The sequence below is a fragment of the Carcharodon carcharias genome, chromosome 26 (genome assembly GCF_017639515.1).
Source record: "Carcharodon carcharias isolate sCarCar2 chromosome 26, sCarCar2.pri, whole genome shotgun sequence".
Lineage (NCBI taxonomy): Eukaryota > Metazoa > Chordata > Chondrichthyes > Lamniformes > Lamnidae > Carcharodon > Carcharodon carcharias.
The window spans coordinates 32,836,895-32,981,073 of NC_054492.1; the positions used below are offsets into that span (position 1 = coordinate 32,836,895).

The 144,179-nt window shown below is 42.4% G+C and overlaps 2 protein-coding genes across 9 annotated transcripts; one reads left to right on the plus strand and one right to left on the minus strand.

Moving 5' to 3' along the window:
* Positions 1–11,095: 11,095 nt before the first annotated feature.
* pex11a (peroxisomal biogenesis factor 11 alpha) lies at positions 11,096–66,557 on the minus strand. 8 transcript variants are annotated; one of them, XM_041175054.1, is made up of 10 exons: positions 66,451–66,557; positions 65,688–65,871; positions 43,460–43,507; positions 43,029–43,227; positions 42,308–42,390; positions 41,329–41,590; positions 32,118–32,311; positions 28,225–28,353; positions 25,863–26,129; positions 11,096–12,852 (listed from the first exon to the last, which is right to left on the minus strand). In XM_041175054.1, the coding sequence occupies exons 3-10, from the start codon at positions 43,496–43,498 to the stop codon at positions 12,448–12,450; spliced, it is 1,578 nt and encodes a 525-aa protein (XP_041030988.1). In that variant the 5' UTR covers positions 43,499–43,507; positions 65,688–65,871; positions 66,451–66,557; the 3' UTR covers positions 11,096–12,447. The 8 variants fall into 8 exon arrangements, with proteins under 8 accessions (XP_041030988.1, XP_041030989.1, XP_041030987.1 ...); XM_041175055.1 differs by having other exon boundaries at positions 66,402–66,463; XM_041175053.1 differs by lacking the exon at positions 66,451–66,557 and adding an exon at positions 66,267–66,343.
* Positions 66,558–66,733: 176 nt separating this feature from the next.
* On the plus strand, positions 66,734–119,294 carry wdr93 (WD repeat domain 93). The gene is made up of 18 exons (XM_041174745.1): positions 66,734–66,830; positions 69,898–70,015; positions 72,168–72,457; positions 73,196–73,397; positions 74,459–74,523; positions 76,122–76,200; positions 86,784–86,887; positions 93,687–93,746; positions 95,909–95,990; positions 101,190–101,370; positions 103,286–103,356; positions 105,712–105,801; positions 106,496–106,627; positions 106,778–106,979; positions 107,811–107,868; positions 114,185–114,341; positions 116,644–116,818; positions 118,568–119,294. Exons 3-18 carry the CDS (start codon positions 72,206–72,208, stop codon positions 118,689–118,691), a joined length of 2,034 nt encoding a protein of 677 aa, XP_041030679.1. The 5' UTR covers positions 66,734–66,830; positions 69,898–70,015; positions 72,168–72,205; the 3' UTR covers positions 118,692–119,294.
* Positions 119,295–144,179: the final 24,885 nt, after the last annotated feature.

The following is a 144,179-nucleotide window of genomic DNA, read 5'->3' on the forward strand; positions in this document are numbered from 1 at the left end:
TCTTTTGCCAATTACTCTAAATCTGTGCCATCTCATTCTCGATCCTTTCACAAGTGGGAACAGTTTCTCCCTATCTACTCTGTCCAGGCCCTTATGATTTTAATACCTCTGTCAAATCTCCTTTAAGCCTTCTCTACTCCAAAGAAAACAGTTTTAAATTCTCCAATCTATCTTCAATACCTGAAGTACTTCACCCCCGGAACCATTCTCGTGAATCTTTTCTGCACTCTCTCTAATGCATTCACATCCTTTCTAAAGCGCGGCGCCTAGAACTGGATGCAATACTCCAGCTGAGGCCAAACTAATGTCCTGTACAAGTCCTTCTATTTCTTTTTCTCTCGTGTATTTATCTAGCTTCCCTTTAAAGGCAACTATGCTAGTTGCTTCAACTATCCCATATACAAGTGAGCTCCATATTCCAACCAATCTCTAGTTAAAGAGGTTTCTGCTGAGTTCCTTACCGGATTTATTAGTGATTATTTTATATTTATGACCCTTAAATACCTTGGGATAAATTAACTGATTCCACCCTGCTAGTGTTGGCTGTACCCAAAGGGATGATAATTCAGAAATAATTCAGAGATTAGCACTCTAGTACTGATTTTCCCACTGACAAACCAGACATGTCTGAAACTTCTGCCACCACCATAAATCAGAAATTCATGGGAAACATGACTGAAATGAAGGCTTGGGAAAATTCTTTGGAATAAGTTCACCAGCCCTTTTATGTCAGAGAACTGCTTTTAATTTGCTTGCTGGATAGATGTTTAATAGCAGTCTTGCAAATGGCCCCATATATAAATGGTGTTGTGCTAACCCCACAGATTAGGAGGCCACCGGTTTAATTCCTTGATCTGTGCTGAATTAATTGCCCTCAGTTGTCTTCATGAGTATGAAATTGTGACTTGCTTGGTTTGTTCCCAGTTCTCCAGTTTCTATTCCTGAAATCAGTGACTCGAGGTGAGTCAGCACTCCAGACGGCCTGACAGTCCTCTCATGGTTAAGCCAAATGGCCAATCTATGAGATTGTAGATGAATAGTCATATGGTAGTACAGAACTTGAGTATTGCTGAAAAAAGACAAGTCTAAGCTTTTTGTCTTGCACTCTTCAGGACACTTGCAAGAAAATCAATATAAGGGGAAAACAACAATTTATACTGTATGTGAAGAGAGTGCTGATTGTTTGGTAAGTGGCATTGCCATGTCGAATGCACCACTGATGGTGACTGACAGTTAATTACCAAGTGATTCCGCATTTGCTAAAAATCCTCAATGTGTTAAGAATGATGCTGACAATCAATTTAAGATTGTCAGTCAGGCTCACAATGTGGTGCATTTATGTGTATTGGAAGCTACATATATTAATACACAGGGCCCTGTTCTTTGCAGACAGAAAGAACACGTACAGACATTGCACCTGTTTCAGCTAAACAAAATAAATGACAACCATTCGCCAACTCATTCCCCAGGGCAACGCTTTGACCAAAGTCAAGCTGCCTGGTTTAAATTTCAAACAATGCTTGGCAGATAACTGTCAGTCACCCTCAGTGGTGCATTCTCCATGATAACGCCACTTGCCAACCAATGAGCACTCTCTTCACATACAGCATAAATTGTTGTTTTCCCCTTATATTGGTTTTCTTGCAAGCGTCCTGATGAGTGCAAGACAAAAAGCTCAGACATATCTCTTTTTTCAGCAATACTCAAGATTGTAGATAGTTAACGTCAATCATGGAAGGCATCGAGTCTGCCCTCGATTCTATCCTTGCTGAACCTCCACAAGCATGCCCTTTCAGGAACAAGACACTAGATCAGGATTGGGAAATCTGGCTGACTTTCCAAGGGGTCTTGCAACCAACAATAGTGGCCCAGTGACCAGCTGTAGCCACAGGACAGCAGGGTGAGGGAACCTTAGCACATGTTGGGGATGGAGCTTAGCTTCATCCTAATAGTTTCTCCCCAATTTTAATCACTCCACTAGTGTGGCTATGCCTTCAGTAGCTAGGGGGCCCAAGCTCCGGCATTCCCTCCTTAAACTTCTTCACCTCTACATCACTTTCCTCCTTTAAGACTCTTCTTAAAAGTTACCTCTCTGAGCAAGCTTTTGATCGATCACCTGATGTAATATCTCCTTCTGTGGCTCAGGGTCATACTTTGTGTTAGCGCCTTGGGATCTTCCATGATGTTAAAGGTGTTTTATAAATACAAGTTGTTACCCTGTTCTGTATGGCTCCAAACCAGATTTAGCACAGCATTTACCCACAAAGTCACCAATGAAACCATTGTGGGGTTTATAATTTTTTAAACCAGGCAGTATTGAGTAAAGAGGATAACACACAGTGGGATAGTGGTATGATCCAGCAACCCCTTTGTATCAAATAAAATCTCAATCCCAACAAATTGAAATAATACTGATCACATGATTTTTATTACACTGAAACAGCTAAACCGAAGAGCATAATAAAGGGGACTTCGTTATAGTGAGCAGCACAGAAAGCCATTCCCTCCTTCTCCCCTCCAGTTTTATCCACTGACAAGAAAATTATACTGAGGTCGTTTTCTCTTGAGCAGAGGAGGCTGAGGAGAGATTTAATTGAGGTGTACAAAATTATGCAAGCCCTAGATAGAGTGGATAGGAAGTGCCTATTTCCCTTAGCAGAGAGGTCAATAAGCAAAGGGCACATATTTAAATTAATTAACAGAGGGATTAGAAGAGAGTTCTAGACTGCATTTTTCACCAAGAGTTCAGTGAGGGTCTGGAACTCCTTGCCTGAAAGGATAGAGGAAATATTAAAAGGTACTTGGAGATGCACTTGAAATGGTCTTTGGGCTTGCAGGTTACACCAAGAGCTGCAAAGTGGGAACAACCAGGGATGTTGGGCTGAGCGGCCTCTTTCTGTGCTGTAAATTTCTATGATTCTATTACCTAATATGCAAAAAATAGTGCAGGACACTCACAAGGCTGAAAACAGCAGCAGAAAGGATGTGCTAAATCATCAACTTGATTCTTTGTAAAATCTTTAAGGTACAAAAACATCCCGAGACCCTTATCAGAGAAATAAGCAGATAAATACAGTTGCCAAGATAAAGGTATTGGGAGAGGTGTCCAAAATCTTGATCAAAGAGATGGGTTTTAAGGAGGGTCAAAGGAAGAGAGGGAGGTGGAGAGCTGGCGAGACCTAGAAAGGGAAATGCAGAGCATCCTAGCAGCCACTGATGGGGTGAACAGAGTCAGACTGCACAAGAAGACAGTTTTCAGTGGGTTGTAGGGTGTGTCATGAAGAGATATTAATGTATATAATGTTATTGGAAATTATTTTTTTTAAATAGAGGTTTAGTCTGTGTCTGAGTGTGTATGTATGTTAATTGGGTTAAAGCCAGCCAGTCTGCTTTGATGTATAACAGTTTTGAGATGTAAACAGTAAGGTAAAGAGTACATTTGCATCTTGTTGAATAAACCATTCAAAAACTGGGGGTGAAATCTTGCACCTAGCTAGGAGACACCAAGCAATATTTAGATTACTAATAAAATTGGTACCATGAAAGGGGTTCAAAGGGCCTGATGATACAATGCAAATTTACATTGAAAGGGAAAGTCTGGGTATAACAGAAAGGAGTTGTGTGTGTGCAGGCCAGGGGCAATGGAAGGTCTAAGCCTGTAAGCCTTCGACTGTGACTGCAAAGCAACCAAATTGAAAGGAACCTCATTTTGAATTCGTAAGGTGAGAAATGCTTTGCCTGGTGTCTGTTTAAGTCTATTGGTTATTGTTGCCCTAGTGGAGATTCATTTGGGAATTTGTTATAAGTTATGATAGAAGTAATTTGTAGCCATGTGTATGTGTTTAATTTGTTGTAAATTAATAAATGTTTCATTTAGTTTGATATAAAAACCTCTCGAGAACTGGTGGTCTTATTCCTGAATTTAGAGCTGTACCTCTAAACATACTAATTGAAAATATAGGTTCTGACAGTTGTTTAAAATTTCCCTCTGGGGATTTAAACAACTCTGCCTTTATCAACTGCTGTCTCATAACATGGGAAACAGGTTGAAGAGGTCAGCACCAGTTAAATTATGAAATAAATACAAGGATGAGAATTCTTTTCATATATTCTTTCATGGGACATGGGTGTCACTGGCTAGGCCAGCATTTTTGTTGTCCATCCCTGTTTGCCCTTGTGAAGGTCAATGAGGAATGGGCAATAAAAATGGCGACACAGCCAGTGACACCCATGTACCATGAAAACATTTTAAAAATCTTAAATTTGAGGCATTGTGGCACAGGGAACAAGTGTAGGTCAGTGAGCGCAGGGAGAATGGGTGAGTGAGACTTAGTGCAGGTTAGGATAAAGGCAATAGAGTTTTGGATGAGTGGAAGTTTACGCAAGGTGGAGAATGGGACACAATATCTGATGGCACAGAGGAGTGGATTCGCTGTGAAGTGATGGAGAGGTAAAACTGGGTAGAGGTTAGATCATACCCAGCTTAGGTTTCAAATGCTTCCAGACTGTATGAGGAGGGGAAGGCTGCATGAATCCCACAAATTTGAGGTAAGAAGCTTTGATCAAGGTTTATATGGCTCCAGGACAGTGAGAAACTTCACATTTGTCTCTTAGTCCTCCAATGAAGTTTTAAATCTTCACCCAGCGACAAGTTCATAAGTCAACTATGAAAGAAAGACTGGCATTTATATAGCACCCTATCACATTTCTCAACAAAGCGTTGCACATAAAATGAATTACTTTGAAGCACACTGCTTACCTCAGCAAATGCTGCACCAAACACTATTTCACAAACATTAAAATGAAGTGAATGGCCAATTAATTTTTTTTAAGTAGCATTAGTTAAAGGATGCTCATTGTTCATACTGTAGAAGCAGGCAAATGGAGCATTTTTATATCATCTTATCCGGAAGATGGCACCTCTGACAATGCAGCACTCCCTCAGTTTTTCATTGTGTATTAATTTAGAGTGTGAGGTCAATCTCCTAGTCTTCTGCCTCTGTGGTGACACAAGCTACCATGGTAACCAAGCTGACGTACATCTCTCTTTGTTATAGTGATAATGGTCTTTATGTCTAAAAGAAAATCCATGGATTTCCACAGGGATCATCCACTGAACTTTTGGCAGAGCAATAGAAACACAGAGGGTGGAGTTTTCTGTGTCTGCTGGCAGCAGGTGTGACAAGTGGTGTGCACGGATGACATGGTGCCGAAGGCGGGCTGCTTCTCCCGCCAACACTCATCGGGGGGCTCATTTAAATTCATCAGCATTTAATTAAAAAGCCATCCCGGCAGGATCTTGCAGCCCCACCAGATCGTCCGTCCCCATCAGCGGGAAAGCACGTTGACGTGTTTCGCAACAGCACAGAGGCGATGGGAATTTGGCTGCCTTCACTTCGGGGGAACTGAGGTGAGTGAACAGCAACGTTCTGCAGAGCTCGCCATGGTTGCCTGTTGCTTGGCGGGTTTCAGGGCACCGGGGGCAAGTGCTGCCCTGCCATGGAGACGACTGCTGTTGATGGGGGTAAGGGGTGCTGTCCAGGGGCAACTGTTGCTCTGTCATTGGATACCGCATACAAGAAATCGAGATGGGGTGGGAGGGCAGGGTAGGCGAGGGAAGTGGCCATGCATTAGGGATACCTGTATAAACTGACCATGCCTCTGCGATGGATACAGTTCAGGCACAGCCACATGGTGATATGATTGGAGTCAGGCTCCTAGATTGCTCGCCCACGCAAGCAACACAGAGGCACCAAAGTGCCACCAAGTAATCCAGACCTTACCCACTTTACTGGGCTGCACAGTAGTTGGACTGCACATGTACAAATCTCCTCGCCAGTACTGGTCATGTAACAGTTACTGCTGGAGGTGCTCCCACTCCCTTGCACTCTCAGCAACCCTGTTAGGAGCAGTCTCCCCCATGTCGCAGGTTGACAGGGCAACCATGCAGCGCACTCAAATGTGCCCATCTGAGGGTTGGCCAGCACTCTCCAGGAAGCGTTAAGGGACAGTCACACAGGGCCAGGAAAGGTGCTAAGTATACCCATGCTAACCACATCTCTTTCATGCGGCAGTAGGACCACATCAGGAGCATGGAGCCCGGTGACCTAGCTGTGTGCCTGATGACCTACAGAGACTGTAGAAGACGGAGGAGAGTGTGACTGGGGCTCCTGGCTGTGCAAAGACAGGTGCAGCAACCTCTGTAAGAAGGGGTGGCAGGGACTCCCATAAACGCACCCCAGGAGCGACAGGGAGCCTTGGCTGGTCGGCGCCTAGCAACACCCAGAGTCTTTGGAAGCTGCCTGCCATTCCTGTAGATGACTGAGAGCCAGCGTCGCTGACGAATGCTCATGTCTACGAACCTGGTTGTTCAAATCTGCCACTTACTGCAGGACCAGGCACCAAGGGGACATGGAGGGCATCCACTGCCCAGTGACTGTGAAAGTGACTGCGGTGCTCGACTTCTATGCCAGTGGCTCCTTTCAGGGCTCCACATGCAACCTCTGTGGGATTTCACAATCTGCCACCCACAAATATATCCCCGAGGTCCCAGATGCCATCTTCTCGAGGGCACACAGCTTTGTGCATTTCGCCTGGGACCAGCACAGCCAGGATGCCAGGGCCATTGGATTCGCCCTCATTTCGGGATTCCCATAGGCGCAGAGTGCAATTGACTGCACTCATATGGCGCTCAGGCCTCCATCGCTACACATGGTGGACTTCATCAACTGCAAGAGCTTTCACTCACTGAACATGCAGCTGGTATGCAACCACCAGAAACACATCCTGCAGGTGTGCGCAGGGTTTCTAGGGAGTGTGCACGACGCCTACATCCTCAGATGGTCACAGATCCCTGGAGTCTTCCAGGATCCACAGAAGCTGCAGGGATGGTTCCTTGGGGACAAGGGCTACCCACAGAGGCCGTGATGACACCCGTGCGCCAGCCTCAGGCTGCAGCAGAGTGACGCTATAATGACACTCATGCTGCAGCTCGCAACTTGGTGGAGTAGACCATTGGGATGCTGAAGATGAGGTTCTGGTGGAGCCTTGCAATACAATCCACAGAGGGTGTCACGCATCATTGTCGTCTGCTGCACCCTTTACAACCTGGTACTGCAACAAGGAGATGAGCTAGCTAAGGAGGAGATGGAGGAGCTGCACATCTCCTCCAGTGAGGCTGAGGAGCTCCTCAGAGGCAACAATGACAGAGATGAGGCCCTCGCACTGGCCAGATGAAGCAGCCATGCTTGGGAGGCCCTCATAGCTGCCAGATTTGTGGAGGATGATGACGACGTTCAGTGATGAGACCCCGTAGATCCTCACTTTGCATCTGTGAACGTTTGACTCCAGTCTAGCTTATGGCTGTGCGAATACCCTCTGTGAGAATGCTCCTGTCATGGAGATGCAGTGGAGGCCCCTAATAGTCACTCGATTGCAGGAGGATAATGATGAAATGCATTGAGGACACTCCACAGATCTGCACATAGCTTCTGAGAATGTCTGACTCCTGTCTGGCCAAGGACAGCTCACTTATGCTCCATGATCAGGGTCATATCGTAGAGAGGCAGCCTTGAAACTTTAGAAGTTCTGATGTTTTGTCTGCCTCCAGCACCTGAGCCCTTCAGGAGCTGAAGCACAGCATCAGTGGTCACAGATGCTGAAGAGATGGGGGCCAACCCACCCCTTAAAGCTGCTGAGAGCACATCGAGAAAATGAGAGAACTCTGTGGCACCTGCCCACTACATTCTGGCAGCAATGACCAGCACCACCGGGATGCAGGCATCAGTAATGTTTCCAGGGAGTGTGAGGCCAGACCATCACTGGGGCCTGAAGGCTGCACAGAGCACAGGGAAGAGGCCCCGGACTGAGACCTGCCTTTATCTTGTGCAGAAAGGTTTCACATCCGAGTGACAAGAACACTGCTCTTAAGGAGGAGGAGCCAGAGGCAGGAAGACATTCTTGGGAGTTTATTGGAAATAGTGAACAGTATAGTATGTACAAGTGATTAATATCCATGCTCAGGTTGTGCAACTAATTCTTCTTAAACCCTCTTCCACTGCTACATTCGCAACCAGGTGTCCCTGGAGAGGGAACACGCAGTGTCTGCCAGCATCGTCGAGACCTTCCATGCCCGGTGGGCACCAGGGGGGCTGGGGTGCTTTTTGACCCCCTTAATCACATTTGGATTTGATGTTTGTAAGTTTGCTTTAAATGTTGTCTTTGGAAATGTGTTTCTTTTGTCCCTCATTTTGTTAATTAAGTTTAATTGGTTGACTCCAAAAGAGTTAATTCTCCTTAACTTTCCTAATTCTATCGCTACGTCTTGTTGCTCCCCAGGCATCCACAATGGAGGTAGAGGCAGCCTGCTGACTGCGACGCCCTGTCTGTGATTGCTTTGGCAGGTGTCAGTACTCTTGGAGTCACCTGGATGGATGTGCCCGGAGTGTGCACCTGCTGATCCTCCTCCCTATGGGTGCACGGCAGCCCCAGGCTGACTCCTTGAGGAGCGGAGGTAGCTGGAGTGAGATCGAGCTGCCCGGCACCCCTCTCGCATGCATACTGTTGGAGGCCAACTATGGCATCAGTGATGGAGTTAAGCCAGCACAGCTGTGCAGGAGCAAAGTCCTGGAGCAAGACATCCATGGCGGCTGCCACCCTACCAGTGTTGACCTCGGTGCATTGGCATGCTGGCGCTATCACCCCAGACGGATTCCTCCATCATGCCTTTCAACCTAAGGACATCCCTTCCTGTTGTTCCTGAGCTTGCCTTTGCAGTTCTAGCAACTGTGACATGTCAGAGTCCAGAGGCTCGTCATCTGACTCGGACTCAGCAATGTTCTGGCCCTCCAGCAGTCCTCCGAGTGCCAGGGACCTGGGAAGTCCCTACCTTCACTTGCTGTGGATCAGACAGTGCGATGTGCTCACCAGGTTGTGTTCCCAGGGCTACTCTAAAGCTAGGTCCCACCGAGGCATGTGTCTCTGCACTGGTGGAGGGTGTGGGTGAGCGCTGTGACGGGACTTCAGGGAGGGTGCCTCCAGATTCCTCTCCAGAGATTTCTTCGGGGCTTGATTGGAGGTCCTGGGTCATGGACTCTGCCAGCTGTTTGGCAGATGTGCCTGCGAAAGCAAGGGGAGATAATTAGTGCATGGCAGTGACCTGTGAAAGAGGACACATCCCTCACAGCATGGTTATCTGATGGATGTTGTACTGCTGGATCTTGGTAGAACAGCACCGACCTCACCGTCAGCACGGGACTGGTCCAGATTGTGGCCGGCCAGCTGGATGGCTCTGTTTTCAAAGTCTGTGATGACCTCGATTTCAGGCATTCTGCCACTGGTCTTTGATCTCTCTCTTGTGTGCCAGATTGTTCTGCATGGATAGAGATAGAGAAAGAGTAAGCAAGATGCCTGCCAGGCCAGATGATAAGTATGCCTGGCCTGTGTGGGTGGTGAGTGGTTCCATGGATGGAATGAGGACAATGACGGTGAATGTGAGAGAGTGAATGGTGATATCCCTTCAACTGGCAGTAAGTGGGGTCCCTGTGGATGTATGATGCGTTTGAGAGTGTGAGAGTTGAGAGTGATGAGCAGGCGACTTACCCTGGCAGAACAGAGATCATTCGTCCTCTTGTGGCACTGCCTGGCTGTCCTCTTCTGAAGGGCGTTGGGCCTGGCCACTGCTGCCACCTCCTTCCAAGCTGGAATGGTCACGTTGCTGCCCATCCTGTGGCCAGAGCAGGAGTACAGGACATCCCGATGGACCTCCGCAGCATCCAACAGTCGCTCGAGGACCCGTCGTTGAAACGGGGGCTGCGATCTTTTTTCCCTTTGCTGGCCACGTCCTCCGTGCAGCTGTTGTGAGCTGGGAGCAATGAGCACTGTGCTTGCGGCTGGACTTTAAACATGGCACCTGGCGTGATACAGCGAATAAGAGCCCGCGCGGCCACCACGGAAACGATGTGTTTTCCCCGGAGGGGGGGCTGCATAAATAATGAGGCAGGTTTGGGACAACATGGCGTGAAAACCCGCCATCACAGCTGGCAGGGCAAAACGTCATTTTACCCACTTGCTATCACACTTGGTGCAAATCCGGGAAAATTCCATCCAGCAAAGCAGCACAAGTTTTGGTCAATACCATTTCTCTAGGGTTTCCGTCAATGATGGGGGAAACCAGGGAACTTGCAGAAATTCTTCCCTATAGTCTACTGCATCTGGTTTACTCATGACAATTTTCCAAACTGCTCACTCTAATACTGAACAGTTATAGCAATGCATGGTTTCCAGACTGTGCTCCAATTTTGTTGTCTGACAGTACAAATGAATCCTCTTCAGTGTATAATAGGACCACTTCCTAACATTACGACCCAGAAAAACCTCCAACGATCAATTCATGTTGTTCAAAGGCAGAAGTGGTAATAGCCTGCTGGCTGTGTTTCTCCTGCTTTCCTTGTGTATTCTGCTAACATTTATGTGGTTAGTGCCAGCTGAGACGAGACATGACCTACTACTATAGTAGTCATGATAAGGAAAAACTTGTTAACGGGAATAATCTAAAAAGATAAGATTTCAAGTGATGGGGTTATGGCTATTTCATTGGGCAGCTTGTTTCACTGTGGGATTGTCTTTGGGAAGAAAGTTTATTGCTACGATGTCTTGAAAACAAATGGTCTTTGCATAGAATGTGGGTTCCTGGGGAATCAGCAGGAAAATGATGAAGGTATAGACGGGTTATTGAGAGGAGCTTTCCTTTAGATTCATATCACTATCACACTATACTTGCTGCTTGAAAGCAAGTATGAAAATTTACACTGCATAATATTAGATTACACTGATTAAAGGTCATGGGATGCACACAGCAGATATTAGTTGAAAGGCTTCCCAGTTTTTTTTTTCACTGGCTAGGCCAGCATTTATTATCCATCACCCTTGTTCATAGCACATTTAAGAGTCAACCGCATTGCCCTTAATTTACCTGGTTTACATTTTCTGCGTTTATTTTGCTTTCAGATTTCCAGGCAGACCAGGTAAGGACAGCAGATTACCTTCCCTTTAGTAAACCAGATGGGTTTTTAAACAACAATCAACAATCATTAGACATTTAATTCTAGATTTTTATTAAATTCAAATTCCACCATCTGCCGTAGCAGAATTCAAACCTAGGTCCAACCCTGGATCTCTGGATTACTAGTCCAGCGATGATACCACTACGCCATTGTCTCCCCTAGGCCATTATAACTGGTATTGTAAAAGAGAGGAGGACAGCAAGGATGAGCCAAAGATCTTAGCTTTTTTAGATGGACAGATATCCCAAGGTGCTTCACAGCCAATGAATTACATAACAGCGGCTGCGCTTCAGAAATAAGCGAATACAATAGTTAAACGGGGCATAACAAGTTCCCGCAAACAATAAATGAGATAGATTGCCAGCTAGCCTGTTTTGGAGATACTGGTGGGGGGAAAATGTTGGCTACGACAACTGGAAATTCCCCCTGAATTTTCTTCAAAATTTTGCCATTGAGTATTTTAGCAGGTAGATGTGAGGACTCGGGTTAATGCCTCACCTACAATATTCCCTCAGTATTATAGAGATGTGTTAGCCTAGATTACATTCTCAAATTCTGCACAGGTGTTTGAATCCATGGCCTTCCAACTCAAAAGAAGTCAACCTGACACTTGAACCGATAGATCTGTTTTAGCCAGGTATACAAGGCTTCATCCCCACTTAGGTCTTCCTCATGTCTGTCATAATGGTCAGTGTCAGCAAGCAACTCATTAAACCAATGAAAAGGGTTTTTTTTTGCTGGGGAAGTTTCTCTGGAGTTAGAGGAAGCCAGTAGAAGATAACTGGCTTTTTCTTTTTTGAAAAATGTGACATAAATTCACCACAGTAACACCTAAATCGCAGCCCAATTCTTTCCTAGACTGTGTCCATCATGAATCTGACCCATCACATTTCATGTTTTGAGGCGAGGTTCTGCACAGTTGTTCTGTCCCACAAAAGATTAAATAAGACAAATCTCCACCCTATTTAACCCTGTCACCACCTTTGACATGATGCTTCCGTGACACCATTCTGCTTTGCACCACCTCTCACCCACCACTTAGTCTTTATTTCTACATTCTATACCTGCTGATATGACATATTCTAAAGTCCAGCGAAATATCTTCAATTTTAAGCAAGACTGCAGAATGGTCCTATATTTAGGCACTAGCATTTAAGATGATTGGTTAGTAATAGTTTTGAGGGGTTAGTTATCATTTTGAGATGGAAGCTGTAAGTTCTGACTAACTTTCCAGGCATGTTTTCATTTGAATTTGTGAGCAAGCATTTTTCACTAACAAAGGTCATTTTTAAAGCATGAATGTGCACTATGTAGCGACAAGTTGCAACAGTGCTGTGCATAATTCACTGTTCTTCTTCTCTGGCTGTTCCAAAACCTTCTCAAATTAGAATGGATTGGGACATCTCAGTTCAGACTCCCTAAAATCCTCCCCAATGGCTTGCTGCTCTTGGAACATTGGCATTTGAGCTGAATGTTGCTCGAGGTTTTTCTGTGACTGTTCACCTGCGATCTCAGACTCCGGGCATTTGCCTTCCTTTTCACTCTGTCCAGAGCTTGAAAATACAGACATTCCACCTTCTGCTTCTGTTACAGTCGTAAAAATCATATTTTCACTGGATATAGACTCATTCTGTCTTCCTTGGGTGATTTGTGGTTCAGGGTTTCCTTCAGATATTTGCACTATTCCTCCCTCCTTGGCCAGTCTTGGCACAAGAGATCGCCAGCCTTGACTTTTATTCTCTTCTGTCTCAAATTTTACTTCATTATCCTCTACAGATGTTCCAGGGAGCTACAAGCAGGAACAAACAGAATCAGTTAACATGTCCCTCCCTGCAGTATAAGTCATTACCTTCAGGACAGGATAGTAAACAAGCAAAAGAAAAGGTTTAACATTTATACAAATATTAATTCTCCAAACTTCACCAAGAATCACCTTGACATTTAACCACAGAAGAGCATGGCTAAGACCCTAGGTGATGCACCCATCCACTTTCCAGCAGGATTCCCCAGACTAGGTGCCTCTTCTCTGATCCAAGACAGTGAGGCTGATTATAACAGTCCAGCTTGGAGTAGCTAACTCAGGCACTTTGTCTACTCACCCCTGATGGGAGTATTAGTAAATCCAGGAGATATTGGGACCTCAGTAGAAATCTTCGGTAGGGTTTCTGCTTCGGCACGCAAAAAAAAAAATTCCTAGTGCTTCAATAGCTGACTATTGGGTTTGAGAGGCAGGACTAGTGGTAGACAGCAAACCCACTCCCAGGAGGCAGGGTAGCATCTTACATCTATTAAATGGAGGCTGGAAGTTTCAGATTCAACCTGTTTTCAGGTTCATGGGGCCGGCTGGGATTTTCTCCAGGAGAAAGCAAGTGCCTTCACATTGTCTGGGCATGGAGGACCAGGGATGCTTCCTCTTGACCCCCAAGCTCCCCCACTATCATCCGCCCACCCTGCCTACAAACCTCCTCTTACTGAGGTTGGGAATCGGTGCTTCCTGCTCCTGTGGCCTCTTCCAGAGTGCTCCTTGCCTGACTGATGCCTGTTCGATCAGGCTGACTTCCAGGTGGGAATCTGGACAGGACCAAATGTCACACGCTGTGAAATTAGAAATTTTGCAGTGTTTAAATGGTTATAGGCCACTGGGATTACTCTCAATGCCATTTTAACATGGAAGAATATAATTTCGTGTTTATGAAAAAAAAATTGGCAAGCCTCCCAAACTTTAAAAACGAGTACACCAATGAGATATGTTTCAATCAACAAAATCCAGACATAAACAGGAGGCATACATGCACAATGGAAATGTAAGGAAAGCATTGAATTGCATTAACTTTGTACTTAAGGGTTTGTCTTTTCTTCCTTGGAATGACTACAGCACATTTACCAGTTTTTGATGTTGTATTGCAATATCTAGGAGCACTGAACCAGTTAAGATACAAATAAAATGAACGTACACAATGAAATGAGGTCTCGCACAATGTGTTGCCCTGTGAAAACCCACTACAGATATGAAAGATTCTGTGATCAGTTGTTACTGACTCTTGTCCGCTGATGAGTGATTCCAAGCCCCATTCTAAAGTTAGGGATAAACAGCCTGGACAAAATCAGGTATTCAGGAACTAGAATGTTAAAAATGCTATGACTGTGGTACAGTCTGTGCACTTAATCTGAAAATCTAAACTCGAGGTAATTTATCCAAGCCAGACAGAATGAGTCACCAAGTTAAAAAAAGATACTTTTCAAATTAATCAAGTTTAATAACTTAAGTGACTATTCATTCCTCTTTTCTAATTGTCCCTTTGAGTCACTCATTACTATCCAATTCTAAATATTCTCTTCCTTTTCAATTAGATTTGGTGAATAGAAAAAGGGGCAGGGATTAAACTGAAGTTTAAGGGAACAAGCTTGCCATTAGGACACCATTTACTCTCTTTAGGTGCAGAGAACTGCATTGAATTCAAGGATCAAGCTGTTATAGACAGTATTTATAATGTTGGAGAAATCAGAAGGTCTGAGATCAGTGTGATTTCAAAAGACAGAAAACCACTGGAGAAATTGTAAATATCGTGTATAGCCAAACACACATGAAAGTTGTTAACTCCTGTGTTGGATCCTAGTCACCAGTTTGCACGCTTGTTGTGGGATGGCCGAGTTAGTACAATAGACAGAGTTGATCAGCAGACAGTTCTTAGGTGGAACACATTCTGTTTATTTACAAAAAGGTTACTCAGCAGCTACACTTGTGCACTTTCAACTCAAACCCCATCTCCATACGTTTGCCTACTAACTAGAATTAGCTCGCCCGGCTCCTCTATTGGTTAGATAAAATCATGTAATTTTCCTTTATAACATCCTTCTTAAAAAAGGTATGCTACACATTACATAAAACCATAACTACCACATCCCTCCTCCTTTACTCAGAAACACATTTTACATTTACAAGTATAATTTGCTATTTTGAGAAAATCGTTTACACAGGTAAGTAATTTACAAGTTCAGCATTTCCGGGGGTTTCCTTATGCATGTAGAACGTCTCAGCTCTACAACTTCAGTGGCTTGGTCAGGAACATCCTTTTCTTGGAGTTCTTCGGTGGGCACCTACAAATCTGTTTCCTCAAATCTTGCAGGTACAGATACATCTGTACTAGGTTGAATTCTCTCAACCGTTAACTTCCATCATGAACACTGGTGTAATCATTTCTTGTGGATCATCTAAGGAAGAGAGAAACAAATCACCATGTCTCTGTATGACTTGGCCTTCCACCTTCACATGGTAAGATAGAGGTCCAGTCACTGAGCTTATTTTACCCAGTAACCACTTTGGTCCTTCTCCAAAGTTCTTCACATACACCATCTCTCCCATCGTAAACCTCCTGTCACGACTATGCCAGTCTTGTCTAGCTCTGACTTCCCTGATCCTTTCCACCTTCCCCTCCCCCCCATTAAATTTGACGTTATTAAGCTCAATCTAGTCCCGAGACAGCGTTTCATCAATAATTCCGCAGGTGTGACACCTGTTGCGTGAGGGGTGGTCCTATAATGAGAAAGGAAGCATGCTAGCTTGGTTGCTAAGGAATCTCTAGTTAACTTTTTCATGCCTGACTTGAACATTTGAACCACTCTTTCAGCCTGTCCACGGTGAAGTTTTTATATGAGTGATACTGCGGAGGCTGATAAACTGTTGAAGCTCAGCACTCATAAATGTCATGCTGTTATCAGATACAACTATTTCCAGGAGTCCATTAATGGAAAAAACTTTTGACATAGCTTCTCAATTGTAGCAGAAGACGTTGGTGACTTCACATAATATGGCCATCCGTTTTGGAGCAGGCATCAACAATGAAACATTGTTCTCATGAAAAGATCCCACATAATCAATGTATACCCACACCCATGGCCTTTCTGGCCACTCCCAGGGTGTAAAAGAGCTGTTGAAGGTAACTTTTGCAATTGCTGACACAGCACACAATTCTTCACTAAGCTCTCTATTTCTCCATCCATCCCAGGTCACCATAGATAGCTGCGAGCTATGGTTTTCATTTGGGAAATTCCTGGATGTACACTATGTAGTTCAATCAGCAATGGCCTTCTTCCTCTTGGAAGAATAATCACTCATGCTCCCCAGAATAAGATACCATCCTGGCAGGTCATTTCACATCTTCTGTTAGAGTTTCATTTCATCAGATACAAGCTCTTGTGACCATCCATGAAGCATTTGTTCTCGTACTTTGGATAAGACTGGGTCTCAACTTATCCAGTCTCTGATGGGTCTGGCACATACCTGCGATGCATCTAAGAAATTTAACAATAAAACTAGTTCTTGTGGAACAGGGACATCCTCATCTTTTTCTTGTAAGGGCAAATGACTCAGTGCATCAGCGTTTGCAATTTGATTTCCAAGCCAATGGACAAAGGTACACTCGTATACTGCCAGGATCAATGCCCATAGTTGTATTCTTGCTGAGGCTGAGGCTATGGGTGGTGTAGCCTTGTCCTTGCTGAACGATCCTAGCAATGACTTGTGGCCTGAAACGATGGTTAAGACAGCTGTGTAAATACTGGTGAAATTCCTTGACAAAGGTAATTGACAGGCCTTCATTTTCTGAGAGTATCCCTTTTCTGCCATGGTGAGTGTTCTTGATACATATCCTATAGGCTGTTCCATGCCATCGTCCATTCAATGGGAGAGCACTGGTCTCACTTCGTAGGGAGGTGCATCACATGTCAACATCAATTCTTTCCTCTGGTCATAATGTACTCATAGGTTAGACGAGTGCAACAATTGTTTCACCTATATGAAAGCTTCTTTCTGTGGTGTCTGCCAAGACCAATGTTGGCTCTTCTTTAAGTAGATAATGCAGGGGAGTCAGTTTATAGACAAGCTAATAACTGCCCATAATAATTGATTGTTCCTAAGAATGATTTGAGCTTGGTGGTGCTCTTTGGCGCAGGTGCCTCTCTAATGGCTCTCACTTTTTCCTCAACTGGGTGGAGGCCCTGTGAATTTACCTGGTGACCCAAATAGACTACCTCCCTTGGTTGGGATGTGCACTTTTTAAAAAATACATAAATGTACTCCAGCCTGCAAGAAATATTTTAAAGTTCGCCAACTGCTCCTTTTCAGTGAGTCCTGTCACCAGAACATCTAAATAAACTACAACGTGGGGCAGTCCCTTCAGTAAACTCTCCATTGTTCTTTGAGATACGGCAGAAGCCAAGGAGATACCAAAGGCAAATGGGCATATTGTTACAACCCTTTTGTGTATTAATTGTGACAAAATTCCCAGGAGGTCTTCTCTAACTCTAATTGTTGATAAGCATGACTCATATCAAGCTTCATGTAGGCATTCCTGCCTGCCAGCTTAGCATACAGGTCTTTGATTTTTGGTATGGGGGTGTTTGTCCAACTTAGACACTTTATTAATTGTCAATTTGTAGTCTCCGCAAATTTGAGTGCTTTGGTCAGGTTTAAGGACAGGGACTGCCCAATCTGAGAACTGCACAGGTTGTATAACTCTTAGTTTCTCTAATCTGCCCAGTTTAGTGTCGACCTTTTCCCGCAGTGCCTGGTCTTGCTATCATGAATTAGGGGTTTGCCTCTGGATCTACATGAATTTTTGCTTCCAGCCCATGGATCTTCCCAAGTTCGTCCTTGAAGATGGAGGAGCATTTTTGTAGTAGCTCTGGTAACCCACTTGTTCTCAGCTGGAAAATTTCAGCCCATTCTAACTTAATCTCCTTTAGCCTGTTTCATCCAAGGAGGCTTGGCCCTCACCTGCTACCATCAAGGGTACTTTTACAGATTAGCTTCTGTAACGAACAGTTACTCTGCTTATGCCTTTGGACTTTTATGTCTTCACCCATGTGTAAGTTTTTAAATTTGGCATTAGTTTCTTGCAAATTAAATTTATGGGCAGGATTATTACGCGTCAGCGAGGCCCGCTCGCCGACACGTAAAATGACGCATGGTGACATCCGGAAGAACTCCCGAAGTCACCGCGCCCCATTTAAATTTTCAGGTAGGTGGGGGCGCAGCGAACTCAGCTGCACGCCCGCCAACCTGTCAATGGCCAATTGAGGCCATTGACAGAGCCAATGAAGTAATTAAAGGACCTGCCCGTCCAACCTTAAGGTTAGCGGGCAGACCAGGAGACCCAGCGGGAATTAGAAAAAGCATGAAACCTCATCCACTGGCGGGATGAGGTTTCACGTAGGTTTTAAAAAATTTTAATAAAAAGTTTTTGTAAAAATTATGGACATGTCCCAACTCATGTGACATGTCAGGGAAATTTTATTTTTCTATTTTTTAGCTTTTTTACATTTAGAGCTTCCGTGCAGACATCACGCTGGGCAGACCTTAATTGGTCTGCCCACGTAAAATGGTCCCGCGCCCCCAATTGGGAGCGTTGATCAGAAGCGTGCCTGTGTGCGCCTGCCCTTCAACGTCACCCTTGATGGAGGGAAAATCCTGCCCTATGTTCACCATAAATCAGATATTTGAAGCTGTTCACCAATTACTGTAGTGGAAGCTCCATTCTAATAGGTCTGCCATTTACCTTCACTGTTACATATTGCTTCTGTCTTTCCAACCTCCAAATTAAATGAATAAATATGAATTTGTTGCTTCAGGCTCTTCTACATTGTAGATCTCACAGCACTTTTTCTTTTCTTTGAAAGTCTGTCCGATTCTTTCCTTGCACTCTGTCCCATTATGTCTCCATTTCGATGACAATAAAAACATTCGATTTTTTTTAAACTGCCAATCGTTAAGGTTGCTTGTTTCCACCTCTGTGGCAATCATTCCTAGTTTTCACTGCCAAGTTATTTATTTTTATTTGTCTGCTAGCGGTGGCTGTTTCACGCTTCTAGGCAGATTCATTCATTTCGTGCTCTTTTTGGCTGGGACTTCCCGTCCAACACGGGGGATGGCGCCACTTTGTGCTCCCTCTATGGCTTTTGAATCCCTTACTGCACTTTTCATGGCCAGTGCTCTCTCTAGCGCCTTCTTAAAATCCAAATTTGTTTCAGACAGTAATCTCCTCTGAATCGTATCCTCATTCACACTGCACGCTAAAGGGTCTCTGAGCATGTCGTTTAAAAATGTACCAAACTTGCAATGTTCTGTTAACTGTTTCAAACTTGGCACATAACAAGCAATTGTCTTCCCCAGGGCTCGATTTCTTGAGTTGAATTTGAACGGTTGCATCGTTACCGAGGGTTTTGGCTGGTAATTACCTTTCATGAGGTCCACCTCATGGGGCACTGGGTGCCATCAAGCTTCAAATCAAGCCACAGGCTTTACTCCCAAACGTAGATAAGAGGATCGCTCGCATCTTCTCTTCCCCCATAATGTCATTCACTTGGAAAAACAACGCAAGGTGTTCAGTATAATGAGACCAATCGTCCACGGCTGGATCGAAGGGATCATTCTTCCAAGTTGCGGCATTCTGAGAGGATTGCTTCGACAATTATGATGGAAATTCTACCTAAAGTTACCGTGCGAGGTACAGCCCAATTTCATTTCTCTTGATTTCTTTCATTAACTTATTTTGTCTTATTCGCAAAGCCAGTTTGTTATCTTCACTTTATCCTCACTTCTTTGTTGTTGGGACTAATGGATCTAGGTTGCACGCTTGTTGTGGGATGGCCGGGTTGGTACAGTAGACAGGGTTGATCAGCAGACAATTCTTAGCTGGAACACATTCTGTTTATTTACAAAAGGTACTCAACAGTTACATTCGTGCGCTTTCAACTCAAACCCCATCTCCATACCACTGACTACTAACTACAGAGGTAGCCCATGCCACTCCTCTATTGGTTACATAAGATCGTGAGATCTTCCTTTATCCTTTATAACATCCTTAAAAAGGTATACTACACATTACATAAAACCATAATTACCACATCCAGATACATTCATTCTCTCTGTAAATATTATCCTAAAATGGAAAGTAAAGGGAAATTCAGTTTTTATTATAATGTAGAACTAGTTTCCTACATTACAACAGTGACTGCACTTCAAAAATACTTCTTTGCCTGTAAAGCACAGAGAAATGTGCATTGGTCATTTAACTGCTCTATAAATCCAAATCTTTTTAGATAATGAAATGAACAAGTTAATCCACTTTTCAACTATCTGTACAAGGCTGCATGTTCTCATTTAAGATGTCTTCTACACACAAGAGCACCATTACCGACATGTTGAAAGCCCTTTAAAAAAGGTCCCTCTAAAGCTAGTGTGAAAACATGGAAACACTCAAGGTGAATTAGGTCCAGGATTGGACAGTTGATAACACTTGAAGAAGTGGAGATTGAAGTTTAAAAAAAAAGGCAGAAAAATTTGCAGTTCTTACAGGAAACTGAACCTAGTGCTCAGAGTCAAATGGAAATTGTGTTGCCTCATTCACAACTTCTTCCCCCTGCTCCCCCAACCCACCACCAGCCAAGACCAGAAAATCAGGGACATCAGATCAGGTTCCTTAAAATGCAAAAGAGCAAAGTTCCCATCAGAATTTTACATGGAATCTGCTAACTTTGGTTTCCAATCTATCGTGATTACCAGATGAGAACCTAAGGTTCAGATTTTTGCTCACGGGTAGGGTCCCCAGAGATGGGACATGTCTCTACTCCGCAAACACAACCCAAGAAAAGAAGGCCCAGAAGGTCAGGTTTTTGTTTTCTGGAGGTGGTAGTTTGGGGGTTGGTGTGGTGTGGGGGTGGAGGGGGGGGCGGGGTGAGGTGGTGGCGAAGAAGCGGCACGCTGCGTTAGAAGTCAGGCCCACTCACCACCCCTGGAACAAGTGTGGAGGCTGCCAGGTGCCAAGGCAGAGATAAACAATAAAAAAAAGGTGTTGCCTATATCTTAAACAACTTTAAAAAAAATATTACTTGGATCAAACACTTCTGGAGTAAAGACTAAAAGCCCCCATCCATTCTGTTCTTTTTTAAAGCAGTTCCAGCAACATGGAAATAAACAGAACTATAGAAACCATCAAATTTATGCACTTTCAGCCCATTGCGTTGGAGTAGGATAAACAATTGTTTTTTTAATGAATGGACAAGTTCACTGTGAAGGGCTAAAGACCACTGCACACTTATGGTCTACGCAATCAAAAACTGGCTTTTGAAACTTGCCAGCAGTGGTGCTTTAAAATCCAGTGAACACAGACTCAGTAATGACATTCATAAAGAAATGTAGTATCGGTAATCGTTAAGAGTACAAGAGATCATTCCGTGCACTTTTCTGATTTTCTACCCCACTTGCTGTTTCCCTTGGGGTTCCAAGGTCAAAAGCTGCTGATTTCACAGCTATTAATAGCAATGAGGGAGCTTGTATATGGTAGGAACAATCAGGCCCCCTCCCTATTAGATTGGAGTGATATCATCGCCAAGAACTGGGAAATTAAAAGTTCCCACTGAGAACCAGAGTTTGAACTTGTGACTCTCTGACCTACATTCCATTCCCATCAGGTCTACCACATCCAAACTGCAAGGGAATGAACCAATTAAAAACTTGAACCTCCTCTTCCATTTTACATTATTCTTTTGATTGTTCAGCATTCCCAAGCTGATTGACGAGCTATATGGCATTAAGTCACATGGGTAAGAATATACCAAATTCAATTCCCCACAGTTAGTTGATCAACTGAGTTGGGCATGGCTCATGACAATGTGCATATGGAAGGGACGGAAGTAGGGTGGGTTTGAGAGAAAGCCAGAACTTCTCGCTCATGACCACTACCCAGTAACTAACATTTGAGGGATTGTGTTTATCAGGCTGGGCTCTGATTGCCCTACAGGTATCTGATGACTCACAATCAGGACTCATCCCTGATGGATGAGCACCTGGGCAAGGTACAGAGGAGCTGAATGCACTGCAGCACCACTCAGTACACTAGGACCAGAGGGATGACAAAACACTTATATGGACAACTCAACCTTAGAACGGATTCTTCAACCAATTCCTGTTCCTTCCACTTTTACACAATGCATGCTTCATCACTATATTATTATAATATGTTATTAACAAGTCTAAGTGTAAAATCTCCAAACGCAGACAAGTAGCACATTCTTAACATTTGCTAATATACTGGAAAACCTCATGAGTCATGTTCTGTACACCACCCAAGGAAAGGCTGTTTATTTTCCCCTCCAATTTCTATCAAACAAAAGACTGTCATATAGATAGGTTAGTTTTTATCTTGTTTGGTCCATGACTATAGTAACATTCTTAAACATATCAGGTGCTCCATGTCATTATAAACATCAGGATTTTTAAAAAATTCACACTTTGATTTAATCGTAACCTTCAGCTACATTTTAATTTTCAATGATCTGACTATAAACAGGTGTCTCTACTCATTTGTCCTTCAAGGTCTAAGAAAATTTAAAAGATCAACTGAGGAATTGTTTTTTTTAAAAAAGGTCTATGTTGATAGTAGATTGTTTTAAAAAATCATTGACAGGTGTCATAAAAAATTTCAAAGTTAATGCAGATGGGTGATTTGCAAAGTGTCTGTAATTGTAGGTGCCCTTGCTACCCCTGCTCAGGGAAAATAAAACAATGAAAGGATGGAGGAGTGGGTAGGCAGGCGAAAGCGAGCGAGCATGCACAGGGGTGCGGGAGCGAGAGGGGGGGGAGCACGCGGGGGCGAGACTGGTGACTTGCTCCTAGAACTCGACTCATTCCTGCCTATTCTTGGACATCGCTTCAAAATTTACAGCTGTCAAAACATTGAAGTAGGTTTGTCTGAGTCAATACGATTAAGCGGGTTAAAATAAGCAAGACAATTACTTTTTCACCATACAAGGCAAGGAGGGTGGAGGATACATGGTCCATGTTCCACTGATACATGCCATTTCTTATTGAAAGGAAATGTACCACAGTGCTTTTAAGCCATTTCATTTTGAACTGGACCACTTGAAAATACTGAATTCAAATGTGTACAGTATAATCTTTACTTGAAATTGGCCTGAAGCTAGGGATAGCCCACCAAACAAGTATCAGTTGAGCTCTCTTGCAGGTGGAAAAGACTAAAAGACTGGTATTGTGGAATGTCACAGTCTCAGATTTGCTGTCCACTCCCCTGCACAACTACCCCCACCCCAACTCCACGCTAACCCACTTCTTTCACACAGCAAGAGTGACAATGTATGAGTCTTTAATAAAGCATCACAATTTCAATAAGACAGCTCCCCATTCTCCTGCAAAGACATTTCCTCATTAAATAGATGGCAGTTCAGGAGGCGATTAATCTATCCATTTGCCAATAAACCACATTTTCCAATGGGCCCCAACATCACCAAAATGATATGGGCTTTTACGGACAGCCTAGGGAAATCATTTAATTTCATATTGGTTTAATTATGATATCCACACAGGTCATACAGAAAATAATATTTTACTGCAGCATATCCTTCTATCAAGGTCTATGATAATCAGACTGTAGTTTGAGGGTAGTGGGGGTGGAAGGGGAAGGGGGAGGCAATGGATGGGGCCTTGAAAAAGGTCAGTGCCAGTGGGATTGAAAATAAGTTTATCTTCATATCCATGGAAAGCTTCATGTCTATGTATTCAGTAGCCCAGAGACCAACTCTAATTCTTCCCTGTGGAGTTCCTTTCCTCCAGTTTTTTTTTCTTTCTGCAATGCCCAGGCTTTGAAAATCCAATTTGCTCATCTTTTCAAAATTTGTTGCTGATCTGTATCGTAACCCTTCACTTGGGCTTCTCAATATGAAATTTTAAACTTCCCACATATCTTGGGGTCAGTATACAGGATTCTACATCAGGGAGTAACACCATTCTCTCTGGATTTGGAATGCAGATTGGCTGACAGGCTCTGCACTCAATTCAGTTTGGCCCCTAACTCCTGACCACCCCCCCTGCCCCCCTCTAATCACCCTTCCTTCTCCACCACCCCAGTCTTTTGTTTTCTATCGTGGCTGCTTATCTATGCTTTTCCAATCCTTATCTTCATATATGGAAAGTTTCATTTTTCTTCAATTATAGGAACAGGAGTTGGCCATTCGGTCCTTCAATTAGATCAGGTTGATTTATATCCTAACTACATCTACCCACCTTGGGTCTGTAGCTCTTGATACTTGCCCCTAACAAAATTTTTACCATTCCATTATCCTTACATTATGACTTTCCACCAGCAGCCAAACTATATAGGAAATGGAAACACGAATTCTAGAATTCTCTTCCCCTGAAGGCAGTGGAGACTGGGTCTATAAATTTATTCAAGGCTGAGTTGGATAGATTTTTGTTAGACAAGGGAATCAAGAGTTATGGGGGGGTGGGGGGCAAACAGGAAAGTGGAGCTGAGACCACAACCAGATCAACCATGAGTGCTAGAGCAGGCTCAAAGGGTTGAATGGCCTACTCCTGCTCCTATGTGGATGCAATTGCCACTAAGATTTCGAATTAAGGCACATTATTAGCGTAAAAGTAAAGCTGCTCTGCATCTGGTTGGTCTATACTTCACATAGGAGGGATTGCGTCCAGAAGTGTTCCTCTCCCAGACATCTTGTACTTTGAATGCAAGAGATCACCTCCAAATGCTGTCAAATTAAAGAACTTTGCATGACTCTTGCACCAACTTAGCTTTACAAAATTCTCTACTTCCCTGATCATACCCAGCCCTCCCACCCTGATTATCTAAACTTAACTGTCCTGTGTTAAAAATGTCAAGTGCCACTTTAAACTGACAGTATTACTGCAGTACTAACATGCAAATACTATGGCTAAGCTTGTTCAAAGTCCTGAGATTCAGACATTTCCCACAGCACTCAATATCGTTGGTTTACAATACTTCACAGAAAACATTCAGAATTACGAGGCAAGTCATAAGAGCGTGAACTTTTCAACAAAAGGAAATGACAGGAATGAACAAATCCATCCCTTTCTATAAAGGGAAATTCAGAGAGAATTAATTTGGAGACCTTCTAGAGGTACTCAGTAACACAAACTGGCACACCCACTCATACTGAGTCAGAACACACTTACAGGAAATTTGACAGTTTCCCAAAAGCTTTGCCTCATTGTGACAAACTGAATAGTCAACACAAGTTAATTGAAACACCATTAATTCCTTCCAGAATAAAATTGCTTTGCAGTTATCAGATACAGCAGGAACATAAGGCCACTTTACATTCAAATTTTTAAATAGGTACAAAAATAGTCCCAAGATCAACAGAGTCACAGCATTACAGAACATTCCCCATTGAATTCTAATGTATAATAGCATTGGAGATTGGTTCTTTTTTTCTTAACATCAGTAAATCTTCCATGTGTCTCTGCACAATAATTCCTCCAGTGTACTTTCCTTCCCCTTATGGTAAATCACAGTTCATGAACAATATTTGGGACCTTTCAGAAAACATTCTTTGAACATTCTTTTAGAGCATCAGGTATTGAAGTATTAAACCAGCACTAATTATACAGCCATTTTAACATGGAATTCACAGCTGATAAAAGGCAGCCATTCGGTCCAACTGGTCTGTGCTGGTGTTTATGCTCCACACATTTGTTGTGGTTTAAGTCACATACCTGACCCCACGGCAACCCTACTGTTAATTAAAGATCTCAAATGAATTGAGGCAGCATGCGAAAACATACGTGGTAAAACATTCTTGCCTGCCTGTTTGTTTGCTTTTAAGAAAAAAAAGAGCAATTTAAAACATTGGAAGAAGTTAGACCCATTTAATGATACCCTTCGCTGGCAAGCAATGCAAGCCTACTCTAGTAGTTTCTCCACTATTTACGGTGACAAGGTCCAGAGTTTGAGAGGTACTTACCAGTAAGGTACTGGCAAGATAACTTAGGACATCATCTATCCTCATATATCGGGCTTGCCATACATCCCACAACTTTCCTTTCAATTGGGATACGAAATGCCCCAGGGAGATGGCAAGATCACTGGACCAAAGCTGACTGGAGAGCTTCTGTATAGTCTTGAAAACTTGCTGCTTCTTCATCTGCACAGCATTTGATATTTCATTCAGGTTAGCAACAATATCACTGAAGACACTTTCAAAGCTTTCATGAAGGCCAGGAACTGCAGGCTGCAAAACAAAGTTATGTAGTGCCATTTTGTTTTGTAACAAGACAAATATTACTTCATCCGAAATCTCTACCCAATTTACTGCTGGTTTTATCAAAACAAGACTGTTTTCTCTTCCTCACTTATCTCAAGCAGGGATGGGCAACAAATTCTGGCCCTAACAGCGACGCACACATTCTGTGAAAGAACACATCTCCCAACTCTTGCTCAGATAGCTTCATGAGCATCTCTTGGTTACAAACTCAAGTGAGACGCCAGTCATGGTAGGATTTTGGTTTGGGACTATGACGTAGAGGTTAAATGAGGGTCATGATCCTGCACTGTGTGAAACAGTCACCTGGCAATGATTTTCCACAAATTGGCCAAGTAGTGACCAGAGGGCACAGTGGAAGCTGGAAAACCAATAGAAGCCACCCAGCTCCAAAGGCAAGAGGTCGAAGAACTGAGAGTGTGCCTCCATTTTTGAGGCATCCTCCCTGAAACTTCTAAAATGTTTAAATCCGAAGAATGGCATCAGCAGTTGGGCCACTATTGTGAAAGGGAAGGGCAGCCTGTGGCCTTAGATCTGGCAGGCAGGCAGGGAGGGCCTCACTGAGTGCCTGGAGTGCTGTCACAACAACCCACCCCCCGCCACCCTCCCCCCAGGTCAGCCACTGGGAGGCCATCTCCAGACAGATGGCCTAGTCCAAGGCCATGGGGTGACGTGGGTATTGTAGGCAGACTGAAACTTTCTCACTGGCCTCTGTAAATGGCCAATAAACTCACCTTAATTGCTGCCTGCTGCTTGTGGGCAGGTAGCACTTCAGACCCCAATACGGTTTCTGGGATTGTGCCAACAAATTGGCATGAGATTTCACATCTGGCCACCAGCCATCATAACTGCCCACATGCAAGGGCAAAATTCTGCATTAAGTGTTTGCAAGCAAGATAACTCCGACATCTCAGTTGAGCTCTCTTTGACAATCCATCCTACATGCAGAACTTAACAAGACTCTGGTTCATACCCAAGTCCAGTCTATTGAGGACAATTATGGTTTCCCTTCTCCCATTTGTCTCATCCAGAACCAGGAATGAAACCTGCTTTATATGGGCTTTGTACCACTCTAGGCTGCGCATTTTCCCCATTGGGCTATCAATGCAAACAGACAAACTTTGATTCAGCTTAAAAGGCAGATACTAGCATATCAATATTAGGTACGGTATTGTGTGTGCCATTGATCACAAACTGATCAACATTTTACCAGCACAAAACACTTAATACTTTGTAATCCCCCAGGAAACTGCTTTATTTGACTGCAGTTCCAAATTCCTTGAAACATCTTTCTTTGTTGCTATGACTTTGTGCAAATATGTATCAACTTCTGTGGGGCATGGAAGAAGCAAATTGGCTTCAGGTACAGGAATGGTGGGGCAAAGAGCATTAGGCACTTGGAGAACTCTTGGCCAAGAGACAGGGGAAAAAAAAAAAACTTCCATATAAAAAGGAGTCAAGAAAGAAAAAGGAAAACATTTTTGTGTGATGCAATCACTCAGATCCTTCTCATGAGTTGGCTTACAGCTCTTTCCCTTGTTGTAAAATCAAAGCGATTATCAAATAAAGACAAATGTTTGAATATAAAAAAAAAAAATCGCTGACAAAAAGAAATAAGCCAGCTGTTCTGTCAGTACTTGTACTTTGGGTCCACCGAACATGTTCCATCTTTGTTTTCTAACTTTGAAGTACTGGTGGAAACACTGTCAGTGAGACAGATTCTTCTTTGTACTGACGATAAGTTGCAACCAAGCAGTGTTTAAATACAAATAATCTTCTTGCAAGAGACACTTATTTGGTGGCCTGCAAGGTCTGTTTTGAAGTCACCTTTTGTGATTCAAGGGCCAATTTTGCTAAAACACACTTCTGTTAAGAAGTCCAAGTTGAACCTCAGAAAATCACAGGCACCTCTCCAGCCACCACCACCCCCTCAACCCCCAAATTCCAATGCGTTAGTTTTAATTCAAAGAGCTTTGGGGAGCAATCCCACAATTTTAGATGGACAAGGCCCCCTTGTTGGGATTTGTAAATTTAGCCCTCTACTTAGTTTTACAGTCAAAGTTACCTCTGCAACTCCACATTTCTTTTGCTGTCCTTCCATATTAGTATGCGAGCTTAATGCCCGTCTGTTGATTGGACCTTGTACCTTTGGATTGCTGCCAGCAATATCCAGGTTTTCCTTGGCAGAAGTTCCCTGGAGTGGGGCAGGGGTTGGGGTGGAAAAAAAAAACAGTTTCTGCTCAATTCACTTTCCAAGGGAGAGATTCTTTTCTTCCAATTAAACATTAGGAAGTCTGAAACTGTAGCCATCAGCCCCCATCCACAAACTCTGTTCCCTAACATGTGGAGCCCATAGCTAGGAAAGAGTTCGGAGCAAAGGGTAAAAACAATGGCTTCAACTTTCCAATATTTAATTGGAAGAAATTGTCAGTCATCCAGACAGCAACATTTCCTTCAAAACAAGTTTACACAGTGGTTGCTTTTGCAAGGGCTTACAATTTTATCCAATGAGCAATCCACACCATGTAAGATGCACATACTACATTCAAATGCATGATCCCTTACCACATCCATCACTGCCCTATCACAATCTTGATATCTCATTATCAGATTGCTGCTTTGCTCAGTACATATTGCTCGTCTTGGAGTCAGGGGTGGGGGGGAAAAGGAGACTGTAGAGATATAGGGTAGCAGGAGGAGGAGCAGCTCCATAACCCTAATAAATGAGGACGCACAACACTTGTGTTACCCATCTGAAAATCAATGCAACATTTTAACCTAAATTTCTCTTTGCCCTTTCTTCATTTTTCCCTGGGTTCCTTTCCCCAATTGTTTTGGGCACAGACAGGTCTTCTGTTGGAGTGGGTAACATCCCTTCCTCTGAGCCAGATGCTCTGGGTTCAAGTCCCACTCCAGGACTTAGTGGCCACGCAAGGTGCGATCATAATGCAGCTAAAACAGGTTGATTATTAATGTGTAAAATCCTTCCAAGAAGCCGATGGCAGGTGGTAAAAGCAGGAGAGTCTCCTGGTCAGCCATGCTTGATGCAGAACAGCACCCCACAAGCCACAGCCACTGGCAACAGGCCAACAACTTATTCCAAGAAAAGCTACCCGTGGGAACAGACACAAGCACGTGCTTTGTCTGCCTCATGTATCACTTGACACAGGAAAGGCTCCAAGTTGGGCACAGCTCAGGTCCTTCCCATTCAGGCAATTACAATACACCAAAAACATTTCAAATTATTGAACCCATGTTTTGACTCCAGAGTATCCTTATCACAGACTCCATCAGTCTCCCGTCTGAAGCCAGTGGAACCACCTGTTGTCTTGTGGGTGGGAACAGGATTTTGGGTGCCAGGAAGCCGCTGCCAGGAAGAAAAGTAGTGTTGTATGATGTGCCAGTATGCCCTTGTAATGTAAAGATGCTCAGAGTAAGGGTTAACATGGGACTGGAGAATAGCATTGCCCATTGTATGATGTACAGAGTCACATGGTAATAGACTGAGAGCAGAGTTGAGAGAATTTCCCTGAAGCAGCCTACCTGCATGGCAACAGTGTCATACATGACAGTAACCTGTGATCTGTAAATAATTAAAGATTAACAATATAGGATTCATGTTTAAATATACAAGTCTCAAGATCTCATCACTGAGACATCTAAAGAACCCGCATTATAACAGGAAGGGTTCCTGGGCTCAGACAAGTGCTTAGGAGGAGGTTGGGAGGGCATGGTCAAGGGGATGGGGAAGTGCAGGGTTTTCTTGTGGGACACAAGGGACCTCTGCTTCTCCTGACCCACAAGGTGACAAAAAATATGATATTTAATATTCCAGGCCTCCTCTGGTGCTGGCTGGCCTGGCTTGGAAGCTTCCACAGCTTCCCAAGTCCAAACCTTGGGTTAAAATTGCAATCAAGCCTTGGTGTCAGGGCAGCCTGATCAGCAAGTTTAAAACAAAAGTCCTTGCTGCCTTCCACCAGGCCCTTGCCTGCTGAAAATAGCAGATTAAAATTACACACCACAGGAAGGAGCAGGTCTGGAGGTGGAAGAGCTTGGGGGAGGGTAGGGGTAGGGAGAAGATGCTCTGGCCATTTTAAAATTGCCCACCTAACTGGTTTCTGCCAAATAGGCAGGATTAAAATTGGCCCTGTCCTTGGATAAATTCACTAGTACAGGTTAGGCAAGTTCAACGCTGAAGGCAGGAAAAGTTCAGAAAAATTCAACAGTTTACTCTAGAAAATAAGATAAAAGGAAATTGCCTCTGACTGAGCTATCAACATACCAGACAAGACTTTTTTTTAAAATCAGCGGCACAAGGATTTTATTGAAATACATCTAGAAGATCGTGCTTATAAAATATTTGTCTTAGACAGATGTACAGCCCAGTGCTCAGAGATCCAAACTCATGTACCAGATGTTGAAGAAAACAGATTTTGGGAATGCCATTTTGTTCCAATCAAGTATTCCAACCCACAACAGCACTGAAGCTTTAAGCTCCAAGCTCCAACCCCATGTTAATCCTTTTAGGTTAAAACACGACCCTTTAGGGAGACCAAAGTAGTTTTACCAAATATTGGAAAACTGTTCACTAGTGTGGTGAAGTCATCACCAGGGCCTCAAGTATTCTCATGTCCCATCACTGACCACAACCTGTGTCAAAAAGGGAGATGATCAAAACACCACTTAAGTGTACAGGTGCGATTAATATAATGGGATGTAGTTTACCCTGACAATCCACAAGGTAGTACTTAAAACTGAAGTAGAACAGGTATTTAGAACAATTCACACTTATTGCATGGCTTCCCATGGCAGGCAATGACGTTGAAGGTCAAATGGTGTTGTACAACTTCTAATCACTAGGTTATTAAAGGTTAAAAAAGGGGAGTCCAGGTTGTTTTATTGGGAAAAAGATGTGCAAAATGTTCACAACCGTGGGTAAGGGCATCTGTGTTGATTGTGTGTAGACTGTTTGTCTCCAAGTCTCACAAGGAGGTGTTAGGAATGTCAGGTTTTATTAACAATTATACTTTAAACTGTCTATTCAATTCCAAGACAGAATAGAGTGGGGTTTAGATGATAATTAATCAGCATTTGTACAAGGCCCATGTGATTCACATGGAGGAGATGGGCTTCAACAGAGCCCACTGCAGTATCAGCTTACTGGGTTTTCTTAAGATATCCTTGATCCATACAGACAGGTCACTCTACAAGAATGAGCACACCAAGTGAAAGTGCACGAGAGAAAGGAAAGATGGAGGCAGCCAGTCTCTATTGTTCACAACACAGAATGGGACTTTGCGCTTGGTTTGAAGAGACCAATTTCGAGAGGATTTAAACAGGGTCGGGAGATTCGCCTATCTCCGGCTAAAGCAAGGCATCTCCAGGGTAACCCTCATTGTGAAAAATCAGTTTGGGAATTAAAAGTTACCCGGGTGGTGGTAAAAGGCAGCAAGTCCTCAGGAGCCGAGAATGGCTTTAGACTGGTTCTTGGAAAGTGAAGTGTCCACTTAAGAGACAGACTAAATTATAACTATTGAGGGAAATTTTTGGTTGTTTAAAGAGTTAAATGGGGGATCTTAATCGGAACATGGAGTGAGCAACAGTGATGTTGCTTTTAGTTTGTTTAGTTCAGCTATAGTCTTAAAACTGGAAGCCTTGGCATGTGATCCTTTCAATCAACCACTGGAGATTCAAATATCTTTTTTAAAAAGTTCAGTGCCTACAGTGATTGTCACAATATGGCCTACTCCAGCCCCTGTATCCTATGTTTTCCTATCAAGAGTTCCATACCCTAGACTTGAAAAAAAAAAGGATCGATTCTTCTGTAAATTTGTGCACAGGTTTTAGGATTTTATCATGAATACACTATATGGAATTCAGTATTTGCTTTGAGCATCATTTATATTTATTATCAGTAGACAACACTTGCAAAAATAAAGCAATACAAGGTGCACTTACTGCAAAGCAAACAGCTGGTACCAAAGCAATTATTTCTTGCTTTTGCTTTTTTGCATTCTGAACGAACATCACAACCAGTTTGAAGGCATGGTTGTACAGTTTAGAGGCCAGAAGATACACCTGTGTGTAGTTTCTATGTGGCAGTTTGAAAGAGCTGATTGTTTCCTCGCTGGGTCGATCCTCCTCTGCAGTTTCTAAGAAAAAAAATAAGTCAATATTCTTGACAACATGAGCTACAGGTTTGGATTTAATATCGTGTTACTACAAATAGTGGCCAGAATGCAGTTTCTCCTCAATTTTGTAGCTCTCGAAACAAGACGTTTATGATGCAAATGGGAAAAGGCATTTCTAATCCAAATCTCCTCTTCCTCAACAGCTCTCAAGATGGAGGCCTTATCTTACACTTAAAGATTTAGCATGGAGATCACTCATGTCAGATACTCTGTACAGTCCTGTTTGAAATGTTCAGGAGTACAATGCACCTACAGGTCAGAGGCTAAGAATTGTGCAATAAGTAACTCACCTGATTCCCTAAAGCCTGTCCACCATCTACAAAGCACAAGTCAGGAATGTGATGGAATACTCCTACTTGCCTTGATGAGTGCAGCTCCTACAACACTCAAGAATTTGGACACCATCCAGGACAAAGCAGCCCACTTGATTGGCACCACATCCACAAACATTCACTCCCTCCATCACCAACGCACAGTGGCAGCAGTGTGTGTCTCATCTACAAAACGCACTGCAGGAATTCGCCAATGCTCCTTAGATAGCACCTCCCAAACCCACGACCACTACCACCTACAAAGGACAAGGGCAGCAGATAGAGGGGAACACCACCATCTGAAAGTTCCCCTCCAAATCACTCACCATCCTGACTTGGAAATATATTGCTGTTCCTTCACTGTCGCTGGGTCAAAATCCTGGAACTCCCTCCCTAACAGCACTGTGGGTGTACCGACACCACACGGACTGCAGTGGTTCAAGAAGACAGCTCACTACCACCTTCTCAAGGGCAACTAGGGATGGGCAATAAATGCTGGCCCAGCCAGTGAAGCCCACATCCCTTGAAGGATTTTTTTCTGTTATTCAATGTTTTTTATTTATTCTTTCATGGGATGTGAACGTCACTGGCAAGGTCAGCATTTACTGCCCATCCCCAATTACCCTTGCATTGAGTGGCCTGCTAGACCATTTCAGGGAGCACTTAAGAGTCAACCATATTGCTCTGGATCTGGGGTCACATGTAAGCCAGACTAGGTAAGGATGGCAGATTTCCTTCCCTAAAAAACTTTAATGAAGCAGATGGATTTTTACAACACTCGACAATTGTTTCATGGTCCCTATTATTGAGACTAACTTTCAGTTCCAGATTTTTAATTTAATTTAAACTCCACCAGCTGCTGTGGTGGGATTTGAACCCATGTGCCCAGAGCAATTGTTCATCCAGTATAAGACTGATTTTGAAACAATCTATTTAGTGTTCAGTTGGCACAGATTCAATGGCCCAAATGGCCTCATGTGCTATACTATTTCATAGAAAGCTGGTAGTTATGGCACTTATACAACAGTACCAATTACCAACCTTTACAAATCAAAAAAAGGGCTCCAGAGGTCAAAAAGGTGTCCTCGTTCAAATAGGTCCCTTCATTCAGTGTCTCCACCACTTCAGTAAATAGAAGGCAACAAATTATCACATCCTAGCAGAGCTTTATGGGAGTAAAGCCAAGAAAATACTCTTGGTCATTCCCAATGGTCTGCCATCCCTGGTGTTGGCTTCATTCATGAAGGGTTTTGGTGATGGTGGGCGGAGGAGGTGGATAAAGACAGAAGAAAAAAAAGGTTATTTTAAGCAAAGGTTTTATCGGTGAGATCTCAGCCAAGATGCATTAGTTTTAATACATGTTATAGACAATCTATTGGCAAAAGTTCAATGTTTGCGTTTTGCATCAGATAGCGAGACAGTTCCTCCTTTGTGATTAAAAGCACGTGATTAAACAATGGACTTAACTGGATGAGAAGATGATCAGCACTGATGAAGTAATTGAGGAATTTTAAGACATCAGCAATTTGCAATAAAGCAAAAAGAACATTTATCCAATTTCCTCAGGTATATTCTAACAATACCACAGGATTTTCCGTACAGTGAGAAAGCTGGAGGCAGATAACCAGTCCAAAAGATCTGTTTCGAGGGTTTTTACAAGCATGGTAAAAGGCCTTAAGTATGTATTCTGCACCCGAGGCACACTAGCTGGTGGAGGAAAATGGCGACATCACATGGGTCCGAATGCGTTACCATGACGATCAGTATCTACAGTGGTTTGGCAACAGGCACCAAAGAAAACAACCACCCACAATGACACTTGATAAACCACTTCATTTACAGCACTTGTGGCAGAACCTGCCTCTCAAGGATTGGTCTCTTCAGCCATCAACAAAAGTGCATCATATGAAGCTACCCCATTGTCAATGGATTTGATTTGCTGCATGTCCATCATGTTCTGCAGATGAAGGATGCAACGATGATTGGGGAGATATATTCTTATGGGCAGGATACTGAGGTCAGCAAGGGGGGTGTGGGGGGGGGGGGGCGGGGTGGGTTGGGGGGGGTGGGGGGGAAGAGAAGAGATCTGCTCGCCGACACGTAAAATGACGTGGGGATGACATTGGGCTGAACTCCTGACGTTGCCTCGCGTCATTTCAATTTTCAGGTTGGTGGGGGTACAGCTGAATCAGCTGTGCACCTGCCGACCTGTCAACGGCCAATTGAGGTCATTTAAAAACTAATTGAACTCGTTAGTGGACCTGCCGTCCAACCTTAAGGTTGGCAAGCAGGCCAGGAGCCCTGGCGGGCTTCAGAAAAAACATGAAACGTCATCCACGGACGGGATGGGGTTTTGTGAAGGTTTTTAAAAACTTAATAAACGTTTAAATATAAGTGATGGACATGTCCCAACTCATGTGACAGTGTCACATGAGGGGACATGTCAGGGAAATTTTATTTTTGTGCATTGACCATTTTTGAATTTGGCACTGATCTCCCTGAGGCAGCACTTAGCCTCAGGGAGATGAATGCGCTCCATCGTGCACACTCCCGGCTTAGGGAACTCCCCCCCACCCACACAGGGAGTGCTTAGTGCTTCCTGGCGGACGTCACGCTGGGCGGGCCTTAATTGGCCCACCCATGTAAAATGGTGTCACACTCCTGATGGGGGGGGTGCTAATTGGAGGCATGCCTGATCCTGAACTCCACACCCCACCCCCAAACAGGGGGAAAATTCTTCCCTATAAATTACACTATAGCTCCATCAGCCAGATATTCATCTGTAATTGGAGGTTATGTTGTACGTATCCATAAACAGTTGGAAATTTCAGTGCTGACATATTAAAAAGGTACAAGGAAAGATAGTCCTACTTATTTGCCAAACACCAAAAACTCACTCATCCAAAAAGATATTAAGTCAGTCTGAACGTCTACACAAACTGGGTAAAAATACATATTTATTTAAAGAACAAGACTGCATTTTTAAAAACATACTTTGGAACAGTATAGTCAATTTAGATTCCAATCAGATGGGAATAAAAAGCAGCTCAACCAGGACTTGTTTAGAGGAGAAATTTGATGCTTCTGAAATGGAGAGCCGCATTAGGCAAGTAACCAGACATGAATGGAAATACATTGACTTGAAGCGTTAGCTCCTTTTCATTCTCCACAGATACGGCCTGACCTAGCTGTTGAGTGTTTCTAGCATTTTCTGCTTTTATTTCACATTTCCAGCACCTGCAGAATTTTGTTTTTGACCAGAATACGTTGAAGGAAAGTGAAAAGCAAATACAACTGGGACATCCATTGAGAAGCTTCCAGACCAGACCAGCAAGAGGTGCAGGGCTGTTGGGAAGCAGTCACTGGAGATAGGAGATACAATGAAAGCTAATGTATTTTTAGTATTCAGGCTAGACTGTTAAACTGAGTCTACTGAAAAATGGATTGTAATTACGCAGAGACTAGGTTCTGCAACATAAAACACAGTAATGTATATTGTTCAAAGGATTTAGAACCCTCAAAAATATGAAAGAACTGGCAGTACATTAACACAGTCACAGGTGCAAAAGTTCACAGCCACACCTATATGGCTTTAAATTCTTGAAAAGGTGCAAAAAGTTTGTTAACCTCCTAGGTTAACACAACATTGAAGATCAGAATGTTTACAGTTAGAGCCGGAAGATGGTAGATGGGATTTAAACACTCAAAAGCAGCATGGAATAATACAGCATCACTCGCTCAAAGATTAACGGGAACCACACAATACAACTATCGCTCCTCAAATCGGATAAATTAGATATATTCCAATTTCAAAAAGAAAATTGCCCATAGTTATTAAGTTTAACATCAAACTAGAATGATTCCATTCTATGAGTGCTCTGCCTGAAAGCAGGTCCTTATCTTATTGTCAGCTCATTCTTCATCCAAAATGTTTTTCTTGGCCATTTTGTAGTTTGCCATTGCCTTTCATTCTCAGGGAGAGGCAAGGATGCAGGTCACAAGTCCAGTCGAGCTCCGCTAGAGTGGGAATTGAACCCATGTTATTGTGTATTATTCCAAACCACATGCTCGCCTTCAAACCAAACAAGCTAATCTGACCCCTACTAGGATGATACCCAACACAAGTGCTGTAGTAACTGGTCAATTTGCAGACCCCAACTTAAAGGTAGGTTTCACTTGAACTGTGCAGGGACCTGTATTCTGGTGAACCAAATGACTAGGGCTGTAGAGGGCTTTAAATCAAATAGGACGAGGACGATGACAGAGGGTTCTGGAAAGAGGATATGTAGGCTAACAATGCAAAAATGATATGGGCAGCCTTGCAGGGCAGCTATTTAGGTAATGATACCCAGATTGTGACAGGAAGGGACAGTGTACAAACAAAGAAACAGCAGCAAATAGGGTCAAAGGGAGGGGGGGAAATGGTAAAAAGGCAAAACTAATGGCTCTTTACTTAAATGCATGTAGATTTGGAACAAAATAAATGAATTAACAGCACAAATAGAGGTTAATGGCTATGATCTTATAGCCATTGCGGAGATGTGGTTACAAGGAGATCAAAACTGGGAACTAAGTATTCAGGGGGATGTGACTTTTCGAAAGTACTGGCAGGAAGGGAAGGGTAGTGGGGTAGCTTTGTTAGTACAAGATGAAATAAATATGATAGCAAGAAAGAATCTTGGATTGGAAGATGTAGAATCCATACGGGTGGAGGTAAGAAATAACAAGGGGAAGACGACAATGGTGGGAGTAGTCTATAGGCCCCTGAGCAGTAGCTATACTGTAGGACAGAATAAATCAGGAGATAATGAGGGAATATAAAGAAAAGGCAGTAGATTAATCATGGGTGACTTTAATCTTCATGTAGATTGGTAAAATAAAATTGGCAGAGGTAGCGACAAGCAAGAATTCATAGTATATTTGGGATAGCTTCCTAGAACAATATGTTGTGGATCCAACCAGGGATCAGGCGATTTTGGATCTGGTAATGTGTAATGAGGCAGGCGTAATGAATGATCTGAGTGAAAGATCTCCTAGGAAACAGTGACCATAATATGGTAGAATTTAGCATTCAGTTTGAGAGTGACAAACAACTCTGCTAAACTTAGATAAAGGTATTTACAAAAGAATGAGGGCAGAGTTGGCTGGAGTGGACTGGGATAGGATTTTAGCAGGAAAAAAAAAAACAGCTGATGAACAATGGCAGATGTTTAAGAAAATAATTCATGACTCACAACAAAGATATGTCCCAATGAGGAAGAAGGATTCAAGGAAGGGAATAAACCAACCATAGTTAACCAATGAAATTAAGGATAGTATCAAATTAAAAGAAAACACATACAATGTAGCAAAAATGGTGGTAAGCCAGAGGATTGGGAAAGTTTTAAAAACCAACAAAAGATGACCACAAAAAAAATAAAGAAGGAGAAAATAAATTTTGAGGGTAAACTAGCAAGTAATATAAAAACAAACAGTAAGAGCTCTTTTAAATATATAAAAAGGAAGAGGGAGACTAAAGTGAACATAGGCCTCTTACAGAATGAAGCTGGGAATCCAGGAAATGGCAGAGGAGTTAATAAATACTTTGCTTCAGTCTTCATGGTAGAAGAGATTAATAGCATTCCAATACTAAATAATCAAGGGGCAAAAGAGGGGGAGGAAATAAATACAATAATTATCATGAGAGAAAAAGTACTAGGAAAGTAATGCAGCTAAAGGCTGATAAGTCCCCTGGACCTGATGGTTGCATCCGAGAATATTAAAAGGAAGTAACTGCAGAGATAATGGATGCACTGGTTGTAATCGTCCAAGAATCCTTAGATTCTGGAAAAGTCCCAGAGGATTGGAAAACTGCCAATGTAACACCCTTATTCAAAAAGGGGGCAGATTAAAAAAAAACAAACAGGTAACTATAGGCCAGTTAGCTTAACATCTGTCATTGGGAAAATGTTGGAGTCTATTATGAAGGATGTAATAGCAGAGCATTCTAATCAAGCAGAGCCAACATGGCTTCATGAAGGGGAAAATCATGCCTGAAATTTATCTGAATTCTTTGAGGCAGTAACAAGCAAGATAGATAAAGGGGGACCAGTAGATGTAACATATTTGGATTTCCAAAAGGTGTTCAATAAAGTACTGCATGTAAGGCTTAATAAGATAAGAGCCCATGGTGTTGGGGGTACTATATTAGTATGGGTAGAGGATTGGCTAACTAAGACAGTTGAGATAAGGGGGGCATTTTCAGGATGGCAACCTGTAACTACTAGAGTGTCACAGGGATCAGCACTCGGGCCATAATTATTTAAATACTAAATCCCGTAATGACTTGGATGAAGGAAGTGAATGTACTATCACCAAGTTTGCAGATTGACACAAAAAGAGGTGGGAAGACAAGTGGTGAGGATGACAGAGTCTACAGAGGGATATAGGCTTGTTAAGTGAATGGGCAAAAACTTGGCAGATGAAATATAAATGTGGGAAAATGTGAGGTCATGTATTTTGGCAGAAAGAATAGAGAGCTGAATATTATCTACGTGAAGATTGCAGGAAGCTGGATATTATTTACATGGAGAAAGATTACATAATGCTACAGCACAGAGGGGTTTGGAAGTCCTAGTGCATGAATCCCAAAAAGCTAACATACAAGTTCAGCAGTTAATTGAGAAGGCAAATGTAATGTTGGCCTTCATTTCAAAGGGAATGGAGTATAAAAATAGGGAAGTCGTGCTAGAACTATACAATGCACTCATTAGGCCACACCTAGAATACTGTGAACAGTTTTGGTCCCCTTATCTAAGGGAAGATATACTGGCATTAGAGGCAGTCCAGAGAAGGTTCACTAGGTTGACCCTAGATATGGAGGGATTTTCTTATGAGAAGTTGAGTAGGGTGGGCCTCTACTCATTTAGAAGAATGAGAGGCGACCTTATTGAAACATAAGATTCTTGGGTGGCTTGACAGGGTAAGTGAGGGGTTGTTTCCCCTTGTGGGAGAGTCTAGGACCACAGGGCATAATCTCAGAGTAAGGGCCACCCATTTAAGACAGAGTTGAGGAGGAACTTCTTCTGAGAGGATAGTGAATTTGTGAATTCTTTACCTGAGGGCTGTAGAGGCTGGGTCGTTAAGTATATTCAAGGCGGAGATAGACAGGTTTTTTTAATGAGTAAGGGAATCAAGGGTTATGGGGAAAGGCAGGAAAGTAGAGCTGAGGATTCTCAGATCAGCCATGATCTCATGAATGGTGGAGCAAACTCAATGGGCCGAATGGCCTACTTCTGCTCCTACATCTTATGGATGGTCAAGGGATTTGATTTTTCCTGCAAGGTTTGATGATAAGGTTCAAGAGGCGTGGACTGATGTGAAATGTTACATGTACCAGATAAGAAAAAAGATCACACCAGCATCACGTTTGAAATTATTTCAAGGTTAACTCATTATCAGTTGGTTCTAGTGAATTATGGGTAGACCACATCAGCAGTTTTGTTTTCTTTTAAAACTGGGAACTCCATTTTTTCTTTCATTCAATAACCCAAAATTTAAAAGATTGTTTTTTTATCCTTCACCTAATCCTTTCGGCTGGCTCTCATCTGAAGGACAACATTCCATATGCAATCTCTGGGTGTTTTAGACAGACAGATCCATTTGCACATCAATATTTAAATTGTTTTATGAATGACACTCCATTTTGAACAACCTGCACAATAGCGTCACATCCACAGGAATAATTTTTACTATCCACATGGATAAATATATCAGCAAAAGAGTGTTTGAAGTGTGAAGATTACTAAAAGTAATATATATTTATAAGTTAAGGGTAATTGCAGACCCTGCTGTATGTCACCATTTCAACACAACGTTGCAGTATTGTGGGATTTTGCACAAAGCAAAGTGCTTCACTTATGTCGCTTACAATGTCTATTGAGCATAACGGAATGTTACACTGCAGAAACAGGTCATCAAGCCCATCAAGCACACACTCCCTCAAGCACCTGGTTTAACTCCACTCTCCAGGTCCTACCTCATACTCATTAATAGTCTCCTTTATTTAAGAAGCTAATTTGCTTTTAAAAAGAACTTCTGGGCCCTGTTTCAATGGTTGTTAAATTCTAACTACAACTTTATAAAATAAAAGAATATTTCTCCAAGCAACCATTTAATTCGGTACAAAAGCAGAATTACCTGGAAAAACTCAGCAGGTCTGGCAGCATCGGTGGAGAAGAAAAGAGTTGATGTTTCGAGTCCTCATGACCCTTCAACAAAACTTGGTGTCTGTTTCATCTTAAAATCTGCCTCTTATTGCCAGCTAGAGGAAATCTTCACTATTTCTCTCATTGTTATCCTTAAAATTCTCAAACAAGTTCTCCTTCAGCTCCTCTGCTCCATTGAAAACAATCCTTCAGTATCTCTAACTACACACACTCATCCCTGGTGAATCTATGCTGCACATTTCTTTTTTTTTCTGGCTTTTGGCATTAATACTATATCCCTGCTTTGTGCCCCAAAGCCCCGTAAATATTTTCTTCAATTATTTATCGAATCCTCTTTTAAATGTTATTACTGAATTTGCTTCTAGGGGTAAGTAATTCATGTAAACTTGAAATCGAACATAAAAGGAAATGGTGAGCAAATTAGTTTTTTGTGAAAAGTTTGAATAGAGAGATTTCTTACCATTTCCATCTTCATTCGGCAGACAAGAGTCAGCCAGCTGCTCAGACTTTGACAAAGAAGCATCAACGCCATGAGTTATTGATCTTCCAATTACATTACTTAAGACAGACGTCACACTTTCATTAACTAAGACTTTTGTTTTCTCAAGGCTGTAGGTGACCACATTTATTGCTTTGTCAGAGACAAGGAGGATAGGATTGGTGACGTTCTCTCTTAGGCTTTTCATTTTCCTAGCTGCCATTTCTTTCACATCAGACATAATCTGGAAAGATATCAATACAGATATTAACACATTGGATGAGTGATGAATTATTTCAGTCAAGGCAATGAACCTGGCACTGTCCCCACTCAAAATAAGAGCTTTTAAATACCTGCAAGGTATATCACAGCCCTTCTACTCTCTTCACCTCAAGCTTAATCTATAAACCTCATTACATAAAACAAGGGAAATTGGAACAAGAAAAGCTCAAATAAAACCCACTATGTTCTTAAAAGGAAGAAAGTGCAAATTTTGGAAATATAAGCAGAAAATTCACAAGAAATCCAGTGGCTATAGAGAAAAGGAGAAAAAAAAAGCTATTCCCAAAACATTAATCCATCTTTTCCCTTTACAGAAGCTGAAAAGCCTATTCTGTATTCCTAGTATCTGTTTAATATTCGATCATGGAACCTTTCTCTCTAGTCCTACTTGTGATTCCTTGCAGTAATGCTTGTCAACTCTCCATAAAGATCAATGCTGTTGATATCTGTATGCTTGCATCTTCCTTTAGCAACAGACTAAGTTTAAAAAGATGTAGCTTTCTTCTCAATGTCAACATAAGCACTGCCTTTCAAGTTTGTTGGGATCCTAATAAAGGAACAAGAAAAGCAGACACCTTAAGCTTTAATAAAACTATCGTGCATTGGAAACCTTTTTTTTTACTTCCCAGCAACAGTTTCATTTTTAAACCGGTGATGATAACGAAAGGCCGACACTCACTTTTGTCGAGTCCTTGTGAAGTACAGGAAATCTCTCCTCTAGATGGTCAAGTCCTTTGCAAGCATAATCATTGGCAACTGCAACTGTAAACCATAATATTCCCAGTCATCACATGAATGGAACAAAACACCAAACTTCCCAAGTATATGCCCAGTAATGTTTATTCTACAATTTACAGCAACCCATTTGGTCTTGCAAGTTTTCTTGGATAATTAAATCATGTACTTCTTATTTTCAGAAACACATTTTAAAAGGCAATTAGCATTTTGTTAAATTATAAAACAAAGTGACGATATTAGGAATTCTAGTTTGAAGAAATCAGACTAAGGGAGCAGAGTTGTAACAAATTAACACAAGGGGATAAACAGAGTTTGAAGATTCTGTCTACCTTGATTGAAAGAGTTGCTTCTAAAAATAAAAGGAAAATAAGACTCTAAATTTATCAATAGCATACAGGCCTTGTAATCTAAAAGTAGAATTCACTGAAACGTGAAAAAAGCTGAAAATCAAGAACTAATCAAGGGATGTGGGGAGTGGGCAGGAAAATCTGGTAGGCAGTTCAGTCTGAGTCAACTGAACAGAAAATGCACCAATATTTATGTCTAAATGAATCAGAGGTTGACAACGTTCCGAAGCTGAGTAGCAGTGTGAGAGAGTTACAAGACAATATAGTTCAGGCAGATTTGCATACTAAGCACAAGGTTAACTAGTAACTCCTTACTTTGAGGCTGAAGTTTCTGAAGAACTGGTTGCATGCTTTTCAGAGCTAGCGCTGTAGTTCTTTTTATTCCTCCCTCAGAAATCTCCCAAACCGATGCAACTACAGGGTATTTGTCCATGGTGTCGTGATAAATATTATAGAAGATGTCACAAGTAGAACTTACAGCCAGCAGGCTACTGAATCGCTTTATGAAGTTCTCCTATAAAAAGTTATATTTGAATATGCAAAACAATTGTTATTAGCACTTCATCTGTCAATGCCACACAGTCATTTTGAACTGATGCTTGCTAATCTAGTAACCAACGCCTGTTACAAGACTGCCATTGCACTGCATATACAGGATCCCTGGTGAAGAGCTAAAGCTAATCCACAAGTCTATTCTTCCCCTTTCATCCATTGACATTGCAGCTTGCTTTTGTGTTTTTCCTTACCTTACTCTCGGTGTAATTATTCTGTCTGTCTCCTGACATTATGGCAACCTGTAAATAGCAAGTGCACAGCCAGGTAAGTTGATGCCCTGTCACTAATATCAACAGCAAAAATAATTACTGGAAATATCAGTATTATTATATCCTCAAAATATAATACTGGAGCATTGGGATTATAGTGTAGGATTGTTATATAGGAGGAAGTGAAGTGTTTTCAGAGGCTGATGCTTAAATGAAGAAACAGGTAGAACAAACAAAGGCAGAGCACCCAAGGGTGAAATGGTACAGATGAACCAAGCAATCCATTGCAACTGGGGACTGTGGATGGATATGTGGGTAGCAAGTTGCTGTATGAATAACAGTAAGGGAATTATAAAAGCAAAAAACTGCGGATGCTGGAAATCCAAAACAAAAACAAAAATACCTGGAAAAACTCAGCAGGTCTGGCAGCATCTGCAAGAGAGGAACACAGTTAATGTTTCGAGTCCGTATGACTCTTCATCAGAACTAAGTAAAAATAGAAAAGGTGAAATATAAGCTGGTTTAAAAGGGGGGGGGGGACAAGTAGGAAGGGAATGATCTTTTTTATGCTATTAATAAGGGCTGAATCTGTTTTCAATCAGAGGGATTGGGGTTGGGGAGGAAGAGAATTAGAAAGAAAGGTCAGCCAGAAATGGATCTACTGATGGGAATATCACAAATAAGAAAAAAAAAGGTGAATAAGCTGAGAGCACGGTGCAGGAGGGCCTATCCTCTGCACTTCACCCACCAGCTAAAGAGAGGATGACCAAGCTACCTAATTTCAATGAATCATTACAAAAAACAAAATACACATTAAAGAGCTCTTCCTTGTGCGAGCTTCACAAGATAATCTACACCAGGTTAGTGCCAGCTTGGATCAATTGGTGGCACTCTCAATTTAGAAAGAAACCTTATTCTAGGTTATGAACACAATCTAGTCAAACCCTTACAGAACAGCACTAAGGGAGTGGTGAACTGTTGGAAGTGCCACCTTTTGGCAGGAACATTAAACTGAGGTCGTGCCTATCTTTTATGGTGGACATATATATATAAAAAAATCTCATGACACCATTTGAAGAGTTATTCCCTCACAGTTACCACCAGAATTAGGAGGTTAACTGGCTTATTCAAACCATTGTGGTTTATGGGACCTTGCCCTGTGCAAACTGGCTGCTACGTTTACCCATTTAGTACTAATCATCGGGTATGAAGCATTTTGAAGCCGCCAGGAGGGGACATGTCATAAAGCTCTATTCGAATATAAGGTCCTTCACTAGAGGGAGCACGGTTGCCACAAAGCAAAATTGGGGTTACTTTAAAATGAATTTGGAAGGGCTGGAGTTTCGATAAGCAGACGAGCGAATGGTCAAAGCTAGCAGAAGCATGAAACCAAGAGAACCCCAATAGGATTTTAGTACTAATTATGACGTTAGTACTAATCATCTATTGGAATGGAGATACACAGCAAGCGAAAGTACAAATATTGATATCATAGAACCAAGTTCTAGAGGAAGTCTCAAAAGCGAACTGTACACACTTAAAATTGAACAGCTTTAAGGAATTGCGCGCAGTGGGTAAGTGGAATTCAATAGAAACACTTCGACGTACTAAACCATGACAGTCCAGCAGGTTAAAAGTATTGTTTATACATTATATTATTTTTAAATGTAGAATTAACACCATAGAAACATGTCACTGGAGCCAACTGGTCTCCACTTCACAAGTGTCTGTTCTCGCTTCTTCATCTAACCACATCAGCATATCCTTCCACTCTTTTTATTCCCCTCTTTGAGAACTTCTGATTTCGATCTAACTACAAGGATTATGAAAGCAAAATAAAATATCTGCAAGCTTGCAAGACATTAGAGAAAGTTAAGCCAACTAAAAATTTGACCTACTGATCAACCCCCTTGGGCTTAACTCGGGTCCTTTAACACAGCTGCCCAGGTGAGCCCAGAACACGGCAGGTTTTGATGGGCCTGGGCTGGAGAGAACAGTCCCGCAAATTAAAATCAGACTTGGATGTAGTTAAGGCCAACTCGCTTTCCATTAGTAGAAATTTTGGTAATTTTATTAATTTGCACAGCCCTATGCAACTTTTAAATAAGAAATACTCAGCAGTGTTTTAAACGTTGCTCCTCTAAATACTGGGACTTAAGGACTGAACTCAGCAAGTTTATACATCTTGTAGCTTTGCTATATAAAAAAAAAGGTCACTGTCCCCAGATACTTACAGCGGATGGTTTCTCCCCCAAGTTAACAGTCAAGCTGTACACAGTAGCCAGAAATTCCCGAGTTCAGCTCCACCCTGAGGTTAAATAGCGTGCGGATCCCACCCCTCCACGCCCATTGGACAGCACTGCCAACTCTACCCTTGCTGCAAGAACTGTTCGTCAACACTGGAATCAATAATTATTGCGGTTCATCCTTCTGCTGGGTTGTATGTAGAAGGATAGAGCCCTGGTGTGCTCTATGAAGTGCACACACACACACACACACTGTGTGAAGGTATTGGAGGGCTACAGGAGCCGGTTCGATCTGTGCACCCGAGCAATTTCCAGATCAGTTCCCAATTATTAAAAAATGGAAAATGCTGGAAAAACACAGCAAGTCTGGCAGCATCTGTGCAGAGAGAAACAGAGTTTGGGTTTCCGTCTGTGACCTTAACGTCACAAACTTGAAACGTTAACTCTTGTTTCTCTCTCTCCACAGATACTACCAGATTTTTTTTAAAATATTCTTTCATGAGGTGTGGGCCCCACTGGTTAGGCCAGCATTTATTGCTCATCCCCAATTGCCTGTGAGAAGATAGTGGTGAGTCGCCTTCTTGAACCACTGCAGTTCTTGTGGCGTAGAAACTCACCAAGCCTCTTTCGACAGCACCTTTCAAACCCACGACCAGTACCATCTAGAAGGACAAGGGCAGCAGGCACATGGGAACACAACCACCTGGAGGTTTCCCTCCAAGCCACTCACTATCCTGACTTGGAAATATATCATTGTTCCTTCACTGTCGCTGGGTCAAAATCCTGGAACTCCCTGCCTCCCTAACAGCACTGTGGGTGTACCTACACCACATGGACTGCAGCGGCTCAAGCAGGCAGCTCACCACCACCTTCTCAAGGGCAATTAGGGATGGGCAATAAATGTTGGCCTAGCCAGTGATGCCCACATCCAATGAATGAATTAATAAAAAGGTACACTCACAGTGCTGTTAGGGAGTTCCAGGATTTTGACCTAGTGACAGTGAAGGAATGGCAGGCGATATAGCTCCAAATCAGGATGGTGTGTGGCTTAGAGGGGAACTTCCAGGTGGTGGTGTTCCCATGTATCTGCTGCCCTTGTCCTTCCAGGTGGTAGAGGCTATGGGGAGTATCTACTGAGTATTTCTGGCATTTTCTGTTTTTATTTCAGATCTCCAGCATCCACAGTATTTTGCTCTTGTATCAGTTACCAAGGCATTGGAAGGTGGAAGGCAAAACCATGGGGAAAAGAAAATCAGGGGGAACATCATCATCAATAAGACTCCTCTTGTGGACATTCTCAGAGCCCAGCTCAGAGCAACTGATACAAAAGCAAAAATGCTGCAGATGAAAGGCACAGATCAGAAACATTAACTCTGTTTCTCTCTCCACAGATGCTGCCAAACCTGCAGAATAGTTGCAGCAATTTCTGTTTTTATGCTTGTTCAGAAAAATTCTGTGCCCATGAGCAGCAAGACCTAGACAATATCCAGGCTTGGGTTGATAAGTGGCAGGTAACATTCACGCCACACAACTGACAGGCAATGACCAACTCCAACAAGAGATAATCCAACCATTGCCCCTTGACATTCAATGGTGTTACCATCACTGAATCCCCCACTATCAACATCCTGGGGCTTACCATTGACTGGAAACTGAACTGAACCAGTCATCGAAGTACTGTAGCTACAAGAACAGGTCAGAGGCTGGGAATTCGGCAGACAGTAACTCCCCTCCCTACTCCCCAAAGACTATCCACGTAAGGCACGAGTCAGGGGTGTGAGGGAATACTGTCCACTTGCCTGGATGAGTGCAGTTCCAACAATACTCAAGAAGCTCAACACTATCCAGGACAAAGCAGCCCACTTGATTGGCACCCCATCCACTACCTTAGACATTCACTCCCTCTACCATCGACACACAGTCACAGCAGTGTGTACCATCTACAAGATGCACTGCAGGATCTTGCCGAAGCAAATAAATAATAAGAAGAAACATTGACAGAGGGTTTGGAATATGGAATCCACCTAAAATTTCAATCATATGGGTATCCTGATACCTACTGCATGAGCAGCAGACTGGTCATTGTCTTGTTGAATTTTGTGTGAAGTTGTGTTTGCTTTAGCAAAACATTTTGAGTAATATGTTAAAATGGAAAGCAGTTTGGATCATTAATTAGCCCAAATAGTTTATGCTTAGCAAAAGTATTAAAACATATGTAATCATGAGAATTTACAGATACCTGGAAGTCCAATAATGGTTATTACACATGCAGAGACTTTGAGTGTTGATGGTTGTGTCAATTAGGCAGTTTTTAGTATGTCCTCACCCAACATTGTGAGGGAGCTATATTATCACATACAGTTCAAATGGCTCAGTCGCTGAGCATCCTGGATTAATGATTATATCTTTACTGACATTAGTTCAACTCTCTCACTGAGTAAATAATTCTTCAATGCCAGTTCCTCAATTACATCACCGTTTAAATATAAGTATTCAGAAAAAAATCAACAGACAGAAAGTAAACAGAACAAAAACATTCTTTGTAAACCAAGTCATAATTTCAAAAGGTTACTGAACTTGTTGATAATGATTTATAAAGAAAATAACACATAATGACAAAACCTTATGATGGAATTTTTCTCCTTTATTATCATCATATTATAACTGACATTAGAAAAGGAACAGAGACCAGGCTATCATGTGAAAACTTATGTGGCTTTGACTTGCATACACACCATTGTGCAAGATTAAGGTGCGGTCAGATCAGTGGGTGGTTGTCACAGGCAGATTTTCCTCTCTTGACTAGATTTGAATGCATGACCAGGAAAGTGAGGGGATGGGTAATGGTTGCTGATTAGTTGATTGTCCATGGATTCAACATAGAAGTTTTCTATGTAATGGAGGAGCCCAAGAAATGGATTGGTTGAGGCACCAGTAGTCACAGTCCCTGATGGAAGGTGAGTCACTGGACAGGAGGGCTTATCCCATGGATCGCTTGTCATCACATTGTCATAAAAGTCGATTACAGTCACAAATTACTTATGAACATATTGAACTTTTTAAGGAAGATGTGTGTGTTTTTAAAGCCATACAAGCAAGGACACTGAGCAAAAGATGGCTGATAATGTAAAGTGACCACTTCCTGAAAATTTCCTATCTGGATTATATTGACAGACCTGTCCTGGGAGAACCTGGAATGTTGCACCTGAAAAGGTATCATGGGCAAGCAGAGACACTTATATGGGAGATAGGAAGGATGCAAAAGACTGATTACCATATCTCAGCAGTCATCTAAGATCCATCTCCTGTTAATTCATATCTCAGAGTGTGTAAAATGGTTGGATATCAAAGAAACCATTGTTTTTTCCCCCTTTCAGGAATACACAGGGAAAAATGGGTTAAAAAGCTAGCTGCAGAGCAGTGCTAGTGTGCTGTGGGAGTGACAGCACAAGACCACCAACTAGTCACCCCTGCAGTTGCAGGCAAGGTCTCTCTCTCTCTCTGTTGCTGGAGGTAAGGCTCAACAAAGCCACAGTCAAAAAAGAAATAGGGCAGCCTCTTCAGCCAACCTGCAGAATCAAGTGTTTCCAAACCGACTACTAAACTGCCAAAGTCAGCACTACCAGAATCATCCAACTTAACAGCCGCAATGTATCACTATCTACACCTTACGGACAAGCCAAAGACTGATTCGTATATCAATTTTTAACTTCTATTTTTGGACTCTTAACTTCTCATTTCTGATCTGTGTGTAGCACTTATTATTTTTCCTCAGATTTTTAGTAACTAATAAACTTACTCTCTCTTTGACTCAAGAAAGCCTGGTTAAATTGGCACCTCCTAAAACATAAGTGCATTTGGACTCGGAAAAGGTATCCAGATGGGAAGAGATCCCTTTGAAATTAACCTTGTTGTGACCAATTGAGGGGGTTGAATAAAGAAGGGGAGCCAGCTCATTCCTCCTCATCTGGGAGCATAACAAAATCGGGGTCCCAGTCAGGAAGTTAACAAATTGGGGGACCTGGGGACTGGCTGTAACAACATGCATAAGCCAAATTGCACGAATATGAAGAGAAATTAGATTTGCACAGATCACTGTGTTTGTCATTGGTGGAGGCCTGTGGGAAGCTCAACAATCTGTTCCCTCAGGGCCTGGACAGCTGCGTGATTGCAAGACCAGAGAGGAAATAGAGAGATATTATACCCCTACAAAGATTGCAAAACAAAATGTTGAGGCATTGACTTCATAAAGGATTCTTTTGCAGACACATTTTGGGTTGGTTACTGTCATTAAAATATAATGTTATTGGCACATTGATCACTGAAAGAAGAGTTTGCACCTGATCATGTCTCTGAAACATGTACAATTAACATTTTGAAACAGAGTGAATGATATTAAATCAAAAGATATAGGCAAACATGCTGTACACAATAAGTTCATACACATACACATGTGGGTAGATGATAAAGAAGGCATATGGAATGCTTTCCTTTATTGGACAAGGTATAGAATACAAAAACAGCCTTGTAATGTTGGAGCTGTATACAATGCTGGTTGGGCCACTGCTGGAGTTTTGTGTACAGTTCTGGTCACCACATTACAGGAAGGATGTAATTGCTCTGCAGAGAGTACAGAACAGACTTACAAGAATGTTGCCAGGGCTTAAAAATTGCAGCTTTGAGGAAAGATTGGGTAATCTAGGATTGCTTTCCTTGGAACAGTGGAGGCTGAGGGGTGATTTGATTGAGGTGTATAAACTTATGAGGGGCCTAGAGTCAACAGGAAAGACTTGTTTCCCCTAGGAGAAAGGTCAATTACCAGGGGTACAGATTTAAGGTGATTGGTAGAAGGATTAGAGGGGATATTAGGAAATACTTCTTTACACAGAGGGTGATGGGTGTCTGGAATTCACTGCCAGGATTGGCGGTTGAGGCAGAAACCCTCAATTTATTTAAAAGGTACCTGGATCTGCACCTTAAGTGCTGTAACCTACAAGGCTATGGACCAGGTGCTGGAAGGTGGGATTATAATGGGCGGCTAGTTTTTTTCAGCTAGCATAGACACAATGGGCTGAGTGGCCTCTCTCTGTGCTGTAACTTTTCTATGGTTCCATGTTGGCCATCTTTGCAGCTGTAAAAACTTCCTCATTTCCCAGCTTTACATACAGAGTAAGCATCTAGCCTGTATTCTTGGTCTTTCCAAGTAGAACACTGAAATCCGGAGCACTGCACACTAAGGGAGATGAAATACATCCTCACTACCATTGGACAAACTATGTATTTTGAATATTTATTCTCTAAGGGCAAAGCAGATCATCTTTTGTCAACATATTCTTTCGACATATGTGGCTGTCCTTTACTAAATGCCAAAATTGTAGCATCAAAGTCCTTGTAATGAACCGAATTGACATCTTCATCTGCCAACGATGTCAAATGTTTGTCTTGATCAAGGGCTGATAGTCAAAGAGCTGTCTGCTGATTGTCAGCAGGATTAGAATTTAATAATTATAACCTGTAAAGCATTTATTGCATTACAAGAGATAGTCTGGATTCAGAATCTGACAGTATACAATATTCAGATCATAACACATTGAGGCAACTTGCAACAAAAATTGCTTTGGAGCGTATTTACCTTCCCATTGAATGATTACAGCTTTACAAAAACTGGTTTAATGGGGGAAATGTTATTGCTGCTCCCAATAGTTGAGCCATTAAAATAATCTTTATCTTTTAAAACCCTGCAAGGTTCATATTGTGTCAGAATTAGCAAATCATTTTAAGGCAGAAACTGGGTCTTACTGCCAATTAAGATGGGTTTCAGTGACAGGGGTGACTTATGTTTTTGTCTTTTTGTTTTTGAAGGGCAGTTTTGAGTTCTATGGCTGGGCAACCTGATTGTCAACAACTATCACATTTGCAAATGCTTCAGTTCACAGTCAAGCCAAAGAAACAAGGAGCAACTCCATATAACTTCACACAGAGGGATCCATGAAAATGTAGAACTTTTATAGGTTTGAAACACACACTACAAGTTAGATGATTTATCTGTTTTATAACTTTTATTCTATTTTTGATAAACTTTATTCAATTTTCAAGTGATGTTACTGTGCTACTTTCCACACCATTTCAAAGTGTTCAGGGGTGTAATTCTGTACTATTGTATTATTTTCTGTATTATTTTTACTATTTTTCCCAATATACATTCATGATCTAGATCTTGGTATGCAAAACACAATTTCAAAGTTTGCAGATGATATGAAACTTGGCAGCACTGTAAGCTGTGAGGAGGACAGTGTAGAACTTCAAAACAACATAGACAAGTTGGTGGAGTGGGCAGATGAAGCTCAATGCGGAGAAGTGTGAGGTGATGCATTTTGCTTGGAAGAACATGGAGAGGCAATATAAAGTAAGGGGTAAAATTCTTAAGGGTGTGAAGGAGCAGAGGGACCTGGATGTATATGTGCATTGGTCATTGAAAGTGGCAGGACAGGTGGAGAGAGTTTATAAAGCATACAGCATCCTGGGCTTTATTAATAGGGACATAGAGTACAAGAGCATGGAGGTCATGATAAGCTTATATAAGACACTAGTTAGACCTCAGCTGGAGTATTGTGTACAATTCTGTGAGACACATTATAGGAAGGATGTGAACGCATTGGAGAGAGTGCGGGGGTTTACAAGAATGGTTCCAGGGATGAGAAACTTCAGTTATGAAGATAGGTTGGAGAGGTTGAGACTGTTCTCCTTGGAGAGAGGGCTAAGAGGAGATTTGATAGAGATGTTCAAAATCATGAGGGGGCCGGATAGGGTAGATAGGGAGAAACTGTTCCTGCTCGTAAAAGAATCGAGAACGCAAGGGAACAGATTTAAAGTGATTTGATTTGCAAAATGAGCAAATGTGATGTGAGAAAAAACTTTTTCACACAGCAAGTAATTTGGGTCTGGAATGCACTGCCTGAAAGTCTGGTGGAGGCAGGTTCAATCATGGCATTCAAGAGGTCATTAGATAACTATTTAAATAGAAACAACATGCAGGCAAAAGGCAGGAGAATAGCACTAAGTCATAATGCTCATTTGGAGTGCCGGTGCAGACATGATGAGCTGAATGGTCTCCTTCTGCGTCATAATAATTGATTCTATTTTAGGTACATGTTTCAATGGTTAAAGGGTTCACTCTACACACAGATATGGACTACCTTAAATATATTTTGCACAAGGTCCTGTTTCAGTTCATAAAACGTGCTTGCATATTGAGGATGACTTTGTGATAAACATGAATATAAAGGAGAGAAGGATCACAAAACAGCGGTTAATACTAACTTTGTCACATACATGGTCTAGCCAAACTCCAAATAAAAATACACTATCTTTGAAGTCTTTCCTCCTTTGTGCATCCTATTGTGCTTAGATTTATCACACCATCTCCTATTCAACTTCATTTCTTTTCCCCAATGATCTTTAAAGCTGAAGACCTCTTTATATCCTAAGATAAAAGCAAAATATTGCAGATGCTGGAAACCTGAAACAAAAACAAAAATTGCTTGAAAAACTCAGGAGGTCTGACAGCATCTGTGAAGAGAAAGACAGAGTTAACGTTTTGAGTCCATATAACTCTTCATCAGAACTAAAGAGAAATAGAAATGTGGTGAAATATAAGCTGTTTAAGGGGGTTGGGACAGGTGGAGCTGGATAGAGGGCCAGTGATAGGTGGAGGCAAAGGAGAGATTGCCAAAGATGTCATAAACAAAAGGTCAAAGGGGCGTTGACGGTGTGATACAAGCTAAAAGATGTGCTAATGGTGACATTAAGGGTAGAAAGCAGGATGAGCAAGTGACAGATAGCCCTAGTGGGGTGGGAGGGAAGGGATTGAAATAGGCTAAAAGTTGAAGATAAAACAATAGATGGAAATAGAAATAGGTGGGAAAAGAATAAATATATATATAAAAATATATAATTATTAGAAAAAGGGTGAGGATGGAGAAGAGAGTTCACGATCTGAAGTTGTTGAACTCAATGTTGTCCGGAAGGCTGTAAGGTGCCTAATAGGAAGATGAGGTGCTGTTCCTCCAGTTTGCATTGAGCTTCAATGGAACATTGCAACAGGCCAAGAACGGGTATGTGGGCATGAGAACAGGGTGGAGTGTTGAAATGGCAAGTGACAGAGAGGTCTGGGTAATGCTTGCAGACAGACTGAAGGTGTTCTGCAAAGCGGTCACCCAGTCTGCATTTGGTCTCTCTAAAATAGAGAGAAGACCACATTGGCCTATTGCACTCGCTGCTCCCAAACTGAGAGAAGTGCAAGTGAAGTGCTGCTTCACTTGAAAAGGAGTGTTAGACCCTTAGACAGTGAGAAAGGGGGGTGGGGAGTAAAGGGGCAGGTGTTGCACCTTCTGTGGTTGCATGGGAAGGTGTCATGGGAGGGGGTTGAGATGTAGGGGGTGATGGAGGAGTGGACCAGGGGAGGGGAGGAGGGTGGAAGAAGAGAGAGAGAGAGAGAGAGAGAGAGAGAGAGAGAGAGTGTGTTTGGTGGTGGCATCATGCTGAGGTTGGCAGAAGATATAAAGGTTTTACCTCTTTATATCCCTTAGTCTCCTCTTTCTCATTAAACTTGCAGGCTTTTAAAATCTGTGACTGCAAGATGACTGAATGCATTTCAAATAGAAATGTAAAATAAAGCAGCAATTTTGTATTTAATATTACTTTATTAAAGAACAAAGAACAACAAAGTGGAATTATTCAGGTTCTTTGAGTACAGCAGCATTGGCTTGCAGCAGTCACTGAAAACTTGTAGTTTCCTAATTTAGGATACAGAAGTAGTTAATTTCACTAATACTGTTTTGTAAGGAAAATTTGAGGGGGAAAAATCTTGATGTTCAATCTTGCTGGATGAGGGCATGGGTTGCATAATTAGTCCTAGTGTAATATCTCTCTAGCCCATGCTCCTTTCAAGCAAGGTTCCATGCCAAGAGTTTCCCCATCATGAAATTTTCTTTTATTTCTTTGAACGTTTAAAATATTTGACATTTGTTTGCATAGTTTTGTTTTCATAAACTTTGTTCAGTAAACATGGTTTTTGAAGATTCTAAATTCAGATGCAAAACACTTCTCATTAAAAGAGCTCTTAAATAAAATGTTCAACTCAATATTTTTATTTTCATAAAGGTTTTACTATTCTTAATAGGAAGTTGCGAGGAAGGCTGAGAAAATATATACAATTCATTATCCAAGAGGTCAATTAAAATACTAAGTTAACTGAGAAACTGTATTTCTCCAAAAAAGTGTCTTGCATTGCAGACAGAATGCAGCACGATACTACCCTGCATCTGTGTAGCACTAAGACTCTGAAAACAAAACGGTGAGTCCTAGTCAACAAATCCTAACTTGAATGCAGAGTTGAGTGCTGCTCAATCGTAGGTGTTGCTTGATACCTGAGTAAGTGCACTGTACAGTACGTAGTCACACAAAACTCAAGATCAATTCTCAATCTCCACTGAACAAACAGATCTCAACCAGCACAGTTTCAAGGATACCCCAACTGGATTTGGTGTCCTCCTGTTTTAAGGATGAAAAAGGATAAAATCTAGTTAGCCAAGATTCATGCTCCTGATCACTATCATTTGACTGTTGCTGGAAAGCACTTATGTGGTGGTTATGAAAAGATAGGAGCTGTGATGCACCCCCTCAAATTTTTGTTTTTCTCATTGTGATGTTCCAAAAGTTAAAGAAGAACCAGAGAGCAATATTCTATACATCACCTCTAAGAAAGTTAAAAAGTGCAAATGTAATGATTACTGGAGAGGATATTGTACAGAGTAACATTTATTTGCAGCCATTTCTGATTCAGGCAAGTTCAAGATTCTGCACCCAGTGCTCACTTATCAGTGAGCTACAGCAGTCTGATAATGAGCTTGGGAAATCATCTAAAGGATTAGAAATATAATAAAATTCTGCAGGTCGGTTTTAAAACTATAAATTTTGGACTTAAATTTTAATGCAACAAGCCTGACAAACCCCTGATATAACTGCCTGAGTCCAAATACTTTTCTTCTGGTATCCAGACAACACATCTTAGACTGTAGTTGAGTGCAACTCATCCTGGTTCTCAACTGTTGTCTGCACCATTCACAGAGAAAAGAATAATCATGACCGTCACATGCTAAAAAGTAATTATCGTCAGGCTTCAGCCAGATATGAAATGTGGTGAAAATTTAATTACTCCAAATTATTCAGTTCGTCTGAAACGTTACATAAAAGTGGCTGTTCTTTACTCATGAGCCAAGTTGTTCTAGCTGATTATTTGAGTATGGAGGGACCACAAAAGAGCCGAAAGCTACCTTCACCTAAAGTCTGTGAAAGCACATTTTTTAGCTGAACTCAAGGTACCATCCACTCCTTTTACTTCAAAAGTAGCTTATACAAATTAACTCAGAAAAAGTAAATGCTTCAATTTTTTTCTGCGAAAATGGTAGAGTTAACAGGAATCAACTGGTTCAAACAGGAACTATGAGACTGAATATAGGATCTTTTGGTCTAAAAATATCTCAGGACCACATCAAATAGTGCATTTGGGCACTAAAACATTGGGAAAAGTTAAAAAATACTCTTCTCAGCAAAGATAAATAAAGTTACAGGCAGATTTCAGTTTGAAAGAGTTTGATACTAATTTCTCAGATGGTCTGAATCATGGAAATTACACCACAAACATAATCCACTTGTCCCATTATCTGTGCCAATGCTAGGACTGAACTGGAGCTCATTCTTTTCAATTTCAGATACCCATTCTATTCTTCTTTAAAATGGTGTCACAGTCTCAGCCTCAACAACTACTTGCACCAAAGCATTTCCTATTAGATTCTAATTTCTCTTCCCCCTTCAAATGATATTCCTGAACTTACAACCTCTTGTTACCCAATATCCAGCCAGTGGAAATAACCTTTCATTGTTTCTCCTTGAGATGGGTATTTAAAAAACTGGGGAATCATGTTCATCATGGATAAGGCTGTTGCTGACATAGCGCTCAGTTGAAAAGAGGCTGATATTTATTGTATAGTATTAGAATCATAGTGCCCTGGCCAGGACACAAATCCCAGTTGTGTGCTTTTGGTCTGTTTTAATGTCCAACTCACATGATGTCAACTTGACCCCAGCATAGCAATCATAACTGATCTGTTTGTAGGATGGCTAATTTCAGTAAAGGAAAGTTCGAAGTTCATAAGCAACAGCACACGTTAGAAATTGCCTTAAACTTTGGCACTCTTAAGTTGCAGCAAGGAAATAATTGAAAGAACAATTTTTGTAGTGAGAGCAAAATATTAAAAATACACCATTATATATCTTGCTTTCAGAAGCTGCAGTCTACATTTTGAAAGCAATTGATTTCCATTCCCAGATATACTGATAAAAATATTAGAGAGAAGTAATAATACTTTTGTTCAGAGAGCACAAGATTTGTTCATGGTCTCAATTTCAGTGCTGGGTGTGTCAAAGTTAGAATTGAGAGAATTGAGGAAACAAGACCACCGAGACCCACAACTCCAGGATTGGTTTTGCAAATGCCTAGTTTGTCTAAAGGAAGGGCAAGGTCACAGAGGTTTTTAACAATGTCAAGTAATACAGGAGGATTGCTTTTAAGACTTTGAAAAAGCAGCATGAAGAAAGCCTCAGTCCTGACCCTCAGTGTCCAGACAAAATCTCTCTGCACGTGCTTCTTTCCCAGGTGGCTTATGGATTTGCACTGCTGTTCCTTTTGGACCAGTGCTTCTTCTTTCAGGAGTTGGACAATCTCATAGACATCTCTGCTCAGGCTGATAATTAATGAGAAGAAGTAGTAGCGGTTGCACCGCTTGTTCCATTTCTCCTTGTTAATATCAGTAAGTCCCACTGATCCCATCCAGAGAATATTATCACAGATGAAGTACACAGCCCGACTGAGAGGAATGACTGTGAGGCAAAACCGAAGCATTGGGTCTGAAAGCTGAACATTTCTTCTGGCTGCCTGAACTGCATCCACCGTGTTACCTAGCCGGAACACTGAAATAAAGCAGAAAGGGTTTAGTACGGCACTGGCTCTTACTAGTTGTAACAGAATTAAGTTATTCTGGGTGAGGCATTGGCAATAAGTATAGGCAGGTTCATTCTCTCTAGTTGAGCTTTCAGAAGCTAAATCTCTTCCATCTTGGGGAGGAACCATACATTATTACTGCTCATATATAGAGGCTATTTATAGGTTAGCTAATATGTGCTAGTCATATTTGACCATTAAAAAAAAGTGTGGACCAGGTTGAAGCAGAATTTATACAACTCATATCAATACCAGAATTCATGGAACAAAATCTTGCTTTATGAATATTGTTCTATGCTGACAGAAAAACACAATCAATCTTTTGTTGTATAATCATAATTTCTATTACACTGCAAATCTGTAAAGCAATATCTTTATAATTAAAAGAATTGAATACAGAATTTTCTTACCAGTGAAAGTCATAGTTCCACTTCAGTATACAGATAAAATGGATCAGCTTGATAGCACTGTCATCTCAAACATAAAAGTTAAGGGTTCAAGTCTCTTTACAGACTTAAGCACACAATCTGGTTTGATATCCAAGTGCAGTAATGAGAAAGTTGCTGTCTTTTGGATGAGATTTAAACTGAAGCCCTTTCCACCTTTTCAGGTGGATAGAATGGCCATTTATTCAATTACTATCTGTGGGATCTTGCTATGTGCACACTTGCTGCCATACTTGCCCACATAAATCAGTGGCCATACTTTAAAAAGTAATCCATTGATTGTAATGTATGAAGGGCATGATCAGACGCTTTTAAATGCAAGTTCTCTCTCTTTTTTCAATCAATAGATAAAGCTTTTACATGCTGAGAGGACAAAAACAAACTAAACATAGGCATAGACAGATGTAGTTCCCTGGCACTTGTAAAGGCCAATGGCTACTGACTTATCAATAAGACTTCATCTTCCCTCTGTTTACACTGGATCCCACAGGTTGTGTTGGGAGTTCTGCCCCCTGACAATTTATTTCTCTCAGATGACCATATAAGTAATTAATTTTACTTTTCAGGAAGATAAGTAAAAATAGACACTGATGATTGTAATGCACAGTGATGCTGGATAAATGAACATGCAATAGCAATAACAATAAAAAAAATGTTGAAAACACTCAGCAAGCCATTCGCCATGTATGAAGAGAATAGATAGTATATTCTTCTCTTGGCCCCTCCTGCCTGTTCTATTACCAAGCCATTCTATCTTTCATTTCTTCCTCAGGGATATTCAGTCCCACAATCCCTACCCCTACCCAACATTACACCTCTGTCCACCAATTCCTGCTATTGGCCCAATTACACTCAATAAGCCCGTGGCAACCCTCCCTTGGAATTCTGCAGATAGCCTTGCATGGCATCTGATACTTGCCAAAGTACCCTCTAACTTTTTTTTTGGGGGGGGGGGGGAGGAGTCCACAGGTGATTTGTTTAAATATGCTGCCCTCTTAATTTTTTTTTTTAAAAAGAATGCAACTGCGCACGTGCTGTCACTTAAAGGGGTCGACTCGACTAGTGCATGGCCTGCACTGGAACTTTTCAGTTGCTATGTGGCTGCAGAGCTTAGAGGGAACTTTGGTTACTACCCAACAGCTGCCCTACACTGCTTTTAAAGTCAAATTTGGCTCATGGGTGCTTTCCATCATCTTGCCTGCCTGAATTGATGATATGGCTCTTATAACCATGCTACACCTTGGTGTCTCTCTCTATTCCTTTGAGCATCTCTCTATGCCACCAGTCTTGCTTCTCCTTTGAAGCATTCATTGCTCACTGTCTGCTACCCCAACTCTCTTCCACCTTGACTTCCTTCCCAGGGTATCTACCCTCCTTCAGCCTGCACAATGAGTGACTCTGCATATCAGCAGAGGTTCAATTGGTAGCACTCTAACCTCAGAGTCAAAGTTGTGGGTTCAAGTCCCATTCTAGAAAATGGAGCACAAAAATCTAGGCTGACACTCCCTGTACAGTACAGACAGAGATGCTGCCTCTCAGATGAGACATTAAATTTGTTAAACTCCTAACAGCCGGTTGATAAGGTAGAAGACCAAAAGCCAATCTTTAATCAGTGTTAAGATTTATTCACAACGAAACCATTCCAAGTGTATAACTCCTAACTCTACTCCCATCCAGTGGCAATATGTCTCTCCTTATGTGCTCAAGTAATCACCAATCATTGCCCCTCACCTATATATACACAAAATTTTAATTTATACAATTAAAAAGCCCTATCTGCTGTCTCAGGTGGACATAAAATAAATCCTATGGTATTTATAATCCCTGGTGTCCTAATCGATACACATCCTTTAAATCAACATCACTAAAACAGATTCTCTCATCATTATCACATTGCTGCTTCTGGGAGCTTGCTGTGTACAAATTAGCTGCCAAGTTCCATGTTACAACAACTATACTTAAAAAGTACATCTTAAGGGGGAAGATGGTGGCATAGCGATAATGTCACTGGATTAATAATCCAGAGACCCAGGCCAATGCTCTGGGGACACAAGTTCAAATCCCACCATGGCAGTTGGTGGAATTTAAATTCAATTAATAAATCTGGAATATAAATGGTGACCATGACAATTATCATTGATTGTCGTAATGTCTGTCATCCTTACCCAGTCTGGCCTAGATATGATCCACAGCAATGTGGTTGACTTTTAAATGCCCTCCTAAATGGCCTAGCAAGCCACTGAGTTCAAGGGCAATTAGGGATGGGTGACAAATGCTGGCCTTGTCAGTTAACACCCACATCCCAGTGAATGAATAAAGGGAAAAAAAGCTGTAAAGCACTTTGGGGCATCCCAAGGTTGTGAAAGGCATGTCTTTCTTTTCATCCTTAGTGACTTCAATCTCTACTTCAGCTTCCCATGCTTCCTCCAAGTTCACTTACCCTATTGTTCCTCTTCAACAGTTTCCTCCACATAAATTCTCCTATCTCAACTTCATAGCTGCTGTGTTTGACTTTGCTTGTGGCTTCACTCATCTAATAGTTTGTGTCACTGACAAGGCCAACTCTGACCAACCATTTGTTTTGCTCAACACCCTCTGCCCCATATGCCTTTTCAATCCCACTTCCTTCTAGATCCACCATCAGAATACACTGCAAATTGGTTACAAGTGGAATTTCAACTACTCAAATTTTCTAGCCTTAGAGTCAAGTCAAACAAAAAAGCTAAATATTGACCTGCAGCTTCAAATTTACACGTACCTTCTAATTAACCTCAGGATTTAGAAATTATGCACATCTTCATAGGTGCGCTGGCACTAGTAGACACTTCATCAAAAAGTATTTAATTTACAAAGAAACTGACTAGTTTACATCAATTGAACTATTAAAATGGTCCAGCATCATTTTAGGTCACTTTGTGATTTTATATCAGGGTACACTCAGATGGAGGACTGGACAACCTTATTAAAATTGCTTATTTTTCGTGAAAGACCCATTTTCAGCTGTACTAACAAAACTGCATCAGTTTACCACTCCAATACAGCAAGAAACATCATTTTGACAAAGCAAAAAGAAATAATTACTTTATATTCCTCTGCTCACTTGTGCTGATTCATGAAGATCGATCATTTGTAATGCTGTAAATCAATTTTAGAGGAAAACTTGGAGTTTAGCTTAACAGCAGTTGCCAGCACACTTTAGACTCAATTTCCTGATTGCGCAGAAAGCAGAAACTTTACTCCAATATCTAAGTTGACATTGCAGTATCAAACTATTGCATTGTCTTTCATTAAACTTCAGGTGAATGCAAAAAAATCCCACAGCACTATCTGAAGAACGTTGATTCCTCAACCAACAAACAATTCATCTGATCTGTTCACTGTTTTTCCTGTCACCATTTGACTATTTGTCTGTGTCACAGGAACTGTTCTTCAAAAGTAATCCATTGGGTACAAAGCACTTTGGAAGATCCTGAAGATGTGGAAAGTGTTATATTAAAGAAACAAACCAGATTAACAGGTAAATATCACAAATGTACTCCAGCCTTAATGCTGGTGCAACACTGAAAGAAATCTAATTTTGAAAGAAATAGGAAATCTATTGCTCTCAGCACTGTTCATAATAAATTAATCTCTTCATTTTGATGGAGTTAATTAATGCATTAATTGAGCACAAAAGAATTTTACACAAACTTGTTAATGCACTTTTACAAATCTCAGAGCAACCTCATTCCACTGAGCATTAAACAGGGATAAGGAAGTGCTACTTTACCACCCACCCACCCCCCCCCCAACCCCCCCCTTTCCAGAATTGGTTGTATACTTACACTTACGTCCTGCACTCATGTTAGACTCCAACTGTTTGAGCTTTGAAACCAGCTCCTTGTTGCTACCATTCTTGTGAATTAGATAATTAAGTAACATGCATGCATACTGAGTGGTTCTGAAAGAAAACAAAATAAGCACAGAGCTTATTTCCTGCTACATGTGGCAATTAGTGTTTAATGTTTTGGCAAATGCACTATCCTTAAATGTGTTGCATCAAAACTACAACATGATAGCTCTGCTAAACTAATAGAAGATGCATCAGATATTTATACTATTGATTCCATATAGGACCCCTACAAGAAGGGAAAAAAAGATTTGCACTCAGATTAGATTCAAATCCAGATTCTAGAGGTGAAAGGATAGCAAGCAACTGGGCTTCACAATGGAAAGATCTTTACATGAACTGTTTAGACAGATCAATTAAGGTTCTGCAGAAATCATAATCAAGATTTTTGTAATTTCTGTACTTTTACAAAACCATCAATTCAAAATGTAGTCTTTAAAGAGAGCCAGAAGAGAGATTCAAAGAAAAGTCTTTACATAAATTTGTCAGAGCAGACGTTTTGCCACAGGATAAACTGAAGCATATGGTACGTTGAATCTTGTAAGGGAGGGGAAAGGAGTGACTAGATATTGAAGCGGAGGAAGATACAGGCCTATTTAGAGAGCAGGCAGTGGAATTAGTTTTAGGATTACTCTAGCAAAAACAAAGCAAAGCACAGGTATGATAGGCCAAAATGATTCCTGTGCTCCCCTGGTTTTCGGATCACAGAACATCTGATTATCTATAATATTATTGTAGGTTTCAATAGAGCTGCACTTGAAATTACATGCAATGACAATCTGAAAAACAAACCAATGAACCAGAAGGTTTAATTTGCTCCTCTGGTAGATAAGTAGACTCGTATCGTATGAAAAAGCAAAGGGGGTCAGAGAATGTAACGATATGCAAACCAATCAACTCAGCATTTTATCATGTGCTAGAAGCGGAGGTAAAGCAGGTTATGAAGGGGAGCATCACAGGACAAAGGCCAGGTTAAAGGAATTGGTCATGTTGTGGCATGAGATTTACTTCCCAAATCTTTCCTCCTTCACCCACATCCAGATCATTGATTCTGTATGCTATATATGAAAATAGCACTCCCAGCTAGCCCTTACATAGAAAGGGTGTTTGTGTATTTAAATGTATGCACACACCTTGTTCCTCCATTATAAATGCCTATCCTCACATTTACAATACCACTATAAAGCAGAGGCACATTGCGCTACAATTTGTGTCACTGTAGTGCTGCAGTTTTACATCTCCCAGCTCCTCAGTGTAGAGCACATAAAAATTCATATGCTCCATATGAACATATGGATTAGGTGCAGGAGTAGGCCACTTAGTCCCTCAAGCCTGCTCTGCCATTTAATAAGATCACAGCTCATCTGATTGTAACCTCAACTCCACATTCCCACCTACCCCTAATAACCTTTCACTCCCTTGCTCATTAAGAATCTATCTAGATCTGCCTTAAAAATATTCAAAGACTCTCCTCAAGAAGCAGTGGGAGCAGAGTTCCAAAGACTCACAACCCTCAGAAAAATTTCTCCCCATCTGTTCTGAATGAGTAACCTCTTATTTTTAAACAGTGACCCCCTAGTTCTAGATTCTCCCACAAGAGGAAACATCTTTTCCACATCCACCCTTTCAGAACCCCTGAGGATCTTATATGTTTCAATCAAGTCACCTCTTACTCTTCCAAACTCCAGCAGATACAAGCCTAGCCTGCCCAACCTTCCCTCATAAGACAACACACCCATTCCAGGTATTAGTCTAGTAAACCTTCTCTGAACTGCTTCCAATGCATTTACATCATTCCAGTCACCTCTGCTTCTAAAATTGCTAAAGGTCTTGCTACTTTGGTATTGTTAACAATACCAGTCAGTCAATCTCCTTTGGCATTTTACACAAGGAGTAAGTTTATACAATGCAGCCTTCAACTGAAATGGAATTAGAGTGAGGCATATTAGACCAGTGTATATAGTCATAATGCAGTCCCTTCTTTGCACAATTACACATTCTGCTCTTATTTCTTGAATCCCATTGTAAAATATGTGTATCCATATTTTAATGGAACATGTTTCTCAAACTTGGCTTGTTGTAATGACACCCTCCTGCCAGTGATGAAGGTGTAGCACCTCCAGCTGGGGAGCTGTGTCATTAAAGCAGGCAGGTTTAAACAGAGTTATTCAAGTTCTGTCGAAGGGTCATGAGGACTCGAAACGTCAACTCTTTTCTTCTCCGCCGATGCTGCCAGACTTGCTAAGTTTTTCCAGGTAATTCTGTTTGTGTTTTGGATTTCCAGCATCCGCAGTTTTTTTGTTTTTATCTCTTAGGTTTATACAGAGTCTCCACTATTAATATTGGCAAGAATTAAAATGGAACCTTTTGATAAAAACCTAAAATTTACATTTTATTTCATGCTAAAGTAAATAAATAGACATAACATTATTTAACAGAGACTACATTAGATTCAATTATCCACCAACCTATAATCACACTTCATCCGCGATTTACATTTGGTTTTCATTTCTCACAAGAGATTGAAAATATCTTAATTGCTGCTCCTTGAGTTACAGCCTCAGCCTGATGAGGGCGGTGAGTTACAGGTGTAAACTGATGCATCGTTACTTTACACAGAATGATCTTCCTGCAGCTTTGGAATCAGAAAATGTAGTCTTGACCAGTAATACTAAGTGAAGTGAAGCAGTGTGCAAGGGGGCCTAGAAAGGTGACTTGAAGGGAATGAAATGCTGGAAATTGATATTAAAATCGGATTGGGCGAGTCTCATTCGAAATGAATGCGATGAGACAGGTTTAGTACACTTCTACCATTCACTAAAGTTTGACTTGATGCAAGAGAAGTACTGACAGTCCAACAGTTTCCAAATAGTGTTCCAGACTGCATTGGTTTTACTACACTCTCCATTTCACTCAAAACGAGTCTGTGACCCCAGACTGTGTGTTTACAGTGCAAATCTGGTGTCAAAACAAACCATAAATTATTTAGCATCGAGAACGAACTTGCAGTGTAAAATAAGCACCGGGAAATTCACAAACACGAACCATCCAGAAATGCGTGTCTAGCATCTCATCCGGACACAAAATAGTTTAATTTACCTTAAAATCTAACTGGATTCTAAATTTACAAATAATATTGACATCCAGACACTGGCCTGTATTAGCATAAGCCTAGGTCAATGGGACTAAAATGTCGACGAACGACAACGATGAAACAAACAAGCAGCTGAAAGCACGATTTAAGTAAATGCATTTAGCTATTAAAAGTACACAGAGGGTGGAACCTTTGAGACAATGAAATTAAAGAGAGAATTGAAATGCTTTAGACAGGCCTCAACTTGCACACTGTCGGTCACAATTTGTAAAGATGGGGGAAAATAAATGTTCGCTTCCGGTTACAATGATTAGAACATTAAACACAGATGACAAAAATACTAGACATGCAACAGGGCAAAAAAAAACTATAAATGAAAAGGCAATGTACGCGGTAATAAAGTCATCAAATCTATTCAACCTGTGGGGCTGATGTTGGAGGTCAGTGTGAAGATTTCATTACTGAAATCCTTACCTGAAGATTCTGTCCCTGCCTTGGCTGAGGGAAGTGATTTTCACAAAAGAATCCATGGAGGGAGAATGGGAGGCAGCAAAGGGCTAAGTTTTCATGGAGCTTGGATTTCGAAAGGGAACCTTTGAACCCACGAGGGAATGACTCTGAACTCAATCAACTTGCCCGCGGCAGCCAGAGCCTCACACTGCAAAAGAGGAGACACAATATTAAAGAAGAGAAATTAAAAGACAAACACACGACCCATTGTTGCTCGATTTACACAATTTCTGCGTCCACAGCATTGCTGGCTCAGACTGCTGTGGCCGCGTAGTCTAATGATTGTGTAAAATTAGCAAATGAAATTAGTTTTGTTCTTTGTTATTATTTATAATTAATAAAAAAAAACAATCCTCCCGCCAACAATGAGGCCTGGAGATGGACTCACTCCTAAAGCCTGGACCCCCACCCCCCGAGTCTCCATAGCAACAGGCCTTATCCTCCACAAAATTTTAACACATTAGAACGCTACACGTGAGAGTTTTCTCCACAGTGCGTTAAAACTATAACCTCAACTGATGTAGTTGCTCAAACAAAACATACACCTGGAATCATTTTAAATCCTCCTTCTCCTCCTCTCCCCGGTGCGAACGAAGGGCCGGCGGGCATTTTAAAAGGACGGACCCCTCCGGCTCTATCTGATTCTTCCCCCACCCCTTAAACCAGCTTATATTTTACCTCTTTTCTATTTTTCCTGATGAAGGGTCATACGGACTCGAAACGTTACCTGTGTCCCCTCTCCGCAGATGCTGTCAGAGCTGCTGAGTTTTTCCAGGTATTTTTATTTTTGTTTTGGACCATACTTCCGGTCCCGGTATCCTAGCGACCACCGGCCCCAGCAGCATCGACCGTACTTCCGGTCCCGGTATCCTAGCGACCAGCGACCCAGCAGCATCGACCGTACTTCCGGTCCCGGTATCCTAGCGACCACCGGCCCCAGCAGCATCGACCGTACTTCCGGTCCCGGTATCCTAGCGACCAGCGACCCAGCAGCATCGACCGTACTTCCGGTCCCGGTATCCTAGCGACCAGCGACCCAGCAGCAGCATCGACAACCCGGAGCCTGAGGGAGAAAAACCTGAGCAATTCCTGTCACTCATTCCCGGGGTAAGAGGAAGAGGAGGAGGAGGAGGAGGAGGGGGAGGGGACAGAGGAGAGGGGAGGGGGAGGAGAGGAGAGGGGAGGGGGAGGAGAGGAGAGGGGAGGGGGAGGGGAGGAGAGGGGAGGGGGAGGGGAGGAGAGGGGAGGGGGAGGGGGGTGGAGGAGAGGGGAGGGGGGAGGAGAGGGGAGGGGGAGGGGGTGGAGGAGAGGGGAGGGGGGAGGAGAGGGGAGGAGGGGGGGGGAGGGGGGGGAGGGGGGGGGGAGGGGGGGGAGGGGGGGGGAGGGAGGGGGGGGAGAGGGGAGGAGAGGGGAGGAGGGGGAGAGGGGAGGAGGAGGAGGGGGGGGGAGAGGGGAGGAGGGGGAGAGGGGAGGAGGAGGAGGGGGGGGGAGAGGGGTGTAGGAGGAGGGGGGAGAGGGGTGTAGGAGGAGGGGGGAGAGGGGTGTAGGAGGAGGGGGAGGGAGAGGGGTGTAGGAGGAGGAGGGGGGAGAGGGGTGTAGGAGGAGGAGGGGGGGAGAGGGGTGTAGGAGGAGGAGGGGGAGAGGGGTGTAGGAGGAGGGGGGAGAGGGGTGTAGGAGGAGGAGGGGGAGAGGGGTGTAGGAGGAGGGGGGAGAGGGGTGTAGGAGGAGGAGGGGGGAGAGGGGTGTAGGAGGAGGAGGGGGGAGAGGAGTGTAGGAGGAGGAGGGGGGAGAGGGGTGCAGGAGGAGGAGGGGGGAGAGGGGTGTAGGAGGAGGAGGGGGGAGAGGGGTGTAGGAGGAGGGGGGAGAGGGGTGTAGGAGGAGGGGGGAGAGGAGTGTAGGAGGAGGAGGGGGGAGAGGGGGGGAGAGGGGGGGAGGGGGAGAGGGGGGGAGAGGGGAGGAGGAGGAGGGGGGGGAGAGGGGGGGAGGAGGAGGGGGGGGAGAGGGGGAGGGGGGGAGGAGGAGGGGGGGAGGGGGGGGAGAGGGGAGGAGGAGGGGGGGAGGGGGGGGGAGGGGGGAGGAGGAGGGGGAGAGGGGGAGGGGGGGGGGGAGGGGGGGGAGGAGGGGGGGGAGGGGGGGGGGGAGGGGAGGAGGGGGGGAGGAGAGGAGGAGGGGGGAGAGGGGAGGGGGGGGAGAGGGGAGGGGGGGGGAGGGGGGGGAGGGGGGGGAGAGGAGGAGGAGGGGGGGAGGAGGGGGGGGAGGAGAGGAGGAGGAGGAGGGGGGGGAGTCTTAACCCGCTGGTGGTGGACGTTTTGATTTTTTAAAAAAAAAAATTTATATCAATTTTGACTTTTTTTAAAAAAAATATTTTCTGTGTTTCTTCGCTTTATCTTTTCCTCGATCGTTTCAATACCTCCTTTCGCCCTCCACCCCCCCCCCCCCCCCCAAACGATGGCGTCGCGGCAGCGGCCCCACTGCCCAAGCTACTGAATCCGCAAGCTGCCTCCCTTTCGGACCTTTGGGGAAGTTGTAAGTTTTCGGTTTAGTTTTCAGGGTGCTGGTTGATGCTGTGCTCGCTCCCCGAGACCGCGGAAGGATTGCGGGTGCCCGCTGCCCAGTTTGACAGCTGCATGCCTGAGATTGAACTTACTTGACAGGATTTACAGCGCAGAGAGAGAGAGAGAGGGGCGGGGCGGGGGAACATTCTGCCCAACAGGTCTATGCCAGTGTTTATGCTCCACATGAGCTTCCTCGCACTCTATCGACTTATCTCACATTCCTTTCTCCTCTGTACTTTCTAGCTTCCCTTAAATGCATCAGAATGTGTAAACTGGGCACTGAAACACTATTCCTTATTAAGGTTCGCAGCTAATTTTCATTTAATAAAGGAAATGACCCAACTCAAGACATCAGTGCTAGTGCTCTTCCTGCACCATTTATTCTTGAAAGGAAATGGCACTCCTTATACAAAATTAAGGAACACTTTTGACACCTTTTGCTGTACCTCTCACTGTAGACTTTCTCCTTATGTTGTATGAGGTGATAGAAAGTTACACTTGATCTACATTTTCCTTCATACAAAGTATTGGAGATCAGTGTGAACTTCATTATCTTCTATGTGCCAACACCAAGACTGTTGCCAAGATAACAAGTGCTATGGCTCTCCCATAGTTGCGGGAAATTGCACATATTGTTGAGATCCTCTCCCTCGCTATGTAATTGAATCGGAATAGTATAGCACAAAAGGAGGCCACTTGGCCTATCGAGTCTTCACCTGGGGCACTATCCTAACTTCTTTAAATGGTTCAGTGAATAGATGCAGTATCAAATATGGAGATGGGTGAGCCATGTAGACAAAAAGTACTCCAGGTTCAATCTGTGATCTTATCATAGGGGTTGTGGAGTCAGGAGAGCATTTCTATTCCTCCTGGTCTCACAAAAGAATATTTTTAATTTTTTAAAAACTTACCTTTCATTGGCAGCTGCAGAAGCCACTTTGCAATCCCAAGCTAGGAAGTGCTGACACCAGCCTGTTCCTCAAACAAATTTCCCAGAGGAGCCCTTAAACAGGCTATAGGTGGTTAATTAACATGTGCAAGATACAATGTTGAAAATATGTATCTGACATATTTAGCATTGGCACAAGTAAACACACATTAGATACAGGTCATCCCATTGCTAAATTTGTCAGTGTTGTTCTATTTTATGCCTGAACAAGGGGCACAATGTATACCAATTTTAAGCTTGTTAGTCCATTTACTATTAGGTTTTGCCAAGAACTGGATATTTTAGAAGTCTAATCACATTTGTACAAAATATATTCATCCTTGTTTTCACAACTTTTCATAATCTCGCCCTTCCTTACCCCTGTAATATCCTGTAGCCAGACAACCTTCCGAGATATCTGCACCCCTCCAATTCTGGCCTCTTGAGCATCCCTGATTTTAATCATTGCACCTGAAGCTGCATGGGCCCAAAGCTGTGGAATACCCTCACTTCATCTCTCCACCTTTATGTCTCGCTTTCCTTCTTTAAGAAACTCTTTAAAACCAACTCTTTAACCAAACTCTTGATCATCTGACCTGGCCCAGATCTTCCAATTAGCGGTGATGTTGCATGTATCACTGCTGACTGCAGAGATCATCGCGTGCTTACTTTTTTGTGCCCTTCCAACCAGAACTTCTGATCCCGGCTGGAACAATGAACCCTCGGTGCAGCAATCAAGGAGAAGACTAGTGAAGGGGAGCAGCAGAGAGGTCAAACCCTCTTGTTACGACATCAGCTGCTGTATTCAGGTAAGTTTAGTGGGATTAGTAGGTGACTGAGTGCGTAGGTGAGTAGGTGGAATAAGTAAGTGAGTGGGTTGGTGAATGGATAAATTAGTGGGTGGGTGAGTAAGTGGGTAAATGGGTGGGTGAATACATGGGTGGAGTGGGTAGGCAAGTGAGTGGGTAGGTGAATAGGTGAGAGATGGGTAGGTGAGTAAGTGGGTGTGTGTGGAGTGAATGGGTGAGTGGGTGGTGGGATGGGAGTAGGTAGTCAGATTGGGATGTAGGTAGTCTGGGGTTGGATAGTCGGATTGGGACTGGGTGTGTGTATTTGGGTCATGTCAGGTGGTACACAGTTCGGTCTGGAGAGGCGGGTAGTCGAATCATGGAGGGATGTGGGTAGTTGGGTCAGGGGGTATGGGGGGGTGTCAGGTCGAAGAGGCTGGTTGGGGATGTGGGGGGTATGTGTGGGGTTTGGTGGTTTGGGTTGCATTGTTAATTACTGAGTTACACCAGAGATTAAAAAGTGTAACAATTCTGGGGTAAGTATCTGGATAAGTAACGTGCATCTAGCCGAAGTCTCCAACATGAGATTGGTGTAAGAGACATTCACAGAGGGTCCTGGGCAGCGCAAATCAGCCCATTGGAAGTTTAAACTTGCCAGGTAATTACATTGTATGTGCGCATGTCAGGACTTCCTCAGGGTTCCAACGGGTACCAGCAGTGTAAGTTCAGTGCATCGTCGCTCCTGATATCAAAGGATCCAGTCCAATATCTCCTTATGTGGCTAGATATCATATTTTGTTTTATAAGGCTCCTGGAAGTGCTGTGGCACATTTTATAACTTTAAAGGCACTGTATAAATATACATTGTTGTTTGTGTGAGTTTCTTATTTTCAGAATAATGAATAACTGTGCAATGTAAATGGGGTTTGGTACAGATCATTCCAAATGGATTCCCTGTGATTTACCCCTAATCCAAAATTAGCTTGGCACAAGCATTGCACTTCTTGGCAAACGAAGTTTGTTTATTATGATTGAATGTTGCTTATTTTTGATTTAAGGCTGAGGTAATAGTATCAGCAATATTGCAAGCTTCTCCAGGTTAATTTGTTCCATAACCTAAAGCAGTAGCCCTTTGAATAATAATGCATTTTTCTTTGTAGTTGCAATTGGATAATATGGGTCTTAGTGCTTTCCTCTGAATATTTCACCAGCTGGCCGGGTTGTTCAGGAATTATTTTTGCTTCTATGAGAAGCACAGACTGACTGCTACAAACTCAGTTAGCTCTTAAGATATTCTTTTTGTATTGGAAGCCAAAGCGAAGGATCTAGCCACATAGTGCCGAGCAACAGCACAGTTGAAGAGAATAGGAAAAATAATCAAGTGGGCAAATATTTTTCTTGTGAATTTTACACTTATCAAGGCAAGGGACGCCAGTTCACAGGAACAGTGCACTTTCTATTGCACAAACACGCGTCAGTATCATGAAGTGCTATATCAGGTACAATATAATTAGATGCTGAGTAAAGCTCCATTTAACTTGGCCAAACAAAATAAGTCAATTCTAGCCTCAAAAGAACATTCCCAATGTTGTCTGTGTGAAACTTTTCCACTTTCCACAGTAGCCATTTTGTGTCCTGTCTGAGTGGGATGGCTATTTTGACATAAACTATGTATCCATAACCACTAAGAACTGAATTGAGACTGTCCAAAGTCATTTCACCTAAGATTCATATAGCTAGCAGACAGAAGAAACTTTCATTTTACCTGTCTATGCTGGAATGAATTCAGATCCCAGAGAAGAAAGCTCAATGTCTTAAGTTTATTTTTGAGAACATAGGAAATAGGAGCAGGAGTGGACTATAAGGTCAGTCGAGTCTGTTCTGCCATTCAGTACAATCACGGCTGATCTTTACCTTTAGCTCCACTTTCTTGCCTGCTCCCCCTATCTCTTGATTCCTTGAGAAAAGCCTGGTACTGTAAAAGAGAGGGAATATGGTAAAAGCTAGGGATTTCTGCAATTTTGAGGTATGGGGTAAAATGAATTAGGATTTGAAATGATGGGATGAGTTCTGAATTCAACAGAGTGAATAAAAATGTTGGATTTGATTTTTGGGTGGAACAAGAAAAGAAAGTCTCTGGGAAGACAATTCAGATGGTCTGGTCATGTTTCAGAGTGTTGAAGGACTGTGAGGCTGTGGATATTAAAGAGAATGCTGAGCTACAGCAAGAAATATCTCAAAGTTCCAACTCCTTCCGAACACAATTGGAATGAAGATGACTATTATCTGAAAGATCCAGATCAGAGGCGCGACGAGTTGCCCCAACCATTCAGGATGATCGATAAATTAATTGGCTGCATCATTGACAGTGCTTGGGAAAGCATTGAAAGAAGGGAAGCAGAAAGAGAAGCCGAAAAATTAAAGATAAAACCACCTACTCGTGAATCATCAGAGGAAATTCAGGTGGGTGAGTGTACTGTAATCCAGCAAATGTCACTATTCAATTCTGCATCCATTTGGTCATATTTTCTGTAGCTAATTGGTTAGGTGTTGGTCTGTGGCTACATCAAGCAACTCGTGAAATGCCCAAAATGCAGAGGTCACCAGTTCTGCAGCTGATTCATAAAATCATGGCATGTTACAGTGCACAAAATAACTATTTGGTTCATCAAGTCCACTTCCATTTTTTTTCTCCACGTTAGCCACCTAACCCCACTCCTGCTTGTTCTCCCCCCCCCCCCCCCCCCCCCCCCCCCCCCCCCCCCCCCCCACCACCATTTTGACCTTTAATATTTGTCTGTTTAACATTTTTTTTTACATTTTCGTAAAGATGTTGATTGATGTTGGAGTACGGTGCCATGAGCACAAGCAGTCCTACGCTACTTCATCTAAATGTCTGTTTGTCATATGTGAGGTAGGTAAGAGGTAGCTTTAACTATTGCCGCAACTTATTGCAGTTCAGAGACATTGTCAGAATGTGGTGTATGTTTTTTCTTTGGTGAATTTTTTTTTAATTCATTAATTTGAAGAGATGTCATTGCTGGAGAGTAGGGAAGGTTGTAGTTCACTCAATATCTTTGAATCTTGCTGCTGATTTATGCTATGAGTAAATGTTTCAGCAATGAAAATATCTTTGGCCAGAAAGATGCTCAGTGCTGACTTATAGATTATCTGATTCCTATCTCCTTTATGTTTTGACAGCTTCCTGGCAATTTAAACTGTTTTGCAGATCCTGTGGATGGAAATTATATCTTTGCTGGCCTATCTGAAGGTGTGGCAGTTCTGAACATGGGGGATCATACTATTAGATCTGTTTGGAAAATGGAAGGTATTGAGATTGTTGCCCTTCAAGTCAGACTCGTTGGAGGCCAGCTTTATCTGTTCGCTGCTCTGGATGACATAGGTATTTGCTTGAAAATACTTATCATTTATAAGTTTATTCTCCTAAATTTCTCCCATCCTCTTGGCAAGGCTCTATATTTTTAGGGGGCTCTGTTTCCTTTGTCATACTTAATGTACAAGTTTATTCAGTGAATGCATATCAGCAGGCTTTTTGTTTGTGACTTTTTCAAAGTTCCACTAAGTTTGTTCATAAGGTGAGAGTCCAGCATAGTTTGAGATAAAATAATGTTTAATTGGTAACCCCTGAGTCTTGTTACTCCTGCAGGATGGGATAGGAGATCTGTTCACCTCTTCTCATGAGGAGTAGTGCATCAATCTTGCACTCTTGGAATGGAAAATTATATTGCTAATGACATCTGATTACTCCTCTTGAATTATTGTATCATTTATGGAACACTTGCTACCATAGGTCATCTTTATGCATGGTGGAGTAACTCCATGGTTACACTCCAAACCTGTTGCATAGCTTCTTGATGTTTGGTGGTCCAGTGGCTTCAGCAGACCAGTCCAAACTGATACTTTCCACCCTGCTGTTTGCTACACCACCCCATAAATAGAGTGATTTGAACACACGGTGGGACCTCACTGAAAGGTCCCCAGTTCACTGCTAAAATAGCAATTTAAAAAAAGCATCTAGTAAGTTTTTTTTAAAATTTGTTCATGGGATGTAGGCAAATGCAGCATTTATTGCCCATAACCTTGAGAAGGTTCCTCCTTGAAGTGCATGTGGTGTAGGTACGCTCAATTGCTGTAAGGGAGGGAGTTCCAGGATTTTGATCCAGCGACAGTGAAGGAACTGTAATAGGTGGAATATTTTGAATGAAAATATAGTTTCTTATGATACAGCTTTTTTTCCCCTTCAGATACAGCTGACCTGCTGCACATTACCAGCATTTTCTGTTTCATTGCAGATTTACAGCATTCATTTTTTCTTTACATAGGTGCATTTGTAATACATTATTATAGTGCTTCATGCCTACTATACAAATCCTTTTCTCTTCAAGCATGGGTTCAAATGTACTTTGCCTCATAATCCTATTTTTTTCTCCTTTTGTGTTTTAGGTGTTGCACGCCTTCTTTTTTCTTACAGGGACACCTTTTCTTTGATAAAAGTTTTCAATGCCTATGTAAGTCATCTTCTATCATGTGAACTATGGAATTATAATGAACAAATATATATTTTTTTAATGAATCATAGAGACCAAGAAGGTAACACGTTTGGACCTGTTATGTACAGAGTCAGCTGAATCCAGCTGAGGCAGTGCATGTTTGGTCTCAGCAACCTTGTTTTAGGAGGTGCTATCCGGTGGCCCTTTCTGGAAGTACCTGTGTATGTGCCTAGGGCCAATTCTGATGTCCTTCCCCACTCAAAAGTCACTGATGAAAAATGGCAAGAAATCACACTGCACCTTTGGAACTACACCTGGAAAGGTATCAAAACTTCAGGAGAAGAGTGGCGATAGAATGAAAATTGTTGGAATAAAGAAGGAAAATGCCAGTAGTTGGTGTTCTTCAGCCATGAGTTGATTTTGGTTATTGCTTTTGCTCAAGTGGACTTGATTCACATCTCTAAACATTCCTTATACCATATGTCTTACTGTGTGTTAGTTTGGATTGCTAGGTTTGGAAGAAAGAAGAACCACAGTTTTGTGATGCCCTGAAGAGGCTGTGTTGGTGACTGGTTAGTTAAGTCAAATTGGTGGGTGGAATAGAGAGAGTTTTACTCTGGGGTCTATTTTAACTCTATCCACATGGTGGAAGCCAGGCAGGTGGGTGGTTAAAATTGAGTTGGTTACTTGTCCCTTTGACCATTTTAACATGCAGAATTTTGCAAGAGGATCAGAAGCGGGTAGAAGCCTTATGAATTTTTTCAAATTGGGATCCTGTTATATCAAGAGCACCCAAACTGCATTTTAATTTGGGTCTGAGCAGGGAAGTGACAAAGGCTTTGCTGCCAGGTAGCTTCTGATCTGCTGATTCAAAAAGCCTTCCAAGTAGTGTTCCAGATTGTCTCAAACTTAAAGATTAATTTCTTGGGCAATTACCCTGAGCAACCCAGAAGAAAAGCCATAGGGACATTTTTCTCCTCCTGTTTTACTCCAACCAAGCTCACAACAAGCACCAAGGCTTCATGGGAGAAAGGGGGAATCTGGTTCTTGTACCTGTGTGCTCAAACCAGTAAAACCATGCATTGCAGGAGATTGATATTGCAGTCATCATTACTGATCAATTACCACACAAGTTGAAGTGTCAGGCAATGAATGGTGGGAGCATGGTGTCAGGGTCCTTGGAGTCAGAAACACATACAATGAAAGTTCCCAGAATATGGTCCAAGCAGAGTTGGCAACCCTACTGCCAATGTAATTGTAAAGCTTGTGATTTCCTCCGTGCCCCACAAAGAAAGGGTACGCTCGTCTTGGTCTGTCCAAAATAATAACCTCTTATTCCTCAATGTTGAGTTAGTAAACCTTCAATGGCATAAAAAGTTCAGCAAAAGAAAAACATAATGGTACTTATATGTTCATTGGCTTGAACGTTTGAGGCTAACAGTCTAATTAAACAACCTGACATCTAATTTTTATAATCAAATCTGCATGCCATGCTTTCTGGTAGTTTGTTACTATTTAAATTTTTCAATGCAATGAAACTCATATCAAATAAATCTCAAAAAGGTAAATCTTTGTCTTGTTTTCATGAAACAAAATAGATTTTATCTTTTTTTTAGGACAACGTAAGTGAAAAAATCACTTGTAGCAAATTTGAGTTATCAGAAGGTGGAGATTATGCTGGACTAACTCTTGAAGGTAAAGCATTCTCTGAATTCTTGAATGTTCCTAAAAGTTCATTTATTACTTTGGCTGATTATTCAACACGTTGCTCTTTGGGTTGGATACTTAACACTATGGATGATACTTCAAAATAATTCACTAGTTTGCTGCATTTTAGGTATCTTCAGAAACATGCTATATAAATGCAAGTTTGTTCTTTCTTTTTGTACTTTGTACTTCAGCATAAATAAAGGGGCACAATCCAAAAACTAGAGCTTGGGGATTTAGGAGTGAAATGAGGAAGCACATTTTCCCACAGAGCGGAGTGGAAATCTGGAATTCTCTTCCCCAAAAGCTCAGAATGCTAGGTCAGCTGAAATATTCAAGACTGGGATTGATAGATTTTTGTTGTAAAGGCCACAACGGATATGGATCAAAGGCGGATAAATGGAATTGAGATACAGATCAGCTATATGTGATTGAATGGTGGAAGAACGTCGAGGGGCTGAACGGCCTAGTCCTGTTGTTGTGTAACATATTTGTGTTGCCTGTTTCTTCAGTTCTCTAAGGGGACCATTTCCTTCTTTCAGACTGTAGTTGAATATGACTGAAACAAACATAAGAAGATGAGAAAAATCAATGTCCAGGATGGGCTATTTGACCACAGAAGATTCTGCACCCTTCCTAACTATCATACAACTGTGTTTTGAGCTCCCTTATTATCTGGCTATACCCCTCAGCCTGGCAGATTATTCCAAACATTTTTTGTGGAAAGAAATTCTTCTGGTATTCAGTCTAAATATATTTTTTCACTATTTTGCATTATATGACATTTGATTCTGTTCTTTGCTAGGCAGCATCCTCGATTATTCCAGTGTTGCTGAACCATGGCTTATGCTACGATTTTGCGATGGGGTAGGGCAAGAGACAAGTCTCAAGTCTACCTCAGCTGGAATGGGGATTGATCCCTGCACTATTGGCATTATCCTGAACCACACACTAACATTTCAGCCAATGAGCTACTGCCCTCTTCACCTTGATCCTGCTATCCTAATTTATTTTAAAGTAATATTAACTCAGGGTTTATTCTATCAAAGATATTTATTGTTTTACCTATTTTAGTGAGCATTGGTAATGTTAAGAATGAGTTATTTTAACTCATTCAATCCTCTCTTAAATGTAGGATTATTCTTGTTGCTCTTTCCTGCACCTAATCCTTCAACCCTGTCATAAACAATTTATCAAAATTCCATGTTGCAAATTTCTATCACAGCCTTTGAAGAAGGTCCCCCCTCCAATCCATCAACTACCACATAGGCCAGTTGAAGAGGAGAAGTTACAATCCCCGATCACACAGCGACCATAGAGACTCAGGCTTCCTTTAACTGGTTTTATTCAAGCATATGCAAGGGAGCCAAAATCATTCTTAAGAATGAAGACCCAGCTCCCAGATTGATTACATTTCATTACTTTTGTACCTTTTCTTATCATAATACATTTGAATACATCCAATCGGTAACCGACACAAAGGTCCCATGTTAACACTATCCTATTGGGTACATAAACATGTGATTTTGCTGACCAATTATTTTAAAGGATGTATACATAATTATATTATCCAATCAAAATTAAAACACGTACGCAAAGATCTTGGTTCTCACGACTCAAGACTGTTTGTTTGTGTTTCATCAAAGCCCCCTTGCATATATGTCTTCCCATATCTAAGCTAAAACCATCTGCCCCTTCCCTATGTGAGAGGGGAGTACACTTCATCTAATTTATGTCCTGCTTGTTCTTCCAGTCTGACTCAAGGCTGTGCAATGTTCATCTGGTAATCTTCAACTCTTAATATGTTTAGCAGCCAAGTCTGCCTGGAGATTTTAGGGTTTTTCAATAAATTCTTAGTGTTCACTTTTAGCACTTTAAATTTTCTCCTAGCACCTTGAATTATCATTTAGCTAATCGTAAAATCACTTTTCCAAATAAAGCAAGGGCAATTTCCTTAACTTTTTCTTTATGATTTAAATTCTTTATTTTGCTTCTGTATCTTCTCAAAGGCAGAAGTATTCCACCTATGAACACACTGCATTTCAAATGAAATTTTATCTACATGAAAACTATTCTGAAAATTCTAGGTTACATTTTTTAAGTGAACTCTGAACTGAAGGTCTGGTTATCGAATTTTGATGTGACAAATGATTCAAAATCATGAATCAGCCCAGTTCAGTATGCTTGTCATCAACCAAATTGAAACTATAATGTCCTCAACATTATTGCTGTGGTGGAACATTGAAAATCTTGAACATTTTTTTTATTCATTCATGGTATGTGGGCATCGCTGGCAAGGCCAGCATTTATTGTTCATCCCTAATTGCCCTTGAGAAGGTGGTGGTGGGCTGCCTTCTTGAACTACTATAGCACATGTGGTGTAGGTACACCCACAGTGCAGTTAGGGAAGTAGTTCCAAGATTTTGACCCAGCGACAGTGAAGGAACAGCAATATATTTCCAAGTCAGGGTAGTGTGTGGCTGAGAGGGGAACTTCCAGGTGGTGGTGTTCCCATGCATCTGCTGCCCTTGCCCTTCTAGATGGTAGCAGTCATGGGTTTGAAAGATGCTGTCTAAAGAGGCTTGATGAGTTTTTGCAGTGCATCTTGTAGATAGTATACACTGCTGCTACTGTGCATTGGTGATGGAGAGAATGAATGCCTGTGGATGGGATGCCCATCAAGCAGGCTACTTTGTCCTGGATGTGTCGAGCTTCTTGAGTGTTGTTGGAGCTGCACATTCATTCAGGCAAATGGAGAGTATTCCATCGCACTTCTGACTTGTACCTTGTAGATAGACAGGCTTTGGGGAGTCAGGAAGTGAGTTACTCACTGCAGGATTCCTAACCTCTGACCTGCTCTTGTAGCCATAGTATTTATATGGCTAGTCCTGTTCAGTTTCTGGTCATCTCAGGATGTTGATAGTGGGAGATTTAGCGATGGTAATGCCATTGAATGTCAAGTGGCAAAGGTTAAATTCTCACTTGTTGCAGATGGTCATTGCTTGGCACTTGTATGGCGTGAATGTTACTTGCCCAAACATGGATATTGTCCAGGTCTTGCTGTATTTAGACATGGACTGCTTCAGTATCTGAAGAGTCGCGAATGGTGCTGACCATTGTGCAATCATCCCCACTTCTGACCATATGATGGAAAGAAGGTCATCGATGAAGCAACTGAAGATGGTTGGGCCGAGAACACTACCTGGAGGAACTCCTGCAATGATGTCCTGGAACTGAAATGAGTGACCTTGTCATGGCAGCAGGCCGTAGCCCAAATTACTTACGGACATATTGGACGTGTTTTCAAAGAAGGACCTACAAGTAAAAGCTGGCTGAAACTGTAAAGTAACCACTTGCTGGGAAATTCCTACGTGGATTACACTTGACCAACTAGTCCAGGGATTGGAATGTTGCACCTAAAAAGGTGCCAAGGCCTACTTCAGACAGAGACACTTCAAAGGAAAAGATACAATGCAAAAAACTGAACTGTGATCTCTTATGGTTGCGGAGATAACAAAGGCTGAATACCATCTCTGCAGAGGCCACTCCTGTGAGTTATATCCCAGACAATGGACATGATGTGAGTTGAAAAGAAAGCAGATCTGAGTGAAAGACATATAGGTTTTTTCTGTTCCAGGAATACACAAGAAAAAGAGTTAAAAGTCAACTGCAACTCTAGTTGTGTGTGCTAGTTTTGGTGTTCCAGGCCTGGTGTGCGAGGGTGTGCTGCGAAGGTTACAGTTGAAGAACATCAACTAGACATCCCTGCACTTGCAGGTAAAAAAAGTCCTCTCTCTCCAATTGCTGCAGGAAAGTCACATATCAGCAAAGCCACAGTTGAAAAGAAAACAGGACAACTCCTTTCAGCTAACCTGCAGAACCAAGAATCTTCAAACTCACTGCTCAACTGCCAAAGTCAGCTGTACCAGAATCACCCTACTTAACAGCCGCAACATTTCATCTACTCCTCATGAACAAGCCAAAAGACTGATTCTTATACCCTTTTCTTTAGCCTTCATTTCTTTACTCTCTTCTCATTTCTAATCTCTGTGCATGTGTGTTGCGTTTTTTATTATTTTTTTTTGTGTTTTAGTAGCTAATAAATAGACTCGTTCTTTGACTCAAAAAAGCCTGGTTAAATTGGCTCCTTTCAAAACATAAATACGTTTGGGCTGGGAAAAGGTATCCGTGAAGGAAGGGATCTTTAATAAATTAACCTTGCTGTGACCAACCAAGCGTGTTTAATAAAGAAGGGGAGCCAGTTGATCCTTCCTCACCTGGAACCGTAACAACTCGTCAGGAATCATAACAAATTGGAGGTTGTTATGACCGGTCTGCAGGCAAGGTTCCCCCAATGCCCACAATCATTTTTCTTTGTTCCCTTGATTTTCATTGACTCCAGGGTCCCTTGTTGCCACACTCAGTCAAATGCTGCCTTGATGTCAAGGGCAGTCACTCTCACCTCACCCCTGGAGTTCAGCTCTTATATCCATGTTTGAACCAAGGCTGTAATGAGGTCAGGCGCTGAGTGATCCTAGCAGAACCCAAACTGAGTGTCAGTGAGCAGGTTATTTCTAAGCAAATGCCATTTGATAGCCATGTTGATGAGCATTTCCATCACTTTATTGATGATTGAGAGTAGACTGATGGGGCAGTAATTGGCTGGGTTTGATTTGTCCCGCTTTTTGTGCACACAACATTCCTGGGCAGTTTTCCACATCTGTAAAATGTATTTTCTTTTCCATACTTTCTCAACAATTGTGCCATTAATTGAGATGGTAATTCTGACCAGTGTGGCATTTGCTTCTCCAAGCACTACGGAGGGTAACTATATAAATAACTACACTGAGATGGGCTCCAATCATTCAGCTTGAACTTTTGTTCAGCTTTTAGATGTTGATTTCCAGTGAGTGATTGTATTACTGATTCTAGGGCTGGATTGTCACCATTAACCCTTCAATTGTACTCTCACAGCATTGTCTTTATGCTTAGATTTACTACAGGCGTGTGGTAGGGTTGCTCACTGGCTGGTGAACAGCACGGCCTGCTTTCTTAACCAGCTATCTGGTTTCTAAGCAGGCTGTCTGGCAATTTATAAATTGCTGATTTTTTTTCTCTCTCCAACGTAGAAGTTGCATTTACCTAGCATCCCTTACATTTCTGAGTGCTTATTAAGAGGGGAAGGAGGATATGAGGAAGAGTTAGAAAGGATTAAGGTGACCGAGACTCAAAGACACCGGCAAGGGGATAGATTTCAAGAAAGGTTTGATAGAGGTCGGAAGAAAGGCAAAGGAGTTTAGAACCATAGAAAAGTTACAGCACAGAAGGAGGCCATTCAGTCTATCTTGTCCATGCCAGCCCAAGGACACCCAGGTGCCCTTTCTAATTCCACTTTCCTGCACCCGGCTCATAGCCCTGCAGCTTACAGCACTTAAGGTGTAGATCCAGGTACTTTTTAAAAGAGTTTAGAGTTTCTGCCTCTATCACCAACAAGGGCAGCGAATTCCAGTCACCCACTACCCTCTGCGTAAAAAAGTTCTTCCTCGTCCCCCCTACTCCTTCTGCCACTTATCTTGAATCTATGTTCCCTGGTTCTAGAATTTTCCACCAAGGGAAACAATTTTATCCTGTCCACTCTATCTATTCCCCTCATAATTTTGTGCACCCCAGTCAAGTCACCTCTCAGCCTTCTTTGTTCTAAGGAAAATAACCCCAACCTATCCAATTTCTCCTTGTAGCTACACTTTTCTAACACTGGCAACATTCTTGTAAACCTCCTCTGCACTCTCTCCAGAGCTATTACGTCCTTCCTGTAATGTGACCAGAACTGCACACAATACTCCAGCGTTTTATATAATTTCAACATTATATCCTTACTTTTATATTCTATACCTCTGCCAATGAAGTAGAGCATTCCATATGCCTTTTTTACAACCTTATCTACTTGAACTGCTGCCTTCAGGGACCTGTGAACTTGTACACCAAGACCTCTCACTTCATCTACCTTTCTTTGTATATTCCCATTTATTGTGTAATCCCTATAACTGTTTGACCTCCCTAAATGTATGACCTCACACTTCCCTATGTTAAAATCCATCTGCCACTTTACTGCCCACTCCACCAACCCATCTATATTGTTTTGGATATTATGGCTATCCTCTACGCTATCCACTACTCAGCCAATCTTTGTGTCATCTGCAAATTTCTCAATCGTGCTCCCCACGTTCACATCCAAATCGTTAATAAATAACACAAACAGCAAGGGTCCCAACACCGAGCCCCATGGAACACCACTTAAGACAACTTTGCAATTGCAAGGGCATCCATCAATCATTACCCTTTTGTTGTTTGTTACAAAGCCAACTTTTTATCCAGTTTGCCACATTACCTCGAATCCCATGGGCTTTTACTTTCCTGATCAATCTGCCATGTGGGACCTTGTCAAATGTCTTGCTAAAATCCATGTACACAACATCCACTGCACTACCTTCATCAACCTTTCTTGGCACTTCCACAAAGAATTCAATCAAATTTGTGAGGCAAGACCTTCCTTTAACAAATCCATGCTGACCATCCCTGACTAGTCCATACCTTTCCACATGACAGTTAATCCTATCTCTCAGAAACCATTAAGAAGCAACTTCCAAAGAGTAGAAGCAAAATAAGTGATCTTTGAGGGAGGAACTGAGGGTGGATAGGGTCAAATGACTGAATACCCCTCTGGGGTTGAAGCAGTAATTATAAAAGCTATTAAGATTTGAACTTATCAGCAGCAAAGCCAACTTAAAGCATGATCTCACCCTCTTTCCTCTTACCATTTTGCTTAGCCACTACTTCTTGACTTACAGCTCACTTTCTTGATTCACCAGATCTGGAGATGATACTAATCACTAGACAAATGCGTATGGGGAGAGGAGATGCCTAGAATGATGCATGTCACAGCAATTGTCTGATAAAATAGAAATAAGATGGGTGCAGTTGCAATGGGGATAGAGTTGTATTGGGGTCATGCCTTAAATGACAAGCTTTTATCTAGGCATAGTTTAATGTTGGCAATGGGGGTCTCACCTGCCAGCTGGAGAGCCAGCGAGAGCCCCATGTTGCCTTTTTTCGGGAAGGCCCACAAATTAAGTGGCAATCAGGCACAACTTGAGGGACCAAATGGTCTACTCCTGCTCCTATTTCCAATGTTCCTGTATCAGTCAAAGACTGGCAGCTCTTCATTGCTTGGCTGTGACAACTGGGAGATGGTGACTGCTGATGATACTATACCCCCCCAAAGCCTAGGATCACCGAGGGACCCAGTCCACAGGTGAGTGATGGTGGAAGGGAAGTTAACTGGGTCAGGGTCATGGGGAAAAAGCTGGAGGGGGTTTGGCAACAAGGGCAGGTGGTTGGCTATCAGCAGGCCTCCACCTTTCCGATGCCCAGTCCCTTGATAAGACACTGAGTGTCTTTGATGAGGAATACCCAATGGGAACCTACAAGCAAACCCAACAAGGTTTGCTTCTCAGGTTTCCTGTATAGTGAATCCCCTGCCCATCAGCGGCAGCAGGATGAAGCCCTTAAGTGGGCATGAATTGCTGATTAAGGGTCTCAATTGGCAGCTAGGCGGGAAGGTCATCTATGAGCCTTCCCACCCTGTACTTAATCAGGCTAGAGGCAGGAAGGTGGTGGGATGCGCACCAGCCAGCAAACTTGCCACAAGGTAGGGCATTAAATTCCTTTCTAAATGTTTCACTCAGGGATATAAGAGATGCATTAGCAGCCTCTTTAGATAGGGGAGCAATATTCAAGTCTTGAGCACACTTGGGCTTCATAGAGAGTTAAAAGTTGTCAGTGTAAAATTCAACTTCAGTGGGGTCAACAGCAGATCAATTTTTGTTTTATTGACTTCAATGGAAAGCAATATCAAGCAGGGTGTATGATGGGAGGTGGATTTACTACCACTTGTTTTGTAACCACATCGAAGTTAAATTAAAAAATTTAATCTCCCACTGAGTGCAAAGAACATAAATAAAAGATGGAAAACCTATGCACCTTTAGCACTCACTCTCTGCAGCAAGCTCTCCAAATTAGATATTGTATGGGCCAAATTCATCATTGTCAGGGGGAGGAAAAAGGACCATCAGTCACTTGTATTTTCTATTCTAAATCAAGTGTGGGCTGACATAAATTACAATATATAAAACCCATCAAATTATAGGGACCAAGCAACTAAGTGGGAGAATAATATTCTATATATTAAATGTGATTTTGCAAAACAACTGAGTTAATAGTATTTCAGAGATTTTTTTCTTATTTATACATTTCATCTCATAGTGTTTTACTTAAAGCAAAGAGTGAGTACAAAGGAATACAATAATTCTCTAGTTTTAGCGTGCCAGCATCAAGCACTCCCACTTCAGGCCAAATGTCCTGTCCTATCTACCTGTTCAAGGAGATGCCAGTGGTTCTGTGGTACTACTCAAAGAGAATTTTTCTGGTCTCTTGGCCAACATTTCTTTCTCAGCCAGCATTATCAAATGCAGAGTGGAGAGGGATGGGGGATCCTCACATTGGGCGGCTTTCATGAGGTTCAAGATGCAGCATTGGCATCACTGTGCCATTATCCTATTGATGTTCTAGCAATTATCAGTGCAAATGTAGTATGATGTCAACAGTGAGCAGATAAATCTAATTAATGCCATTTGCTACAAAACTCACCTTTGCTGCAATGTATGACTCACTGTCTTCAGAAAATGTTTCATTGTATATGAAGTGTTTTGAGATCATAGAATGATAGAGCTCAGAAGGAGTCCATTTGGCCTGTGTAGAGATGTTGCTGAGAGATGTGATAGCATGCTACATCAATGCAATGTCTGCTTTCCCTCACTTCCAATAATGAATTCACTTTTTTGCAAAAATAATAAAAAGCAAACACATTTATGTTAATTTTAAGATTGTATCTCAAGATTATTTTAATGGAAGGTAGCATTTATTGATAATGGTTGCTTTATTGATCTATGTGTTACCATTGAATAGTTTGCTTTTAACCATTAGTTGTTGGAACAGCCAGTTGGCTTATTGATAAATTCTCTGTTTAACTGATCATATTGGAAATCTCTGTATACAAAACAAAAACAGCAGGTGTTATGAACGTCACATTTTTTCCCCAAAAATATAGTTTATTCATAACACTTGTAAAAGCAAATGATAAAACATTTCAAACTGAATGTTACAGAAAGTGCAATAAAATTCAACTTTTCTCCAAAACCATGTTCCACTCTAAAGTGTCACAATAGAATTTTTCTTACACTGTAAGGTCATAGAGTCATAGAGGTCTTCAGCACAGAAAAGGTCCTTTGGCCCATCGTGTCTGCGCCGGTCAAACAAGTAGTTAACTATTCTAATCCCATTTTCCAGCACTAGGCCCATAGCCTTGTATGCCATAGCTTCGCAAGTGCACATCCAAATACTTCAGGCATATAGCACATTTACTGTTACCTGACTTGCAGGAAAATTCCCTTTTGAGTAGTGTTGTGAAACCATTGACACCTCCTTGAGCAGGCAAACAGCACCTAAACAGCTCTTTAACATCTCATCGCACAAGGCAATACAACACCTAATCTAGGAGCGTTTACTGCAGAGAATGGGTGCTAAAGGTGCATAGGTATTCCATCTCTTATTTATTTTCTTTTCATTCAGTGGGGGATTAATTTCAACTTCAGCGTGGTTACAAAACAAGTGGTAATAAATCCACCTCCCGTTATACACCTTGCTCTCAGCAGGCCTCCACCTTCCCGATGCCTAGAGTCTTAATCAGACACTGAATGCCTTTGAACGAGGAAACCTCTCCCCCTCCCCAAATAGGATCCAGCAAGCAAACCCAACAAGGTTTGCTTCTCAGGCTACCTGTATGGTAAATTCCCTGCCCATCTGCAGTGGCAGGATGAGGCCCTCAAGTGGGCAATAATCAGTGATTAAGGGTCTCAATTGGTGGTGGGGCAGGAAGGTTGTCCATGAGTCTTTGCACCCTGTACTTAATCAGGCTAGAAGCAGGAAGGTGGCACCAAACTTGCCATGAGGTTGGGCATTAAATTCCTCCCTGAGTACTTCATCCAATGATGTAAGAGATGCATTAGCAATCTCCTTAGATAGGAGAGCAATATTCAAGTCTTGAGCAGACTTAGACTTCATAGATAGTTGAGTTCTTTGTGTAGAATTCAACATTAGTGGGAGCAATAGCAGAACAACTTTTGTTTTATTGACTTCAATGGGAAGTAATATCAAGCAGGGTGTATAATGGGAGGTAGATCTACTACTGCTTGTTTTGTAACCCCACTGAAGTTGAATTTAACCCTCCTATGAGTGCAAAGAACATAAATAAAAGAAAGAATACCTATGCACCTTTAACACCCTTTGAAGTCAATAAAACAAAATTGACCTGCTATTGCCCTCACCTGAAGTTGAATTTTTCACCAACTCTTGACTCTCCTTTGTACTCTCATGGTTGGTTTTACTTTGTTGTTTTGCTGGTTTTATCATCTTCTGGTTTATTTCTCCGTTTCAATTTCTGTTTTCTCTTTTAGGTAAAGGCGAGTCCTGGCTGGAGGTGTATCGACTGCTGAAAGACAACTGGATGCAAGAGCTGGATCAGTTTGAAAAGCTTATGATACAAAATGAGCAAACTGGAGTATGTGAGAAGATGACAAAGACATGCCATTGTTTACTTTTTTGGGCTGCTCACCAATGAAAGCCTAATGTAGATGCAAAACAAATGCTGGAAATGTGTGACATGTTGATCAGCATATGAAAGGAAAAGGAAGGTTAACGTTTTGGCTTTAAATCCTTCATCTGATGAACTCAAATTTAACCTTTTTATTCCCTTTTCAGACCGGCTGTGCAATTCCAGGATTTTGTGTTCTTTGTCCCTTCTCTCTTGAAGGCATTGGCTGGGATTTTCTGTGTCCACTGGCATTGGATGTATTCGGTGGCATGAGCGGACAATACGGCGAGAAGGGTTTCACAAAAACCGGTTTCACAACGTCGTGAAACCAGTTTGCGATCGTCCGCTCAGCCCATCGATGGCGGTTCGCGTTCCCCGCCATCAGACATCAGGAACTTCACTGTAATACCTTTGCATATAATTAAAAACCTAGCTCGCTGGAATCACCCCACACCCCCCACCGCTGAATCACCCACCCAATCACGCCATGTTTCCCAGCAACATGTAAAAGGTGTGCACTTGGCGGACTGTATGTTGAGGGGAACTCAGAAGTGAGTACACAGTAACGTTGCAGGGCACTCACCCGGGTTACCTGTTGGACTTCATGGTTCAGGTGCGTTGGGTGGGTGGGTGGGTGGGGGGTGCAAGGGCTGCCCTGCAGTTGAAGATAGAGCACAAGTACGTGTGAAGTTGGGGGGTGGGTGGGCGAGGGAAGCGGACACACATTAGGGAAACCTGAGAAGAAAGCGACTGAGGCATCTGGCTGCGCAGAGGGAGAAGGGGCGGCTGGGGCTCCCGCACATGCCACCGAAGAGCTGTTGCGAGTTGTCTATAGACCCAGGGTCTAAAGCTGCCGCCTTTCATTCTTGCAGATGACCAGTGTCGCCGAAGACTGTGCATGTCTAGGGAATTGGTCAGTCACATCTTCCAGCTACTGCAGGATTTGGCGACATGGAGGGCATCCACTGCCAGTGGCCTTGAAAGTGACTGTGGCGCTCAATTTCTGCATGAGTGGCTTCTTTCAAGGCTCCATGTGTGACCTTCATGGGATATCACAAGCCTCCACCCACAAATACATCCACGAGGTCACGAATACCATCTTCGCTAGGGTACACAACTTTGTGCATTTCGCCTGGAACCAGGAGAGCCAAGAAGCAAGAGTGATTGGATTTGCCCAGATCTTGGGTTTCCCACAGGTGCAGGGTGCCATCAACTGCACTCACGTGGTATTCAGATCTCCATTGCAACACGTGCTCAACTAAGTCACCGCAAGGGATTCCATTCGCTGAATGTGCAGCTGGTGTGTGACCGCCACAACCACATCCTTCAGGTCTGCACATGGTTTCCAGGGACGACACCTTCATTCTCAATCAGTCACAGATCCCTGAAGTTGTCCAGGGTTCTCAGAAGTTGCAGGGATGGCTCTTCGGGAACATGGGTTACCCGCAGAGGATGTGGTTGATGACAGCCACGTGGTGGCCTGAGACTGCAGCAGAGCGAAGGTATAACAAGGCCCATGCTGCAACTCGCAACTTGATGGAGCAGACCGCCGAGATGCTGAAAATGAGGTTCCAGTACCTGGACCGTTCTGGTGGAGCTTTGCAATATAGTCTACAGAAATTGTCACACATCATCACCATCTGCCTCACCCTTTGCAGCACCCGGTTGTAACAAGGAGAGGAGCTGGTGAGGAGGAGCTGGAGGTCTCCTCGAATGAGGAGGACACTGATGGGAATAAGGGTGAGGAGGTCCTTGAATGCGGCGATAACGGGGATGAGGCCCTTGCACTGGCTAGACGAGACAAGTGCACTCGGGAGGCCTTCATAGCTGCTACATTTGTGGAGGATGATGACATGCAGGCAAGAGACACCATAGATCCTCACATTGCATCTGTGAACGTTTCACTCCAGTCTAGCTTATGGTAACCCACATACCCTCTCTGATAATGCTCCTGTCATAGAGACACAGCAGAGGCCCTAATAATTGCTCGATTGCTCTGTGATCAGGGTCATATCATAGAGCAGCCATGAAACTTTAAAAGCACCTTATCCTTTGTCCACCTTCAGCACCTGACCCCTTCAGGAGCACAGCATCACTGGTCACAGATGCTGAAGAGATGGGGACCAGCCACACCTTAAAGATGCTGAGAGCACACAGAGAGAATGACTGTGCTCTGTGACACCTGCCCACAACATCCTGGCAGAATCACAAGCACCATTAAGGTGCAGGCATAAGTAGTGTGTCCAGGGGGGTGTGAGGCCGGACCATCACTTTGGTTTGAATGCTGCACAAAGCACAAGGACGAGGCCCTGGACTGAGACACCTGCCTTTAACTTGTGCAGAAAGGTTTCGCATCTGAGTGACACAAACACTGCTCATCAGAACAAGGAGCCATAGGCAGGGAGACATTCTTGAAAATTTATTGACAATAGTGAACAGTGTGTACAAGTGATTAACACCAGTCCCTGGCTTTGCAACTCTGAACTTGCTACATTCTGTTATCTCAGGTCAAACCCTGACATTGTTTCCAAACCTGCTGACAAGGGTGGTGCTGTTGTTGTCACCGACCTCTACAATGCAAAGGCTGAACGCCAACTCTCAGACACTTCTTCCTATCTCCCCCTGGATCATAACCCCGCCAATGAACGTCAAGCGATTGTTTCCAAGACTGTCACTGACCTCACCTCCTCTGGAGATCTCTCCACAGCATCCAACCTCATTGCCCCCCAAACCCCATATGGCCCAATTTCTACCTCCTTCCCAAAATCCCAAACAGGACTGCCCTGGTGGACCCATCTCCTTTCAGCCTGTTCCTGCCACACTGAATGTATTTCTTCCTATCTTGATTCTATTTTTTCTCCCCTTGTTCAGTCTCTTCCCACCTACATTTGTGATTCTTCTGATGCCTTATGTCATTTCCACAATTTTCAGTTTCCTGGCCCTAACCGCCCCCTCTTTACACTGGACGTCCAATCTCTCTACACTCCCATCCCCTACCAGAATGGTATCTCCACTTCTTCCTTGAACGGAGACCCAAACAATCCCCATCCACCACAACCCTCTTCTACTTGACTGAACTTGTTCTCTAATTACACAATTTTTTCTTTAACTTGTCTCACTTCCTCCAAATAAAAGGTGTGGCTATGGGTACCCACATGGGTCTTAGTTATGCCTGTCTTTTTGCGCAGTACGTGGAACATTCCTTGTTCCAGTCCAACTCCCCACAACTCTTTCTTCGGTATATCTTTGACTGTATTGGTACCACTTCGTGCTCTCGTCCAGAACTGGAAAAATTCATCAAGTTTGCTTTCAATTTCCACCCCTTTCTCACTTTCACATGCTCCATCTCTGACACTTTCCTCCCCTTCCTTGACTTCTCTGTCTCTATTTCTGGGGATGGACAACCTTCTAATATTCTTTACAAGCCCACCAAATCCCACAGCTACCCCAACTACACCTCCTAATAACTTACTTCCTGTTAGGGCTCCTTTCCATTCTTCCAGTTTCTCTGCCTCCGTTGTATCTATTCTGATGATGCTAGCTTCCACAACAACATTTCTGACATGTCTTTTTTTTTCCTTAGCAAGGAGTCTCCCCCGCCCCCCCCCCCCCACCACCCCACCGTCCCCAACTGTGGTTGACAGGGAACCTTGGCCATACCCAACCTATTTTCCACACCTTTGCCCTCATCTCTCCCTCCAAGAACCACAGTGGGGTTTCCCTTGTCCCCACTTTCCACCCCGCCAGCCTCGATATTCAAAGGATTACCTCCGCCATTTCTGCCAATGCCAGCATGATGCCGCCACCAAACATATCTTCCCTTCCTTTCTCCTGTCAGCATTTCAAATGGACTGTTCCCCCCGTGACACCTTTATCCACTCCTATATCACCGCTAAACCTCTTTCCTTTCCATGGTACCTTCCTATGCAATCACAGGAGGTGTAACACCTGCCCCTTTATCTCTTTCCTCACTGTCCAAGGCCCTAAATACTCCTTCCAGGTGAAGCAATGATTTACTTGTACTTCTATCAAGTTAGTCTACTGTATTCACTGCTCACAATGCTCCTCATTCACTTCTCTACATTGACATGACCAAGCACAGACTGGGTGACCGCATTGCGGAGCACCTCCGCTCAGTCCGCAAACATAACCCCGACCTTCCAACCACTTGCCATTTCAATTCACCATCTTGCTCCCATGCTCATATACCTGTCCTCGGCCTGCTACAATGTTTCAGTGAATCCCAATGCAAGCTGGAGGAACAGCACCTCATCTTCCGATTATGAACCTTATAGCCTTCTGGATTCAACATTGAGTTCAACAGCTTCAGACCATAAACCCTGTCCTCCATTTTGAATTAGTTTTCCCCCGAAGTGCGGGTCCGTAATTTTGTTCTCATGTTTGTGGTTTCAGACAGTGCTGACCTTTGTTCTGCTATTCACACCTACTCTGGACCAGCCCTTTGTTTCTTTAGTGCTATCATTACCACTCTCTTTGCCTTTTGTTCCATGGCATCTTTGTCATTTAATCCACCCTGCCCTCTAATCTAACCCTGACCTCTTTTGCTCCACCTGCCCCTTCCCACTTTCTCAACAACATAAAACCCGTCACGTTCCTGCCTTGCTTCAGTTCCAAGGAAGAGTCATATTGGACTCAAATGTTAACTCTGTTTCTCTCTTCACAGATGCTGACAGACCTGCTGAGTATTTCCAAAACTTTATGTTTTATTTCAGATCTCCAGCAGCCATTGTATTTTGCCTTTATTATAGGAGTTTAACATGACGGGGTAAGGAATAAGGAAGATTTGCCTTGCATTCCTGGCTGGCCCTATCATTTTTACCTACCAGACGTGGAAAGGGTGCCCTCCCCAGAAGAGTGGGAATTTAATTTAAATGTCGGTGTAACTAACATGTAGATTACAAATGCAACAAATGAATATAAGTACATAAGAAATAGGAGGATGCCATTCAGCCCTTTGAGCCTGCTTCACTATTGAATGTGAAATGGACAGTTTACAGCACTCCCTTGAAGCAATACCGTGGTGTATGAAATTACAAATTATTTACAAAAATCAGTTCCATAATGGGAATGGGCTTTAAGGTGTTTGATCTTACTTGAGTTAGGATAGAGGGGTGGGGGCAGTGGTTGAACCTTTCTCATTTCCTGTGTGCTCCTACTTGTTACTGCAAATGTTGCTGATTCCGTGTCATTAGCCAGAGAGGATCCTTTATTAGCTCAATGTACACTGCAGTTATCAATTTATTCTTGTGTATATATAGTTTAGGCCTGCACCAAACTACTAACTAGACTACATTAAAATTAACCCTGTAAGCACTGTAGATGTGTTTCTTTTGCACCTTTCAGTTTAAAGTGTGGGAAATTCAAAATATTGCAAGTTAGATTAAATTCACATTGTCAACCCTAAATGAAAATCCCTTTAAAGTTTTTTTTCCCCGTTGTACCTTAGTTTATTTCTGATGTGGTAGGATATGTTATTTCTACCGTCAAATTGACATTTAATATATTGTTTTCAAATTGTTAGCTTTTCTAGAGGGTGGTGCTGTGAAACAATGCAATAAAGCACTAATGTTACACAAGTCTCAGAAGATCCAGGATTATTCAGCTTGCAACTCTGGATCTTGCAGGAAAATTTTCCATCACTTTTTACAAAGCATTGCAGTCAGGAGGTTTGCTTGCAGAATCGAAAGTTGAAACCTGAATCAGATGATCAGTAATCTTCCTGGAAAATTTCCAAAGGTTTGCAAACTATGTACTGTGCTATGCCACGAAGTGGAAGGATGTGGGTTTAAGTTTGACATTGACTCCTCAATTTGCTTATTATAAAAGTAGGTAAGTCTTGCTACAACTGTATAGGACATAGGTGAGACCACACCTAGAGTGCTGTGTACTGTTTTGGTCTGCTTAAGGAGGAATATATATGCGTTGGAAGCAGTTCAGAATAAGTTCACTAGGCTGATTCCTGGGATGGAGGGGTTGTCTTAAGAGGAAAAGATTGAGCAGGTTAGACCTACACTCATTGGAGTTTAGCAGAATGAGAGGTGATCATATTAAAACATATGATTCTGAGAGGGCTTGACAGGATAGGTACTGTGGGGATGTTTCATCTCATAGGGGAATCTAGAACTAGGGAGTACAGTTTAAAAATGAGGGGGTCTCCTATTGTAAGATGGAGATGAGGAAGAATTTCTCTTAGGGGTCATTAATTTTTAGAATTTTCTTTGCCTGACAGTAGGGGAGGATGGGTCATTGAATACATTCAAGACTGAGTTAGATTTTTGATCTGCAAAGGAGTCAGGTGTTATGGGGGCGGGCGGGAAAGTGGAGTTAAGGCGACAATCAGACCAGTCATGATCTTATTGAATGGCATAATAGGCTCAAGAGGCCGAATGGCCTCTTCCTGTTCCTATTTCTTATGATCTTATGAACAAATTTCACAATTGAGGATAATACCCCACACCTTCTGCACACTCTGCTTTGGCCAAGACGTCATGATATTAAATAGCATTGAAGCATTGTGCAAAACCCCAAAGCCAATAAAACCATTTGATTAGCTGCCTCTTAGGAAGGCTGTACTCCCACATGACACAACTGAATTGCATTCTTTAAGCACACTACTTGGTAGGATGCATGTCGTATGCATCTAAAGCTTTTCTACCAGGAATCTTGCTTTAAACAAATATTTTACACAAGTTTCAAAAGATCTTAGCTTGATTTAATTCATGAAACACATTATCATGTCTTTCAGAAACGTTCCACACTACTAGCCGCTATGCCAACCCAGCAAGAATCCTCAACCGGTAATAAGGTGAATGATTCATAAATCTCTTTGGTCATATTGGTTGAGAGAGAAATTTTGGCCACAATACTTGGAGAACTCCCAATTATTTTCCCTTGTTCTTATTGCCATGGGACCTGGGATCTTTAACATCTATCTAAACAGGCAGGCTGAATTTTGGTTTTGCATTTCATCCCAAGGGTAGCACACCCAACAGCACAGCACTTCCTCAAAACTGCACTAGAACTCAGTTCCTGAAAACAAACATCTGGTTACATGGCTTGAACCCACAATCTTCAGGGAGTGAATCAAAGTGGCTAGCAACCGAATCAAGCTGACATATTACGTGTGGACAGTTTAGATTTATTAGATTCATTCAAAAGTGTCCTCCTACTTTGCTTATGACTGTTAGAAGATCCCATTGTTCATTACTTTATACATAAAAACAGATTTCTTTTAGCATTGCTCACAGAGTCTTTAGAGCCTAGATCATAGGTTGCAGTATTTAGCTGCTAGCCTGGTTTGCCCCTTCAGTACCACAGGCGCACTCTTAGAGGAAGTATCTGAAGTTATTTAGATACCAGTTGTTTCCAAGTCTCTCTAGATTGTCAATTGCTGGTTCTTTATTACAAAAGCCACTCCAGGTTGGAGGAGGTCTTGTGGCACAATGAGTAGTGTTTCTGCCTCTGAGCCTGAAGCTCCAAGTTCAAGTCTTACTCCAGGACTTGATGGCTACAGAGGGTGTTCATAATGCAGCCAAGCAGATTGTAAACCTTTAAATCCTTCCAATACACCCATGACAGCTGGCAAAAGCAAGAGAGACTCCTAGTCAGCAATGCTTGATGGAGTGGTGCCCCTCAAGCTTCAAATCTCTGGCTTGAGGCTAGCAATCTGCACCATGAAAAGCAGGCTACAGAAAACAGACATAAGCATGTGCTTTGTCTGCCTCATGCATCTATGGATGCAGTAAGCCTTCTAAGTCTAAGTAAGTCTCTCCAAGTTGTCTCATGGTCAGAATTAAGGGCTAAAGTTGAATGGTAGGCGTACACAGGCACGCTTCCGATCGGCACCCCCATTCGGGGGCACGGCACCATTTTACATGGGCAGGCCAATTAAGACTATGCACTCCCTGTGCGGACGGGGGGAATCCCAAAATCGAGAGTGCACTCTTTCGCATGAAAGAGCACATCCCATCTCCCTGAGGCTAAGTGCAGCCTCGGGGAGATCAGCTGTAAATGTAAAAAAGATAAAAATAGAAAAACAAAATTTCCCTAACATGTCCCCTCATGTGACAATGTCACATGAGTTGGGATGTGTCCATAATTTTCACACAAACTTTATTAAAATTTTTTAAAAGCTACATGCAACCTCATCCCGCCCGTGGATGAGGTTCCATGCTTTTTCCAATTCGCACTGGGGCTTCTGGCCTGCCCGCCAACCTTAAGTTTGGACGGGCAGGTCCTTTAATTACTTAATTGCCTCTGTCAAAGACCTCAATTGGCCATTGATAGGTTGGCGGGCGCGCAGCTGATTTCACTGCGCCCCTGCCTTCCTGAAAATTTAAATGGGGCGCTGTGACGGCAGGAGTTCCCCCAGACGTCACCGTGTGTCATTTTACGTATCAGCAAGCGGGCGCTGCCCCGCTTACCGTCATGTAAAACCCTGCCCTAAGAGTTTTAAAAAATGTTGTACATTATTTTTAACACCATCCATTTATGATTTATTTATATTTATACAATAATGGACACTCTCAAAACAGGGGCACTTTCATTTTTTTTAATTCATTCTTAAGATGAGACCAGCATTATTTGCCATCCCTAATTGCCCTGGAGAAGGTGGCGGTGAGCTGCTTTCTTAAACCTCTGCAGTCCATGGGAGCTGAGATGATTGGCCTCCAAAAGCCACAGCTCCACACCTATCTTTCTTTGCATTAGGCATGACTCCAACTATTGGAGAGTCTTGACCCACAGACTTCAATTTTGCTACGGCTGCTGGATGACACACTCAGTCATATTGTGCCTTGATGTCAAGCACTGTCACACTCACGTCACCTCTGAAATTCAGCTTTCGATGTCTGTATAGTATAGATAAATATGATTTTCTTGACCTCATTCAACCATCAAAAATTACTTTGTTATTTAAGCAGGGAATGATTTTTTAATTAAATCATGATGTGTATTTTTTCATTTTAGCAACTCAATCCACCAAATGTACAAGATGTTAAACTGACGCCTCCTGTTCTGGTGATGAAACAAAGACCCAAACAGATCGCAGGTATGTACCAGAATTGCCTCCATGATTCTGTACTTACAGTGTTTCCATAAGAACTTAATCTTCAAAATGTCTTTATTGTTAAGAATACTTAGCGGTAATGAGGATTTATATTGAGTTACTGCTCATTTAAGTCAGCACACTGTGGTCAAAAAAAAGCTTGCCTGATGGTTCCATTGTTCAAATCCAATGCAATTTAGCCAAAGGACCAAGGTTTGGTTTTCAATCTGTGTTGAATTAGCTAGTCTGAGCAAGGATTGCACTGGAGGTTAGGGTTTGGGATTACCTGCTAGAATTCACACTTCTGCTGAACAGTACACTTAAGGCAAGAACAGGTTGTAACATTCCAAATTATAAAGTGGCTTGCTGAAACTTGGTTTCTACATTCACTTATGAAAAGTGGTCAGTTGGCTGAGGTAGCAGCAGGCTGGTAGTGCCTGTAAAACTATGGGAGATAATTGATCCAGGCAGCGAGAGTCTCGCCCGCTGGCTGGAGAGCCAGCAAGAGCCCCACAAAGCCTCCTTTGGGAAAGGCCTGCTAAATTAAGTGCATCTCAGACACTAAGTGGCCAGAGGCAGGCCTTCCTGAGGTTAAGGACCTCAGGGTGGAAATCCTGCCCTCTGAGAGCTGCCAGCAAACCAGAGGCAGCGCTGCCAGGGAGGTGGTGATAGCTGCCAGTAGTGCATCCACCAGATGCCCAGGATCGACAAGGGACCCAAGGTTAGAGTTGAGTGTGGATGGGATTGGGATTGCAGGCTGGGGGCTAGGGGGTACAGGAAAAGGAGAGGGTATCAGCAGCAAGGACAGGGGGGTGGCTCTCAGCAGGGCCCCTGCCCGCACTAGCTTTCCCAGTGCTGGGTGCCTCGATCAGGCACTGAATGAATGAGGGCACTCCACCACCTCCCACCACCACCCCCCCTCCCCCTCCCCCCCTCCCCCTACACACCCACCGGAAGCCCGCAGGTAACTCGACAGAGACTGCTCCATCTGCTGCTGATTCAATACCAGCGATGATGGGCTAAGGTCCTTCAGTGGGCATTAATTGGCCGCTTAAGGGCTGCAATGGCTCAGGGGTGGGAAGGCTGCCTATGAGCCTTCCTACCCCAAAATAACTCGGGGTTCCCACCTGTTACTCTCCTCCCCAATGAACTGCCCCTCACCTCCAAACCTGTCTCGGAGCAAGGCATATCACAGCAAGAGCCATCACTTTCAGCAAGGATAAAAATTGAAATTAACAAAATAATACCTTTTAAGAAGGTCAGGAGAGGTATATAAAGCTCATATGACAGTACTGTTAACTACATTTAAAATATAACAATGGCCTGAATTTTTTGGTCAACAGGCACGCATGATCGGTGGGCCCGGGAGCAGACAGGAAATGGGCCACTGGCCACGATTGGCCCCCCGACCGCGATTTCACGCTGGCTGGCTAATTAACGGCCGGCCAGTGTGAAACGCCTGCTGAAATGCTCAGTGCTGCCTGGGTGTGGGTGGGAAGAGGGCGGGCGCAGGCGAGTGCACGATGATGTCGGGACGCTCGCCCAATGTCATCTTGCACTATTTCATGTCCGTTTGGGTCGGGTGCGTGCCCACCGTGGGACGTAAGATTCTGGCCGATATATAAGCTTTGATAATTTTACCATTACGTTGAAAATCCACTCAGTTGACAGGGAAGAGCAATTACATTTTGAGCAAATTCTGCACCTTTTGACTTGACCACCAGATGGTGGGATCAGAGGCTGTGGCAGGAATCGTCCCAGATTTGCACCGTGTGGTTAGCGAGTGGCAAAAACGATGTTTTTTCCACCGGCCGCAATGGCAGCTTTTCAGGCCATGACATCCCAAACCCGCCGCATTAATCGTGCATTCCCAGGATAAATGCCATTTCAATGGCGGGCGGGTTCCGATTCGCCTGCAACACCGTCACCTCGCTGCTTCATCACGCCAGGCACCACATTTAAAGTACAGTTGTGCCCAGTGTTTCCCACCCTTGATTGCAGCAAAGAAGACATAGCCCCAAAAGGCAAGAAGACAGCAGCCCTTGAGTGCCTTTTGTGGAGGCCCGCTGTGATGTCCTCAATCCCCTCTCTGGTCGCAGGAGGGGCCGCAACATTACCACTCCGGCTTGGTAGGCGGTGGCAGTGGTGAATAGTGCCAATGCTGCACAGAAGAGGTTGGCCATCCAATGCAGATATAGGATGAATTATCTCATTCGTGCAGCCAGGGTATAGCAATCATCTCATCGCTCTAAACTTACACACTCAAACCCAACACACTCACTGCTAACTCAAGGGACATCACCACTCACTCTCTCACACACACTGTCACATGTCCATCTGGCCTCATCTCTTCTGGAAACTGCCTCCTCAGCCCTCACCATCTTAAGGCCACTTGCACAGTTCAACATGTGCTCCTACACACACCCTGGGATACCCTCCTTCCCCAGTACAGCTTTCGCCCTACAGTTTCTTCCCTTGCCTGAGGCCATGTCTCCCCATTCCTGAGGCAAGCCCTAGCCCTGCAGCCATTGAAAAGCCACCCACATATCACTGATCTGGTAGGTAGAGACCTACCCATGAGCCCCCCTAAAAGTGATGTGTTGCTGCCTGCAAAGCCTAGTGCTGATGACTGCAAGTGCTGACTGAAGCAAGGTAGGCAAACAAACTTTGAAGTTGCAAGCAAACTGCAGCCTGCCAAGTGCATGCGTATTTTCCCGCTGACGACAGTGGACAATCCAGCTGGGGCAGGGAGGAGGGGGGTGAGGGGCGGGGGGATGAGGGGAGGTGGGAGGAGGGGGTGAGGGGAGGGGGAGTGGCAGGGATGAGCCCTGTGGCAGGCCTTACACTGATATGCTGGTATATTACAATGAGGTTCCCAATGTCTGATGGCAAACTGGTTTCACGATGTCGTGAAGCGGATTTTTGGCCTTTTTGCTACTGAACACACCTGCTGCCAGCGGGCACAGACAATCTCGGCCTGTGTCACCATGTTTAGGGATTATGTGAATCTTGACACCATCCAGGACAAAGCCCACATGAGTGGCACCCCCTTCCACAAACATTCACTCCCTCCAGCACCAATGAACAGTGGTAGCAGTGTGTACTAACTGCAAGATGCACTGTAGAAACTCATCAAGGCTCCTAAGGCAGCACCTACCAAACCCATGATCGCTACCATCTAGAAGGACAAGGGCAGCAGATACATGGGAACACCACCACCTGGTAGGTCCCCTCCAAGCCATTCACCATCCTGACTTGAAAATATATCACCATTCCTTCACTGTCACTGGGTCAAAATTCTGGAACTTCCTAACAGCACTGTGGACTGTAGCAGGTCAAGAAGGTGGCTCACCACCACCTTCTCAAGGGCAATTAGGAATCGGCAATAAGTGCTGGCCTAGCCAATAACACCCATCCCATGAGTGAATAAAAAAAATGGGAAAGGTGAGAAGGCTCCAGCAGATAGGGAGTATGGTGGCACTAGGGCTACAGGCCACCATGTGTGCAAAAGAGCGCAGCAATCTCCCTGAGGCACAGAGCTGCCTCAGGGAGATTGAATAGACAATAGAAAGCTTCAATAAATGATGTAAAAATTTATTCAAACATGTCCCCTCATGTGACCATGTCACATGGGTTGGGACATGTTTGTAAAAGTTGGGAAATTTATTTAATTGTTTCATAAAAGCTTCAGGGAACCTCATCCCACCCACGGATGAGGTTTCCTGAAAAACACGAAGGCTGCTTGGGGTTTTCACCTTCACCTTAAGGTTGGATGGGCAGCATTCTTAAATACTTAAATTACATTCTTAATGGCCTTAATAGGCCGTTGACATTTCGGTGAGTGCACAGCCAACTCCGGCACACGCCTGCCGAATGAAATATCGCGATGACTCACGATGATGTCGGGACACAGGCCGGACGTCATTGCACGTCATTTTACACCTCGCACGTGTCAGGCCTGCCCCAGCAACGCCGACCGGAAGATTCAGCCTCAGGTCTTGCTGCACTTGGACAGGGACTGCTTCAGTATCTGAGGGGTCGCAAATGGTGCTGAATGTTGTGCAATCTTGAGCACATATCCCCACTTCTGACCTTGTGATGGTAGGAAAGTCATTGATGAAGCAGCTGAAGATGTTTGGGCCTAGGACAATACCCCGAGGAACTCTTTGCATTTCACTTAACCATTTACACAGCCTTTAGGTCTCAGGTGCATCCTTTATTTATCTCATTATCGCATCCTTTTGTCACACCATTATTACTTGTCATTTAATCAATCTGCTTTCCTCCACATAGTCATGGAATGCTTTTATCCGCCTCCCCTACTTCCATGCTGTTCCTCCTTATAAATTTGTAACATCTGTCAGCTGAGGGTGAACAGCCATTAATCTGGAACATTAACATTACTTTCCTTTCCCAATAGTTGCTACCTGACCTGCTACACTTCCAGCATTTTCTATCTTCCATATTACACCTGACATGGGAGTGCTTGGTATTAATAGCTTGTTATAGAATGCCCCAATTGTGCCAACCATGGGCACTGCTCTTTTTTTCAAACTTGATAAATTTAACACTTGCATTATTGTTTCTTTCACAACTTTTCAGCCAGAGAGCTGTCCTACCTTATTAAGCACTGATGTTTCATTATGAATATACGGTGTACTGGTATTAAGCTTTGGTGTACTGGTATTAAGCTTTCAACAGCAAGAAATTATTTTGTTTCCTCTATTCTGAAGATGCTCAGTCTTGCTGAGATATGGTTCTAAAGACACAGGCAGAGCCTCCAATGCCTCACTTGAGGTTATTATTCACAAATGGCCCTAGATAGTGAGTGTTACCAGGCTTTTCAATCATTAGGAATAGGAGAAATTACGGTAGGTGACACAAGATGTGGGAAAAATAGCAAGGCAGAGACATTGGGAAGGAGATTCCAGAGTAAGAGCATTATGGCTAAAGGCTGTGCTGTAGATGGTAGGGTAGAGGAATGGGAGGACTTACAGTAGACCAGCAACACAATAGTAGAGTATACAAGCTAGGATATGGAGCTTGAGGAAATTGCAGAGATGCGGTTAGACAATTAGTGACATATTTATAATGTATTTCCCTGTGGGTGTGACCAATTAATCTATCCCCTTGTATCTCACTTAGTTGGAATACCAGTAAATCTACAATGATTTGACATAATTTATTTTGCTTTTAAAATAGATTGCCTTTGGAAAAATCCATTTGATGCCCTTCAGAAGCTTGATGATGCCAACATTATTGGTACAGGCCAAAATCATGTTATTTCTACTCAGCAATGGATGGAGGAAAAGAAAATATTTGAAGAAATGTATGAGACCTATCTTTCTAAAGACACCAGAGAAGAGAGTGAAGAAAAGCAAAGGTTTGTTTTATCATTAAAATTTTCACTTTAACAAGTTTGCACCAAAGTAACAGAATTGAGCACTATAAGGCCCGATTTGGCACAAGGTAAAAGGGATTGGGAGACTCGGACATTGTTACAAGAATTAACTCTATGCATCATATGGCCTTGCGAATCAACCTGTACACCTGATATGGTCCTCCAAATTAGCTTGAATACCTGACATGGCTAAATGCAAAAGTTTTCTCTGAGCGTAAGTTTGTTTTTATCCAACAATCAGATTTGTTTCCAGACAAAATAATTACACATTTTGCTAATCGTTCAAGATGCACCACTGATAATTTACCATTGCAGTGTCAATGTATCAGCAATTACATTGCCAATGTCCAATAACAATCATCTTGTTATCTGGCAAGTACGTTTTATAGCAATTACACTGTTAAGACAATAGCATTGTTAAAACAGGTGATGGGCATTGGCTCGCCCATAAATGGGGACAGCTGTAACACTCCAGTGGCGAAAGGAACTGGGAGTCTGTCACCTTGTTGAACTGCCTGAAGAATAAACTTGCTTGAGGTAAAAGATCAGCTTCAGACTCACTCTTCCCTTATGTACAGTTATTGGCGTTACAATGTAGTAACTGTACCAAAGTGCAGCATCAACAGCCTCAATGTTTTTAACAACTGGAAGGGCGCTCAGATTCTTGTCACATTTCTTTAGCGAAAGGAGCAATAATATTGGACACTGAGGGCAGGAAATCCTATTAGAAAATGGTGCAGGGACAGTCAGTGTAGTCAGCACTACCATTACAACCACATCACAAGGGAGGTTCTCTATACAATGCGCATCCTTTACTCCTCAGCAACCTACACTCATCACCTTACCATTAAACTTTTTTTCTCAGCATCTGAGTGTCAAGGAAACTGTTCTGGCAATTCAGATTGCCTTCCCTAAGGATATTTGATATAAATGATTGGTACACATAGTCACAATGACAGGATTTGTGTATAACTGACATCAATCTGTGTGGGTGAAATCATAGAATCTTACAGCACGGAGGAAGAGAGGGGGGGTTGGCGGTCAATTGGCTCATCATGCCTATATTGGATTTATGAAAGAGCAGTCCAATTTGTTCCCATGCTCCAGCTTTTTCCCCATAAAATTGTTTTGAGCTAATTTGTGTGGGGATAAATCTAATTAACACCAGACACGAGGTAGGTTAAACTCCCACCAGGTCTTAAATCGGATAAAAACTTAAATCGGATGTTGCTTTTTGAGAATGAAATTCAGGTGTTTTGCTACAGATTTGAAGTAGTAGTCTCTAAGAATTCAAATAAGTTTATCACACTAAAATTCACCCCAAAGAGGCAGCAATTTAAAGTGAAATTCAAGCCTCTATTGTTAGTATTTATTATCGAAATTTATGTCACTTTAAACTGGTTACTGCAAAGCTGATCGCAGCCAGTCCAGATGGATCTGAATTAGGATTCCCCCCATTTGTAGCTTCTAAGTATTTAGTAGGGTTTGTTTTTTGCTACGCAGTACAGCTATCTGGGAAATGAGTATAATAAGGCACTTTTCTGGAGTTCCATTTCATGTAAAACTTTGTATCCTGCACCTTGTAAAAGGAAAAGTGAATCTCTGTTTCACCAGTCAGCTAATAAGCTGGGACTTGTGGACATTCTGTGATTATGCAATTTTATGTGTAAACCTTGCATTATGCACATAGTTCCAAAGCAATAATGTAATATTATGGAGAATGACTAGAAGAAGAAATCTGTGCTAAACTAAACTTTTAATATATTTTATAGATAGATGGATAAATTCTATAATTTTTGCTCATTTGGAATTTTTTTGTATCAAAATAAATGAACATTTTTGAATTAGTCATTTTATTAGCAGCTATATCAAAATAAACACTTTTCAATTGTTTCAGTCAAGCAACATTTCATTTTCTTAACCTCGGACGAATTCTTCCAGTGGGCCTGGAACAGAAAACTCAAGTTGGTAAGCTGGTCTCTTTCTCTTCCTTGATACAAAAAGCGGCTTACATTTTATTTCTGTTTGAATGTTTATCTTATGCCAAAGGGTAAGTACCACTATTATGTGTCTTCCATTTCTTAAGTTACCCTTGACACCCAGAGTCCATCCAAAATATAGCTGATAGCAAGGCTGGACAGCCTGTTCCCATTCCCTCAGGAATGTTACTTTCATCCATCTATGGGAAGATGTGTGAAAACAGCCTGGAGTAATTTTCCTTTAACTCAATAGTAATAAAAACCATGTGACCTCTGCCTGGTCCCTTCCCATGGCAATCCACCTGAGGTTGGGAACTTGGTGCCCCATTTTTCACGTTGATTGTTAAGATTGCATCAGCCTAATGCTTACCTAAAGCCTCCCATTGACAGTGCTCCTGAGACTGGGAACGCCATGGCCTGGAGATTCAACCTGTATTCTACTGCCACTGGTCTGCTTACTCTTATGTTATCTTAAAATCCATTTTCTGACATTTCAAGTAAAATGCTGAGGAGAAGAAGAAGAAGCATTTTTTATGCTTATTTCTGTATGAATGCTTATCAATGTGAGAGATATTGGTGCTGGGAATAAAACAATTTCCATTTCGAGCACCTGTCAGCACCAAATATAGGGCTTAGGAAATACAAAGTAAAGCTCCTTCTACACTGTTCCAAAAATGCATCCAACCGAGTTTTGAAACAACCTTCCTCACTACACCAAAAAGTTTCTAAATCCCATCTTTGTAAACTTATGCTTTTCGAGCATGATCACCAATTCAGTTAGTTATGGGCAGTTTTGTGATGTTGGTCCATGTACACTTGGAACCGGATTAAGTTTCCCAATCTTATTTCACGTGGGACCCTTACAGTTAGCAGACGGTTGATTTGTCTGGCTGTATTTGTGAACCTGGGAAAGTCCTTTCAAAGCTGGCGCTGGATGCATCATTGGGTTGGTGTAGAAGGAGCTTTACTTTCCTGACCTTTGAGAGTACTTGTTGCTGATACTAGGGCATGAATTTTCGGCTTAGTCAAATGGAAGAAGGAGCCTGAATCTGGCAGTGTTGCCCCACACCCCTCCGCACCACTTTTGCTGGGAGGGTGGGGGTGGGGGTGGTTGGTGGTGAAGCGAGGTGGAGGCAGTGGGGGTTGCACTTTGCAAATCCATGGTTCACAGAGGCAATTGCACATGTTAAAGCACAGCTGCCATTTGATCCAATTTTTGCCGGTGGGATGTCCAAAACGTGACTTGTGCACTTTAGACCTAGTTAGGAAAGGTAGGGTACCATTCTGGAGAGATAAGGTACCTTTTCGCCCAGCCTGCCTCCACTCCCAGCAGCCCCTACGCTGCCTCCAGACTGTTTCTGGGGTTAGCGGGCATAACTCCCATTACATCCCGCTCCTCCAATTTGAAACTTGTACCATCCAGGGCTGATTTTCAGGAGCCAGGTTACCGGAGCTGGAAATTCTCCTAAGTGCTTAATTCCCAGCATCAATATCTCTCACCTTGATGAGCACAAAATTGTGACCCAAGGATGACTGATCAGAGCCAATGAAGAAGATTGCATCAAACATGTCATCTCAGAAAAAATAGTGCATTGTTCATCAAGTTATCCTTCCAAAAAAACTTTGCTGACATATTCCATGAAGAGACTGTCCCTTTAAGGAGTGCAAGGCTGGTTTCTGAAGTGAACGGGCTAGTTTTATGGTGAAGAGCAAAAGGAAGTAAATTAGAAAGTAGCGGCAAGGTGACACCAAGCTTTGTATTTAAAGCAGACAGATAGAACGGAAAGCTAGAAAGAGCAACAGGAGAGTTTATGGATAATTATTCAGGAGTAAACAAAATTATTTTAAGTTTGTGTAATAGGTTTGGGAATGCAAGGAAATGGATGCCTATATCACAAAAACTGCAAGTTATATATGGGATACTGACATACTGGTAATGTCACTGAACTAGTAATCCAGAGGCCCAGGCTAATGCTCTGGAGATATATGTTCAAATCCCACCATGGCAGTTGGTGGAATTTAAATTCAATTAACAAAATCTGGAATATAAAGCTAGTCTCACTATCATCAATTATTATAAAAACCCATCTGGTTCCTTAATGTCCGTTAGGGAAGGAAACCTGCTATCCTTACCCAGTCTGGCCTACATGTGACTCCAGATCCACAACAATGTGGTTGACTGTGAACTTCCCTCAAATAATCTAGCAAGCCACTCAATTCAAGGGCAATTAGGGGTGGGCAACAAATGTTGGCCTTGCCAGCAACGCTCACTTCCCATGAAAGAATATTTTTTTTTAAATGTTGTTGTGGACTTGATGAACTGATCTTCTGGCTTTCCTTCTAGGTATTCCAAATGCCTTATGTGTGTGGTGGAATGGCAGCCACGTTCTACTCCATTATGTACTGAAAATACCAATGGGGAAAGAAAAGATAGGTATAAGTATCATTCTATACAATGACAGTGGGCTTTGAAGGAATGAATTAACCTTTATAGGATCTGCCCAGATAAAACTGGGATTCCTGTGTGCATAAAATATCTTCATTTGAAATGTGTTATGGACAGAATCTCTCGGTGGGGCTTGGACTAATGTAATCACCCAATATTACCACAAATACATGTGCTACTTCTCTGTCGACAACCAGATCAAATGCCAATAAAAGTGAACCCTTTGTTCAAAGTTCCAAACAGGTCCAAAATCTGTATTTTGAAAAAGAAATCTGACTCCATTTTGTGGCTCTGTGCTTCAGAAATTCTGAATGTTCAGATAAAAGAAGAGGTCTGTATTTATATAGCCTCCATCATACACTGTTATAATGAAGGCTCTCATTACCATCTCCCAATCTGTTTCATGTTTATCTAAGCCGACTTGACTCCCTTAATTTTTCCCTCTAGAAAATACAACCCTACTTACAGCTTCCTTTAATTACATTTAGTTTTCTGTCCTACCTCTTTCAAACTTGCAATGTCCTTTTACAAGGGTCCTAGCTTTTCCTTGCTTCTCAAATAAAATATATAACTGTCTCTACTGTATATGTGACTCCTGAGGTTTTTTTTTAAGATCTTGGTTTAATGTAAAAACTGGAATATGAGATTGTCAAAATATTTCAACTGTTCTTTTGATCTGCAGAACTGGAACCAAAAGCTGATATTGTCTGGCCCAATGCTTCTCCAATCATTTGTTCTGCTTTAAATGTGTGTGCATCCCTCCTGGTGATTGCCCTTGTAGATGGGACAATCACAATCTGGGATTTATACCTAGGTAAGTGTTTGCTTTATTTGGGTTTTTGAGTGGTTAATATTCATGAATTTGCAATTGCCATTCACGTGTTGCTAATTTTAGTTTTGAAATGAATCAAATTATTGGCTCTAAATTCATTAAATCACTTGATCCAAACCCATGTTCTTTCAGGCATCCCAATATCAGTCTTATCAGTTTCAACAGACAGTACCATCCAGAATCTGCACTTTCTGGAGTCCAGCTTTTGTGTTCCTTTTGGATCATCTAACGAATATAGAAAAGTTCAGATATTGGCAACCTGCAAACATGGTGCAGTTTACCTTGTGACAGCCACTAAACACACTGAAGGTAACATTTCCACATTGAGAGAGAGGTGAGTTGAAATGTGAAGCTTGTAGTTATTAAAGGTTCATGCAAAAAGTCTTGTTTCAATATGATGATGATGATGTTGTTTTCCATTGACCTATTCAATGTCTACGATCAGAAAGGGTGTCTCCAGTTTTAAGTGCCATCTCCCTCACTTAGTTCTTTCCTGCCTGCTGCTGCTTTCAAGCTGAAAGGCTCTGATTGGCCCTCATTTCCAGCATTTTATGTTTTTATTACAGGTGGAATCAAATCTGTACTGATCAAAGCACATGCTAAAATATTTCACAAAGTTTATCTCTTACATTTAAGTTTCCTTTTTTGCCAAAAAAGGCTAATTGGTAAGCCAAGCCAGTTACTAGGAGCAGAGAAGGAAAACTCTTCATTTGTTTCTTCCTTTCACTCCAGGCCCCCATTCACTCACTTTATATTTATTTGAGGTTCCTCCACAGAATGGAAACTTTGCAGGAATTGCCTCAGAATTTCCATGAATAAGCCGTCTGAACTCAAAAATTGAGCCTGTCAAAATTCATAATCCTGCATCCCACTGTTCTACTGCTGAGCATCTTTCTGTTCCACCAGCATGCCTTGCTATAATTATCTCCCATTTGCTCCAAATATTAAAGTAAGGCATGATTCAAAGTCACACAGAACAGCTTATCTGCAAAAGGCAAACAAGTGAGGAGGAGATGGACTGCAAATGTCTCTCTTGTTAGCTCTACCCAAAAAGATCTTGGCAAATAAGTTGATACTGTGGTGAGCACATGAGGTGTTGCATGAAATGTTTTACCTCCGAGATCTTTGAAATAAAGCCTAACTAGACACATTTTCTTTCATACAGAAATGAAGAACCTGGAATTACCATTAGTGCAGTAGCACTTGTACCACAAATCTCAAAGGTAGGTGGATGTTACGTTTTTTTAAATGTCTCAACAATCTAGCAACCTGTACTGGTCTGGTCACTGGTTAGCATTTTGGATGAGAAAATGGAATGCGGCACTCAAAAGACACCAGTAAAAGCCCTTGAGTTTCATGATAAAAGCTCAGTTTGACTAAATTAGATCAGCATAAACCAGTAACTCTCATTACAGACAACTAGGCTTTGGATTTGAACGCTGAGCTTACCATAATGTGCCTTTCAGTCCATTAATTGCAGTGGATGGATAATCGCAGACTGGTGAGCACAGAGGTGGAAAATTTTGTCTCAGTTGACTCAGAGTTTTTGGGGAAATTCTCCATAATTATTCTCTCTCTCTCACCTTTCAGCTTCAAAATAATACACGTAGTGAAGAGAAAATCATTTTTATTTCATTTTGTTCCATAAGGATGATTCATCATATGAATTTTCAATGGTCACTTAACTCCCTGTTGCATTATTTCTGCTCAGTTTCATTCCTGCTATCATATAATTGTAAATTCTGCTGGCTCAAGTACCAGAATTTTATCAAGAGTTACATTTTTAAAAATAGTTAAAGTAGTCTTTAAACAAACAATTTTCAAAAGAAACTGAAAAGTAAAAATTTTGACAATGCATTTTATTTTTACTTCACCCTTTGGCCACATCTGTTGGAATGGTATTGCTTACAAAACGTGTTAAGGAAGTCTTCGTAATCTTCTGTATGTTAATAGCAAGTCTCTATTAACCACTTGTAACTTTTTACTGTATACAGTAAAGGCATGTAGCTTTCTCCAGGTCTTAACAGTCCCTGGCCAAAACCATACTAGGTCTGTGTTAATGCCTTCTTATATCACATTTTGGCAATACTGTACTCAGTCCCACATTAACCCTGTACATACCAAACCCTTATACTACACCCCCCCAAGTCTTTATCCTATGGATATAGAGTTACTTTAGTTTACTTAAAGTCTTACATTCTTTTAAGTCTAATGCATTTAACTTATTGTTACAATCCTAAAGCTATTCCAACGTTATTGCTATCATAGTATTAGCACTAACAACATTCTCCCAGCCCAACATCCCTTCTTCAAGTCCTTGAAGTTCGAGGTTCAGGCACTCTGGAGGCCTTCTAACCCTTTCATATCTTGTTTGCCTTTCTGGCAGAAGAGTGGTAGACTTTGGTGGTTCTGGTTCTTGATTTTTATTATTCATTTATAGGGTGTGGGCATTGCTGGCTAGGCCAGCATTTATTGCTCATCCCTAATTACCCTTGAGAGGGTATTGGTGAGCTGCCTTCTTGAACTGCTGCAGGCCCTGTGGTGTAGGTGCACCCACAATGCTGTTAGGGAGGGAGTTCCAGGATTTTGAGCCAGCAACAGTGAAGGAACGGCGATATAGTGAGTGGCTTGGAGGGTAACTTCCAGGTGGTGATGTTCCCATGTGTCTGCTGCCCCAGTCCTTCTAGATGGTAGCAGTGGTGGGTTTGGAAAATGCTGCTTAAGGAGCTTTGATGAGTTTCTGCAGTGCATCTTGTAGATAGTACACACAGCTGCCACTGTTTGCCAGTGATGGAGGGAGTGAAAGCGGGCTGCTTTGTCCTGGATGGTGTCAAGCTTCTTTAGTGTTGTTGGAGATGCACGCAACCAGGCAAGTGGAGAGTATTCCATCACACTTCTGACTTGCGCCTTGTAGATGGTGGACAGGCTTTGGGGAGTCAGGAGGTGATTTACTCGTTGTAGGATTCCTAGCCTCTGATCTGCTCTTGTAGCCACAGTAGTTATATGGCTAGTCCAGCTCAGTTTCTGGTCATTGCTAACACCCAGGATATTGATAGTGGAGGATTCAGTGATAGTAATACCATTGAATATCAAGAGGCGATGGTTAAATACTCGCTTGTTGAAAATCGTCATTGCTTAGCACTTGTGTGGCAAAAATGTTACTTGCCACTTGTCAGTCCAAGCCTGGATATTGTCTAGGTCTTGCTGCATTTGGACAATGACTGCTTCAGTATCTGAGGAGTCATGAATGGTACTGAACATTGTGCAATCATCAGTGAACATCCCCACTCCTGACCTTATGATGGAAGGAAGGTCATTGATGAAGCAGCTGAAGATGGTTTGCCAAGGATACTACCCTGAGGAACTCCTGTAGTGATGTCCTGGAACTGAGATGATCAACCTCCAACAACGATAACCATCTTCCTTTGTGTTAGGTATGAATCCAACCAGCAGAGAGTTTTCCCTCTGATTCCCATTGACTCCAGTTTTGCTTGGGCTCCTTGATGCCGCACTCAGTCAAATGCTGCCTTGATGTCAAGGGCAGTCATTCTCACCTCACCTCTGGAGTTCAGTGCTTTTGTCCATGTTTGAACCAAAGCTATAATGAGGTCAGTAGCTGAGTGGCTCTGGCAGAACCCAAACTAAGCGTCAGTGAGCAGGTTATTGCTAAGCAAGTGGCGTTTGATAGCAGTGTTGATGACCCCTTCCAACACTTTACTAATGATTGAGAGTAGACTAATGGGGTGGTAATTAGCCGGGTTGGATTTGTCCTTTTTGTGTACAGGACATACCTGGGCAATTTTCCACATTGCTGGCTAGATGCAAGTGGTTTAGCTGTACTGGAACAACTTGACTAGGGGTGTGGCAAGCTCTGGAGCACAAGGTTTCAGTACTATTGCCGGAATATTGTCAGAGCCATAGCCTTTGCAGGATCCAGTGCCTTCTGCCATTTATTGATATCACATGGAGGGAAACAAATTGGCTGAAGACTGGCATCTGTAATGCTGGTGATCTCTGTTGGAAGCTGAGATGGATCATCCACTTGCCACTTCTGGCTGAAGATTGTTGCGAATGCTTCAGCTTTATCTTTTGCACTGATGTGCTGGGCTCCTCCATCATTGAGGATCAAGCAATTTGTGGACCCTCCTGTTCCTCCAGTGAGTTGTTTAATTGTCCACTACGATTCACGAATTCTTGTTGGCTTGGAGGTTGGGCTGGCCTTTGAGTACCCTAATCAATAGTTCTCCACTGTGCGATGAAGGGAGCCCATCTGCCGAGATGGTGGAGTTCAGCCTGCCTGACTGTCCCCTTCGATGTGCCAATCTGGTAGGACCCGGTGTTGGTCCTCATTCCATCAGAGGACCCTCCCTTGTCTCCCAAGGTCAGGGATACAGACCTTATCACCCTGCTGCAGCTGTGGCAAGAGTTTGGTGCAGTGCCGTCTTTACAGGCAGTAGCTTATTTCTGTCTATATGACTGCTCTCTTGCTTGTATATCCTGGTAGTCCTAGGCTGTCAACCCGGTCAGGAGTTTCTTTGGCAGGATCAGGAGTTGAGTGTGAAGATTCCTACCCATCAGGAGCTCAGACAGGACAGGCCACACTGTAAGGGTGTGGACCTGTAAGTGAGCAGTGCGGTGAGGAAATGCTCATTTTTCTTCAGAGTGGCTTTCATTGTACTTTCCTCGTTCTGCGGAGGTATCTTTGCAAGTTCCTTTTTGTTTACAAGGGGACCAGTAGTTTATGGCCCATCTCAATTGGGACCTTGAGACCAATGATGTAGTTGAAAAACTTCTCCCAGGCCCATGTGACTGCAAGAGCTTTCTTCTTGATGATGTCAGGGATGCAGGAAGGGTGGAGGAGCCACCTTGGTTTTATATGAATCTGCTGTGATGCCAATGTTGCTGACAATGTGGCCAAGTAACTGAATGGAGGTCTTGGTAAACTCACATTCATCATCCAGTGTTAGCAGTCGCTCCAATTCTGCAGTTAGCCTTTTATCATGCTCTGCCACTGTGACCCTGTGAACCAAGACATCATACATATGGCAATTGACTCCCTGAAGGCCCTGCAGGACCTCTGACATCATGTGTTGGAATATCTCCTGGTGCTGACGTAATCCCAAAGGGCAGATGGTTGAGGTAAAATTTGCCAAGGGGGTAATAAATGTAGCTAGAAGCCAGGAGTCATCATCAAGGGGAAGCTGCCAGAAACTGCTGTTAGCATCTAATTTGGCCATCATCGTGCTCCCTGAAAGCTTAGTTAGGCTCTCGTCCACTGAGGACATGGGATGGACTTCCCCGGCCATGGCCTTGTTAAGCTGTGTGAGGTCTATACAGATGCAGAGACCCATTTGGTTTTCATACTGGGACCATCCCTGAGCACTATGCAGTAGTTTGTTTGACTGGGAAATGACTCCCATGTTCACGATCTCATCCAGCTGCCACTGTACTTCCTTCATGAAGTGTAGTGGAATCTATCATGGAGTGAAAAGTCACAATGGCTTGGCGTCACTCCTGAGCATGATCCTGTAGGCATTTTGCAGGTAGCCCAGTCCCATGGAGAGCTTCGGGAACCCTTTTCTGTATTGGAGCCACGCTCTTGCCTGTTGAATCCCGCCTATGGATGAGGTTTCCTAAAAAACCCAAAGGCCGCTTGACAGATTCACCCACCCGCCAACTGTAACGTTGGACAGGCAGCAGAAAATAGCTTTAAATTAATTGATTAATGGCCTTAATGGGCCTCTTAATTGTTGGTGGACACGCTGCCCGCCAACCGCAATATAACGTGAGTACGTGATGACGTCGGGACACTCAACCAACGTCATCAGTGCTATTTTATGCCCGATCGGTTCAGGCGCTCACCCACCCACAGGACGTAAAATCCTGCCCATGAAGAACATGTGAAAAGCTGTTGACATGGAGATTGGACAGATAGAAATGGAAGTAGGGAAATTGGCAGAGTGGAATAGACTCTAGTACTTCTCCAGTCACTTGTTCTGTTGTGAAAACTTGTGGAATTTGGAATTGAAGGACAGGGATTTGGGAGTCCCATTTGTGGACAGAATGGAAATGTTCAGAAAAGCAGGCAGTTAATCTGTGTTTAGTCTCTCTAATGTGGAGAAGACTATACAGTGAGAAGTGAATACAGTATACATTTGGGGTAGGAAGTATACATCAATTGCTGTCTCATCCAAAGTGAGTGTTATGGCCTTGGATGGTGCTTTGGGTGACAAGGTGTTGCATCTCCTGAACTTGCAATGGAAAGTTCTGGGGAAGTAGAGCAAGTGAAAATATGAACCCCAGGGTATCATTACATGTTTTTTTTTCCCTGTCCAATTCTCCTGACTCTTGCTGGATTCCTGCCCACCAATATCTCATCCCAGTGGTCAATCCTTATGAATGAATCCAGAAATTATATGGCACCAGACTGTATGGTCATGGGAATCTTCACAGCTGAGCCCAATTCTGTCCAATTACAAGCCCAATTTAATTTAGACAGGTTACTAGTCCTGTTAAAATAGTGGTCAGGAATTTTATTTAAACATGACAAGGACACAGAGCAATTTTAAGGACCTTGTAAGTTGAATAATGATTTGAAAGCCACATTCAAAGCTGTTGCATAAGGAGCAGAAACCCGGGAATCTTTTGCAGGTGTTTATATTGTAGATTGGAATTCCAAAAGAATGTCACTTCAAACAAAGTGACCCACCTCATGTGTTTCTATTGAAGGTGTTACCAGACCTGACTGGTCTCATTGCAGCACCAGTAACGATGGAGCTTCATTTTTTGTGTTGCCTGCAGTGACCATGGCTTGAATTTCTTGCTCATTAGGTGCAGCATGGCGGTAGGGGTGGGAAGTGGGCGGGTGCCGATGTCACCACGGGTGCTGGTGAGCGCTACCTCAGGGACCTGCCACCTCCACAGAATAAACAACAACAAACGTGCTGCAAAATATGTCCATGCAATACAATCAAGCACCTGAAAGCATACCTTATAAAAAATACCAGTCCCTAAATATCTCTTTTTATCTTATTATATCTCATGGAGATTTCATCCTGACCTCGGTCAAGGTTGGAGCAAAAATGTAATGGCTGCCTGGCCAATTGCCCATCCGCCAACTGTAAAAGTGGATGGGCCATGAAAAATCGCTTTCTGTTGCATCCTTAGTGGGCTTAATTGCTGACTAAATTGTCGGTGGGTCCACTTCCGACTGCTGCGCACACCCGCTGAGTGAGATATCACATAATGATGTTGGGATGCTCACCTAACGTCATCTCACGCTATTTTGCGGCCAGACAGGTCAGGTGCGTGCCTGCCCACGGGACGTAAAATTCTGGCCCATATTTTATATCCACAAACCTTGAAGTCCTAGATGCCATCTAAGGTCCAGAGTTCATATCCTTGAAATTATCCTGTGCTGTTAGCAATATACGTGGGGCTGCAACTTACACATAACCTGGAGAAAAACACAAAGATATGTATTTTGAACTAAGTAAACAAAATTCTACAAAAAAAACCCACTTTTTTTTCCTTTTCTAGTTTCTACTCATCTTTACAAATGGCACGATAGCTTTATTGGACTTGACCTGTGGGGATATTTTGTGCCACTGCATTTTGCCGTTCTCACATGTAATAGCTTCACCATGGGAGCCGGTATTTGCTTTTGACAGAGATGGCAGCTTCCTCTTTATCAAAGGTAGAAAAAGATTCACAATTAATTTTATTTTTTAGGTTATTCTCATGTAAACTTTGAACTATTTAGAATCAGATGCTTTGTATTGCATAGCCAAATTGAGCCTTGCCTTTGTGATTTAAAGCTTCTAGCTTGAGCAGTGCAAGTTTAATATATATTGCCCAAATAGTAAATAAGAAAAGGTTACATTGAGGCTGATCTATGATGTCAGAGGACTGAGTTATGTAGGAAAAATGGAAAAACTGAGAATCTTTAAATTACATTGCAACGGAAATCCACAGGTTGGACAGTGGCTAAGGATTAAACTCCAAGGTTTTTGTGGAGGAAGTGAGAAGGTCGAGTCAGAAAACTTCCCAATCCAGAAAATCCATCTCCTTTAAAAGGGCCCCCACCTGCCATACTTGCATTTTGTGGAGGCGGAGGCAGGATGGAATCAGCCCACTGCCTCCAGAGACAGTTCGGAGGTGGCCATGGAGGCGTACGAGTGCCAAGGTGGGCTGGTTGAAAGACCCATCTCAGTTCTCTGGGATCTCAGCCCAGTTGTTATAAAGACCATAAGGCCCTCGAGCCCTCACCCCTAACACCCCCATGCCCCCTCCAAGCCTCCTATGCTCACAAGCCCTCTTATATATCCCATAGCCTCTTCATACTCCCTTTATTCCCTATGCCCCTCCATGCTCCCTCATATCCCCCAGGTCACCTCCATGCTCCCGATGTATCCTCCATAGCTGCTCGTCAGTATCCACTATGGGCAGACCTGAGGAGGCAGATAGAGATGAAAAAAAATAAACATCTAGCAATCTAATATAGGTCTCATTCAAACACACTTGATACTGGCAGAAAAACTCTCATTCATGAAACCCATTCAAAAATGTAAATCTGCTCAAGTGGTCATCTGTTGTAAAAACAAACATCTATTTCACCAAACATATCAAAGACAGCTAATCCTGTAATAACCTCTTAAAACTGTAAATAAAAATGTCTATATAGCCCCTTCCTGAGATAAGTGATTCTGGACCATTTGAAATTCAGCCAAGCATTCATACAAACCGTGGCAAAACTAAACAATGGAATATATTGAAATTACAAAAACGGATGACTAATATGTTTTTACTAAGCTACGTCAGCTTGCTTCTCAACCAATGCACTTTAACAGCAGGCGTATTTTTTTCTCCAAGTGAAGCTGCAAACTTTTTTTTCAATTTTAAAAGGCTGGTGATTTAAATCACGTCAGGTCAAGACACTTAAACAGACCTTAAATCTGCCCTGCACAAATATCTATGCCTCCTCCATAAAATCATGGTCCTTCTGCTGCGAAAAAGCGAAAATAGGGTATGTTTGAACTCAGCATTAATTTCAAATGGCTTAGCAGATTCATGTTTCCCCCTGTGCAATTATTACCACACTCCCTTTACCCTGCTGGCAAAAATAGGATCTGCCAGAAATGTGTGGAGACTTGCACGTCCGGGTCCCACCTGCCATTTTTATAAGTCTCGGGCCCAAAGCTTGGTGGTATTTGCTGACAAACCTTCTAATTCACACTTGTTGCCATTTAAGTCTGCAGATCAAGGGTAGAATCCTGTGCTATAGGCCCGCTCCACCACCTCCCACCCCACCCTACCTGGCCACATCTGCAGCCACTGTTCAACCTGTGGAGGGGTTTACCTCCACAGTGATGGTCCAAGAGCTATGTCCACTTTTTATTTCAAATCTTTTTAAAATTGCTGAGAGGACCCCTCAAGATGAAAGTGGCTTCTCTCTTTCCTACCTGTAATGGTAGGCTGCAGCTCCTTCCATGCCTGAGGCCTTCCTGTTGGCCCCCCAGTTTTGAAAGCACACCTAATTAGCCAATCAAGGGAAAATCACCATTAGGTGACTGGGCACAGATTTAAGGTGACTAGTAGAAGGATTAAAGAAAACATAAGGAAAAAGCCTCTCCATCCAGAGGGTGGTGGGTGTTTGGAATTCACTGCCTGGTTTGGTGGTGGAGGCAGAAACAGTCAACTCATTTAAAAGGGCCCTGGATCTGCACCTAAAGTCCTGTAACCTACAAGGCGACTGAGCAGGTGCTGGAAGGTGGGATCAGAAATGGCAGCTAGTTTTTAAATTTTTCTTTTTCGGCTGGCGCTGACACGATGGGCTGAATGGCCTCTTTCTGTAGAATATCTTTCAGTCCCAACGTAGTGCGGGGTCAGACACGCACCTGACCTTGACATCGGTGTCCTGACCCAAAACGTGATATCCTGCCCTAGGTTTTTAAAATTCTTTGCTCAGTCTTCATCCTGGTCTTTGTTGTTTCCCCCAGGAGATAAAAAGATGAATGAAGACTCCCTGGACAAAAAGGAAATCAGCTGCTCATTATTTGCCTTCTCCTTGCTCTTCCTTTTTCCACTGGACAGCTGTAGAAAGAAGAAAGAGCTCCCACAGCCTCCTACACAGAACACTTTGGAAAAGAGATGTGAACATTTTCTGCAGGAACGGTGAGTTCATTAGTTTTAGAAAAAGGTTTCTCCTAAAGATAGACTAAAGAAATCTAATAATTCAGTATTCAGTTTCTTTGAAGAATAAATTTGACAGTACCTTTTGTGGTGTAAGATAAACTGCTTGGGAAATGGACCAGCAGTATTAACATATATTTTTTAAATTCTATCAATTTTTCCCTCATTTGAAGACATGGTGGTGCATGACCATGCTACGATTGCCCAAATGGCCATTTTTTAATGTGCAAGAGTCAACCTTGTATTGGCAAGTTAATGAAGTATGGGAGAGTGGAAGTACTGAAGGAAAGAGGGCCTCACAGCCACATCCGGGCAAGGTTCCCCAATTTGTTATGATCCCGGACGAGGTACCCCAAATTGTTATGTTCCCAGGTGAGGAGGGCTGAACTGACTCCCCTTCTTTATTCAGTTGCTTGCCGCAAGGTTAATTTAAAAAGGATCCCTTCCTTCATGAATACCTTTTCTCAGTCCAAATGAATTTATGTTTTTAAAGTAGCCAATTTAACCAGGCTGTCTTAAGTCAAAGAAAGAGAGTTTATTAGCTACTAAATGCAAGAAAAAATAATAAAAATGCAACACACATACACATAGATTAGAAATGAGAAATTGAGTTCAAAAATAAAAGTTAAAAATATATACGAATCAGTCCTTCAGCTTGTTCGGGAGGAGTAGATGGTGAAACGTTGCAGCCATTAAGTTGGGGTGATTCCGGTAGCTCTGACTTTGGCAGTTGAGCAGTAGATTTGGAAATTCCTGATTCTGCACTTTAGCTGAAAGGAGTTGTCCTGTTTCCTTTTCGACTGTGGCTTTGCTGATTTGTGACTTGCTGTCAGCAATCAGAGAGAAAGAGGTTTTTACTTGCAAGCGCAGGGATGACTAGTTGGTGTTTTTCAATTTTCACAGTACACACACACACCAGAACAGAACACCAGACTAGCACACAGAATTAGGGTTGCAGTTAGCTTTTTTAAACCCCTTTCCTTGTGTATCCCTGGAAGAGAAAAAACAAACATGTATTTCACCCAGATCTGTTTTCTTTTCAACCCAGTTCACGTTCATAGTCTGGGATATAACTCAACAGGAGGTGGTTTTGGCTGAGATGGTAATCATTTTCCATTATCTCTGCAACCATTGGAGATTACAGTTCAATTTGCATTGCATCTTTTCCTTTGAAGTGCCTCTTCCTGAAGTAGGCCGTGTCACACCTTTTAGGTACGACATTCCGTTCTCTCTGAACTAGTTGGTCAAGTAATCCACATAGGAATTTTCCATCAAGCGGTTATCTTACAGTTTCAGCCAGCTTTTGCTTGTATGCCCTTTTTTAAAAAAACACATGTCCTACTTAAAAGTTCAATATGTTCATAAGTAACTTGGGGATAGAATCAGTAGTCATGACACCACTCTGTCCCTGCTTGCGTGCCACTTCAAGTAAGACTCAATGGATAATAATCGGGTGAAAAAGAAACACTGGCTGATATTTTCTTTTCCCCTTTCCTAGCATATGGGCACTGAGGTCAGTCGACGTGCTCCTTCTGGCCCAATTGAGATTAGCTAACTCCGTACTGACCAGAAATGGAACCTGGAACTGTCCTACCTGTTATGCTGATCATGCCATACTGATCAGTTCATTTATTTATTGAGTTTATGATGAGTTTATAAACAATTTTTTTGATCATTTCTTTTGTTCAGCCTAATTTACTCTTGTCTTTGCTTTTCATATTTATGTTTAAGATTGAAGTCAGTGATGAGCAGAAATGAAGAAATGACGAAGTGTTGGAATCAGCTTCAGCACCATGCCATGTTAGTCAATGAAAGGAGAGAGACTAAAAAGAAAACAACATGTTCAGTAAGATAAAAAGAACCTCACAGAGATTGGAGTATATCGACGAAGAGTTTCTGATTATTTTCTGTTTGCTGCATGGCCTCTAAAATGAAGTTTTCACCTTCTTTCTGTTTGGATGAGATGTCAACTCAAGGCCAACTGAAACTGGAGATTACACAGACTGCAGAGGGAGTGAGGGAATAGTTAACCTTGAGTTGCTCCTCTTGGCAGCTCAGTGCATTGATTTCCAAAATGCTGCACCACTACACTGCAGGAAAGCTTCTTTATTACATCAGTTTTGAAACAGTAGGAATAATTGCATAAGGTTTTACTGCTGACACCAAGCCTCACTTGAATCCTATCTCTGACCATGCACTCATCCAGCGATGTTCTGTGCTGGCAGCAGAGTTTTGCACTCCACAGTCTCTATTTAACAAATTGTAACCCTGAATGCCCAATTTCTTTTCAGTTTTTCTCCCCTGCCACTGACGCATGCCTGCAGTAAAATCCACCATTATTTCAGTGCTACAGTAATTAATGCTTTTACCTAGTAGTCTGTCAGGAGAGTTCTTATTTTAAAACTGAATAAAAATGCAGTTAAATAAACCCCCTCATGTGGCATATATTGATACTAAATTTCATTAAAAGTTACCTTGAGTGCACTCATTAACAGGAATAAAAATCTGTGCAGTTTCTAATGCATGGGTCTGAATGTTGCTACCTTTATCAAAGATTTGCCTGGCAGTTGGATTTGCTAGAAGTGATTTCAGGTAATTGGCTGAACTTTACTTTTGGATAATTCTCCATTTAGAAACTTGCGACAGGATGTGGCTAATGTGTTGGTGCCCACTTTTAACTGAAAAGCAGCATGACAGCTGAACAAGTTTATCCAGCAGGTAGTTAAGCCATACACCAAAAGCACCGAATCCTCATGGTGAATCAGCTAATCTCAGCCAATGCAGTTCTATGGCTGGCTGCAGCACCCTGGATTTAGGGAGGTGAAATTGACTGGTTTTTCTGATGCCTGATCAATGTACCCTCTAATTTTTTTCTGCAGTGCACAACTGATTTGCTCAAGTGTACAATACCTTTAAAATTTTTTGCATGGCCCTGCACCTAAAGGGGCCGGCTTGTACACAGTCTTTTGTTTTGCTGCACAACTCTGCTGCTTAGAGGGAACATTGACCCTGATCCTGGCTATAGATATTGGATTCAATATTGGCTGCTCAGAAGAGAATTGATCCACTGAAACCAGAACCTGGACTTTTTTTATTCATTCACAGGATGTAGGTGGTGCAAGACTAGGCTAGCATTTATTGTCCATTCCTAATTGCCCTTCAGAAATTGATGATGAGCTGCCTTCTTGAATTGCTGCAGTTTGTGTGGTGAGGTACGTCCACAGCTCTGTTAAAGAGGAAGTTCCAAGATATTGGGCAGGATTTTCCCGTCCGGGGGTGGGGGGGGGGGCCTCTCACCAACGCGTAAAATGACGCGCGGTGACGTTGGGCGGAACTCCCAACATCACCGCGTCCCATCTAAATTTTCAGGTAGGCGGGGGCGCAGCAAAATCAGCTGTGCGCCCGCCGACCTGTCAATGGCCAATTCAGGCAATTGACACAGTCATTCAACTAATTAATGGACCTACCCGTCGAGGTTGGTGGGCAAGCCAGGAGCCCTGGCGGGCTTCAGAAAAAGCATGAAACCTCATCCACGGGTGGGATGAGGTTTCATGTAGGTTTTTAAAACTTTAATTAAAGTTTTTAAAAAAGTTATGGACATGTCCCAACTCATGTGACAGCATCACATGAGGGGACATGTCAGGGATTTTTTTTTCCCTATTTTTAATAATTTGTCCAGTAGAGACCATCTCCCTGAGGCAGCACTTAGCCTCAGAGAGATGAGTGCACTTTTTCGTGCGCATGCGCAAAAGAGCGCACTCTCGAGTTTAGGGATTCCCCACGTGCCCACACAGGGAGTGCAAAGCGCTTCCATGCAGACGTCATGCTGGGCGGGCCTTAATTGGCCCACCCATGTAAAATGGTGGTGCGCCCCCAATCGGGAGCGCCGATCGGAGGTGCACCTCCGCACTTCAACTTCCCCTCCAACGGGGGGGGAAAATCCTGCCCATTGACTCAGCAACAATGAAGGAATGGCAATATAAGTCAATATGGTGTGTAACATGAGGGGAATTTGGAGGTGATGGTGTTTCAATACTTCTGCTGCCCTTGTCCTTCTAGATGGTAGAGGTCATGGGCTTGGTCTTCCAGTCTGTCTCCAGGTCAGAAGCTGGATATTCTGTGGATGGTAACTCACCTTCTGACTCCCAAAACCTTTTCACTATCTACAAGGTACAAGCCAGAATTGTGATGGAATACTTTTCACTTGGCTGGAGAGTTTACTTCCAGCAACGCTCAAAAAGCTCAACAGCATGCAATTTAACTGTAGAAGGAAGTCTTGGACTTTTACTCTTGAACATAATGTGCAGCTGAATATGTATCTCCAGAGCATTAACTGTAAGTGAAGTGAATCATGTTCTGCCCTAAGATAAAAACAAAAAACTGCGGATGCTGGAAATCCAAAACAAAAACAGAATTATCTGGAAAAACTCAGCAGGTCTGGCAGCATCGGCGGAGAAGAAAAGAGTTGACGTTTCGAGTCCTCATGACCCTTCAACAGTTCTGTTGAAGGGTCATGAGGACTCGAAACGTCAACTCTTTTCTTCTCCGCCGATGCTGCCAGATCTGCTGAGTTTTTCCAGGTAATCATGTTCTGCCCTATTCATTGCTGGTGATTCTTCATTTCCTGGAACAAGTATAAAGAGGGACGGACCATTGTTTAGGAGCATTCAGCGCAAACCTCCAGGGAACAATGACACCACAAAAATGCAGCAACTGTAGCTCATTGTTGGAAATCCACTTAGTACCATTTATCTGTGCCCAGACAAATTAAGAACAAAAATTTGGAGAGATGAGCATATTTTCATTTTGAACCACTATTATTTTTACCCTGATAAAATCACCTATTCCTCCCCTCCTCTGAAGCTAATTCATGCTGCCTTGCAATTAACAAGCACCAACCACCCCTTCTCTGTTCCACCCCCTGCTCCACCTCCCATCATCTCCAGGCCATTCAGTACACATGAGCCTCCTCCCACCCCCTTTTCCTAGCACATCACTCTATTCGTTTTCCCTCCCCTATTCATCTAGCTTCTGAATCTTCGGCTTTTGATTCCATGGCTATCAGCAGCTCCCATTTAAATGGCCAGCAGCAGGCCTTTCTCGGGATCAATGACCCCGGGGGTGAAAATCCTGCCTCACAAGAGCTGTTGCTCAATTAGAGGCCAGCAGCTATCCATTGTAGGCAGCACCAGCAGGAGCAGTAGTAGCTGCTGGCAATGCAACTACTAGAGGCCCAGGTTCAGTGAGGGACTCCAGGCCACAGGTGAATAAGGGCAGGATGGGGGTAACAGGAAAGAAGGGTGGGGGCGGCGGGGGTGCCCTGCCTGCTGCTATTTGAATACCAGCAGCTGTGGGATGAGGTCCACTTAAGAGCCTCAATTGGCAGCAGGGCAGGAAAGTCATCTCCAAGCCTCTGCGCCCTGGACTCAATCAGGGAAGAGACAGGAAAGTGGCAGGGTTCCCACTGCTCAATTAAAAGCTTCCCCCCAAACTTGCCTCAGGGGAAGGCATTAAATTTTGCAGTTTAACTCTGTTCTTCTTTTCACAGATGCTTTCTGACCTGCTGAGTATTTCCAGCATTTTCTGTTTTATTTCCTTAGATCTGTTAAGGTCTTGGGCATAATGAAGCTCATGTGACAGGGTTAATGTGAGTGTATGGTGAGAGAGGCTGAACATGAAGCCAGAGTATTAGATTAACGCATTTGATATCCGGTTCTCTGTAAGGTACTGAGCTGTAGATTGTGCACATCCTGTGTTGAAGCTTAATTCTCTTAGTTCTCGCAGCTAATTAGCACTCATTGGAAATGCTAAAATAAATGTCAGTGTAGTAATTCTGCTAAACTGGATCAGGATCAGAAAGAAGTTTGAGGTGACTTTGGAAATTAAAAAGTTTAGATAACCTTTGCTCAATGGCCTTTGTATTCAGATCTCTTAAATAGCATTTTCTTCATTTTTATCAACTGTTCAGCTGTTAAAAATTGATAATAACCGTTCGTATTGAGTTTCCACACCTGTTCCCTAAATACAATACAATCTTACTGAATACTCACCGGCAAGGAGTGAAGATGCATCTGCTTCAGAAGGTGTTCTGTTTCAGCCAGATTTCCACTGTTTTACTGGCTTAGTACCATTCTTTAATTTATTAGATTGGGATTATGGTCCACAACAAATGATCTGATCAAAGGTTTGTCCCTGTAATTTCTCATACAGTGAACTCTTAATTTCTATTAAACAGCTCCGTTTTAACACTGTTGTACCAGTTGCTGTAAGGAAGCTCAAAATGATACAAGATGCTTCCTCCTAAAAGCATTGGGCCATTATTTGCTTTCAGTGAGGCATAAGATGCTCATTGTTATTTTTGCGCAAATACTACGGAAACTTTAAGTAAGGGAGTTACAAAGTGAAACCAGAAAATCCAGAAGTTGTTATCCAAGATGCAATAGCTTCCCTGTTAATGAAACTAGCATCTCACCAACTGGCTTATCGTTGAAACGCATAGAACAACATGAAGGTCCTGTATTTTCATATTCGATACAAAGTAAACTCACCGCAGAAAGTTAAATTTTGTTTATTTCATTCTAAGTGTCCTTTTAACAACATGATAAGTTTTAAATATTGCCAATCAACCTCTCTGACACTGAAAATTAACTACTACAAGATGGATTCTCATTACTTCAAGTTATAGTTGTTGGATATTTTAGAAATGCAAAATATTAAATTGCTTTTTTACTTTTCCTTTCTGTATCTTTTTTTCTCTTTATTTGTTCATGGGATGTGGGCATCACTCACAAGGCCAATATTTATGTCCGTCCTTAATTGCTCTTGAGAAAGTGGTGGTGACATGCCTTCTTAAACTGCTGCAGTCTGTCTGGTGTAGTTACATCCACAGAGTTGTGAGGGAGAGAGCTCTGGGACTGTTAGCCAACGACAGTGGAGGAATGACAATATGTTTCCAAGTCAGGATGTTATGGGACTTGGAGAGAACTTGCAAGTGGTGGTCCTCCCATGTGACTGATGCCTTTGTTCCTCTAGGTGGTTGTAGTTACACATTTGGAAGGAGCCTTGGTGAGTTGCTGCAATGCATTTGTAGATGGTACACGGTGGTGATGAAGGGAGTTAATGTTTAAGGTGGTGGATGGGATCAAGTGGGCTGCTTTATCCTGAATGGTGTCAAGCTTTTTGAGTGTTGTTGGAGCTGCACTAATCCAGGCAAGTGGAGAGTATTCCATATCTATTTCTTGGCTACTTCTCATTTTCATTCACTTCCTCATTCCTGTTGCTTTTTAATGGCTCATCCCAAGTTAAAATATTTTTCTGTAACTAACTGCACCACACAATTCAGTGTTGAGATTTGGTTTCAGTCCATCTCATATGAAGTAGTATACGCATCATCAAAAATGCATTGATTTATAAAAATGACAACTGAAAACTGGGTTAACATCAAAGAACTCACTGAGGGACTTTGTAAAAATGTAGGAAGCACTCTTGTATCTGAACCACTCCCCATTGAAAAATCTACATAATGTATCTAAAAGCCACATTTTCAATGACAGCATGGTCCCAGACATGCTAGAAAATAAACTTGAATCATTCAGTCCTTGTAATTGCCCTCACCCCCACCACCTTCAGAAATGTCTAAATTGAACACTCTGTCGATAGATGCAGAAAAGGGTTGATACACTGAACTGTATGATGTTAAAATGGCCCAATGTTGAAATGATGATTTATTTGTGAAATTGTGGAAACATAAGACAAAACTGCTGCTTCACACAGTGGCCCTGGTGCTGACAGCTCAGCTAAATGTGCACTTTCCCTCATTATTTCTGTTCCAATTCTGAGTACATGGAACCGTTATTTTTAGTTTGTATCGAAATCGCCAGTGTGGAAACAATCATGCAATCTTTACTGGTGTTTTTGGAAAACAATAGCTCTCCTGAAAGCCCTGCTCCCAGACTTATTTTTTAATTGAGAAAAGCAGATGAAGGGGAAAGGCCCACAATGTGGACATTGTCTATGCCAGCTGTCCAGGAATTCCATGGGAATTCAACATTTACATCCAGGAACCACTCTGCCCACATTCTAATGTTAAATCAGAATAGAGTTGGGCGCAGTGCGAACCCACTATAAACTTTCAGCTTCATTTTTATGCCCGTCCATCTGACATGAAGCTGAGGAGTCATTTGGTTCTCATGTTCAGCCAGATAAAGCTCAAAAAGGGAGGTCCAGCTGCAACTCGGCGCTGTCCAGCTGCTATATAGAAGAGAAAACAGCATTGCATCTAATGCACACAGCTCTTAAAACAGAAAATGCTGGAAATACTCAGCAGGTTTGGGAACATCTATGTAGAGAGGAACAGAGTTTATGGGCAGACGCTTCCACTCCCACCAGCAGGGGGAATCGTGGCAGGCATGTGAACAAGTTTTAGCAGAAGGCCAAAAACCAGTTTCCTAATGGTAGGAAATTAGTTTGGAAACTTGTTTTCCCAACTTTTATGGCGGCTTAAAGGCAGGCCAAGTGTCCCGTGGACCCAAGTCAGAACCCTACTTACATCTCATGAGTGCTCATTAAAGGGCCAACCCACTGGAATCCTGTTCCCCGTTCAAATTAAGTGCCCCGCCAGTGGGAATTTAGAATGTTCACTTTCACAACTACATGAGTGGTGTGCACCTGGCGAAGTAGACTTCTTCATGGACTTTGAGGTGCTTTCACCTTCCTTTCACCCCATCACTGAGAACGATCGGCTGCCTGTAGCACAAGCTGTACCAAGGCTGAGCACAAGGGAAGGGTGACACAAAGGCGGGACTGGAGGTGGTGAGGAGCCAAGGAGCAGAGCCGTAAGAGTGAATGGCTGTCTGGGTGCCCTTTAAATATGGCACCCAGGCATTGGAGTCTGAGGTAATGGTGGAACGAGCCACTTCCTGCCTGCCTGACATGCTCCTCGTGGATGCGTAATTAATGAGCTGAACATTGCAAGATCTCGCGTGTTCAGCTGCCCTGCTCTCCAGCAGAAGTCACTCTGACTTCCGCACCCGCCACTGGACTTAGGAGAGGATTTTTACCTCATCGGGTGGGCTCGGCGAGGGCGGGTGGGAGCAGCCAGGAAGCCGACCACCGCGATTGGGGCCAGATCGCAATTTCATGCTTGTGGGGCAGTTAAGGCCCAGGCAGCATGAGTCACCCGTGGCAGCGCTCAGTGCTACCTGTGTGTGTGGAGGGGGTGGTGGGGTTGGGGGGGGGGGGGGTGGTGGGGGGGTGGTTTGGCAGAGAGGAGAGCGAGCGCAAACTTCTCATATGTGTGTGGGTGCGCACTGAAAAAGCTCCCTGAGGCACAAATATTATAAAAATAATTATAAATATATTATAAATATTATAAAACATGTCCCCTCATGTGACTCTGTCATGGAACATGTTATAAATGAAATGTTAAAATTTTAATTTTTGTTTTTATTTGCTGTTGGAAACCTCATCCTGCCTGTGGATGAGGTTTCCTAAAAAATGCAAAGGCCACTTGGTACGCCTGCCCAACGAGCTAAAAATTCTGGCCTTAGTCTCCAGAATGGAAGATTCCATCCAACATTGCAGGTCTGAGACCCTTCATTAGAACTAGAAAAGTTAGGAGACATATGTCATAATTTTTTTCAACCAAATATACTATGGTTTTTTTGAGTTGAAATGGTTCAATGAGCATTATTAAGATATTTTTGGAGAGGAGAAGTACTGTCCTCCTGGCGCCACTCTCCCCTATTTTATTCTGTCTACTACTGTTCTCCAGTTGTCTCTGTGAGGAAGCAGAGCAAATGAATCCAGTAACAAAGCAGCACAGATTCTGCAGAATGATACCTAGGCTAAAAAGGTTATGAGAATAGGTTGCATAGATTAGGCTCGTATTCCCTTGAGAATAGAAAATTAAGGGGTGATCTTAATAAAATGGTCAAGATGATTAAAGTAGCTGAAAGGGTTTAAATGCTTCACCATTGATGGTGGTGCCTTCAGCTGCCTGGGTCCTAAGCTCTTGAAATAGCTCCAAAAACTTCTACACCTCTTTAGCTTGCTTGCCTCCTTTAAGCTACTCCTTAAAGCCTACTTCTTTGTCCCACGCTAATATCTCTGGATGTAGTTCGGTGTCATATTTTATTTCATAATGCCTCTGCAAGGCACCTTGAGACATTGTATGACATTAAAGCCGCCACGTAAATATAAATTGTTGTTGTAGATAGAGGGATACTATTTCCTTTAGTGGGAAAGCCCAGGACAAGAGGTCAAACCTTTATTCAGAGGTGATATTAGGAAGTGCACAAAAGCTAGCAGAAAGATGGAACTCTACCGAAAAAGTGGGGGTCAATTTAAAATTTAAAACTGGGATGCAAATATTTTTGTTAAACAAAGTTATTAAGAGTTACAGAACCAAGGTTGGAATAGGTGAAGTTAAGGTACAGATTAGTGAAGATCTAAATGAACATTGCACCAGGCTCGAGGTGCTGAATGACCTCCTCCTGTTCCTATGTTCTCCAGTAAAATTTATCCTTTTTGAATGTCAAATATGTCTGAAATTTTGAAATTATCACATCAAACTTGGACAGGATGTAAGATCAGTTCATACAGTTTCACACAGCTGCAGTCTAATTTCGACTAGTGCAAATTGAAGTTTCAATGCCTTCTAAACCATTCTGCTCAAATTTAAATTTTCATGGAGAGCCAACAGCCTTGTCAAAATCTTCAATGTCAAAATGTAACTGCTGTTCAGATGCTGGTGAAACAACCTTTTAAATTGCAATTTTTAATTGGCATCACAACCCCTGATGGAGTCTGCACAAAAGCAGCAGACACAGATCCCACTATCCTCATTCCAGTACGAAAAAAATGATGTGTTACACTTTAGTATCTAGGTGCGATTGTGAAAAAGGCTTTGAGTGTGATAATTCCAATATATCAAACTGCGGTTCAGTTTGGTCAGCTGAGATGGTAAGATCTTCAGACAGATCCAGATGAAATAGCTGATCTTTACTCAAATGGTTTCACTATTTTTTGTTCTAACTGTCCTGTCAACTCTTCACTTGTCACAAACAAGCTTCTTACACACATGTAAGGTTGTGTACATAGAGATACATATTGCCTCAACAGAGTGGTTCAGAAGCCACAGTATAACTGAGTCCACCTCTTTTCTTTCTGCACCCGCTTCTTATCTCATTGCCATCTCACAAGGACAAGAATTAAACCAATACTTGCTGTATAGCAAAGAGCCAGAGGTGTAGATTAGCACAAAGTTTAGTGCAGTGGCAGTGCTAATTGGAATAATGGACACAAGTAAATATGTCCCATTCACAGCCAATATCTGATCAGTCTCTGGTTCCTCAGTGACAAGAGTTCTAAATTATAAAATACTGCGGCAGAATTTTACAATGGGTTCATGGTGGATTTTACATGGTAATAATATTATTTAAATTTATTCATGGTAAGAATTACTGATGTTTGCTGTATTCTAGCAGCCCCTGCACCATTTAATGTTAATGCAACATCAAACAGAGCTGGAGAATAGTTTAAACCACATTAGCTTCACCTTGTGGTTCCTTCACAGGAGAAAGCAGCTTAACCTCTTTGTCATTCATTCCTTTTCATTTCCTTTGAAGAAGTCCAGAAACGGTGACAAGAGGTTTTTCTACACGAATAATGAGAGCAAGGGCAATGTTTGGACTTGGAGTAGATTCAATGACATAATTAGTTGTTCGCCTATTTATATAGGGCCTTTAATGTAATAAAATATCCCAAGGCACATTGCAGGAGCAGTATAAAATAAAATATGAGACCAAGGCCCAGCCATCTTCAGCTGCTTCATCAATGACCTTCCCTCCATCATAAGGTCAGAAGTGGGGATCCTCGTTGATGATTGCACTATGTTCAGCACCATTCATGATTCCTCAGATACTGAAGCAGTCCATGTCCAAATGCAGCAAGACCTGGACAATATTCAGACTTGGGCTGACAAGTGGCAAGTAACATTTGGCGCCGCACAAGTGTCAGGCAAAGACCACCTCCAACAAGAGAGAATCTAACCATCACCTCTTGAAATTCAATGGCATTACCCCTACTATCAACAATCCTGGCAGTTACCATTGACCAGAAACTGAACTGATCTAGCCATGTAGATACTGTGGCTACGAGAACAGGTCAGAGGCTAGAAACCCTGCGGTGAAGAACTTAACTCCTGACTCCCCAAAGCCTGCCCACCATCTACAAGGCACAAGTCAGGAGTGTGATATAGTACTCTCCACTTGCCTGGATGAATGCAGCTCTATCAATACTCAAGAAGCTTGACACCATCCAGGACAAAGCAGCTGGCTTGATTGACACCCTATCCATAAACATTCCCTTCACCACCAACACATAATGGCAGCAGTATGTACCATCCACAAGGTACACTGCAGGAATTCACCAAAGCTCCTTAGACAGCACCTTCCAAACCCACGACCACTACCATCTAGAAGGACAAGGGCAGCAGACAGATGGGAACACCACCACCTGGAAGTTCCTCTCCAAGCCACTCATCATCCTGACTTGAAAATACATTGCTGTTCCTTTACTGTCGTTGGGTCAAAATTCTGGAACTCCCTCCCTAACAGCACTGTGGGTGTACCTACACCACATGGACTGCAGCAGTTTAAGAAGCCAGCTGACTGCCACCTTCTCAAGGACAATTAGGGATGAGCAGTAAATGCTGGTCTAGCCAGCGACACCCACATCTCATGAATTAAAAACAAAACCAAGCCACAAAAGGAGATAATAAATAAGTTGACTAAAAGCTTGGTTAAAGAGGTAGGTTTTAAGGAGCGTGTTAAATGTGGAAAGCGAGGTAGATAGATGAAGAGAGGGAATATCAGAGCTTAGGGTCTTGGCAACTGATCGCAATATAGAGTGATTAAAATTGGGGTTCCTCAAGAGGCCAGAAATACAAGAGTGCAGATATCTTGGAGGGTTGAGGGAGAGGAAGAGATTAGATAGAGAGGGGTGAGGCCATGGAGGGATTTGAAAACAAAGGTGAAAATTTTAGAGGCAAGACATGAAGAATTTTAAAATCAATGATGAAAGATGATGGAATGGCAGAAATTCAAGTGCTGTGCATACCAGTGCTTGAGACTCTGTGCAAAGAAAGCACAAATGAATGACCAAGCCTGGTATTTATTACACAGCACTGAAATCAAATACAAACAACATGCATTTATAAAGCACATTTAGTATTGTAAAAGCTTCACAGGAGCGATTATTAAACAAAATTTGACGCAGAGCCACATAAAGGGATATTGAGAGGGGTGACCAAAGATTGGTCAAAGAGGTAGGTTTTAAGCATGACTTAAAGGACTAGAAAGAGATGGAGAGGGTTAGGGAGGGAATTTCAGAGCTTAGGGTTTAGAGAGCTGAAGGCATGGCCACCAATGGAAAGTGCACATATTGGACCTGTAATTAAATTGATGAGATCAGACTCTGATGTGCTTTGTATTTAGCCCCTATCATTTGTACACTGCCCAAGGAAGATAACTCCTTTTTGCCTCAGGGAAATAGATGTGCCAAAATAAATTATCTCAGTGTTAGAAATTTGATGGTTACATTTAAAGTCATAGACTTGATTTACCTTCACCACAGTTACTGCACTTCAGAAGTACTTCATTAATTGTGAAGTGCTTTGAAACATCCAGAGGTCGTGAAATTCGCTATATAAATGCAAGTCTTTTCTTTCTTCATAAAATGTCTTATGACATCTTTGAGAAACATCCCAAAGTGACTGTTATAGTGCAGGTAAATTGTGGTCATAATTTTCCAGAAGTGCTAATGTTGGTGCTTCCATTAGAAGAGACAATAATATTTTGGATTATATAGGTAGGAACACAGATTACAACTGTAAAAAAGTAGTGATAAATTCATATGAAATATTTATTGGGTCATAAGAGTGTTATGTGCAGTTTTGTACACCATATTACAGAAAGGTCATTATAGTCATAAAATGTACAACATAATTCACCAGAATGACATCAGGGCTATGAAGCCAGGAGGGAATCAAAATAGGAGGACTATTTTCACTGAAAGCTAAGATTAGATTTGAAGGGATTTTCATGAAGGATCAGAACAAGTGAACAAGGAAAGACAAATTCATCTGGGGATTCAGTGGTCATAAATTTAAAATTGTCACCAAGAGAATCAGGTTAGATCCAGAAAGGAAGAGGTTAGGAGACATTTATTTACACAGAGGTTGTTTGAACATGGGATACATTACTACAGGAGATGATTTGAGGCTGAGACCATTGTATATGCAACTGGATGAATATTAAGCAGAGGATGGTAAAAGCTGCAGGAAAGAAAATGATATAATGCAGCTAGTTCTGTATTGTATTAGCAAAACCTGTTGCGGGTACAGTGGGATTTGCAAATGGCCGCCTCCTGTGCTGTAACTCTCTATGGCTTTTATTCAGCCCTAATTTGAACTGAATACTGTGCTTTGTGAGTTGGCAGCTTTTTGGGACTGTTTTTATTAGCTTTTTCAAATTTAACACGTAAAAGGACGGTACATTATACAATGCAGAACTCCCTGCGGCCTACACTAGAGGGTTTAATCACCATCATAAACAAATACTGTAAGCTTTGGCAATTCTTTATTCAGACTGCAATATCAAAACTTCAGAACATGATCGTCAATTTTATGATGCCTTCCTTCTCTTCATGAACTGATTTTCAAAGGACATTAATGTCAAGATCTTATTTCAAATTAAAAGATATGCAAATTTCAAGACCAAACTTTTGGAAGGAAGTCTGATTATTCACTTAGGCAAAATTTGAATTTGAGACATGAATCATCACCGTTTTCTGTGATCCAGAATTGCTGATATTTTTTAAGCAGAAGTGACATGGAGAAAATTGAATCTCATCTCCAAAGCATAAGGCCTTTAGCTGCTGTGTGACTCACTGTGTACTCAGAGGCTGAATGGAAATGTTTACTTGGTTTCACAATATTCAAAATTAATGTGCATCCTGCCCATTTGTAAGCTGCAACTGTAATCCAACCTAATGGTAGCGCACATTCACACATGGATGGGCTTTTGAATTGGGTCACAAAGACCCTAGTTTAAGTTTTGCTACATTAGCTGATGTCAGTAAAGACAATGATCAGGCACGACAGGAGATGTCAGTACTCCTGGAATAAGGAAAGGAAAAATCAGCAAAAACTTCAGATCGCTATGGTTTTTGGTGCCTATAGAACTCAACCAAGGAGAGGAGATAAATTAGTGAAAGGGGTGAATTAATAAAAAAAACTATTCATATTCCATTTAGTGAAGTTTCATATGGAGTATAAAATGGTAAAACTGCAAGGTTTTCAATAACTTGTATGATTATACTCCAGTTTTTCACTGCCCAAAAAGGCCCAAATAGTTTTGGTTAAATGTTGAGTTATTGGTCACAAAAATGCTATTTGGCATTTGGCTGTTCCAGTAGCCCAGGAGGTTAAAATACAGACGGTGTAGCACTACTAAACCTCACAGACTAAAAATAACCCCAAGTTTGACGTCTGCCTTGAGCTGAGTCAGCTGCCCCACAAGAGATCTACAACTTACTGCTATACTTGGCCTTTGTGCCCCTGAACTGCAGGGGAAATGGTGCAAGGGAGGCAAAGGATATCAGACAGATCCCCACACTTGAAGATCACTTGCAACTTATGTTAAAATGTACACATACATAAATGCTAGGTGTTTACCAGATTGGACCTTACACTGATGCATTCCTCAATTACATAGTCTACTGAGATTCACTGTCAAGACTTATGCAAGAAAAATAACACATGGACAAGGCCCTGCAAAAAGCTGCTGGTCTCTGTGGAACTGCAGCCTAGCATTTCTTGCAATAGATGTGAATGGTTATGTGGGATGGATGTTACTGAATTGCCCTGGATTATGAAGAGATAAATATGACACTTGTGTATACACAGCACCTCTTCTCCTATTAGATATCTCAAAAGCACATGAATTACCTAGATGTGCAGTGACTGTTATTATGCCAAATACAGCCCCACAGCAATGTCCAAACAAAGAACAATGTGATGAATGACCAGCCAACTGGTGCTTGGTGGCTTTTCATGAGAGAGGATGTTGACCAGGGATGCTCTTTTTGAAATAAAGACAAAACATGCTGGAAAAAATCAGCAGGTCTGGCAGCATCTGTGGAGAGAGAGACAGAGTTAACGTTTTGATTCCATATGACTCTACTTCAGAGCTAAAAAGAAGTAGAAATGTGATGGATTTTATACTGTTTAAGAGCGGGTGGAGTAGGTGAAGCAAGATAGGTCAGGGATATGTGAGAGCTAAGGAGAGATTGACATGGATGTCATGGACACAAGACAAAGGGAGTGTTAATGGTAGTTTTAAAGACTAAAGAAGGTGCTTATAGAGGCAGAATGTGTTAATAGCAGAACAAAGGTGAGTGCTCTGTGAAAGCACAACATAGAAACAAGTGACATGTGGGGGTGGGGAGCATTGGGGAATTGGCGGCATTCAATCTTTTGCATCCATGACACAGGCAGGTATACAAGGCCTCAGTTTAATATCTCAGCTGATGGATGGCACTTCAGAAATATTGTACTGGAGAGTTAGCCTGGGTCAAGTACAGCTGGGAACCAGAATCTGGTGATGTAAGGTGGGTAGTGCTTCCCACCCAGCCAAAGTGACATTATAAAGTAGAAATTACTTTCAGTGATATTAAATTTCATTCCTGCCAATTTAACAGGGTGTTAAGGAGTATTCTGCCATTGAAGAATGCAAGAGAAGTTTGAGATGAATGCATTAAGTTTTTCCCAGCAATATTTTCCATCCTTGTTTCTTTACTTCCTATCTGTGTGTCTATCATCTCTTGATCCATTTTTCTGCTTTGAAATTAAGTCACTTCAGCTCAGATAACTTAAATTAACACATTTGTCTAATATTTAGGAAAAAAAGGCATGTGCCTTTGGAATTCTCTAGTCACTATGTTGGGAATATTGTTTAGTTCTTTTTTGAGGCACTCCCATTGCTCGGTAAGAGAAAAGCCACTGAGCCTGTGCTCTTGTGTGAGGAATCACACTGTATTCCCTGATCATTCTTCCAGGATTTATCTGCAGCATTTCAAAGTCCCTCAGCTTTCCAGTGTAACACCCTGAGAACCTATCAAATGCCAAAGTGTATTCGAACTGAGCTTACATAAATTGATGGGTGTTAAGGTTGCACTGATCTAAAGGGCCTGCAGGTTGAGGGCAGCTCTCTGCAGTGGTAACCACAGTCCAATGATTGAATTTATCTTTGACTCAGCAGAGAACTCTTGACATTTAAAGAGAATTATTCTGTTTATAAATAGAGGACCAGGTGAGCACACAGCTGCTTGGGATTTTCTAAGATGCTTGTAAAATTATTTTAAGTTTTAGACAAATAAAAAATTCTGCACTGCTTGGACTGCCCATTTCTTTTTATTTATATGATTTTACAACATTGAAAGCAGAAAAGGAAAGTACTATTATAGCAATAATATACAGCACATTTCCCAGTAAAATCTCACATCACTTGGACCATGAAGAGCTGGAACCTGTACAAGGAACCCTCTCGCCTGCATTCTTCTAGACAGGTCCATTCAACACTGCATTCATGTGGTTTGTCTCCAAAATCCATTATCAGGAACTGACTCAGGTAAGCTGGGACTAATTCCCCCACAACCCAGCCCACAAGAAATTTTTAAGGTGTAACGTAGTGTTAATTATTAAGTTTTCTTATTTACAAACTAAAAAAGGACTTCAGAGCTTCAAAACTTGTGATGTATTTTGAGCAGCCAGTTCAGTAGCCTATATTGAGCTGTCAATCATCAATAACCGAGGGCGGTGAAGTATTTCATATTCTAATAACCATCTATGTGAAAGCATTTCATCTAACTTCTCCCTCAGCGCTTCCCGTCACTGTTATCAATTTGGCAATTAGTGAAAACGATCTTTCATTATTTGTCTTCCTAATTTGAAAACCTGCGATAGAACTTCACTGTGTACAAAATAGGAGATTGTGGATCAGTTGCCTGTTTGGCATCTCTCCTGATACTTATTCCCATTGAAGTAAATGGAAGCTGAGAACACTGGCTTAAAGTAGTTCTTTGTCTATTCAGAAAACACTCCATTGAAATTGAAAGAAAAAAAGCATGGACAAAATGTAACCTAAAGAACCAGGGAAAATATATTCGGACATCATTGCAATGAAGCAACTCTTCACTTTCCGCAAAATCGTATTAAATACTGCAAAACTAATTCATCCATTGCAAACTTCAAAGAACACTCAGTACTTAAAATTATCACACCTCTTTCTGATTATCATTTCTCAAACCTTCAGGAAATGTTTAATTGTCAGAAGTACTAGCAGCAACACTTTGAAAGGCAATGCTTCTCCTCGGAGACCACATTACTGTAATTACATTACAAAGGTGTGTATGAACACTGAGTCCAGTTTCTATAGCACCAGTTGTTTTAAAAATGAAAATAGTGAATTGAGGAATTGATAGAACCTCAGGAATTAAATTAACTTATGTTTTATTGTCATAGCATTAGCATTGATGCCAATGCCATCGTTCAGGTTCTGCTAACTGTACACTTGGCTCAACTGGTAACACTGTCGCCTTTAGGTCCTGTTCAAGTCCCATACAGGGAGTTTGATACTTCAGCGTGGTACCAGTGGATTTTGCTGCAAGTTCCATTTTTGAGGCGAGATGTTAGCTTGGTGGACATTAAAGGTCCCATAGCAGTATAGAAGATTATTGCAATCTCCTGTTCAAAGCCTCTTACTTGCCCATTACTACCAAAATAGGCTAACTGAACATTCTAACTGTGGAATCTTGATCTGCAAACTGGGTGCTCCATTTGCCTGCTTAACAATTCATTGTGCTTCAAAGCAAAAGTGAATCCCCACATGTGTGATTAAAAATGTTGGCAGCCTGTGTGAAAGCTGCTAATGTTCTTAGTGCATCAGCCTTTGCAAAAAAATGTTGGGTCACAAAAGTGTCTGGAAATTCTTGGCAGGTCCAAAAAACACAGGCAGGAGGATCAAATCTGGGGTTATTTTTGCCAATCATAAATTAGTTTGGGCACTAAATGGGCAGAAATTTGAGGTGGTCTCATAGCCATTTTTCTCATTGGTTATGCCCACATCTTCCCATTGATCAGACAGAATTAATGAGATAATTTATTCTATTAATTCTATTGAAGTTGACATTTTTAAACAATTTAAATAATATATATATAAAGAAAGTACATCATAAATATGAGTGCGATGATGAACAAGATTTACACTAACCAACAAGGGAGAAAAATATTCGAGTCTGTGAAGGATTGAAACACCATTAACAAGTTTCCAAATAAATGGGCCTCTTGGCCAAGAGTAAGGGGACATTCAGAATAAGCAAACAATTAGTTCATACAGATGCTGGAGACCTCTACTATTTATATTAATGTAGCCATTAACATTTTTAAACTAAAAATATTTTGCCCTAGAATCAAAAGTCACCATCTGCTGAAACAATTAAAAATGAAACAAGACAAAATTAATGAGTCAGCAGAATAAGCATCCCTCAATTCATGGACAGAGATTTTGTTGCGGCCAGTGGTAGCTCTGACGACCAAAAAAACAGGGGCAATCCCACCTTGGCTGGTTAGGAGCATCCCGACCAGAGTTTATATCTAATATGAAAACAAAATACCACAGAACACAGGTGACCCACATGGGCTGCCTTACCATGTGATCCTTCACAGCTCCCTCGCAAATATGGTGTTGGGTTTAGGTTAACTGCCACACCTGGGACTTTGCGTGCAGACATTCACCCTGAGGGTCTGACACATTCACCCTGGGTGTTTGAGACATTCACCATTTTTTGTTCTGAAAAGACCCATACAAGTCAGGAAATCTCTTCTCAGTGGTCTCAGGATATGAGTATTGACACTTCTTAGCTCGGAATGTGTCATTTTGTCCTTTCGAGACAATGTGATAGTCAAAATCCACAGATCAAGTCAGGTGACTCTCGGCCACCATCTTTTCCAACATTTTAATGTCCATTTTTAAAAGAAAAGTCAGCCTAAAAATTACCAAATTGATTACGCTTTATGTTTTAAAAGTTATGGATAGGAAATTCCTTTACTGGACATGATAAAATATTTTGTTAATTAATCTCTCCTGTCCTCGAGCCTATCGCAACCTTCTCATTTGTATCTCCTGCCCACTCTTCTTCTATTGGTTTAAAAACTCTTCCATTTCTACCTGCCTTCTGTTCTGATGAAAGATCATTGACCTGAAACATTAACTCTTTTTCTCTCCCTGGCTTTTGAATATTTTCAGCACCTTTTGTTTTTATTTCAGATTTTATGTCCAACAAGCAGCCAACAAGCAGGTCCCAGGACCCCTTCCCTTTAAGGGATCAGATCCTGTTTCCAAGAGCTGCTATCGATCGGAGGGCCTGCAGCTGTTCAGTCCCAGCAGTACCACTGGGAGCAGAGGCAATGCAGGAATCGCGCCCAACTGAGAGACATAGCAATGGATGGCAGCAAGGAGAGTGGGGTCAGGGGTCCCCAGCATTAGTCAGGCAAGCCATGGCAAGATGGATGGGGTGTTGGTTGGTGAGGACTGCCGGCTGTGTTGCTGCAGGGGTAACCATTTAGACCATCTCACAGAATCACAGAATCATACAGTGCAGAAGAGGCCCTTTGGCCCATCGAGTCTACACCAACATGTGAGAAACACCTGACCTACCTACCTAATCCCATTTACCAGCACTCGGCCCATAGCCTTGAATGTTATGACGTGCCAAGTGCTCATCCAGGTACTTTTTAAAGGCTGTGAGGCAACCCGCCTCCACCACCCTCCCAGGCAGTGTATTCCAGACCGTCACCACCCTCTGGGTAAAAAATTTTTCCTCACATCCCCCCTAAACCTCCTGCCCCCCACCTTGGACTTATGTCCCCTTGTGACTGACCCTTCAACTAAGGGGGACAGCTGCTCCCTATCAACCCTGTCCATGTCCCTCATAATCTTGTACATCTATTTCTATAATCTCACCCATTTTCTTTAGTGAATAGGCTGCTTAAAATTCCTTTTGTGCACTATTTTAATTATGTCATTTTCTTCAAGCATTAATAACTTCATTCCAATTGCCCATTGTAAAATTAAGTTAAGTGCATTAATAGATTACTAATACATGATTGAGCATACAGAAGAATTTGAGACAGTGTGAAGAGAGGGATGGGAGAGATAAGGGTAACAGGATGATGGAAGGGGCAAAGAGGGAGTTGAAGACTATGATTAACCAAAATGTTTGATGTGAGGTTATAATCTGTTACGCCAGCATAAATATACGTGACATACTATTACCACATTGCTTGATTTCAACCCAGTTGTGATGGTACTTTATGCAAACTAAACACTAAATATATATTTTTTAATTTGCCAGTTTAAAAGGCTGGCACATTTTGCTTGGCATTTGTAAGAATTTAGACCATATCTACATTGTTATGAAACCATGCTTTATATCAACAAAATTGTTTTTGAATTTACTGGCTGGAATCCCCTAACTTTTTTTTTAAGCCCAAGGCTAAACCCCAGTGACATGGGATGACAGGTAAAGATGGCTGCACATTTGCATCACTGTATCTTCAGCATTCCAAAACCACTGAAATGAAGACAGCCTGTGTGCAAAACTGTACCAGGAACAACCAGGAGAATCTCTCCTTGAAATAGATGAATGGTGGCCATCTCCTATCCTATTAGCAAAGCAACCAGATACCTGGATACTGAACTGGGTGGAGACAAACCATTAGGCATAATCACTTGGACAATGGGGTCTTGGATAAGAGGGGAATTCCTAGCCATGATCTATTCCAGGTAACTGGAATACACTAGCCATAATTATATTTAGGTCACTGTGCAGTTGGAGAGAGAAGGTCACGTAACATACCAACTGCTTTCTCTGCAGACCTGGACAAGCAACTGAGACACTGAAGGAGCAATACCCTGGCTGAGATTTTCCATGCCCACCAGCATCGGGCGTATTCGGTACAATGAGCGGACAATCTGGCGAGAAGGCCAAAAACCCAGTTTCATGACATTGTGAAACCTGTTTGCGAGTGTCCGCTTTGCCTGCCCATGGCGGAATGTGTTCCCCACCATCGAACATCGGGAAACTCATTATAATACATCAGCATATCATTGTAAGGCTAGCCTGCTGGAATCATCACCCCCACGCTGGATCGTTCGCCCATGTCAGTGGGAAAACATGTCAAAGTGTTTTACAACAGCATATATAAGGCATGCACTTGGCGGGCTGCACTTTGCTCGGGACTTCAAGGTTCGTTTGCCCACCTTACTTCGGGCAGCACTCACAGACATCAGCGCCAGGCTTCATAGGCAGCACCACATCACTTTTAGGGTGGCTCACGGGCAGGTCTCTACCTACCAGGCCAGCCACATGTGGATGGCTTTTCAACGGCTGCAGGGCAAGGTCATGCTTGGGGAAGAGGGAGAAGTGGCCTCAGGCAAGAGAAGAGGCTGCAGGGTGAAGGCTGTACTGGGGAAGGAGGGTATCCCAGGGTGTGTGGGGGGTGGGACACATGTTGATCTGTGCAAGTGGCCTCAAGATGATGAGGGCTGAGGAGGCAGCCTCCAGAACTGCAAATTTTATTACACGCATTCTCGTGCCATTGGATTCTGTATAGATAGAAGCATCATTTCTTTGTGATTATCAAGTTTTAGAGAAGACTTAATATTTTAAAGAGAAATAAAATAATACAGAATTGAAGCAGGCCATTTGGCCCATTATGTTGTCTGTGCCGGGTTTTAGAAGGAGGTACCAATTAGTTCCATTGCCCTGCTCCTTCCCCAGTAGATGCAGGCATGAACTAAAACATGGAGTTTTACTTATTAATCTTTTTTTTGTGAAATACTATATTTACATTTATAACAAGTTACACTTATATAGCACATTTTACATTGAGAAACAGCCACAAGGCACTTTGTAGGAACATGAGGGAAAAATGAACAGTGAGCTAAAGATGGAGTTATTAGGTGGGTGACCAATGCTTGGTGGAAGAGACAGTTTTTAAGGCGGAACTAGAGAAGGAATTCCAGGACATCGGCTCAGGCAGCTGAAAGTCCAGCCATCAATGATGAGACAAAGGGTTGGGATGGATGCACAAGAGGCCAGAATTCTTAATGGAAAGGAGAATTTGTTTGGCCGGGGCTGGGGTTTTAGAGACAGACAGAGACAGGACAACAAAGATGAGAATTTTAAATTTGAGCCTTAAGGAGATGCCAAGCTATACATTCAAACAAAAATATAACGTGATTTGCTCAGCAAATCCTTTTGAATTTAACTGTCTGATAGCGAAACACATAAACCACAGTGGGGATGAAATTCATTGTAATTGAAATGATAACCAATTTATCAGGGCAGAGTCCTGTGCACAAAAATTCCGGCCACTGCTAAGTTAGAAAGGACCTTTATTAGGCAGCACTGGAGCTCCACTTGGCACCTTTAAGCAATTCTGTGCCATTTTATTTCTCTCTCATTATCCTCAATCATGCTCCTAAAGGGACTTTCATCCTCACAATTATGACTGACAGGCCTTCTTTGCTTTCAAGATTAGTGCATCTTCTCAATTATTCTCAGTGGTACAAGTTGCCTCAGGCATAATGTGGCTTTGATTAATCTTTCTAAATTTTGTCTTTACCCTTAATGTGATTAAGGGGCTCTGAACCTTAGGCACTCCTGTGCCTTCCTTAGATCAACTGGAGCAAGACTGGGGCTATTCATAGTTGCAATGTAATGGGATATCAATAAATTGACCTAGCTGCAGTTTAAAGAGAAGCCTGTATCCATGCTGAAATAATGGATGTAGGATTAGCTATTTGAATGTAATACCTTGCCAAGCCAGGCTGAATAGAGTTGCCACTACTGGCCTTGGGAGGGGAAGGGCAAAATCAGCCAGGGCTCCTGATATTGACTGTCATTGGACAGTTCCTGTGTGAGGACAGGACAATTGTTTGTGACATTTTTACACTTAGAATCATAGCAGTTAGATCACAAAAACAAGCTATTTACAGATCAGTTCAAATGCATTTTCTCACTTAGTCTAATTTCAATTCCTACTTGCTCCCTGTGTCCAAGAATATTCCTCTTTTCAAATGAGTTCCTGCATTCCTCTTCAAAAGGATTTGTGGAATTGGCTTCAATAATGATTTCCAGAGAATTCCACCCTCCACATAAATACATTTGTTTTACAAATAGTTCAAGTCATTTTAAACTTAGCTTAAATTTGTACCCTCTACTATTTTGCTAAATGAAAATCACCCATCACTATCTACCTGATAACCCTTCATATCATGCAGAGCTCTTCCAGAGACCCTGCATAGTCCCAATGAGCTAAATGACCCCCTTTACTATAAAATACCTGGATTCTATAATAACCCTCATGGTCTGTATTAGGTTACACTTTAACCTTCTCAGCCAGAGTTGAATAATCCCTACTTTTTCAAGTCTCTCAATATAACTATATCTCCTCATTCCTGGTAACCCCTGGTAACCCCAGTGAGAGATACAACTTTCAGGAGAAACAAGGAAAGAAACTAAAAAAAAGGGGCAAACGCATCAACAATCCTGATGGGCACACACTTGATTCTAGCCCCTTCGGTCTATTTGCTTAACTTTTTATTGCAATTTTCTAAAATCCTTAATGCCCCAAGTTGGTTTACCCCATCCCACCTTCACTGCACTTTGTAATATGCAAATGAACAGGAGTCTGTTTTTATTTGTTCGTGGGCATTCCATGTCACTGGCTAGGCCAGCATTTATTGCCCATCCCTAATTGTCCTTGTTCAGAGGGTATTTAAGAGTCAACCACGTTGCTGTGGGTCTGGAGTCACATGTAGGTCAGACCAGGTAAGGACGGCAGATTTCCCTCCTTAAAGGACATTAGTGAACCAGGTGGGTCTTTATGACAATCGACAATGGTTTCATGGTCATCATCAGACTTTTACTTCCAGATTTTTTTTTATTGAATTCAAATTTCACCATTTGTCGTGGTGGGATTGAAACCCAAGTCCCCAGAGCATTACCCTGGGTCTCTGGAATACCAGTATAGTGACAATATCACTATGCCACCGCCTCGCCCTGCTCCATGTTACTTTCACTTCCTTGGGCCACAATGGGAATACAGTTAAGTGCCTTAAGATGCTCCCAGGCAGTGAGAGGACCTCATAGCTGTCCCCTCTCCCTCCATGCTGTCTCCCTTATCTGTTAACGTCTCCTTGTCTCCTCAAGGCCTTCAGATCTTCAGCCCCTTTGCCCCATTTTGATGTCTCACTGGAGAGATGTCTGGTGCTGCAGCAACCCCCTCCCTACCAGAGCTATGACCTGTGGAATGTAGCGTTTATCCCCTCATTGGCAGGATCAAATCCCTCATGTATATTCAACAAGCCCCAACCCAAGAGAATGGGTTGAGCTGGATGGAAATAGAGAGGTGGGAGGGAAAGCATGTATATTCAGTCAATCTGAATTCAAATCCAAATACATCTAAAATACTTATCCTTGGAGCCCAGTACCTGAGATTGCTAAGGATTTGAATCCTGGTGAAGGGATTTTATTTAATGGCATAACTCATTTTCACTCCATGACATACATGTCCCACTGGCAGTCCACTTGGTGGGGAGCCAGTCAACATGTTTACATTTGCTGACAAAATTCTGCATGAAACACATCCCTCTCCTCTCAGTGTCACTACTACCAGAGTCCTGCCACTAATGGAAGGGAATCTGATCCCTGTGTATTGCAGACTGGCAAGAATCTGAGTTCCCAGCAACATTGGGGATAGCCTGGGATGGATCCCTTCCATTAACTTGAAGAGGGGCACTGCTGTGGGGAGAGCAGAAAAGAAGTAGATGGAGAAAAATAAACAGGTGAAATAACAGGCAATGAAAGGGAGAGGGAAGGAGTGACTGAAGAGGGGGAGGAAAGTGAAAGGGAAATGGATGGTAATAAAGGGGGAAGGGAGTGTAGAACAGAAGGCAAGAAGGAATGAGCCAGAAGCTGAGAGCTTCTCATGACCAATTTCAAGAAGCTTCCTGAAGGTAGGAAAAATATAAAGGACAAAAGGAAAGGAATGAGGTTAAGGAGATAAAGGAAGTACAACTGGCAAATAGGCTCACTCTTTGCTGCAAAATGATATGATGTTATAAACAAAGCCATAAGACGAGACGGTGCCTTACTATGCTACAGGAAGCTTGGCTTCCTCTTCTTGCTTAGAACTGATTTACTGCAGGGTACATCTCCCCAGTAGTTGAGTGGATAGGTGTGCTGCGGTAATGAACCACACAAACTTGCTGAGTTAGCCGATTGTTAGGGGGTGGCCTGTGTGCTATATTTGGCCTCAGTCGGTAGAACTTCCAACTCCTGTGGGGACAAGGTGGTGTAAGGCAGACAATATATGTTGTATGCCCCACCTGGAAAGGAAAATGGGGCAAGGCATAGAGCAAGAACAAGGGAGAGGGAAATCATTCAAGGCTCTCTCTGCTGATTGCCACCCTGTAACCATGGTTGGTACAATAGGTGGCAGGTGAGGACAGGATTATAACAGATTGTGGTACTACCTGTATTTGAATAGTTTTCCATCACACACACACACATACAAACTGACTGGATTAGGCAACAGAATGAGCCTTCTGCCTATTTAATCATTCCCCTGCAAAAAATAAGACGGCGGAGGTGGGGGGGTGGGGAAATAAATTGCTTGGTACTGTTGCCAATCAAGGCAGATCATGAAGGCCGTTGTCTTTTTTAAGATTAATTCTTAATGTGTGGTCCGTGATGAATTAGCTGATCTCAGCCAGGATGGTAATGCTCCAACTAGCCTCAGAGGCACTGAAGTGAATAGAGTGGTGGGGGACTGGGAGTGAGTGGGGAGCAATTAGGCAAGATTCCTGCTACTGATCTCTACCCAATGATCCCAGTGACAAGTGTGCATGTGTTGGATGAGGGCAGGATTGGACTCAGCTTTGACATCTCCACTTCCCTTGATTGCATGTTCAAAGAGCTGGTTGACACTCATCACTTGGGAGATAAATTGGAGATCAATTGGTGCCCATGGATAGATATACCAGTTGGAGTCCACACCTTCAGGAGAACATAATTATGGCCTAAATTTCACAAGTATGCAATTTTCCTCGATGTACTAGGTACAAAAGAGTATCCTTGGGAAATTTTGCCCTGCATGTTAATATTCTGTACATCGTTTATAGCAAAACTGCATCTAAATTCTTTAGACTCTGCT

What these genes read in the sequence shown, in the direction of transcription:
- wdr93 (XM_041174745.1), top strand. Translation starts at nt 72,206, where the DNA reads ATGCTGAGCTACAGCAAGAAATATCTCAAAGTTCCAACTCCTTCCGAA. An exon ending in ATTTCCACATTGAGAGAGAG is followed by an intron (nt 106,980 to 107,810) that starts GTGAGTTGAAAT and finishes TCTTTCATACAG; the next exon opens with AAATGAAGAACCTGGAATTA. An exon ending in CAGCTTCCTCTTTATCAAAG is followed by an intron (nt 114,342 to 116,643) that starts GTAGAAAAAGAT and finishes TGTTTCCCCCAG; the next exon opens with GAGATAAAAAGATGAATGAA.
- pex11a (XM_041175054.1), bottom strand. Translation starts at nt 43,498, where the DNA reads ATGTCAGGAGACAGACAGAATAATTACACCGAGAGTAAG. An exon ending in TCAGAAACTTCAGCCTCAAA is followed by an intron (nt 42,391 to 43,028) that starts GTAAGGAGTTAC and finishes TATGGTTTACAG; the next exon opens with TTGCAGTTGCCAATGATTAT. An exon ending in TTCACAAGGACTCGACAAAA is followed by an intron (nt 41,591 to 42,307) that starts GTGAGTGTCGGC and finishes ATATCTTTCCAG; the next exon opens with ATTATGTCTGATGTGAAAGA.